The sequence below is a fragment of the Pteropus medius genome, unplaced genomic scaffold (assembly GCF_902729225.1).
Source record: "Pteropus medius unplaced genomic scaffold, Ma_sr-lr_union100, whole genome shotgun sequence".
NCBI lineage: Eukaryota > Metazoa > Chordata > Mammalia > Chiroptera > Pteropodidae > Pteropus > Pteropus medius.
In genome coordinates this window covers 32,940,274-33,064,207 of record NW_024340696.1, presented here as the reverse complement: position 1 = coordinate 33,064,207, position 123,934 = coordinate 32,940,274, and the positions used below count along the sequence as shown (strand labels likewise).

General features: G+C 34.2%; 1 protein-coding gene across 1 annotated transcript; it reads right to left on the bottom strand.

Moving 5' to 3' along the window:
• Nucleotides 1–66,738: 66,738 nt before the first annotated feature.
• Nucleotides 66,739–117,506, bottom strand: RFX6 (regulatory factor X6). The gene is made up of 20 exons (XM_039871008.1): nt 117,275–117,506; nt 116,818–116,974; nt 113,985–114,108; nt 112,261–112,322; nt 100,787–100,864; nt 99,622–99,649; nt 85,255–85,362; nt 84,177–84,254; nt 83,949–84,062; nt 81,830–81,879; nt 80,312–80,319; nt 78,966–79,117; nt 77,859–78,003; nt 76,423–76,532; nt 74,735–74,852; nt 73,159–73,281; nt 72,260–72,466; nt 70,419–70,931; nt 69,384–69,596; nt 66,739–67,066 (listed from the first exon to the last, which is right to left on the bottom strand). Exons 1-20 carry the CDS (start codon nt 117,495–117,497, stop codon nt 66,891–66,893), a joined length of 2,787 nt encoding a protein of 928 aa, XP_039726942.1. The 5' UTR covers nt 117,498–117,506; the 3' UTR covers nt 66,739–66,890.
• Nucleotides 117,507–123,934: the final 6,428 nt, after the last annotated feature.

Genomic DNA, 123,934 nt, shown 5'->3' with positions numbered 1-123,934 from the left:
CCTTTTCTGACTCTGAGTCCTGGTTAGGATCCCCCTCTTCTGTATTCTCATATTACAATAAACTTCCTTTACCATAATGATCACCACTTTCCACTAGGGTTTATATTCTAGGGAGATTGTTGACATTTTGATAAAACCCACTACTTAACATCTCTCTATTTTGTCTTGGCTTGGAACCACAAAGAAAAGAAGACAGAGGAGACAAACTTCTCTGTCCTCAACTTCTTAATCTTTAAAACTATATTGGAGGGCATGGCTTCAATGAGGACAAGTGGTTTTCTAACTTTCCCTTAAACTAAACATATCTTTCAGAATGTTATTTGTCTCCACCTCTCTCCCTCACCCCCAGGTGAGGCCCGGGGCAGTTGAATCTTCAAGGACAGAGAAAGAGGAGAAGCCAACTTATACCTTCCCAGGTCCTTCTCAAAAATTCACCAATCTGGGAAGTCACTCCTACTACCCTGGGGAAAGGGAGTGAGAAAGTGGGACCAGAGGCCAGAAGCATTATGCTAGTGAAGATCTCATCATTCTACTTGGCAACACAAAGCCATGGGCTAGAATGACTCTTGTCCCTGAACCTCCTCAATAGAGGGAGGACGACTTCTTGTTCAGTGTCATATCTCTGCCACCTAGGGTAATGCCTAGTATGAGTTGATACTTACAATAAAAGTACATTGAGTGAACATCTTTAATTGTTTTGATATAGAACTACCTTTATAGAAGATCTGTGCTAAATGATCTCTTGAGATTTCCTTTCAATATCGTGATTGAAATAGTTAACTTCTGAGTATTTCATTTTCAGAATGTGTTAGTATATGGAGATCACAATGCAGTGTCCTAATCTAGTTCTAATCTAGTTAGCACGAATTGTCTGTCCTGTTCAGTGATTTTAAAAGATTTTGAATTTAGATATCAGGAAATTTCACATAAACTGATGAGTTTCTGTTATCCTATGAAAATTCAGGAAATATGGTAAAATGAACTTGTATTTCCAAATACTATACACAAACTGTTTGCGATCTGAGCAGCAGTTATCCCTTTAGATGAGATATGACCCTCCATGTGTGCCACAGTGTTATTACCCTATATCTAGCCTTATTCTTTTGGGTTGTGTTTCCTGCCTTGCCCTATAACCATTGGATTTTGTGACTCTTGTATGATGTTTCAGACAAATTGCAAATTTAGGTTTTTCCTGGCACATTCAAAGTTAATTTTTTTTCTTTGAAATATGTTGTCCATATTTCATCTTCCTTTTTGAAAACATAATGGCTGTAATCAACAGGCTTCATTGTTATGGACTAAGTCTTCAGAATGCATTAAAGTTTGATCTGACTTGAAAAGAATTCATTTATAAAAATTCTTAAGGAAATTTCATCTATTGCATAACACAAAGTATATTTGATAATGGAAAAAACACTTGATTTCCAGAACTTCGCTCTCTTCCTGGGTTTGTAGCTTATCCCCAGATATGATTTAAAACTTTCTTTTGCCTGACCATTTGAAAGGTGATATTTCTATCCCTTTAAAATGAGGGCAGTGATTCATATTGGCTCGGGTAAATGGTGTGTTTGCAAAACACTTTGAGTTTCTTTTATCAAAAGGGCTATACAAATTCTCTGAAAGGACTAAGGAGATAATTGTGATCCTACGATCATAGAAATTCATATCACACATGAAGAAGCAAGACAAGTATTTATAACTAAAGCATTTACAAGGATTCAAGTAATTCAGAACCAAGGTAAAAGGGTCTCATGTCAGAAATAGCACTATTAGAAGCCAGATCGTTATAGAGGCTGTTTAATTAATTCTTTACTGTGAGGAGAAATGCCATTGACACTTCATTATTCTGCTGAGACCACAATTGGGGGCTTTCAAAATGTGGACATGAAACCACAAATAGATCCCCTCAGTTCTTTGTGAAGGAAGCTTCTATTTCTCTATTCAAAAACACTATCTGCTAGGAATGGCCTTGTAGTTCTTTCCTAATAATTTTCACACTTTGTCCCTGAGGGTCTATGTTTATGTGAATTGTTAACTACAGTTTTCATAATTTAAGAAATTACATTCTCGAAACTGGATGGGAAGTGTTCTGAAAAATAGCTTACCGATGATTTACTAAAATAATTTCATTCAAACCAAAATGGCATTCATTATTAAAGAAAATATTTTTTAAATAAACTATTATTTTATAGAAGGGAGAACAAGCCCAAATCCAAAGCTTCTTCATATTTTAAGATATATTTTATTGTATCCAGAGCAATGTGAATGTTATCTTGTGAAGACTCTGAATTCTCTTTTATTTAACCTTCAAGAGTGTTATATAAAACAATTAACTTGATGGGACTCTAACATCAATTTTTTCTTTTGATAAAATTTATTATTTTCATTATCATCATCATCATCATCATCATCATCATTGTTGTCGTCGTCATCGTCATCATCACCATCATTGTTATCTGTCCTGTGCATATATATTTCAGGGATTAGGAAGAGACTTGGGCCAGGTTTATAGATAGAATTTGGGGCTCCGTCTCTCTGGATCTCTTCTTTATAGGATTTCCATCTCATTTTCAGTGGCTGTGATTGCCCTGAACTTTGTCCTGTGATTCTTTAAACTGGAAAGACTATGGATTTTCTCTCAGAGTTTTAGCTGCTCACAGAACATCAAATTTGGTCTGCCTGCAGATTTCATTCTTTTCTGTATTTTAAATTTTCTGTTAGGGATCATTTACCTTTACTTGAACAATTCTTTTTAGTATTCTTTTAGAATTCTTTTAGGCTCTATTGATGAAAAATTCTCTCGGTTTTTGTTGATCAGAAATCTCTTTATTTCATCTTAATTTTTTAGGACAATTTTGTTTTATGATGGCAGATTTTTTTATACAACAAATTGAGGACATCAATTTTTTATTCTGACTTTTGTTGCTCTAGGAAAAAGTTAATTGTTGGTGGTGGTCTTTTTTTTTTGGAGATGATTTTTTCTGCTCTTCAAGATTTTTTCTTTCCTTCAGTTTTTCAGAGATTCTATTTTAAAACGTCTAGATATGTCTTTATACTTTTCCTGCTTGAGGTTTATAAGTTTTCTTGAATTTGTGACTTTCTTTAGTTTTTCTTCAGTTTTGGAAAATTCTTGGCTATAATCTCTTCAGATACTGTATCTGTGCTACTCTCTATCTTGTCCTCTCCTGGGACTTCAATTACATAAACGTTTTTCCTTTCCACTATGTTCTGCAAGTCTTTTACGGCCTTTTCTGTATTTGCCATCCTTTCTTTCTTTCCATTTTTTTGTCTGGGTATTTTCTACTGATCTCTTTTCAAGGTCATGAATATTCTTTAGCTGAATCCAATCTGCTGTTTACACACCTTTTGTCTTCTTACTCAGTTTTGGTTTTAATCAATGTAGAATTTTCATTTGATGTTTTCTTGTAGACACGAGTTCTTTGATAAAATTATTTTCTTTCCCTTCTATAGATATCCCCCACTTCCCCAAAGATCATGTTATGCAACTTTGCTTATATAAAAACCTGCTTTAGTACCTGTTTTCACTAACCGAAAAAAATCTGAAGAGGATTTTTGCTTTTACAGCAAAAAAGCTGTTACTATACTAATGTAGGTCTTTTATAAAAGTGAAGTGGGACAGGGTGAACTTTTGGAAATCTGGAGATACTCTTTATGCCATTTCAGAAATGCTCTACTTTTGGATAGCAGGGGAAACCTTTATTTTCTTTAGTATATTAACCATAGAAATAAAATTTTCTAATATTTGGAGCACTTTGAATTTGTTTTTATTGTCCCTTTCCCTTCTTTTGTTGTTTTCTCTTGGTTGTCTGGTAATTTTTTTGTTAAACCTCAAACAGTGTGTATGAAAAATCCTAGAATCACTAAATGGTATTATTTTCCTGCATTATGGACTTGTATAATTTCTAGCAAGCACTTTGTGTGATTATATATTGCCTTAATCTAATCAGAAATTGAGCCAAGGCTTCCAGTCTTGGTAAGGTCTTATCTATATTTCTGATTTGCTGTTACTGCTAGAGAGTCATCCTTCGGGCTCTCAATGGAAAGCTTTCGCTATTTACCAAGATTCCCCTTCCCTGATAGCCTCTGCAGGCCAGTTTTTATCTCCTTAGCACTGTGATATTGCCAGTAGCTCTGTTCAGGTCCTTAGCCTCCAGACAGTTTATGTTTTGCTTCTCAGACTCTCAGTGTGCATTACTTTTGAGTTTAATAAATGCTTCAGTGGATAAAGAGGCTCAGATTATTTGCCTTACTTGTCTCTTCTCCCCTTCTCTCTCATATCTTGGATTCTCTCCAGATCCACTATTCATAATGATTCTCTTTGAATCTTAACTTCAAGACAAACTTACTACTTCCCATTGCCTAAACATGCTCCTCACATCTTTTATTTCACTCACATGGCTCCCTCTTCTGAGACAACTCCTATGCCAGTATGTTCATCCGATTGTTAAATAGGTAGTACTTGTTTTTAAAGAAGGGCAATTGATATCTTCTCTGAGAATCCATCCCCAAATCATCATTTTCTTTCAACTATCTTGTACACAGTATCCATTTCTTTCATATATATAGAACCGCATCCCCTTTTGTGTGATTGTTAGGCCAATAATCAGCTTCACTCTATGTATATACATACATACATACACACACACATATACATCTATATCTATCATCTATATATATCTGCTAGAGACTTTACTAATCTGCAGTCTTTGAGGGAAGAACTATCTTCTTCATATCCTCAGTACCTTAGTATATTGCATGGTTTATATTGGAAGGTCAATAAATATTCATTGAATAATTTAACAAATTTTCACTGATATTTCTATTCCTACTTATGAATTTGTTTCTACTGAATTTTATAGCTCTATAATAGTCACCTGATGATTTGTAGACTCAGAAAGCCCCTTAACTAAATTTACTAATTCTACTCAGTATAGTTAATTTAAATAATTCATCAAAATTCACAAGCACTTTGCTTCTAAAAATAGTGAAAGTCCAAACCCTTAAATCTAACATTGTACATGAGAAAGAGGTTGGTTTTGCCCTTCGTAATTGCTGTGCCCTATTTCATGTAATTAGTAAGATTACTGGGAAAAATTTATATGTTTTTACAGAATTTGTTTTTCATGAGATACTACCTTAGAGAGGAGCCATATATAGGTTGAGTGTAACAGATTCACTTATTTTAGGACCCCTTCAAAGCTCTTTTATGAATATCTTTGTAAGAAATTAATAAAGATACACTCATGAGGAACAATTTCTGATCCTAGAACCTCCGGATATATTCAATTCCTCCAGTGTCCTAAAATAAGTAAAAATTATGTCTGTCGTATTCACTACTGAATTCCCAGAACTTTTCATAGAGCTTGGTACATAGTAACTCATGAGATACTTTGTTGAATAAACAAATAAATCAATGATGAAGTATTGGATACAAGTCATCTAGTCGTTAATGCGGTGGAGATAAGATCTTACTCTAACACGTCAGCATTATAGGATTATCTAAAGCACTGAAGAGGCAACTGAACATAATGCATAATTACTTTCAGAAACAAGGTTTTAATGTAAAGTATGTGAAAATTCAAATTGTTTTAAGTACATTACATTTAGGATTTTTATAGACAATTTCAAACAATTTTATTTAGCATGCTATTTCACCTTTTAATCATATTCCTGTTCAAAAATTAAGCTGTTGGCAAGAAACTTACCAAAGTTTTTATACAGGAGTTAGTTGATTGGTTACTACAGCCATCATGTTTTCCAGGCCAAAGTCAACCGTTCTTTGCTTTCTTATACATAAATTTGGAATTTCAATAGAATATTTGCTAAAACATTTGAGGAGATCCCTAAAGAAATATTCCTTAGAAAATTTTTGATCTATTCTGCAACTTCTTCTCTAACAAAGATATAAATCAAACTAGTCTGTCTTTATAACAAAATTTCAACTTCTCTTATACTTCTCTTATTATTCTGGATTATAAAAGCTATAGATATCTGTTCATTGAATAGCAGAACACATTTCCTGCAAGCACTTTACTATCTCAAACTGTCAAGGGCCTGGCAGACACTACTGATGGCTGTGACGGGTGTTCAGAAGATGGGCATCACAAAGTTGTGCAGCTTTATGTCAGTGTGAATTCTCCAGCCTTCCCCCCTGAGATGATGATGAAGGATTCCACAAAATTTTATCTATTTAAAGCACTTAACTTAATACAAAGATTTGTAAAGTAATAAAGTCGTGGTGCTGAAGAGTACTTTACTCAACTCTCATTCATCTCAAATTTCAAGCAGAACAACAACTAAGCCATTATGGAGAGTTAAAACACATTTCCTTTTATAAATCCTATAGAAACTCATTAATCAATTTTTCCTTACAGAACACTTTTTTCTTTATCACTTACTTTAAGAACAGCACCTTATAGTTGTATACTATATGTTATGTATTTTCAAACAAGGACAGAATATTTGAAATTAGAAGACGAAAATTTTTTCCTAGTTATATTAATTTTAGTCCATATCTGTGGAAATTGCAAGTTCTGATCGTTTTAGAAAGTCTACCCCAAAATATCCTCAAACATTTATCAGCCAATAAAATACAGATTTGTGTAGAGCTTTTTCTCTTCCTTGTTACCAGTAGTTATTGCCCAACACAAACCTGTGAAAGCATTTACACTTTACCTTTTTTAGTGTGCATTCTCAATGCCTACAAATGCAAACAGATTAGGGAAATAGGCAGCCATTCCTTTTAGCAGGGCTTGTAAGTACCACACAAATTGCACCTCAAATGCCTTCAGGTGTGGAAAGAACCGCATCCCCTTTTGTGTGATTGTTAGGCCAATAATCAGCTTCACTCTAAAGAGGGACTAGCAAGACTTCCTCTCTGATCGATTGAGAGATAAGAGTGAAATACTACCTGACAGTTTGTCCATGGTCCTCAGACAAAATAACAATTTTGATGGACGATGGTAAGCTCATTTACCTTAGAGGTGAAGGAAAACCCTTAACAATGAAACATTCCTAAGAACCAGGGAACTTAAAACAAGTATCAGAACACATATTTATTGCATTTATTGAATGAAAGGGAAATTGGTAGATAAGGGTCAAAGAGCCAGCACTGATACATAACAAAAACAAATTATTTTTTTTCTGAGCTTTGGAACACAGAGGGAGGAGAAAAACAGGATCGAGTTATGGCTGAAGAGGATATGCTGAAAAAGGAGAGTGGAGGATGTACACAGATTGCAACTGCTGACTTCCTCCATTGGAGCGTGTCTACAGGCAACATTTGTAACTCGCATTTGGGGCGAGGCCATCTTAAAGCTAATGTCAGATACTTAAAAAAGAAGCTCAAATGGTCATCATCCTGGGTTCCACATAGTAGAAGTGCTATGTCACTAAAGCATAGTTTTGCATTAATAGCTTTCTTGGTCTCACACTCCAAAACCTACCGTGGAAAGAGAATACCTCTGCTCTTTTACCATGCACATGAAAGGAAAAGAGAAGAGGTAGGAACATTCTAATCCTTTAAAACAAACTCCCAAGTACTTCACCGTCTTTTGAAAACACTGTGAAGTTTCCCCTTGACACACACATTTGAGTTGCATTGTGTGCAGTGCATTACCTAGGCTCTTATTCTGCACTTCACCTCCTGCCTGGTTGAAATTTCCACCTTTCGTGAGCCCTTTGTGCCAGGAGCCCCTGCTCCAGCCTGGCGACAACATGTTGGTTGTAATTGAATCCGACACTTAAAATAAATTCACAATAGATTGGTAGTCAGTCTCGGTTCTATCCCCTGCCTTTCCATAGTTTTTGGCCAGAAGCAAGCACTTTGCTTCCCTGGACTTCTGCTTCTATATCTGTAAATCAAGGATGTTGGAATGGTTGACTTTTAAGGTACATTTCTTCTCTATAACTTAGATTCCTGCATAGCAAAATAGTATCAGGAGGCAATATTTATATTTGAAATCCTCCTTTTTTCTTTTTGACACCTTTTTTTTTACATCCCTTCATTGAAGAAGATAACTTTCCATGTGTTGTTTTATTTTTTTAAAGAGTCAGATTCTGTTCATGTGTAATTTAATATTTTAATTGCATATAATGTGGCTTTTATGTATTCCCAAGAATTTAGTAGTGACTTAGCAAAGCTTCATCCAATTCAAACTATTTATGATTTCATTTCCAGAATTATTTACACTGCCAAATGTAAATGATAGTTTTGAAGAGAGATTTGAAGTGTGATTTTGCCACCCACACCACGAGAGACTGTGGCTGAGATGCTTTTGAGAAGCATAATCCTTCCTGTATCCTTGCAAGGTGCTCTCCATTGTTTACGCTCTTCTAGTAAGATTTTGCAAGAGAAGAAATCAGCATTTCAGATAAGTCACTAGGCTAGCCAGTAGCAGAGTAGAGGGACAGTTTGTTGAATAAAGGGTTCAATGAAATGACATTTTTTTTTTTCTGAGCCAGTTCTCTGCATGAGTTTTATACCTTTTCATTTTCTTTGAAATTTTAACCTTAATCAAAGTTATTTATATGATTAATTTAAAAGATCATATTGCTCTGGAAGCCTTATTATAATAAATTATACATCAGGTCCTTGTCCCCGCAGTCCCTACTGCTGATTCTAACCCCCAGGCCAATTGCCTTCAACTCTTTGCCTATTCTATTTCCATCTAAGCTTTTATGGCTCTACTTTGATAATTCAATTTTGCTGGTGCTCACCATACTCATTTTTCTCTTCTTGCAGGGTACATGAGAAGATTCCCAGTTTTTTTTAAAGGTTACACTAGAACCGAGAAAGATCTACCCATGTGAGCAGAAAATAGCACAGCAAATGAATCTACACTTTTCTAAAAATCTTTTTTCTCTCAGACCCAGTCCTGCTGGAGGAACACCCTCATGTTCTGCAAGGTACTGGCTGCTGCTCTGTGGGCATGTTGCTGTCTCCCTGGGGCTTTCCTCATCATCATCTCAGGAATCTCCTTCCTCTCTTTGCTCTGCTGAATGCCCTGATTCCAGAATTCCACCTTGTCCTCTTGAATCGGTCTCTCATTTTGTTGATTGGCTTGCTCAAGCAACACCTTGAAGAAGAGTGCCATTTATTTTTTTTATTCTTTTGCTTTCAGTTTAGTCAGGTTTCAGATGAAAACAGAGATTAATATGTTTATTTAATCTGTTTTTCTCAACCAGTAGGGAGACCAGTGATTTCTTTGTAATACTAAACTCGATATTGAATAAATGTGACTTTAATGTAGAGTGAACAAGGCCTACTTAACCTATTGGGTATACTGCCATGCCGATTTCCACGTAAATTATGGTACAATTTGGTTTAAAGGTTTTTAGCAAAATTTATGTTAGAATTTTCCTGCATTTCTTAATTGAATACCAAAATTATAGTCAGTGCATTTTGCCCTCAAACTTATTCCTTCTCTCCTACCCTATTGAGGTTGATAGGAGTCATACATGCAATCCATTAAAAATTCATACATCTTTGGTTCTTCCTTTTCTCCAACCTTCTATGTTCAGAAATGCACATTCCTCTCGATCCTACATTTTTGCATTTCTTCCCACCTTTCTATTCTCATTCGATCCCTTGTTATATCTCAGCTAGATTTCTGGGACCTAACACAAAAAGTAGAGTGATTTCAACAGCAAGAATAAGTGATGACCTGAAAGTGGCACTATTTTAATTAAATTTTTATCTTCCTAGTCAAGAAAGAAGTCCAGAGGTGGGTAGTTGCTGGAATGGTTAGCAGCTCAATGATGTCATCAAGGACCCACAAGCTCTTAATACCTGCTCTGCCATTCCCAGTGTGTTTCTAGTAGTCACAAAATGGCTGCTGTGGTACTAAGCATGAATTCTTCTCAGTCCTCTGGTCCCAATTTGACTTATCCATCCTCTATGTTCAGAGAACTACACTCTTCTTTCTGTTATATTTAATAGTGGACATATTTACACTTTAAGATCATGAGTTTCTTAATGACAGCAACATTTATCTGTATGTATCCTCATAGTGTCTTGCTCATAGGAAGTGTTCAATAAATTTGCCTTGCATTAAATTAATTTGCATTGCATTAAATTAATTTAAATTAAATTGTTGAACTCAAGGTACTTGAAAGGAACTCTAACTTCAGATAATCCACCAACCTTCAAAGTGTCTTAATGAATTTATCTTTCACTAAAATGAGCTAATCTCATTCTTCTTGGAGGGATTTCACTTTGTGAATGGTACATTGCTGTTTGGCTGGAATGCAATTTACAGATTTGGAATTCCAAGAAGTTCAAAGTAAACACAATACACCAATTGAAGCAATTTAAAACAAACAATAACATAGACACACTCACATTCTGAACAAAGTCAAGTGTTGAAGGAATACTTACAGAAGGTGTTAATTTCTTCCCATTCTCATTCTTAGTCTTAAAAGCTTAAAATAAGGGTTATTCTTTCATGTTGCTTTATTTTTATTAAGTCATTCGATTAATTTACTCATTCATTCAAAGGGCACTAAGCACATACTAAGTAAAACAATTATTTTTACTTTTCAATTATAATTGACATTCAATATTATTTTATATTAGTTTCAGATGTACAATGTAGTGGTAAAACAATTTTTATATAGTGACATGGGAACAAGTGTATTAATAGCTATAACAAGTGCATCAATAGCTATACCTTAAGTTTATTTGTCTAGTTACTTGACTAGGGTAGGTATAGGGAAAAGGGAATGAAAGAGAGCCATGGAACATTTCTTCAGTACAGAGACTCTTGTGTCAGTTACAAGATCTCAGGTTCTTCATGTGATGCCTCTATCCACAATGGAAATTCTTATATAAAGAAATAAGCCCCTTGCCTCCACAGAGTTAGGGTTTTTGTTTGGTTCTAGATGTTTCCTACCACTAACTTTTGACATTCTTGAGTTAAAAAAAAAATGTCTGCTTCTCTGCAAACCTCTAAATAGGATTTTCATGAGATTCCCCTGGTCTGCCATTGCTAAAGGCACTCATCAGAAGTAATTGCTTAATTCTCAACATCCATCTAATTATAAACACATCTATTCTATGAGATTGCATTTTTAAAAAATTTCTAGCTACTGATTATTTATAACAATTATTTTCTGTTTAAATATTAACAGAGAGGATATTTTCATTCAATGTTCTTTTATTATATAAACTTTTTGTGCCTCACCTTTCTCCTCTGAAAAAATGGAATAATAGCCATACCTAGCATAGAATTATTGAAAAATTAATACAATATCACTGAGTTAGTAGAAGACACTGACTAGATTCTGTATATTTGTCCCATTTGAAGGTTTAGAATAATGTTATTAAAAAGTCAAAAAATAAATAGGTTTTTGCAGACCTTTCTCCTCTCCAAAATTATTAAGATCTTTTGGCCTTACATCATGGATGAAACAAACAAACATTATTGCTGTATTTTTAAAGCACTAATGATATTTTCATTTAAAAAATCACTGTCAATATTTTATATGTACAAGATTTTATGTCAATTTATACATGGGCTACCAATAATGTAGTCAAATTTCACTCTTTGTTTAGTCAATTAAATTTATTTTTCAAAAGAACACAACTTATTTATAATGTTAAATGTACATTTGATTATTAATAATTTTTATTTGATTCATAGTAAGATTGTTATTTAAACTATTGTAATTCTGTAGTTTGGATTTTTCACTGTAATTACAGTATTAGGAATTAAAGATTTTTTACATTGCAACATCTCAAGTTTTGACATTTCTATTCTAATTTTACACTTGAGTTCTCTGCATTTTGAATTTCTTGTCATTATTAAAAATTCCGAGAAGAAAAATTATTAAGGTTGTCCATTAGAAAGAAGGATATCAACTTCAAATAAAATGGAAATTTCGAGAATTAATTTTGTTCACTTAACGTAGAGAAGGGGTATTTGGTTTTGAACATTTAAAAAAAAAACAGATTGTCTTTCTAACCTATTCACATTCTTGTAGAATAGCCACTTTTTGAAACAGAAACATCAGGATTGTTTTGTTTTCTGTGAAGCAGCATGTTTGGTAAACAAATGGAGAGAATGGGAACAGTTTTCAGCTTCCTGAAAACCTTTAGATGCATGACTGCACATTATCTCTCCAAAGAGAAAATACGAATGAGAGCGACAACTTAAAATCTGTCCAAACACACTCATTTGTTAGAAACATGAAAATTACGAAACAGATCTCTTGCTACTATAAATTATTATCATTCATTAGATTTTGAATTTATTTTAAAGGGTAGTTTTGTTTTGTTTTGTTTTTCTCAGCTGTTTTAGAGCTCGATTGATGTGCTACTGGGAAGAAATAAAGTTTAAAATTAATTTTTTAATTAAACATTTTTAAGCAATATCTGGGTAGCAATCTGCCAATTTTCAACAAATGACATGAATATACAAAGAAAGATCAAAAAATCATGTCAACACTGAAAATTAAGATTGATAATCAACCAATCATTTTCAGTAGATAATTAGAAGTCTTACTTCTTTCCATGGAGGAAAGCCATAGGATTAGGAAAAATAGTTGGACGCTCACGCATTTTTCACTCATTAAAAAGAGTCACCTGCAGATAAACATATGCATGGAGACTCTTTAATAATATTCCCTGACTACAGGGACCTGCACTGTCCAATTCTGTAGTCACCAGCAACATGCGACTATTGAGCACTTTTTTAATGTGGCTACTAGAAAATTAAGAATTACATATGTGACTTGCATATGTGGCTTTTAAGATAGATAGATGATAGACAGATAGGTAGATAGATAAATGATAGAGAGAAAGAAAGATGGATGGATGGTAGTGCTGGTCTGTATACTAACTGTAAAATCAGACAGCATATTTTCACTTTTGGAGTTTGAAGTGGTTAGAGTAATTTTCTTCCCCACTCATTACCTTTATATATCTATGATATGAATTGTTCTCAGAAACCAAGGCAGAAATTGGAGTGCAGTGGGAGTTGTGATTAATTATGGCTTATTACATCAGGAAGTTTGTGGAAAGGGATAACAAGGAAAGCAGTATGTTTGGTATATATCCACTGATAGCAGTGAATATATTGAAGATAGCAGTTTTTCATTTGTAGCGTCATTGCAGCATGTTAGAGAAGCACACAGGATGACAGGATAAAAGCTGTGCTACATAAAACACTATTATTCAATGTGAAGGGAAGTGGGAATTATGCCTTTCAATCTGCTTTTTAACTATAGATACAAGAAGTGGATTTATCAACTCCCAGGTAGAGAGTAAGAACTAAGGGCAACTCGTGTGCACTCTCTGTTGGCAAATTCCAAGTCCAGACAAATTTCTCCTCATTCAAACATAATTAAAGAGCAGAGAATAAAGACAAGAAAAGAAAGTAACCACTTTTACTAATAAGAAAAAATCTTGTAGTAAAGGGAAATAGAAATATCATACTGAAGGTTTGGTGTAGGAGAATAATTCTAAAAAAAATTACAAGGTTTTAAAATCACTTAAAAATTACTTAAAATTGTATTAGAGAGCTTCAGGGAAAAAAGACTGTATAAAGACTAAATTCTGAGCTGAGACGAGGTAAAAAACTGTTAAGTTTCTACATTGGCCTAAATGGGACTGCTCCTTCTTGTAGTCACACCACTAATGTTGCTTAAATCAGAGACTGATTCTGCAGTTGATAAATTACATGGTTGATAGATATTACACTTTTGTCAAGTCTTGGGTAAAAACAAAGACTTTAGCTGGAAAGAACAAAAGATTTGGATTTGAAAGATGTGGTTAAATTTTGGAGTATTTGGGTAGCTCAAAGTACCTCAGATCCCCAAATACCTCCAAGCTTCCTATACCACTATAAATAGCCTCTGTTTGAAAGACTAATATTGCCTTGCTCAGGAACTCTATTATGACTTCCCATTAATTAACAGTTCCCATTAATTATGAGTTCCCATTAATTAACAAAATAGTAAACTAAAGCAATACTTATCCCTGAAGAAATCAGGTGACAGTACCTGTTAATGTTAACGTGAATGACAGATCTTAGACAATGGCTATGCATTATCACAAGTTTAATGTGACTTCAACTATAGTTGCTGTTGCTTTGGAGACTCTGGCACATTATAAATAGCTATTGATATGGTGACTATATCTTCCCTATACCAATAAACCTAAAACAATCCTAATAATAATTCCTAAATAATCCTAAAAGCGGTTTATTTCACATGGCAAAGATAGTTGTACACTTTTACCATATTGCTTCAGGGCTATGTCAACTCTGTGGCTCTATAAATTAGTCTAGACCGAGGGCCTTTGATCATTTTGCCATCCCACAGGAAGTAATGATGATAGAACCAGAAAAGAAAGAAGCAGAGGGTATCTTTGGCTCTCTCTATTCAAAATGTGGTTCTCAGACCACCAGCAGCAGCAGTAGCAGCACGCAGGAACTTCTTAGAAATGCAGAATTACAGAATCAGGCCTCAGCCCAGGAGTACTGAATCAGAGTCTTCTTTTTACCAAGATACTCGAATGATTTATATGTACATTAAAGTTTTAGAAACTGCCATAAGTGCTTCAGAAGATGACTGTATATCTGGATATTTACTTTTCTGAGAAAAGAATTGGTCTAAAGTACAAATCTATACTAACTCATGACCAATAGTTAACCATTTTGACAAATTCTCAAGGGTCACAGAAGGCAAGATTAGAAGACTGGTGACAAGAAGGCCTAATGAAAAGGTTTGTGGATGGATCTCTTCGGATAGATGCAGACAGTGACAATAGTTGTCTCCCACATGGACCCCACTGTAGAGAAGTCACTCAATAATCAGGTTGAAAGGTTAATTTACTTGCCCAAGTTCACAAAATTTCTGCATTAAGCAAATAGACTTCAAAGCTAGGCGGTTTGACTCCACAGTCTACATACACTAGGCATTTTCCATTTCCATTGCCAAGCACATGCAAAACCTACCTATAAGAAATTTAGTAGGGAAGTCTCATATTCCTGATGCAGATTACTCAGTAAAGGGCATGGTGAGGAGGAGCTGTCACAGAAAGCAGGCAGGGAGACACTCCCTCTACCTGTGTATAAATTGAACACAGGATGGGGCTGAAAATGTGGTTAAAGTGAGCCTGTTTAGGTTCATGACCTAGAGAATGTTTACCAAACCACAATGCACATGCTGCTGCTTTTGGACCAAATACAGTTTTTGGACTCTAGATCATATCATGCTTAAAAGTCAGAGTCACGTGAAGGTCTGGCTGGGGAAGTGGAGCTCACATCTGCAAAAGTTGGTACTGTGGAGAAAGGAATTAGGTTCAGGATTAGTTTCCTGCATTCCTCCTGGTGCTGGATTCAACTCTTCTGTTCCTGGAGTCTGGCCAAATAATTCCTTTTTGTCTTAATATTTGGGAGTCCAGCCCTAGGATGGATTAAATATTTAAACAAAGCATGGCACTTTCACCACTCACTAAATTAGAAGAATATGCCAGAAAATATTTAAATAATCTTAGAATTGACAAGGAATTTGAAGTCATAAAAGCAATCTAAGAAATAATAAAAGACATATCTGACTGGATACATGTTTCACATTTCTGAATATCAACAAATTTCAAAGGAAAATGGAAAATTTGTAAAATGTATTAATTGTAACTAAGGTAAAACATGCTTAATAATACTGATCATATGTAAGAAAACCATGATTCTCTATAAGAAAAAAGGAACTAAATCAACAATGAAACCTTTTACCACAAAAATACATATGCATAACTAATATGTACATATATTTTAAAGTAATCTCATTCATAAGAAAATCATGATTTAAAACATTGGGAACCTATTTTTAATTTAGTAATTCAACATGCAAAATAATTTTCAATGCTGGTTGTGGTAAAAATAGGCACTCTTATTTGTGGTTGGCAGAAGTATAAACTAATCCAATTTTTCTGGAAAGCAGCTAGCCAATATACTTCAAGAGGCCAAAGCCTAATTATTTGACCTCATTATATTGTTTCTAAAAATCTATCACAGGGAAATAATTATAAACATGGACAGATATTTGAGTATAAAGTGATACAGAGTATAAAGTTATGCACTGCAGAATTTTTACTGGAGAAAGTATAAATGACTCAAATAGTAAACATAAGAAAATAGTTTAATAAGTTATAGTCTGGTCATGTAATACAAAAACATATGAGGCCATTAAAAACATTTTTAAATAACATCGATGGCATAATCTGAATATGCTCATGATAAAATGTCATGTGAAAAAATCAGTAAATAATATATATGTATATATATATATAAATAAGTTGATATGAAACTACATTTAAAAGTTAGCACTGTTTATATCAGGAGATGATGTTCTGTGAATAATTTTATTTTTCTCCTTTATATTTCTTATATTTTTAATTCAATAAATATATATCACTATTATTACCAGTAAACAATATGTATTATTAATTACATGACCTGTTTCATTCATTGTCATGATGTTCTTTATTCTTACCTTTTTCAATATTTTAGAATAGCTTGAGTAGTAGCTATATAACGAATGAATACAAAGAAGTGCTTTGAAACGTCTTTGGAGAGATTATTGGTGATTTATCTGTTTTTGAAAGTTTTTAAGTGGTTGTACTATTTTGACTTGTGCATTTTTATATTATTTGGTATTTTTAAAATAAATAGCAGGATCTTTCTTAAAATAACTCAAGGTAGTTTACAATACAGAATATGTGAAATAAGTTATAAAATGTAAATGAAAAATCAGGACTAGTAAAAAAAGGAAGAAGCAAATAAACTATTAATAGTCATTGCCATAACTTACATAATTGAGAATTAACTTGACTCATATTTGTGGCTAGCACAAAAGAAAAACCATTGAAAATGTCTTAGGTCTTATTGTCAGGAAGGAAAGGTCATGCTTGGGAAGGGGCTAGGAGTGAGTGGGAAAAGGGTTATTAGAATGTTTAGGGAATAGAGCATGTATAGTTTGAAGTCCTCTTCAAAGGTGCTTATGATTAATACTTCTCTGCTAGACATTTGTACATAATTAGTGTTTGATTTCTAGGAATAAATGTTAGGAGAAAACTCCATGGGTCTCTCATGTTTCTGCATGTCCTCCAACTAGATGCACTGATTATATTTATCTTTACCAAGATGTTTGTATAGCAAACAACGTTGAAAGATAGAGATGGTGTCTCCCACAAGAGCAGAGGACAGGTTTGGTTCTTGTCTAGTACATTAAAGATAATTTTTCCCTCTGAAGCAAAAGTCACACGGGTTTGCTTACTGCCCATTATAAAAGATAGAGTTCTGTAAACTTGAGGTTCTTCAGCTGTGATTAAAATTCACCATAAGTGCAGCATACACCTGAGCCTCTTATGTGACCTTTGTGGGACTTGAGAGATGAGGAGAACCCTGGTAAATAATATGCTTCTGCAGCCTGCTGTGCCATGAGTAATACAGTTCTTAAGTGCTACTTAGGACTCACGTCTTCTGGTAGCATCCATAAAACTGTGACAGGCTAACTTATTAGCTTGAAAATAGGGTAAAATTTCAGACCTTCACAGTTTTCGACAATAATTTGCAAGAGAAGACTTTTCTTGAATCCCCAGGGCTTACCGGCTTGGACGAGGCTATGTCTCTGAATGGATGCATCAAAGATTGAAGCGAAAGGAAGAAAAAGGAAGAAATCATTAATGTCTAGTGGCAGACAAAAATTGATCTATTTAAAGGAAACTAATCACAGTGTGCAAGATATGAATTAATCAAACAAGTTGAGAAGACAGGTAATAAACAAACCCTAGCAAGACTTGAAGATCATTTACTTTTAGATATTAGTTAATTGTTGAAGCAATGGCTCAAAATTTAACCATTTTTTAATATCTCCTTATTCATGCTGAAGAAATCAAGCTAAAAAGATATTTTTTTTTGTATAACATTTATACATAATGACACCAATGCAAGGCATGCTCAAATCTTCACACTTCAAAGAAATGACCTTTAAGCCACACTTAGAGAAAGTAAGCTAAAATCAGTGAGGCATTCCAGTTGCCAAGGACACTTGTAATCATTTCCTTAATTGTTCTTGACAATCTTATCATTAAAGATGTGGGACATTAATTAATGATAGAACATCTATTCCTGGAAAAATAGGCCTTGGAATCACAATAGAGAGCTTATTCTCCGTGCATTCTTTGTGAACGCTGTTTCTGCAGTGTGGGTCATCCATGTTGCAAGCGTTGCCTGGATGGCATGTAAACATTTAGAGCACTCAATTGTATGAGAATTGGATTGAATAAAATCAATGCTGATAATGCTGAAAATATGTTCAAAACTAATGTTTCCTAAAGAAGCTTTTATGCCTAGATTAGTATCAGTGTTTAATTGACAGCCTCTTCACTTAGTTAATTACTTGGTCTATTGTGGCAGGGAGAGGGAGAAAAGGACAAAAGCATTTGTGTTATGAATAGTTGCCAATAGGGAATCAAATGAGAGAAAGCTAAACCCCCTGCTACAGAGTACTATCTTTCATAAAGTCTTCCTCGTGTGCCATATGACTTTTTTTTTTTGAATGACCGTCATTAGAAAAAGGGAAATTGTTGAAATACACCCTGCCTTTCAAATCACAAGCTAGAACCTTTGTATTTTTTTAAGCTACCTTGGAGGACACACTCTGAAGTGAATATTTTGCCTTCGTGTACCTTTCACTGTAAATAAAGGACACAGAAACTGAGATATGAAAATACGTGTTGATGATTAATATTTTGTACCTTTGAACTTCAGTATAAATTAAACTTTTTAAATAAAAGGTAACAGGAATTGGGATACTGTGAAAACCCATACACATATTTATTCTTTATTCCTTTAATTTATAAACTATAATTTATAACAGTTATTTCTTTTCTAGATTTTTCTGGAAGAATGTTATGGCAATCCCTACTTACTCTGCAATAGCACTATGATGTTCAAAGACATTGAAAATATAACTGGATTCAGAAAAGGAGCTAGTCCTCATTTTTCTTCTTTTCTGATACATCCTCATTGGTCTGACCTCTAAATGTTGTTGCTTCCAAGGCCGAGTCTAAGCCTCAGCCCATGATCCTCTGCTCTTTTCCTTCTGTACACACTTCTCTGGTGACCTCATTCATACCCTTGACTTTAAATATTATCTATATATTGATGACTCCCATGATTATATTTCCAGCCTGTACATCTTCCCTGAATGCCACTTGTATACTCACTGGGTATTTTAAACTTAACATGTTCAAAACTAACTCCTTCTTGGTCCCTTTCCACTTTGCTTCTCCCACAATCCTCCTGTTTATTGCTCCATTTTCTCCTGACCACCCTATCACTCACTCCTTCAACTGAAGTAGATTCCAGAAACATTGTGGGGTGTTTTTTTTTTATTCTCTCACTGCTGCTATCATTACATGTTGTTATATCTTACCTGTATATTACTTAGCTCCCTAACTGGGATTCCTCTCCCATTCTATTCTCCTCTTTTATAGTATTTTTAGTTTCTTTTCTTTAAAACTTAAGCACTTTACATATGCTACCTCATTTAACTCCTCATAAAAACACTCTGGCACGGGCATGATTATATCAATTTTATAGATAAAGAACCTGAGGATCAAAGAGGTTAAAGCATTTGTAAAAAGTAGAACCAGACTTTTGACCCAGACTTTCTTATTCCTATGCTTATATTCTTTCTATTAAACCACAACATGTATTATATTCCGGATGTTAACTATGTCAATTTAATGAAAACTTTAATCAGACCAGTTTTTGGGTTTTTTTTGTCATCAAAGAGACTGACAGATGACTTCTTCATTTGGGGCCACTAATTTTGTTAGAAACCAACCGCATCTAGACTTTAATAAGCCTCTTACTCCATGAGGGTTGGAAGCCAAGCAAGTCACTGTCCTTTGTGAGAAGAACAGCAGGAACATCGGAGAGAGAGCCAAGGAAAAGCAGAGGGAAAGAACATGACTTGGCTGTACCAGTCAAAACTTGATCTGTGCCATGGACACTCATTCAAATGAATTTATAGGGTTTTTTAAAAGATCACCATTAGTGCCAAAAATCAACGCCAAAGAGTCATGCTATGTTGACTAACGTGAGGAACACTATTTACAACTAAATGGTCAGTCAAGTCTTACAGTTTTATCTCAACATGCGTCATACTTAGATCAACATTTATTTAGGCAAACCATTTTTTTTTTATTTCGATTGGGAAAAGGAATAGATCTTATAAATCATCTAATTTGTATTCTTTAATTTAGGCCTAGATTGGTATGTGACTAAATAAACATTTTCAGTGTGCTTAAAGATTTCTAGACAAAAATTACCACCCATTGTCATATTTCACCAAAATGGTGGAAATCATTAAAAAAAAAATCAATGCTGGTTTTTGTACGTAAATATGATGCTACCAGCCCACTAAATCTGAGATTAGAAAGAATATACTGAGCATTTATTAAATGTAAAGTAGATATTATTATTTCCAGTTTGCAGATAAGAAAATTGAGACTTAGATGGTTTAAATAACTAGCTAAGTCATGTCACTGCTAGTAAGTTATAAATGTTCTCTCTGGGCTCTTCATCTGCATCCTACTGTTGTTTTCCTTTGTGGCTATTAAAATGAAAATCTAGAACAACAACAACAAAATCAATACCTCAAGTTTTGATGTTATCTTATTTACATAAAATATAATTATTCTACCTTTGTGAATACAGGACCTGATTAATATACAGTTAACATCTTATCATAATGCCACTTCTATGGAATTATGGCTGTGACTTTATTCATAGAGAAAATATTATTCAGATAAAATAATAATCAAAGATAATATGTTTAATTTATTCATCTTATGTACATTCCCATTTGAAACATTATTTTTAATCCCTACAAATGACTTAATTATTCTTGAAAGTGGAGTTTCATGTTCATCATGCTCAAAGAATTTGAGCCACCCATCACTTCAATAATAAAGATTTGGCAGAATATTATAGCACCAGACAATTCTCTAAAGTATATGTTGATACCATAGGATACGTTCTTAAAACTGGTAGATGCAAACAAAACTGTTTATCTAATTTCTTTATAACACCTGTGTAATACATCATAATTTGGCTGTAAAATATACTTGGATTTAAGATTTACTATGCCAAGATTGCAATGAGATTTCCTAGATATTTACCACCAATGAGAGAAACGCCTGTAATGTTTATCCCAGAAATTCACACACAGAATTACAGTAACCTGTTGCTCATTACAAGTTCAGAGGCACGTACATGTGGAATTCAATGCCTCAGTGATAGTCAAGGTCATAGTTTTACAGACATGACTATGTTTCTGCCAGAAGCACGGGTTTCTATTTTAAATCAGGTAAAAACGAGAAGGTGAAAAAAGAAAAAGAAAAAATCTAGAAAAGAAGTCAAATGGAAAATTGTAGATGTTTGGTGGGTAGAAAAATCAATCACATGCCAGTTCTATAATTATTCCAAGTTATAATTTAAGTATCCTAGTGGGCATCCGATTAATTTAACTGTAATTGTCTGTATTACTCATCTTGAGCCTTAATTATTTAAAATTTAGAATTTAATTCCTGCACGCACAGACACACACACACACACACTCACACACACACACACACACACACAATTAAAGTCTAGATTTAAGTCGAGAATGCTTACCTTCTATTTACTCTTCAATTCTTTCTTATTTCCTCATCTGAGGAACTGAAACTTTATGTCAAAGTCACCCCCTGTTTTCATCTTAGTTGATTTATTAACAGCATCAACACAGTTGACTCTTCCCTCTTTTCTCAAACGCTTTCTTCTCTTAACTTCTAAGAAACCATATGCTTCTGATTCTCATCATATGGTAAGACAAGGCAATTTAGACTTTGATGCCAGACTGCCTGGGTTTGAATCTCAGCTCACATACTTACTGACTGTGATTCTGGGAAAATTAGTTTTAATTCATCTATAACTCACATTTTTATATGCAAAATGGGCTGATAATAGTGTCTACCTGATTAGGTTTTTATAAGGATTAAATGAGTTAATATTTATAAAGCATTTAGAAAAGTGCTTAGAATATAATAAATGCTATAAAGATGTTAGCTATTATTATTATTAGCTGTTCCTGACTGCTCTTTCTTAGTCTTCTTTGCTAATTCAACTTAGCCTATAAATGTTGGCATTCCCTGGGGCTGGGTCTCTATGTTTTTTTCTAGTCCCATGGCTTCAAATTTTATTTATTTGTTGACTCTCAAATATAGATCATCTCTCCTCTCTACTCCAGACTCCCATATTCAATTGCTTAACTTAAAGCAGCCTAAACTATAGACAAATATAATATTTTATATGACAAGCAGTTCTAAGGTAAAGTGGTTATAAGTAACAAGTTGATTGATTTAGCAGCTCAAAATATCATGATGTTCCTAGAATCTTTCCATTTTTTCACTTTTTCATCTTTAGCGCATCACCTAATTCTCCTGGTTACAAGATAGCAACCACATCTAGACCCAACAATGTCCAATGCAAAATTCTCAACATTGATAATATTTACATTTGGGTCTGGATAATTCTTTGCTGTGGGGACTGTCCAATGCATTGTAGGATGTTTTGTTGTATCCCTGGCCTGTACTCACTAGATGCCAATAGCATCCAGACATTGTCCCCTGGGGAATAAAATTGCTTCCAGTTGGGAAACATTAGTCTAATGAAAGAAAAGAAGCTAACTCCTCTTGTGGACCTCTTATTATAAATAAGGGGAGCTTTCCCAGAAAACTTCCTCTCAGTTCTCATTGTCTAGGTCTCTGTCACGTGCTTAAATAGGTCACTAGCCAGATAAATAAGATTGCTATGATTGGTTTATAGTAAGTTACATCTACTCTGGGGATAGGAATAGACACTAGAACAGAGCTGGCTTGCAAAGAAGAGGGTGTTTATAAGAACAAGCCATGGCTGGGTCCCACTCACGTTGTTTTTGCGCTGAGACTGAAAGTTGGTCTGTGCCTTCCTTTCTCAGCTCCCACCAGTTTCCTCATTTTTATTAAACCACAAAAGCAGAGAAATTATCAGCAGATCCACTTTTTAAGAAACGTTAAAATCTTTTAAGAAAAAGAAAAAAAACTTTACCAAAGTACATCACAATCTAATTGCTTAATACCAATGAAAAGAAGGAAAATTAATTAGATGAAATTCTAGATTTCCATAAATGAACAAATACATGAGAAATAAGTAACTATGGGTAGAAATAGACTTTTTTCTTATTATTTAAATTTCTTTAAAAGATGATGAATGTTACAGCAAAAATTATATGTCAATGTAATGGAGTTTATCAAGCATGTAGAAGTAAAATTTATGACAACAGTACCATAAAGGCTGAGAGGAGAGAAATGGAAGTACACGATTGTAAGAATACTTCTTATATTATATGTAAAGAGGCATAATATCACTTGATAGAAGACTGAGATAAGTTTAAATGTGTACTATGAACCCTAAAACAATTAAACTAGCACTACAGAGCTGATAAGTTTATAAAATGTAATCATAAATAATACTTGATTAATTCAAAGGAGGCATGAAAAGATTTAAACCCCACTAAAACAATAATCATATTAAATTTAAATGCTCCAAACATTCCAGTTAAATGGAAGAAATTTCATATTAGATAAAAAGCAAGTTCTACCATATGCTGCCTATAAGAAATATACTTTAAAAATTAAGGCATAAATAGGTTAAAGTAAATAAATGGGAAAAGATATATCATCCTAATATTTAAAAAAAGAAAACTAGAGTGGCTACATTCATATCAGACAAAGTAGATTTCAGAGCAAGGATATTACCAATGATAAAGAAGGTCATTTCATAAAGATACACCAAAAAAATACTTATGCACCTCCTAACAGAAATTCAAAATACATGAAGCAAATAATGACAAAACTGCAAGGAGAAAGGGACAAACCCACCATTATAGCTGGAAATTTAAACAATTCTCTTTCAATAACTGATATAAGTATAAATGATCTGAAAATTGAACACTTTCAATCAACTTGACTTAATAGACATTTATAGAACAATCCACATTAAGACAGTAGGATACGCATTTTTTAAAAAAAAGTGTATATGAATTTTACCAAGATAAACCATATGCTGGGCCATAAATCCAGTCTCAATAAATTTGAAAGAATTCAAGTCTTATAAAGGATGTTCTCTGGTCACCATGAAAATGAATTTAAAAATCAGTAACAGACTGTTAAAAGAAAATCCTTAAATATTAAGATATAAATTATCCGATTTATAAATTTCTACAAAACCCAAATGTTATCTAAAGGAGAAACTGAAAGAGAAATTAAAAAGTATTTTGAATTGAATGGAAATAACAACATAGCATATCAAAATTTGTGGGATGCATCTAAAACAGTACTTAGAGAAAAACCTAAAGCACTGAAAACCTATATTAGCAAATAAAAAAAATGTCTCATAGAATTGACTTTAGCTTTCAACTTAAGAAACAGGGTAAAAAAGAGCAAAACAAACTCTAAGTAAGCAAATTAATTTTTTGTCCCTTCCATCTTCAGGGAATGCTCTGTTATCACATGATTATTACAAAGTTAATTATATGTAACTTTAAAAAAATCTTCCTTTTTATTCAAGATCAAAACATTTAAATCCCCATGCCCCCTAAAAATGACACAGTATCCCAGGATTTTAATTTCTATTATTTTTATTTGCCAAACTATTTTTCGATTTCTTTTTATAACAATATCACTTCAGTCTCATGTGATTTTAGATTACTGATTTTCCCGAACATTTTTAATAAGGATTTTAAGTTCCATTTTGAAATTTAGAAAAAATCTTTTAGAATTGTCTTTCTCAGCAGGCTATTTTTTGGGGTAATTTTAACAGAAAACTAGTCTCATTTATTTCTGGTTGTTTCTTAATAGTACATATTTTATTATTATTTTTTAAAGAGCTTTGTTAAGTTATAATTGACATTCAATAAATTGTACACATTTAAAATGTAAAATTTGATAAGTTTTATATGTATACACCCATGAAACCATCACAAAAATCAGGATAATAAACATATCCATCATCTCCAACAATTTCTTTATACCTTTATTATTCCTTCCTCCTGGTCCTCCCTGTCTTCTCGTCCCCACACAATTGATCTGCTTTCTATTACAATAAATTAGTCTGCATTTTGCAGAATTTTATGCAAATGAAATAACATAATAGGTGCTCTTCATCATCTGGCTTCTTTCATTCAGTATAATTATGAGATTTATTCATGTTGTTGTGTGTATCAAACTTCATTCTTTTTATTGTGGAGAAATATTCCACTGCATGGATATACCATAATTTCATTATCCATTCACACTTTTATTTTGCATGGTTATAACCAATGAGGTTGTAAACATCTATTAAGCCTACTCTATCATGAGTATTTTTTTTTATTTTTTGCAGACTTCAACTGATTTAATTTTTACTTACTCTAATAAAATAGTATATAATTCAAATATGTGACTTTTGCACTTGTTCTATGCCAGACACTATGTTGAGCACTTTGAATGTGTTTTTTATTCCTTACAAAAATCCTTTCAATAGATTGTTATTATTTGTATTTGTATTACTATAGAGGTTATTATTGCTAATAATAATAAAATGTTGAAAAAACTGTTTTCCCCTTAAATCACCTTTTTTAGTAGATATTATATGTATAACTCATTTGTATATTCTATAGTGTTTTTCAGTATTATATTTTTTATCCTAGTTTCTAGAAATTTATTTTTACCTTCTATCTTGATAATAATCTCAACATTAGGATTATGTCCCCTTACCATCCATTGAAAATAGAAATCTTTCAGCTCCAGACTTGTGCCTATTTCTATTGGTATTCATTTCTATTGGTGTCTCTATACTCCATAATTCAACTTTTTGAATCCCCCAATGTCCTGGTTCCCCTATATGCAAATGAAGACAATTTTACATGGTCTGATCCTCAAATTCTCTGCTATAATCTACTCCCCAATATGCCCATCAGATATCTTGAACTGAATTTTTCTATTCTCCTATACAAAAACATTCCTTTTTGTCTTTCTTTCAAACTCTTATCAGATTCACCACCTGTTTTAATTAGTTTTGTGGGTCTTGAAGTTAATAGGTACAATTTTGAGGGAGAGACTCAAGAGATAGAATGCAACTTATGAACATGAATCAGTTAAATATTCAGAATGAGAAAAGCAATCACAACAAATTACGTATTTTAAAATGCCAACTAATATTACAAACTCTACAAAAATCAAGAAAAATAACATACTAGTTTCTATTCCATTGCTCGATGTGCCTCCATAATACTTTTCTCCTACTTTTTTGATCTGCCTACTTTTTGAACACCTAATTATATAAGAAGCAATTTAAAAATATATCCTATAGAAAGAAGAGAAAGGTGATTCAGTCTTTTTTCTAACATGGATGATAGAAATTTGTTTTTTTTATTATGGATAGTTGGAAAATAAAATATGTGAATTCACACACAGACACACTATTTGCAGTTTTGACAGAAGTTTATTCCCCATCAGTATAATAATTGAGATAAATTCTATTTCAGTGAGATTTCCACTGAAAAGAAAAAAAACATGTGGTGAATTTATAATGTTTTGCACCACATTACTGAACACAGTCTCAGGGAATAACTTCTCTTCTGATTAGGTATTAATGAAAATTAAAAACTTGGCTTGTAATTTTACACATCAAATAAGAGGAAGTTTTCCATAAACTAGCCTCGACCTCTAAACAATTCAAACCTGTTTCTCCTCTACTACAGAGTCTTCAGGTGCTGACATTAGTGTACAGTCAGAGAATTGTCTCTGATAGGCGATTTTGTTTGATATTTCCTCTGTCCTCGGCCTTTGTGTCACAACATGTAGTGAGTTATCACACAGGCAGAAGGAATATTCCTAGGACTTAGCTGCACTGAAAAATAACTGCAAATCACTTAACTGCTTCTCCATAAACCAAAACTAACCATAACTTTCGATTCAACTTCCTGGTAGCCAGATTCCAAAGTGGCTCATAGCGACTTTGCAAGGCCACCCCAATGTGAAGGTAAGAGTGACCCAGGGAGAGCCAAAGTGGAAAAGGATAGTGGTCTCATCTATTGTTGTTAAAATGCTTAGAGTCAATGCAATACCTACTCATCTCTAGTTTGCAATCAGCTGTCAGCCTTCTTAGGCCCTGTCCCACTGTGACTAATTCTTTAGGCTACATTCAGCCTGAGCCTTGGCCTGGATTACCACACCACAGCCCAGGTCATAGAACCAACGTGGCTTCCCATCACACTGAGCTTTAGTGCCAGACTCTTTATCCTCAGTTATAAGGCCCCTATTACACTCTCCTGAATGATTCAGTGAACTCGTTTCACTGTGTCCCCTATCGCATTACCCCTGTTCAGCTGATGAGAATGTCCTTCTGCTGTTTGCCCTTTCCATCTAGTTATCCCTGTGCTGGATCTTCATTACAATTTCCTGCACAATTTCCTCACCCCGTATAGAATGCTCCTCACGTACAATGTGACGGCTTCACGCAAAGCTGCCCATCGCCTGCCCCAGATCCTCCCAGGATCAAGTGAGAGATTTATTCTTTACTTACCACATCCTTTTGGGGGGAAAAAAATTCTACTTCCTACATAAAATCAAATTACTAATATTCATTTAGTCTTAAGCAGGGACATGATAGTACAAATTTGGTAATCTTTTTTTACAAAAACAAACAAACATGATTTTAGGTAGTTCTTTTAATGTTAGCTTTCAGTTAAATAATTATTACTTTTCAAACTGGAATTTTGGAGGAAAAAGACTTAGAAATGATAAAGTCTGGTGATATTCATACACGACAACAATATTTATTGTATGATTCAGAGCTAGAGCTCATTCAGGTGGTATTCAGCCGGCTTTGTTAGGCTTTTGCTTCCCAAATTAGCTTTACTTTCCTATCCCTGTAGATATGTGAAATGGTCATCAGCCAAATGCAGAAGGATACATGAATTGGCTGCAAACACGATGACCTATCTAGCGGAAAGATGAAACTTGACAGAGACCTGGAGACAGACTCAGACTCCACCCGGGATGTTGAAGAGTCTGGCAAGAAGCACATTTAAAGCTTGAGGGGAAATGATGAATTTGAAAATGTACTAGCCGAAAGGTGCAAAAGGCTCGGCCCGACCTCCTTTAAAAGGCAATCTCTCTTCGGGGATTTCATAGAGTAAATCTATTTTCACGACTACAGCCTTGTTAGTAATAATGGGGGCTCACGTAGTCTGAGCCAGAACCAATCTTATTCGCAAATCAAATATTTCAAGCGTTTAAACATCTTTGTGTACCGCTGAGACATGTGTGGCCTCAGGATGAGAGAGTCACTGGTGTACAGCTGCTGTTTTCTCAGAGCTGGTCACATGGAAAGAGAAAGCAATGATGTGTACAGCTGTATTTATATCCTGTATTTAATCATGGAAAACGTGGCATTTGATTTCATTGTCCACCCATTGAAAATAAGTCTGGAATAATTCTTTTGGGAATCTCACAAGCCATCGAGACACAGAATTTAGTCCTTAACTACTCAGCTCTGCTGAGTTTTAAAATACAATTCTAGTCAATAAACATACTTTGAAATTTGTGAAGTTGAAGTAGTTAAGACACATATATTTGTGAGAGTCTCTTAGAAATAGTGGCACCATCCTATCTGAGCAGGCACAATGCCTTTCTTAACAGATGGTTGGGAGAGAAGGCAGCCAAAGACCATGTATGAACAACAAATGTGATTGCTAAGGGAGAGAGTCCAAGTGGTGAATGTCGAAATTGTTTTCTATCCTAAGCTTGCAGGCTTGTGGCAAAGGGAGTGGGGAGTCAGTTGACTCTTGTACGCTAAAGCAAAGTGACCAAAGAGCTTCCATGACTATAGGAAAAGAGACCAGCAAACCTGGGAGCGGTAGAATGTTCCAGACGTGGCATTACGTATGCTCATTGTCCTTGTATCCTTAGGTGGAAGTCCCTTTTGTTATCTCTTAGCATTGTACTTTATCTTGTTTTTATTTATACAGGTTAAAACACGAGGGCCACACATACACAGACAGGCTATTTGGCATCTCTAGAGATGAAAAGTACTTCTTTCCACTAGAGAGAGCGGCTACAAAGTTATGTTGCTCAAGAAGAGATATTATATACAGAGGGGAACTGTCTTTGATGGTTACCACCTTTCTTATTATGCTTTAAACAACTTTCCATCAAATAACTGTTGGTATGATTAGTTTATAATCTTCTATCTGTGTAGTTCAAGTGCAGCAAGGCTGTAGCGAAACAGCTTAAGTTTTGCTTGCATTTGTTAGGAGCTCTGGAGTAAAAATACCACAATTTATGTGACTTACGAGGCTATGTTGTTGAATGATAAATTTTATATTAATGAAAGTTTTTCATTATAAGTCTATGGATGGAATTGAAATTTTAATAGAAACACTATTTTATTGAAGTTCAATGTCAATGGGTAAAGGGTGTGTGGCGTATGCATATGTATGTATGAGGATGGTTTCTGTATGCAAATGACTATAAATGTACATATATGAATATGAGAAAGTGCAAATTTTGCTAGATTTTGCTATATAATTTCTTCAGACAACTACATTTACTCTGTACTCATCTCAAATAGTACCAAAATATGACAAAGAAATGAGGTAAGTAACAGCTTCCCTTGTAAAACCAGGCTCTTGATTTTTAGACTCCAGTCCTGGGATTTTTTAGGTCTTAGAAGTAATACTATTTTTTAAAATTATTGCATATTCACAAGGAGTTAAGGTAAGAGAGAAGGAAGATCCATTTGGTGCCATAAGATCTGTATATGTAAGGTTAATTCTGCCTCTTAAACAGTATCCCACCAAGCTGATGCCCACACCACTCCTCTCTAAGGAGATTCAGGGAATAGTCACTTTCAACCTAATCTTTACCAGGCTGACTGTGCTCTCTACCATATTACTATTGGGCCCCATTCATATTAAATATGATGTGAATCTAAAGACATTTAAAAAATATCTCATATTTTATGTTTTAAGTAAGTGAGACTCTTTGCATAAAATAAGACTGGGTTATTGGCTCAAGAATTCTTCCATCTGCTAAATCTAAATAATACAACAAACATTTATAGATTATTCTAAGACACTGATGCAGTTTTGTTAGATACATTTATAGGAATTCTTTCCAGATCTCTTTGTCCAATTTTGCACCTTGAGCATTTAGGATCCTCTAGAACCGTGCTGAAAACTCATGTTATTAAACAAATTTTAAATACAATTTACCAAATCCAGAAATATTTTCCCTGGCTTTCATCAAAACATAAATGTTATTTATTATGGTAATATTTCTGAGTTGTTCAACTGTAGTTTACAGTAGTGTTGATTTAAAATAAAGTGGTTTAAAATAACCTCTTGGTGTTGTTGAAATTGCAGGATTATATTCAGAATCTATATTAGAAGTTTGAATTTTAATTCATTTAAATTACATAGAATTATAAAAGACTTGAAGCTTAAATAAGGAATCGAAATCAGTTTATGCAAGTCGACTATTTTAAAATGCTGAAAATTATCAGGCTAGTACTTCAATGACAGATTTGAATTACTTAATTATTGGGGAAGTGCTGCCCTCTCCTGATAGCATTGGAGAACTTGCTTTATCATTACCTACCACAAAACCTGTTAATTTAGGCTCATATTCTCAACCCTGGTTGCACTTTAGAATCACCTAGGAAGCTTTTTAAACAACCCCCATTCCCAATCTATAAAAAAAAATTCTTATTGATTATCTATGGCCTGGCATCGGCCGTTTTCATAAACTTCAGATATTTAAATATGCAGTTTTCAGTTAAGAAATCATTACTTTAACATTAAGAAATGCTAGTTAAAACACAGAAATAAAGTATTTGTAGTAAAATGGTGTACCCTTGTCCCCAGAGCTTTTAGCACGCCAGTATGATCACTTGTCTCTGCACTGCCATTTCCAGAGACACAGTTTCTGGTCCTAAAATTTCCCTGATTAACCATAGGACAGGCCACTACATATGCACAGCACTATGTTCAAACATGCAGGCAGAAACACGTATACATTCACAATTGCGGAATTTAGCTCTTCCTCTCGCTTCCTCTACACCTCATCTTCTTACCAACTTCCAGACAAAACACAGCTTCATTATTATAACTCAGAAGGCTCTAAAACTGATGTCAACTCTGTTGGGAAGAAAGAGGAACAAAAATGGGAGGATGACATTAAAACTGAAAACAAGGAGTTTTCAGTTTGACATTAAAACTGAAAACAAGGGATTTATCGTTAATTTTTCGGTATAATAATAACATTATAGTTATGTTTTAAAAAATCGTCCTTATCTTTTAGAAAAAATACTGAAATATTTGTGGCTGAAATAACATTTGTAAAATTTACTTGAAAATAATGCAACAGAGGGAAGTCAGTGGGGGCGTATACAGTTTGGATGATCTGCTGATAATTGCTGAAGCTGCATGATGAGTATAGCGAGGAGAGTAGTACTTTTTTTTTTTTTAACTTTTGTGTAGGTTTGAAATGGTCCATTATAAATGTTTTTAAATTATCTCTTGAAAAAAATGCTTCCTTGCTAGGATGTGGGAGATTGGGAAGGGATGTTTATCATAAGCAATTTTTAAAATGGAGAACAAGGAAGGAGATGGAAAGAGGGAAATGTTTTTAACAGATGATGTGGTATCCATTGCAAACTGTTTATTCTTACTATCTTTCTCTGAAAGTCCTTTTAAATAATGCAGTATTGCCATTGAAGCCAGCATGCCTAAGCATCTCGATTTGCCATGGGAAGAAGGGAACACTCATTGTCCTTGCCATGGGGTTTGTGGAAAAGAAAAAGAGGGGAGATAGTTGCATAAGTGTTGTTTCTCTACCACATGGAAAATATTTATTTGTTCTTACTAGAAATATTTTTATATCATTGCTATTTAAAAGGTATCTTCATTGGGGGCCTTTATTTTTTTTCTTTCCTGTGGAAAATAAGTTATGCTGTTTTGTTTTGTTTTTATCCAGTATCATAAACTCCCAGGAAAATGACAGTTGGCTTTGTTCTCCTCATCCCATCAAAATGTCTTTTTGTCCTTCAGAACAGGTACTTGGTTCAAAAGGGGCAGATTTAATAAATGACTAACTTGGAGTTTATAGATCTGGGAATCTATGCTTCTAGGTCCAGCAGAGGGAGCAGTGAGCATGGAATTACAAACACAGAAGAGGAAGAGCCTACTTCAATTAGATAGTTTGTATTTAGACACACTGTTCCTTTAAGCTCCTGTTTCCTCCTTCGGCTCTATTTTACAGACCCTGGAGCTCCAGGTTAAGTGAGCGTCCAGAAGTGGATCCTTTTTAGTTCCTATCCCACAGTCATACAAAAGTACTTGCAGTGATGTGGAGCCAGGGGACATGAATCCAAGATTCTCCTTTTTGTGTGATTTTAATTCTTCTTCAGAGCTAGAAACTGCCTTTTCTCTTCCTTTATTTAATTCTCCCATTTCCTGAAAGTCTGGTCAGTAGTGAAGTAGAAGATACTCTGCATTTGTGTACTGCCCACTTTAGGTTAAGGGCAGAGGCTCCGAAAGGAAAATAGCCTCTGCTCTTTCAAAGCAGGTGTCCCTTTACAAGCTCCCTTGTTTAAGATTGAAAGTATAAACCTTTCCAGACAAGTGCGCCGGCAGCTCCTTCACGTACATTCAGTCAGCAGGGACAAGGCCACGGTTGGTGCTTTCTGTGCAGAACTGAGGGGCAATTAGCTCTGGTGGACAGGCTAAGACACTAGGCGCCTTTTTCACTCGCTGCCTTTGAAAATGAATCAGGCCACAGAAAGAAAGGCTTAGAGGGACCATAGTAACAGCTGATCCACTTTGACCTCACTGGTAACACTCTAAGAACACACCAGCCCAGCTCTATCAAATTCCCATTCTATAAAAAGCAAGGGAGACCGGCACCAGCTTAACTTCCTTCCCCTGGTGAGAACGGGTTAGCCCCTCCTGAGCATCAGCTGCCTCCTTTATTGACTATTCTTCCCACAGAATCCAGGGAGAAGGAAACTCGAGACCATATGCCCCGTTAAAATCATTTTGTTGTTTCTCTTTACGACAGTGTGAATTAATCCTCACAGTCGCTCTTATACAAAGAACCCTCTTTTGCATCAGAAAATCTATATTCTAGATTAGCGCTTCTCAGACTTTAGTGTGCATAGGAACCACTGGGAGAGCTTGTCGAGCTGCAGTTCTAGAGGAAGGCCAGGAAAATTAAATAAATAAAGTGGAAGCAAACATATTTCCCCTTCATGTCTCAATGATATTACCCATTTAGACTCAGGGGAAAGGTGTGAACCCCGATATTGACAGGAAGTGGGGTGAGCCAAGGAACTAGAGTGAGTGGGGAAAGAGAGGAGGGCCAGAGATTCTGATAAGGTCCAATTTGGCTTCTGAAAGTGTAGTCCATGGACCAGCTCCAATAGCATCACCTAGGAGCTTGGTGGAAATGCAAAAGTGAAATAGTGCTATCATTTTTCCCTCTGTACATTCAAAGATCCCTGATGCTAGGATGATGATGAAGATGATGATGATGATGATGGTAATTACTGTTATTATTTTAAAACACCACTCCTTGATGGCATACTGCATGCCAGCAACCATATACATATCAACTCTAATGCAAATATCATCATCCTTATTTTACGCATAAAAAGAACTGAAGCTAAAAGAGGATAAGCAACTTGTCCAAAGTCAGCTGGTAAGTGCCCCCACCCAAGTCTACCAACTCCAAGCCTGCGCCCTCTTTGCCACTCCATGATACAATAACCAAGCTCCTTCATCCCTCACTGACCCCTACAAGGTTCCCTGACTTCTTCTCCAGACGCACTCATTGCTTGCTCTTTCCACAGATTTTTTTTCATGGTACTTGCTTTGTCTGCAACATCTGTATGTGACCTTGTGCAACACTGGTTAAGAGCAGTTATTCATTCTTGGGGGCAGTTTCTCTGTACTTGGCTCAGGTGGGAGAGATCATTGTGTCCTCTTGAGGAGTTTACCAACTGGCTAATCTTCATTTTAGAGGAAACACTTTTCTTTCTCTAGTGTTTTACTAAAGTATTTAATTTGATTTTTTTTTCACGTTCTGATTAATTGCTTTTATTTGTATTCTCTCTAACAAAGAGAAATTCTCAACTTGCAGTATCAGATTCAAGGCAGTTTTGCTGTAACCCATTTGATGAGGAGGTGTTTTGATTTTCTTGTAAAAATAGACTAATAAATCACTTGACCGAAAACTTATGGATTCTTATGGGTTAACTGCAACACTTTCCTAGTCTTTCCCTTAGCACCTACATACATTTATTTAGTATATATTTTTTTGAACACATGCTATATGCCAGACTTTGTGCTAGGCCTGGGAATAGAGTTTTAGTAAAATATTCATGGTCCTTACCTCCATGAATCTTCCCTCAACTTCTGAAACTTAAATTATGAATACATATTATTCTTAAGGACTCCCTCCCCAGTGTTAACTTAAATCAACTTTATATATAATAATGTTACTTATATATGTAGAGCTATAAAGCTAGATATAAACCTTAAACACAATGAAATTTAAAATTATATATAAACAAAACTATGAAACCAACACATTTCATATTCACGTTTAATTTACTGTAACATGGTTTCATTTTACTGAAACCAGTTTCTATTTGAAACACGAAATTATGCTGATTGCTGGAGTATCGGTTCTTGCGCTGGGTGTGCCCTCACTGCTGAGTGTAACGTGAAGACTCAATTTCCCATCACTTTTTGTTTTTTGGCCTACTGTGACACTATCTTTCATACAGCACATACAACATCATTTGGCATAAATGAATCACTTAGGTCTGCTTTTGTTATTTTCTCATTAAAACATAAACCATGGAATCACATACATAAACTCAGATGTAAACACTAAAATTCAACCACAATTGGATTAGACAATCTTGATTAGAAAGTGAACATCTAGAATATAGTCAGAGTAATCTTCTAATAGATTTTAAAGATATTCATAAAATTATGTAATATAAATTTTAACTATGTAATATATGATTATTATATATAAAATTTTATGTGTCTACAATATATGTACATATATGTATTTACATGTATGCATATAATTATGTTATCTATAACTTATGTATATATAATTATATGTATAATTTTATATACTTAAGTATAAATATGTTATTATATGTATAAATAATTATATATTATAATAATATTTTATAATTATAATCATAATTGTATATGTACATCTAACTTATATATGTATAATTTATAATTTATGTATATAAAATTATATTTATGTACATGTATAATTTGCATACATAATTACACATTTGCTTTTATATAATATATGAAATTTATACATGAATATAAATATATGTTTACATGTATTTATATATAATTATGTATATGAAATATATATGTATTTATATATAATTTTATATTTATACGTATATAAAAATAGAGCACTTACTGATACTTGAAACAATGTCTGAAATACCTGAAACCATGTCTGAAATGGCCAGTTTGAAAAAAAGCAGCAATAGAAACCATTGGAAAATGTTAGTCATTCAGTGATTCATACAGCCAGTTTGAAGAGTGGGATCAAACTTACAAATTTTATTTGTCTTTGGAGAAATTAGAAAAACAAGGGCTGTGAAGATACATTTCCATTGAAATGATTCGCTTATCCTTTCTTGGCAGAGAAAGCCCCTTATTCTGAAATTATTTGCTTCCTATCTTTTCTGGTGCTGACACAGCCTTTCAGTTATAAGAAGGGAGTAGTACAGTATAGTTGCTTTTTTTGTTTTGTTTCCTAATTTATAAATATAAATATAAATATAAATATAAATATAAATATAAATATAAATATAAATATAATATATATAATATATATATATATATATATATATATAGTGTAGTTGCTTTAAAGAAGCATCATCTCTGCTTTAAGGAATTGAAGCCCACTCTGAATTGTTCTGGATCCTCCTTACAACATGGTCTCATCTTATTGAGGTTAAATAACCTGGAAATCCTCCAGGTTTGGTCTCAGATTTAGCTTTGAATCCTCGTGCTACAACTTCCAAGCCTAAATTACTTCCCCTCCCTGGGTCTCAGTCTCCTTACCCATAAAGAGGCAGATTGTGTAGGATTCCATGAGCGCACACTTACCAATATATCAGCACAGAGCAGCGACTCAGAGAGTGGGCAGCCCTCCTCCCCACAACCCGTCAGCCTCTGCAGGAGAAGTGTCACTGAGACAGAGTTTCAATCAGGAATTCTTTTATTCAAACTTGATACAAAGTCAACTGACCGGTACCAGCATAAATAAAAGGATATTTTCACTTTCTGTCAGTTTTTTCCCCACAGGATCTCGAAGTGTTTACAGGTCTACTTCCTCAAGAGGGAACAGATTTCATAACAGCACTCTTGGTTATTATTGCCCCGGGGACAATGGCGTGGTGAGAAAGCAGTAAGAGCACAGCTCTCTCTACCCCTGAGAACATCATTCAAATGGAGGAGTACTGTGGTCAGGATTTCCACAGTATGTCAGCTCTGGTCTTGGATTCAATGAGGCAGAAACCAGTGGTAAGAACAAGAGCTCCAGATTTTGGAGGTGAACACGGACAGCCTTGCCCTTGTCTGACCTAAGCTTCCTTCTTCGTGCCTCAGCTAGGGCTGTGTCCCTCCACATAACCTTCTCTTCCACCCCTTAGCAATTGAAACTACTGTTTCTATCAATAGTTATGATTCACCTAAAACATGGAGATATTTTTCCTAACCAGGTTGAGCCTCTATTTATCTTTCTTGGAGCTCTGAAAGGAGATAGGCTCTCTGACCTGTTTTGATACAGCTTTCCATTCTAACTTTGGCTGTTTAGATATTTTTATCATTATCTCTGGTTATGCTTCAAGGACATTCCTGAATTCCTGCTCCCACCTCAGCTCAGTTTGTGGCTTTTATTTAGGTCCTTTGAATTGGGACCACTTTTTTCTCCTCAGACTTTGTCTCTAGTTCTGATGAATGGATAGTGTGGAGCAGTGAACAGAACATTCAGTGGGAAGCCCCGAGCCAAATGCATCAGTTCTGTCACTCACCAACCTGGTGATTCTGATAAGAATTTTTCATCTGTCAGATGAGGAGAACTAGGGCAAGTCTAGGTCAGGGGTTCTTCTACTTAGGTACGCAGAAAAATTTTCCTAAGGATTGGGAAAAGTTGTAAATTCTCAAGGTCCAGATCTAGATATTTTTAAGCACACACACACACACAAAAAAATCTGGCAAAAATTGGTCATTAGACCTCACTTTGACAAATCCTGGATCTGACCGTACTAGGAGCCCCACTTTCTGGCCTAAGTTCGAGCATTCTCAGGTTCCACATCGGAACTCCTCATTGCTTTCCCCCACTTTCCTTTCATCTAGGGACAATCTTCCTAACTGCTTTCTGAAATGGGCTTTACCTTTTCAATCCTGGTGATCTTCTTGTTGAGGTTGATCTAAATCAACGATGGTAATACTAATTCACAGGTATGAATGGCCACTCCACTACTTAACCTAGTGCTTGACAGAGTAGATTTTCAAGGTATTTTTATTAAAGGAATTGCCAATTGAATGAATTGAACCATGATGGAAGGGAGAGCATATTTTAAAAAGTGGTGCATTTTAATCAATACAGTTCTCTATCTGGGGAGATTTTAGATACTAAAACTAAATGAAGATCTTCAGATATAAGTGAGTGAGATAATTTGGAATTGAAGTTCTTCTCATGATCCTACCAAAGGAGTAGGAAATCAAAGCACTTGAGCTTTCCCAGGCTACCTGGAGCATTTGATGCAGTTTTCTTCACAATCAGCCACTTCCTCTTCCTCACTTGTTGGTCACAAAGGTGTTTATATAGTTTTATATGCAAATTCCTCTGCGCTTTCAGTAAACCATGCTTTGTCTAGATTGCTCATCTCCATGAATCCCATCATAAGCTTCCAGTTCAGAAGCCCTTTGTGGCCCTTGATTGGCTTTTGTGATAAAGTCAAAACTCCTCCATGTGGTACAGAGGCCTTCAACATCTGGCTTCTGCCAACTTCTCTAACCTTATATCTTATTCCACACCCCTCCTCTACACACTAACATCTCAGTGTTCCAGCCATATAGACTGGTGAGGATTTCGAGATTTTCTGACTGCTTTTTTCCATTGCCTGGAATATTCTTCTCATTTTTTTTTCCTAGAGAACTTCTAATTAATCTGAAAGACTTAGATTAGATATCTACTCTACAAATAGGCAGAAGAATACCCCCTCAAATGCCCTAATCCATATTCTAATCCCTGGAACATATGAATAGGTTATTTACCCAAAGTGACTTTATAAATATAATTTATATTATAGACTGTAAAATAGGGAAGTGATCCTGTATTATCCAAGTGGGCCCCTATAATCACAAGGACTCTTAAAAGCAGAGAACTTTCTCTGGCTGGAGGCAGAAGATAGATGGAGTAAAAGGAGAAGTTGAAGTGACTGTAAGGGTGAGGGAGACCTGACCCACCATTGCTGGAGGCAGGCTACATGCAGCTGAGAAAAAAATGTGAGTAGTCTCCAGGAACAAAGACCAGTCCTGGCAGACAGCCAGCAGGGAAATGTGGATCTCAGTCCTACAACCACGAGAAACTGAATTTGGCCAGTAGTCTGAACAAGTTTAAATGCAATGTATCCCCAGAGCCTATAGTAAAGAACACTGCTCTCTGACACCTTGGCTTGTTAGACTCTGAGCTGAGAATCAGTTGAACCTAGTAGGATTTTTGATCTACAGAACTTTGAGATAATAAATGAATGTTATTTTAAGATGCTAAGTTTGTGGTAATTCATTATAGCAGCAATAGAGACTTAATATACCCTCTTACAGAAAGTTTTTTTCCCAAACTTCCTACAGCCCCCCACCCCAAGTCTATTACATATCTCACCTAGATGCTATTGTGGCTCCCATGTGTTTCTCATCAAAGACTTAGGCCACTATGCTGTATTTTTTTCTGTTTACTTGACTATCTCCTCCACTACACCTGAAAGAGGGAACCATATTTTATCATCTTTATAGCATCAACACATATATAGGATCTGTACATAGATTGTGCTCAATGATTGTTTGTTAAATAAGTAAAGTAGATGTTCCATTCCATCAACAAATACCTGTGAGCATCTACAATATTTAGAATAATGCATTCTAAATGCTAGAGTTACAACAGCAGACAAGAATAAGTCCCTGGTTCAAAGAGGGGTTAGAGGAGACAAACACTAAATGTGAGAATAAATAAATGAATAATACCTGACAGTGATCATTTCTAATAAGAATATAAAATGAAATAGTGGGATAGAGGGTTATAGGGTAGGAGGCAAGTCTACCATAGCTAGAGTGGTCAGGAAAGTTCTCTCTCAGGGGGTCTCTCTGAGCTGAAACCTGAATGACAAGGAGGCAGCATATGATGGTCTGAGCAAAGAGTATTCCAGGTAGCTTATGGTGCGAGTGCCCTGCAGGAGCAAAGCATTGAAGGAAGAAAGCACAGCAATTGAGCCAGGAGACATAAGTGGACTTCGGAGCCTTGTAGACTGAAGGAAAAGTTTAGATTATCTTCTAATCCAAATGCGGGGGGGGTGGTGGTGGTGGTAATTTGCACAATCAAATTTATGCTTTTTACTGGTTTACTATGACACTAGTATGAAGAAGAGACTGTGAGGAAGTTTGGAAGCCAGAAGAATGCTCTGTCAAAGCAAGAGGTGATGGAGGCTTGGATTAGCACTGTAGCCATAGGGATGGAGGGAAGAGGTCAGGAGTGAGATATATTTTGCAGGTAAATGTGATCTGCTGATGGATGAGATGTGGGATATGAAGGATAAAAAGGAATAAAATATGACTGCTAGATTTTAGGTCTAATCAACTTGGGGGGAGTGTGAACTGGGAACTAACCAAACTTGGGAAGGAATGAAAGGGAATCAAGAATTTTGCACTGGTCATGTTAAATTGAAGATGAAAAATGGTCATCCTAGTGGAAATCTTAAAGACAAATGGATATATGAGTTCAGAATTCAGGGAGCACTTTGAGCTAGAAATATAAACATGGGATTGATTGCATATCAATGGTATTTAATGTCATCAGAGAAGATGATATTATCTAGGAAGAGTTAGTAGGAAGGGTGGGAATCAAGGACGGAGATCTGGGATGTTTTAGCATTTAGGTGTTAACAGAAAAAGGGGAATCAGAAAATCAGACAAACAATAAAGTAGAAGGAAAAGAAGAATGAATGTTATGTCCCAAAAACCTATAGGAAAAAGTGCTTCACAAAGTAATCAGCTGTGTCTTATGCTGCTAAAAGGTCCTGAATATGAAGATAAAAAAAATAGGTCACAAATTTGGCAAGAGATGTATTTTGGTCTTAATAAAATGAAGAGTCAGGTCTCTTCATTAGCCTTATTCAATTAATTCAAGAAACTTTAGTCTTTCAAGATATCGTGCTAGGTACTATGGAGAGTCAAAAAGTAATGAAAACAAAGCTTTTTCCCTCAAAGAACTTAAGTGAAGAGACAGACTTACCAGAAGCTAACAACGTAATATAAAATAAGGTACATAAGCAATTTTGGGAGAACTGAGAAATATCTAGGGAGAAAAAGTATTTCAGTTGAGTCTTAAAGAATCAATAGTAAGTCAATCAGTAGAAAAAAAGGAAAGTTTTCTTTGTTGTTGTTCTTGTTGTTTTAAAAATCAAGCACAGGAATAATGTAGGTAAGGCATAAAAACTTTCTAAACTAGAATAGAGACATTGAGAATGGGAAGAAGAGAAAAAAGTGAGAGATGATGCTATCAATAGCTGTATCTTGCTTCAAAATACATCTTTTCTAATTGTATACCTATCATCCAGGCATCATTTTCCTCATTTTATGGAGATGGAAGATGAAGCGCAAATTATCTAATGAAAACAATATGAAAATGAATTTAATAACTAGATTAGGCTGTCAAAGAATATCAAAAACATAAATGTTACCACAGCATATACCATTAATTCGCAATGTGAATGAAAGTAGATACTTCTGACATAATTATGACTGATAAACCATTCTGACTACATCAAACCTCAGTTCAAGACACATCTTTTTTTTTTTTTCATCTGCCTGAACCATGGCCTCCTTCATGACCTCCAGATTCTTTCGTGGAATCTCTCTGGCCTCCTAGAAGGATAGCCGCTCCTCAACTTGTTCTCAAAGCTTCTCCCCAAATACACTTGTGGGCACCTCAGAGAAGCAATCAATTCGTGAGGCAACACTGCATTTGTTTGCCAGGTATCGAGAGATGTGGCCTTTGTTCTTGGCAGCTGCTCGGCCAATGAAGGTGAAGAGGAAAATGAGTCCATATTTTGGGGTGTTACTCCTTGTCTTCAGGGTTCTGGAAACTCAGTTCCTTTGCTGGGCCCTAGGAATCACTCAGACACCAGGACAAGACACATCTTTGAGTCATAACATTGGGCCGGATGTCCAGCCATAGAGTTCTATGATATCTAATAAATAACATAGAGGACCTACACAGGGAACACATAGGGCACATTTCATTTTGGAGCTGAGAAGAACAATTTCCTAGAACATTACATACCTATGGTATGTGAAGTTACAGAAACAGTTGCACAGAACAATTTAACATGGATGAAGGTGACCCACAGTGGTCTCTTTTAAAACTCAAGTGCATCAATCCTGGAGTCCACTAATTCAATAAGTGTTAAGAGATTGAGGCCTCAAATTTCAATGGCCAAGCTGAAAACAAGGACACTTCATAAAAGAGTCGAAAAATGAAATCCTGGTCCCTTCGGTCCCTTGAAGCATCTCTGCAAAGATGGTGAATCTCTTTAGTAGAGTTTCTTTGTATATGAAGAAAATGATAATATAGGGGGAGCCAAGATGCCAGCAAAGAAGAAAGCCAGATTCAGTCACAAAGAAAGAAAGAATTCCTTTGTAGCTTGTAGGCCTTGTTTTATAGAAGACCAGAGATGAGTGGCCTTAAATCAAGAAAGTCAATTGTCCTTTCAGTAGAAAATGTTTTATGCCTTCATTTGAACTCTGTATCTGATGAGCCTTCAGAACAAGCTCTTGTTCACATGCTTTTTCCAGAAAAGGACAATCAGTTTAGGCTTAACATTCAAGGAAGATAGAGACTTTCTTTTTTAAGATCCTATTTTATTTAGCTCCCTGTTCATGAAAAATCTGATGTTGCACTTGAAAATAACCTATAGAAGTGGTAGAGGAAGGAGCTAAAATTCTCTCACCTGAATAACGTGATTATACAAACTCAAGCTGCCTTCACCTCCATTTGCTGTTTTAAGGACTTCCTCTTACATTGACAGTAACACAGCCTGTTTGAGATGCTAAGTGATGTTTAACCCTTGGCATTTTCTCATTGGCATTTGAGTTTTGCCATAAGTAGGTCTTTTTTTCTTTTAATGAGAACCAATTGACACTTACGTTCCACCTAATGCAGCAGTAAAAGATTTAATAGAAGTGGAACATGATTGCTACAGTGTATTTTCAGGTACTAAAGTTCGAGCAAAATGGAATAAGGGCCAGGTGGTGGTATCTACAAACTGTGCTAATAGCTCCATCAACAGATGTTTAATGTACTTAGAGTTATTCTCCACATCCTACTGTTGCTAATACATTTCCTCCCATACCTCCTCTCAACACAAAAATTTTGAGAGGAAAGGAAACATTAATAACTCCAAAGTGTTTAATTTTAAAGGATATTTAAATCTTAATACTGGTCATAAGGTGACCTATTTGACCACTGGATGGCTTATTGCAGGCTCCAATAATTTTGTTGCTATCGTTAGTAAAAGTTGTTAACTAAGAGAAGCCTTACAAATGTATAGGTTTTCTCCTTCATTTATCCTTGGGCTATGCACTACTTTAAAGTTATTTTTCAACGATTAAAAAAATATAGAAGTGCTATACAGGGATGTTGTCGCCTTGAGTGTAGGCAAAGCTGACCAGCTGCCTCACAGTGTGCGAGGATGCCGAGGATGCTGGTCAGCCTGGGAGAGTCCCTGCTTTCTGTCCGGTTTTCAATTCTAGTTGGTCCAGCAAGTCAGACAATCAAGGTGAATAAGACAATTCTAGACAGTCACAAGTCAACACCAGGGCTTGTCTTTTACTACAGTGGCAAAAAATAATGAAGAGGCGACTCTCACATGGCACAGCTCCTTCTGTTGGGAGATTTATGTGTGTGATTATCCAGCCTCCAGGTTGCTAGATACAGAGAACTGGGGCCTGAGGGAATGAGCTGCAGGGCAGGAAAGTCTCTGTGAGAGAAAAGTAAGCAGGCAGGATACTTTGGAAGCATGATGATTGTGGCCTTCTAGGGTCTCTCTAGAGTGATTTCAAGGGGATGTGGCAATGAAGAGGGTAAATAAATGTGAGTTAACCCACAAGAGGAGACTTCAGCCCTGCTAGCTACATGGAAATATTCTTGTCCCATCCCTTGTCCTGGTTTCCCCATTTCTTTTCCTTTATCAAGCTTTGCAATTTTTAATATGTTTGTATGAAGAAAGGGGCCCACAAAGAGAAAAATGCCTCAGGCTCATGATAATCATGATGAAACCTTGCTGGTACATTCCCATCTGACAAATTTTATTCTGTTCTATAAAATATTCTCAGTGTGGGTTAGATATATATAATTTGGTTAATTGATAAATGAACATAAGACAAGAAAGATACCTTAAAACAAAATCAGGATGTGAATTTTCTATAACATATAAATTAGATATCAACAACAATAGAAAGAACAACTTCATCTCTAAAATTAGACTAAACTGGAAGTACAATATGGTGGTTGAAAGAGTTTTGGAAAGAAGTCAAGATACTATCTCCAGTTTGTTCCTGGTGAGTCGTCCAGTTCTGAAAGGTCAGGAAGATCACTCAGCTTATGTGGTCATCAGTGGAACTGTATGATCTCTAGTGTGGAAAGTTCTCTGACCCTAAGATATGGGTTTTGTTCCTGCTTGAGAGAATGTCCACTGACAGTTTGGTTTGTATCCAAGAACAAAGGACAGGTTAAAGTAGAACCGAAACTGAGTAACATGAATCCTTGCTCTAATGTGAATTAAAATTATAGGAGGGCTCTGTCCTGTGTGAGATTCTACTTCTATTTAGTAACACTGACAATTATAATTTAAAATATCTTTAATGTGGGTTTGATATAATGATTGAGTTAATTAAGCAATGAACTTGAAAAAAAGACATCATAAAACTACAGGATGTAGATTTTCCATAATAACACTCTGCAATATGAAAAATATCAACCGTTAGCTTTGGGAAGGAGAGAGCTTCTCCCTTAAGAAGAGAAAGATGTACTGACTTCTAGTTAGCCTTTCTAATGAAGAAAGGTGGAGAATAGGAGAAACTAAGTGCAGAGGAATGACAAAGATACTAAAACAAGGTAGTATTCAAGGAGATGGCAATGACTTAGCACAAACTACAAATATTGATTATGAAAACAATGATGTGAAAACAAGGGATCAAAATATAAAAAAATAAGGTTTTCTAACCCTTCATGTAAAAATAGTACTCATAGGTTATATATTTTCTTTTTTTAATTATCTTTTCCTGATTGTAATATCCTTGGAAAATACAGAAAAATACAAAGAAACAAAAAAGCACCCTAAATCCTTTACCATAGTAAATATTATTTCTAACATATTTCCTTCTAGATATATATATTTAAAAATAAAATTTGGATCATACTTTATAAAGTTTTATGTTCTTCTTTTCCCAAAATATTAATTTTTGTGAATGTTTCCCACAGAATCAAATAGTTTTTAAAAAGTGGGCTTTAAGTGAGCCTATAGTATTTTGTTGTCTGGATGAAATTACCCCTGTAGTTATAAAAATGTCACTATCCTTCACGTGGTAACATGCAGTTAGAAGTAACAGACTTGATGTTCACTGAGCAGCATGAATCTTAAGTCCACATTCTGAGTGGGAAAATAGTAGGAAATAGAATGAGATGTATAACATAGAACCATTCATAATGAATAAAAAATGTGTGCACGCAAAATAACAATTCACTCTGTACAAGAACCTAGAAGCAAGGGCTCAGCACAAACACTTTGTGATACTGATTTGACCATATTGACTACAAGCTAACATATTATATATACTGTGATTTACAGTTCCACTTCTAGGCATAGGCCTGACAGAAATACAGACATGTCTTCACCAAAAGATAAACCAGAAGGTTCTGAGCAACCCTATTGGCAAGAGCAAAACTGGAACCTATATAAAAGCCCACCAACAATAGGATGAAAATGAACGGTGGTAGTAGAGTCATAAAATGGGATATCACACAGCAGTAAGAATGAACAGTCTTCAATTGTACACAAAAACATAGATCAATCTTAAAAACACAATATCAAATTAAAGAAGCCAGGCACATACAACTGCAAATGTATGGTTCTGCTTATTTAATGTACAAAATCAGCAAAATTAATCTTTTTTGCTAAAAGTCAGGATAGTGGTTCCCCTGAGCTGACAGTGACCAGAAGAGGGCACAAGAAAGGCTTATGGGGTGCTAGCAATGCCTCCTTCTTGATCTTGGGACTGATTGCATCAAGTTCTACACTTAGGATAATGGAATGGTCTATATTTCTATCATATTGCAACACGAAAGGAATTCTTTAAGCTTATATGTTAAATACATTAGAATGGTTACCTATTAAAGAGGAAATGAGAGAGAGTAAATGAATGAATTTCAAATGTATGGTTTTCAAGAACTCAATCATTAAAGAATACCAAAGAATTTCTTAATTTTGTTATGACTTTTAGAAGAGTACAATGTTTACCTTTTGCTTCAGGGCCTTTTAGAAAATTTGTGGCAGAGAATGAAATTGTGTAAGCAACTAGATATAAGTCTCGTTACTATGAATTTGGCAATTAAATTTTATTACTTCTCCAAAAGTGAAATTAATGTGTGATAATTATGATTCAGAGGTTACTTTGCCTTAGAATCTAATGTTTTAAACATTGCACCTTTTTAGCTTCTTTTATTTTTAGAATGTAGTATTAACGTCTCTTTATTTTTTCTTTTCTCCACATTTTAACCTCAACACCAACCTTTTCAAATGTTGTTGAATGTAATCCCAGGCACTTCTCACTAGAATGAGGCATTTTTCCTTCTAGAGAAACCTAAACAGATTAGAAATGCTTCTGATTTTAATTCAGAGAGTTGCTAGAAGAGTTGTTTTAGGTTATCCTGCTGACATTTATTAAGATCAGAAGGTGCAAAGATAAAACCATGAGAAATGTTTACTTTACTTAACTATTTAGATCCTCCACACCTGCTCAGCTCAATGACCCTATCTTGTAATTGCCTATATGAAATGTTTAGGGGATATGAGGAAGAATACACCAGCATAAGGAAAATGCATGTGGTTTTCTTTTACATCAGTTTTTATGAATGGTTCTAATTACATTAAAATAAAAAGAATTTCACCAATTGAGTCATTTGTTATATGAGCATATTGCTAGGCATATAGGAAAGCTTTCACCAGACACTCTCATTTTATTTTTCAGCATTATAACTTTAATCAGAATCAAGATTTAATCTGTGAATAATTTTTTTGTATCCTCCGATCTTCACGGTTTTGGAAAACATGATAATTTTTACAAAGAAAATCAACTTAAAATTCGCCTTCTTATGTGATTAAAAAAACAACAAAACCACCACCTTTACAAATATTTAGCAATTGAATCATTTCTTGGTATGTCATTGCTTTTCTTTTCAGTTTTCAGCCCAAACTGACCATTTAATGTTTGGAAACATGATTTACTAATGTATAATTTCAGAATGTTGTCTTTTTTTCATCAACTGCAAACTCATTCCGATGACAAACTCCTTCTTTGTGTATCCTTAACTTTCCCTAATTGCTCATTTTTGCTAAAATTGAATACTACCTCATAATATTAGGTTCCAAAAGATCTCATTAGGCTTCTGTCTGTGTATGTATAAATATTGCATAGTGAAGAATATAACTCTTCGTCCTCTGAGAATATTCAATGAATAAGAACCCAGAATCATGTGCTCTGTCGTTTACTAAAGCCCCATGGAAAACCCTACTGCAGTAGCTATGCAAAGTTCTGGTTAAACATTGTCCTAGCGTTTGCACTGCTCCGTCTGTTGTTTTTACGCTAAAGACTCAGCCCAGGTTGGAGGCAGTATTGACTTTGTAATTAAACCATTTTACCCTCAGAATTTTGTAATCACTGCATTTAAAACCATCTGTTCTGATGAGAGGGTAAACTTTTTCCTTTCAAGGTAAAGAAAAACCTACAGTGGCCTTTTTTTTTCTTTTTAACTTTCAGAGTCCTGATTTTAGGGCTTTGATTTGCCAACTAATCAGTACAAAAAAGGGAGGAAATTCTCTCTCTGAGTGATGGAAAAAGAAGCCTGTCACTGAATTCAAAATAAATGCAGATGAAAGTGCCTTCTTACTTGCTGCTCTTTTTCAAAGATATATTGTTTCCTCTTCTATATGCAGAATTATTATTAACTTATTAGAGGATAATAGGGTGATATTAAAGATAGGTTTAGATATATTTTATCGAATTAGAAACTTTTCTTGCTAACTTGCCATGATATTGTCAAGACTCTAAGCATATGCACTTGCCATAGGTAGTGTGCTGCTCAGTAGAGCAAGTAGGGAGGCCTCATGAACACATGCGGAATGTTCAGGGAATGGGAAACGTTTTTTAAATAAGTGGCTTGTGAAATGTAATAGCTTTGTAGTAATGTAGAATCCGTAGACCCTGCCTTTATGTTCCCAGAAAGAAGAGGCCTAAGGATGGCCTAATTTGCACCTCTGTTCAATCTTTTTAGAGGGCATGATATCAATCTCATCCTCCACCTCCACACCGAGGATGTGAGTAATGTCTAAACTACCATAAATTACACCTTGTGCATTTGAGAGATTAATAAAAAGAGTTTTAAAATTTGAGATTTGGAGTCAGATGAGAGCCCAAGCCATGGTTTTGTCACTTTTAAGCTTGTGGGCTTGGAAAAGTTGCTTAACCTCCCTAAACTGAGGTCCCCTTGTCTATAAAATAGTGAAAATAAAAGTTCTTCTGTCACAGGATTGTTGTGAGGTTCTTATGAAATAATGTAGGAAAGTACCTGGTACAGTGCCCAGCATGTAAGAAGCATAAAAATATTAAATCTCTATCTCAATCAGTTGATCTACTTGAGAACAAATTCTTGAGGGATTTCACCTTTAAGTTTCATTGTAGTTCAATAAAAATAACCGGATATGTGATTTAATAGTGTACTTGTAAAGCAATTTCAAGTTCTCTTGGGCTGACATCGATTTTATGTGCTCATTTGGAGAGAGACACAAAATAGGAAAATAATTGCCAACTACCATAAAATTTATTATTAATTGAAAATATTTTACAAATGATTTTGAGATTTTTGAGGGCCAATTTATAAATTCCATTTAAACAGGTCATGGTAAACTGACAATAGCTTACAATAACATGGGGCAGGGCTAAAGTGGGGGTAAGAAAAAGAGAGGGTGGGCAGGGGCCAGGCACAGTGTCAACCTAGGCAGAACTGTAGTATGTCAGAATGCTAGCGTTAACCTTATTTTGGTGCCTAACTTTAACTCTCAACTCTGCTGCTTACCAGATGTGTAACTTTGAGGAACCCACCTAACATCTCCAGTGCACAGTTAATTCATCTGTAGAGTGAGGATGATAATAGTACCTATCGCATAGGGCTGATTTACAAAGGTAATGCATATAACCCACTTAGCATGGTCCTGGCACATAGGAAACATTCAGTAAAGTTATTATTATTTTTGTACTACCAGAGCACCATAATAGTACAATGACTACCTATTGAACATTGGGATTCAAAATAAGAGAGTTGTCACTGACATGAAGGTTCAGAAACAGTTAAGAGCATCCAGTTTTTCTGACAAGTTTAACTCATCTTCTGCCACACTCAAGGATTATTTTTCTTTTATAATGTTATTGTGACCATATTAACAAGAGCTGTTATAAAAACCATGGTTATGCCAGATAACCAATAGGTAAATGACCCTTTTTGCCCTGAAATGAAAGATAAAGAGTAATTTACCTTTAGCAGCACACCGTGCTAGGCACATAAAAATTACCTGAGGAGCATGCATTCAGTTGAGTGGAATCAGTGACCTAATTGATCCTTGAAACCATGGATGTTAGAGAATGTTTACACAGTGGTTCTGATTAAAAATTATATGAAAAGACAAGCAAAACCTTCGTAAAATTTTGTCCTATTTAGAAAAACAAGATACATATAAGTTTATTTTTAATTTGTTATGTTGAGCTTATAAGTATATAATTTAATTATAAAATATGTAATTTAATAAGTATATAAAATAATTTCAAAAAATTCTAGTACCTGTAAAATTATTATGTAAATCCATAATCCAGGGGTACATTAAAATATGTAACTGTTCTCACTGGTAGAAAATTTATAGAAAATCTATGAAAAAAATGTAAAATTATATAGCTTGGAAAGAAGCTTAACATGAGGCAAAGAATTTCAAAGAAATAAAAATATTTTGACAACTGCAGGGATTTCTGACTGCTTGGATAATCCTGCACAATAAAAATATCTTGTTTCACATTCCATAATCAGTTCCAAAAATAGTGTATCTAGAACCTGAATATTATAGAAAATTTTCTATCTTCCTTGAAACTTAATTTGGTTTACAATCTCCATAGGGTAGGAAATTCCTCTTCGTTGAGAAGTAGGTGTTTTTATGAACCAGCATCCAGCCTCCTACCATAGCTTAACAACAGATCAAGGGTGTCCTCTTGAGCTATGAACAAACTTCTTCTTAAGCATGGGAGGTGAGGGGAGGTCATGTGGAAAGCCTTAAAATCCCCCTGGAGGGAAAACTGTGTGACCAACACAAATCGCAGCTAAAAAAAATCAGCCTGATATTGCTTGGGAATAATAAGTGTTCCTTTAGATTTTTATGTGAATATGTTAATAATATGTTATCATTAGCCTCTGTCCAGTTCACATACTTTTCTTGTTCTTATCAACATAGATAAAATGAGGTAAACTAGACGTGAGAGAAAGCACGGGAACCCATCAGCTGTGCATCAGCCACTTGATTGTTCTTCTGTGACTGTGCTCATCTTGCCAGTCAGTCACAAAAGCCTCAGCTTTGATCTCAATCTGACTCTGTTTGACAAAGTGAGTTGCAGATGCTCTTCATGGAGACAGCAGATTACAGACAATACCATGTTAAAGAAATGCTATCTTCTAGCCCTGGATACACCGAAAGCTATCTATCCTGGGATATGCTTGTTCCAGGAGTCCCAGAAATGAGACGACTGTGGAATGGAAGGCATCTATTTATCAGTAACAAAATCTCTCTGAGAAAGACCAAATTGCACAAACAACAACTAAGTAACAATTGTGTATGCCACAAAATCATATGGTTTCATTTCTGAGGAGTAGCTAAAAGGAATAATGATACACTCAGGCAGCTAAATATGCTCCACTTGGTCCCCAGAACACATCTACCTGCAGCTGTTTGACCTTTGCTATCCTCATGACTTAGGAAGGAGATTCTGATTTGGTCAATAACTATGAAAGGCAAAATGCTATTTTAAGAATTTAATTCAAAGTAATCTTTATTACCAGCTACACGTGGCTTCAAGTTGCCATAAAGTCCAAGTCATTTTTCTTTGTAATTTCAAATTATACTATCAGAACTGAGCAAATGATTTTGTTGATGTCAGATGAATGAACTGTGAGTTTTAGCCTTATGCTTAAGCTAGGTACATTGCACAGTGTCCCCAGCATCAAGTCCTCCCTGTATCAGCAGCCCTAGAAACATCAAAAAAAATAGTGCTGTGTTCTAATGACATTTCTTTTATGCTAGACTTGAAAATCTTAGACTTTAATTTTTTCAAGTTAATAAATAAAACTGAAATCTTTTCTCAGCTTCATTTCCCTTTAAAAAATTGAAAGAGATATACTTTAAGACACAAAATCTCACATTCAGAATGATGTCACTCGGGCTAGCCCAATGCTTCTCACCTCTGCATCATTCCAGTTACCCCTTGTATCATTCAATTTGAGAGCTTTTCAACTCTAAGTTTACCTAAACTAGACACATTCTCCAAAAAACTTTTTCTTGTCTAAATTAAACAGCTATCGTTTTAATTCTGCAAAGGTACAAATAGTCTGCTAGATTTTGGTTTTCATCTTGCATCAGAAAGTTGCAGTAATATGACCAGCCAATGGAAAGCCTGTCATTTCTCTTTGATTTAGGATCAATAAAATGGGATAATGCAAAGAGGCTCCTTAAAAACATGGCAAGTAGTCAGAGTTTTTCTGTCAACAAATCTGGTTCTTCAGATATAAACAGGATATGCTCCAGAAGTAGAATTCTCAAGAAAACACACATTAGCCCTTGGACACTAGAAAATATTCAACACTTTAATCATCAACTCCTAAATTTTAATAATATGTACATTATAACACAAGATGTTTTATATTTTTCTAATTATAATAGTAATTAAATTTTAATTACTATTAATTACAGGGAATCATTAAACAGAAAGTCTTCTATAATTTTCCCCACCCTGGAAAATCACTATCAATAATTCAAAGCCTAAATCTCTCACCAACATTTTTTTTTGTTTATATGTATACCAGAAAAATATGTTGTCAACAAAAATGTTACATTATGTATAAAAATTTTTAATCTTCCCCATCCTCCACCACATTGAGATGTTTCCATGTTTCCATGTATTTCAGAAGAGCACTATGTTTTAAAATTAATTTAGAAGGAAAAAAATTTGTTTTGTAGTGTTTACTTTAAGAAATATCTAACATAAATCCAAATATCTATCGAATGTTGTTCAGTGAATATCTAATCCTTCTTAAATGATAGCATTTACAAAGGCTCTAAGAAGATGAAGAAAGACATTAATTCTTTTATTATTATGCAAATGGGAAGAATGCAGAGGAGGTTGTTTAGATTTCTGCATATCTATCTTACAGGGATTCAACATGAAGTCATAAGGAGTAATTATTCTCTGCCTCTGCTTCCAAATCCCTTCTTTTCACACTTTACCCTTTTCTTCTTTACTTCTAACCAGGCAGATTTTTTAATGTATGTATTACATTGATATTTCTTATTTTAAAAGTTTACATTTGTTGCAAAAAATTATTTTTGTCATAGCAAGAGTAGATAATTTATTGTGAGCCATTTCTATCCCATTTAAACGTTCTTTTTAAAACAATGAAGTATTTGAATGCGTGGAATATGTTTGTCATCAGATGATATGGAAATTTATATCAGAATATCTATCTTGTCTTTAATCTTCTTTCTCTTTCTCGTTCTTCCTTTCCTTTCTTTCTCTCACTGTGGTAACCAGGGCATAAGGGCAGCCAGAACATGTGGCTTTTTATTTGATCAAGGGTAATGATCAACCGAGCCCAGAGGAAGGTAGGTCAGCTTTCCTAATTCACCTGCGAAATATAATCTTTTAACGTGCTCTCCAATTGTGAGTCCATCTGTGCCACTATTAAGAAGGAAAAATCTACAGAAATAAAGGGACTGAATACAACAAGAACTGAATATTTAAAGTTGATTTGAATATGCATAGGTAGAGACTGCCACTCTATGAATGGAAATGAGTCCTTTACTCATTTCTGTTAATCAAAAAAGCCGTAGATAGGTGGCTTTGGTTGTTTGCTTGCTTTTTTTAATTTTAATTTTCTTCTCCTGTATCATCATTTTTGTCTTTGTATTTATCTTTTTTTTTTTTAGATTTTAAGTAGACGACAGAATTCTCAAGATTATACCAGGAAATGCCAAAACATGCATATATACTCTGCGATATATGTTTGGTAATTATAATTTCCAGAACAAATGGTCTTCGTCTGTGAAGAATGACAAGGGAAAATTCATTCCAGGGCCCCCTATGTATTTGCAACACTAATGTGTTTCTTCCAGCACTTGAGAAAATTTTCTACAGTATCTTGGAATTTCTATGAATTTTTCAGATACAAGTCATTCGAATGATGTTAACACATCAAATTTCTAATGCAACACCTTATGTAACACCATTGGGTTTCCAGACCATTCTGATGCTACAGGTACCTTTCTTGCTCATATCTGATTCTTTATGCTTTCTCTGGGGCTTGAGACTCAGATTTTAATGATTAGTAGTGCTCTCTGTATAGACAAGCACCAGAAAATGAGGTACGCCTGCCAATGGCTGTTGGCTCTGGAAACCCTACATTTTCACCCCTCAGGATAATAATGCCTGGTGCTTAACAATACTTGTTGGTTGATAAGGTGACTTATTACTTCAGAAAAGCCTTCTAGAACTGCTGTTGGAAGGTAGTGAGAGTTAACTTCTAGGTAAGGGACAGTGGTTAAAAGAATTGTTATGTCAGCTATGAACTTCCGAAGAGAAATTTGGAAAAAGAGAAGCAGGAGATGATCATTGATAGAACATGAGATTATTAGAAATGAGAAGATAGAACAAAAGAATCTGACAGGGCTATTTTGAGGTTGCTATTTTTACATGATGACAATTTTAAATTTTATGTACATTCATGAAATTAAAAAGACAAAGCATTAAATTTTCTGCTTGTAAGAACTACCAGATAATAAGCATAGCAGGACACTTTCGCCACATTTCTAACCCTTACTCTGTCCTCTGAGTCACACATAGGGGTGGAGGAGTGAATCCGAGGGGTGGTCTGGGGGTCAGGGATGGAGAAAGGGTGTCCGCTGTGTATTTTATTAGGTAATTAAAAAGCTGAAAGTTTGATATCTGTCTTTAGACTAGCCTAAATGTGTCATGGCTTGTTATTGTTATATCAGGACTTCATGCTTCACTTTGGACCAGAACAATAATACATCTTTGGGTAGTCTTTGTATGTAATGCAGTGGCTTAAAACCTACCCTAATTCAATTCAGGCAATCAGGAGATCTTCTGAGATGTGCCTGTTCACTTGGATTTTGCAGAAACCTTCACCTTACATGAAGATTTTGTGGCTGTGTTGCTTTGAGCTTGTCTTTTGGATGAGGAAAACCATATCATGAGGTCATTTTATTGCCGATGTAGCAATTAGAAAGAAGTATAAAACCAAAAGAAGAAACCTTTCCAGTTGGATTCTGCTTTCACTCACTAATCGCCAGGTCCAATTACTTTTCCTCCACTAGGATTTTGCAGGAGAACTTGGAAGAACAAGGTCATGTTGCAGATCCTGCTAAATTATGTGAATAGATAATAAATAGCATGTGACTAGAGAAAGTCATAGTAGGGTAGTGAGAAGAAAAACAATAGCAATCAGTGCATTCCAGTGATACAGTCTACCTGCATAAAGATACCTCATCCGGTATATCACTCCCATCTGTTATCTCCCTCTCTCCTGTATCTTCGATGCCTTCTCTCCTGCCAATCATTTCCCTGTAGTGCATAAGCATACTTAAATTTTTCCCCAAAAGAAGAAAAACTAACAACCTTCTTTTAGCCCTGTAAACCCATGTTCTCAAAAACAGGGAGTCAAGGAAAGGTTTTTAAAGAATTTCCTATACTCACTGTCTTCCTTTTCTCACTTGCCACTAACAACTCAGTCCAAATCCATACAAGCTGGTTATTGCTCAGAATATTCCACTCAAACTGCTCTTGAAAGCCCATCAATCTCCATATTGCTAAACCCAATGGATATTTTCCAAACTTTTTTTTATGGGGAACCTATATTACGTTTGCCACTATTGACCATCAAATATTCTTGAAAATCTCCACTTCCTTTATGTAAAGTCACAACTCTCTCCATTTTCTGCTACTAGTTCTGACCATCAGTTTCCTTCACGGATGCTTTCTCTGTGTCTTCTCTTTAAATATAGGATTTTCTTGGGGATTTTCTTTTGACTCTCTGCCCTTCTTAGTCTATGAAAACTCCCTGGACAATAATTTTGACACTTAAAGTTTAAACTAACACCTTATCTTAATGACCATCAAGTGCATTTTTCCAGCCTTTATGGTTCTCCTGAAATTAGACCAGAAATAGGCCACTCTAGGCATACCAGAAAACTTTGAAATTAATTTACATGAAATGATTATGTTTCTTGTCACTCCTCACCCATATATCCCTAAAGGAAACACTATACTTCCTCCTATATTTCTTAATCAATTATTGTATCATCACATACCACATCTCCCAAATGAGCCCTTTTCTCTCCCATTGCTCTTACCACCACCTCCAACCCCCACAACCAATTAATTGAGTCTTGTCTTTTCTTATTTTTAGCCTATTGAATTCATCATGAGTTGAGGCCTTAACCACCTTTTACCTGGAACATTGCAGGATCTTCCTCACTGTTTGTATAGATGGTAGTAACCCAAGGAATTCCAGGTGCAGCTTTTGTTACACATGGGGCTTCCTCCCATGAGTAATTCGTAGACCAGCAGAAGCACAAACACATCGACCTGCCTCAGTCCAAACAGGAGCTGGTCTCCTTAACATAACTTAGAAAAGTCCATGATTGTTGGACATTGTTATTTGAACTGATTTGGGTGGAAAATTGAATTTTATTCTTTTATAGGTATATATGGAAGTTGAGTCCGAATCATTCCTTTTATCTAAGGGAATGTATGATACATCTAGCCTTGAAAGCAGAAGGCAGATGAGTTGCTAGGCTATTGAGAGGTATGTTTGCATGGAGAAATAATTTCAGGAGAGGAGGCCGTGTGTTTATAACCTCATCAATATTAACTGAACACTAAAGAATAAACTGTAACATTGACATTGATAGTGGGCAAATCATGACCTCCATCATGCCTGAATTTCACTAAGCATGGTTGCTTAATGGTATTTACTCTCAATTGCTTGTGTTCTCTGTTGTACACTGCACTCACCATCTCTTGCCTAGACTATTGTCATTCTCTCATGGATATATGAACAAGGATGTGCGTATTTCAGAAGATTGTTTTTGGCAGTTAGGTCAATAAGGCTATTTTGTGATAGTCTATCCTAAAGAAATCATAAAACATTCATCATGAATATTAATGTACTACATTACATAAGGTAGTTGTGAGCGTTGAAAGAACACATCTAGTTATCAATAATATTAATATTTTGGAAATAATTCCAATTTAAGAATATTTAAACAATTTATTCATCTCTTAAGAATTTTATTTTGAACATTTTTAGTGTGGTATCCTGTTTCTCCACCTCCAAAGTAGGCAGGTAAAAATTATTGTGGGGATATATTCATAGCCTAGGCATGTCAGATCCCAGGCATGCTCATAGCTGACCAGGACGTTATCGTAGTTTTGGCTCCTGGACATCAGACATGCTGAAAATACCTAGGAAATTTAGTCAATTATCTGGAATAATTCCTCATGTTAAAAAAAAAAAAATCAAATGTATGTGTTGACATGTTGGGGTTTAATAAAAACAATCCTAGGATTGAAAAACATTCTAGGCCATATTATTTTGAGCAAACCAGGAAATTATTTCCTATTTCATTCTTTTTAGTCTAGAAGCCACTTAAATATCTAACAGTAAGAAGTTGGTTAAGTAAGTTATAGCATATCCATATGTAGAAATTCTACAGAGTTACTAAAAATCTTCTGCCAAAGGAAACTAAATAACAGGAGGAAAAAATGTTCATCATATAATACTAAGTGCAAATCAATATGCACAGAGTGATGCCCTTAAATCATATATGGAGCTAAGGACATGAGTGTGTGTAAAAATTGTATTTATAAATTTTATTTATAAGAAGCAGGATTATATGTGGATTTTCTCTCTCATTTTGCATTTTCAAGCAACTTTTGCTTTTGTGTTTAGAAAAAAGTATATATATTTTTAAAGGAGAGACATTCTTCTCCATCTTATCTAACAAAACAATTTATTACTGCCTAACTGACCTCTCAGAGATATGAACATTTCCTAACAAGACTTAAATAACCCTTTAACTCTCAATAACATATTTAATCCGCTCACTGTTGCATTGCCGAATCAATGTCTATGAGTAAAGTTTTCATTTCTAAAACTTAATAGGCTGTCCCCTTTAATGGCTTATTTTTCTCTATTGTAATTTAAGAGATAATTATGAAATATTAAAATTTACTAAAAAATACAAAGAATACTATACATCAGTGTATCCATCACCGTACTTTAACAAATATATAACATTTGCCATGTTTGTTTCACATACTTTTTTAAGAAACGTAGTGTTTAAATTATAACCAAAACTTTATCCAGTCTTATTCCCCTGCCTTGCTCCCCAAAAGTAATCATTTTCCTGAAGATAACATACACACCTCCCAACCACATATTTATACTTTTACCCCCCCGCCACGCACACACATATGCATAAACACTAAATGGTTTTTTAAATTTACATGAATATTAGACTTATCCTTTTGAACTTGCTTTTTTTCATTTAACATGATCTTTTCAAGATTTATTCCCATTAATACATGTAGATTTAATTCACTAATTTTGCCTAAAGTACAGTATTCCATTGCATAAATTCCTTTTTTAATCAGTCCATCTATTTATGGTCATTTACATTGATTCTAATTTTTTTCCTATTAGAAATAATTCCATAATGAACATTCTAACATATGTCTTCTTGAACAAAAGTATAAGTATTTATTTAGAACACATACTGGATGACTTTCAAAGGCATATTCTATCCCTTCACAATCAATCAATTAGTGAATTAATCAATATTTGCTGAGAGCCTAGTCTACTAAAATAAATATCTAGATCTTAGCTCTTAGAATTCCCTTGCATTTCATCTCTGTCTATGATTCAAAATAAAATAAAATTTAAAGAAAAAAAATAGCACAACTTTCTTCTCCAAGGAATGCTTCAGATTAGTGACCATGCCAGGACAAGCCTAGACTCATTTTCATACTTTGTGTGATTCCGAGCCCCTGTTAGATGACAGTGATTGTTGAGCCATCCTGGCTCTGGCCTCATTATGTTATTTGGTACATAGCATCCTGAGCAACGGACCCGAAGGTGATTATTCATTCTGAGTTCAAAGGTGTTCCTTACATGCAATTTTAGAAAACATGTATTTATTGTGAGACTATATCGACCTAACAATCACTTAAGCCATCCCAGAGCTTATAGTCTAGTTAAGGAGACAGAAAAATAACATGATAAATGTCATGCTGGGGAAGCATAAAACCTAAGGAGAACATGTAAGGGGAACACTAACCTATACTTTGAGGTTTCAAGAGAGATTCCTTAGTGAATGCAACATTTATATTGGCAAGTTGAGTACGAATAAGCCAACCACAGGAGACACATAATGAAGAGGAAGAGAGTTTACTGCACTTATTGAATTTCTCTGTACAAACTTTTTAAAAATCACAATCTTAGCCTCAGTTAAATCTGCCTATATGTGTCATTGAGGTCTATCAAGGTCTGTCTCCTCAATCTTTCAGTATCACTTTGTCAAACGTTAGAAAGGCTGAGAAATGAGCCAAAGATTTCAATTAACTAAGGTTTCCTTCAATGTTGCTTGCATCAAATACTAAAGTCTTGAAATATTTTAGAGCCATTAAAGCTATTGATTTTTATAAGCATTTCATTACTACTGACAATTTATCATTCATATTCTTACACTTTCTATTCTGACCACAAAACGTAAAGGAAATTCCAGTATCTACACAGTGATTACTTTTGACATTTAAAAATCCGATGAAACTTCCAATTGCAGACAAATTTCCAAAGAGCATATACATTATATTGATTAACATTCAGTCCAAGCAGAAAAAAAGGAAAAAGTATTAGACCCATGCCGATGAATTTGAGCCTTGTTCTGAGATCACAGAGGAGCCAGAAAAGAATCTTGAGGAGGGATGTAGTTTATGTTCCAAAAAGATACCTCTGGAAGTGATGGAGAGAGACTGGGCAGTGAAGGAGAGTTTAGAATGACTTCCAGGTTTTTGACTTCCATAGGACTATAAAGACAAGAGGGAAAACAGAACACCTGAGAATAGAGCAAACGGCTCTTGGTCTGTACATGTTGACCTTCAGGTGCCTGCAGTACATCTTGGAGGAAATGTTCAATAATCAACAGTTGGATTTTCAGCTTAGTAGCTCGAGAGTACTTTTGGCTAAAGTACAGGTTTTCCTTATAATAACAATAAAGAGAACAGAAAGCACCTTGCCCCTTAACCTTGCAGTTATAAAGGCATTAGAAATACCCAGTACATTAATAATTTCTGATTATAAATTTAAACTTTTATATTTTTAAATACTAATTTAACTGACTTTCCAGTGGGAAGAAAATTAATTAATAAAAATATTTTCTTCTTATAGAATTTTTCATAGAAAAATCTCATTTTTATAACTGCTTATTACTGGTCTGTGAAAACAAAGACAATCAGACTGAAATAAACATCGACAGTTCTCTCTCATTGGTTAATAGAGAAATAATTGACATCATTGTATGAAACCAGTAAAATGAGTATAAACACAAATTAGAAATTGCTTGTAATCATGTTTTTATATCTAATAGTCAGACTGTATTGTGTCCTGTGTCGCTTCTATGAAACCACAGTGAAGTAGTTAATGATTTACTACATTTTGCTTTTTTCCTTTACTTTTACATAATAAATTCTTATTTAATTACACCAGCCTAGGTTATCTTGCTAGACAGCTCTAGCAATAGAACAGTCTACATTATACATAAAGACAAATAAGAACACTTTGCATTGCTTTCAATAATACTACTGATTCCATAGGATTTGAATAACAATGAAAATTAATAATTTACCATTTATTGAATCTGTGCCATGTGTCAAAAACCATCATGCTAAGTATTTTATGAGCATTAGTCCAATTAATCTTCACAAACACCTTTTGTGGTAGATTCTATTATTAAGCCCATTTTACAGATGAGAAAAATGAGTCTCAGAAAAGTTATTTAACTTGTCACACAGTTAATGTGGTTTCAAAGACAGATTTGTCAGACTCTGTAATAAGCGTTTTAAATTGTCAGACACTTTGCCTCTACTTTGAAATATTTTATATTAATCCTGTCTTCATATTTTAACAGAAATTTAAACAACCACTTCAAAGCTATTATATAAAGGTGAGTCTGTGGTTCTTGGGGCAATGTCTTTCTTAGGAGTATGCAAGATTAGCTCGTAGCTCATGTCATCCTGATACTTCTTAGTCTTTGCTGTTCCCTATCTGAATCTTCAATGGTTTCATATTCTTACATGCAGGGAGCCCAGGAAAAGCTAGACAGCAGTTTCACTAGGGCCAGCCATTTAGCATCGAAGCGTGTGCCAAAGGCAAGCTATTCTTTTTGGTTTCCAGGATTCACTAGTCAGTTCTTGACCATTTTTCCCTGATACTACTTGGGGAGCATCAGGATGTGAAAGAACCTCTGATATGCCACGGTATTATCTTTCATTGAAGGATCAGTGTGCTCTTCCAGGGCTTTCTTTGCTAGTTTGATGTCCAAGTGCTTCTGACGCTCTAGGCAACTGAATACTCAGCTTTCTGTGAAAACATATCTGATACTATATTTTCAGGCATATTTTCTAAGTGAAGCTTCTTTGGAGAGTGGGGAGTTGAAATGAATATTATAAATTATAGAGGTAACCAGACAATGAGTAATGAGTTAAAATCAGTATATGTGTGTGGAGAGGGGAAAGCAAATAGTACAAAAATATTACCCCTTAAATTCAAGAAATCTTGCCACTTTATAATATAAAATATGGAAACAGTTTTATTTTCCATGGAGGTCATGTGTAAAAAGCATTAATAAGCTAAAGTACACACAGTTAAATGACAAATCCAGATAAACAAACTGCCCATGAAGCTTATATTTGCCTCGCTGTGTTTAAAGATGCTTGAAGGCTATAAATCTCTGACCCTCATTCTGACTATTGATTGGTAAGATCACCACCCTTGTTTTTAACTAATAAAAACAATGGTTTCTCTTTACTTTAGAGCAGGTATCAAATTGAGTAGTTAATTTTTCACTTTTGTAAATGTGCTTCTCACCCAATTCTTACTTGGAGACTCTACAATATCTATTTTAAGAAAAAAAGATAAAGTCACCACATCACACTGAAAAATCTTGGTTTTGACCTCTTCACCTTTAGTTCCCTTCAACTTTAAGGTTAAAATTAATCACATCAGCAATACAGAAAAATACCACTTAAAAACATTAACATATTTTTCCTTCCTCTGATATTTAAATATATTTTTCAAAGAATGAACTCTGGGATTGAATTTGTGGAAAAAGAATTGAGAATTCTTTTAAAACAATTTATTGGCTGAAATCATCATTTTTAAAAGCGATCCAAATTAAGACCCCCATTAAGAGAACCAACACCTAAAACTAATACAATGTTATATGTCAATTATATCTCAATAAAAAAACCATGAAATTAATTTTCCTAATTATGTGTTGTCATTGAACACATTGCAGAAGCTTAAAAGCTATTTTTAATAGTGGATTCTAGGAAAACAATGATGACATCATGAAAATATTTCAGCATTTCAGAGTTTATAAAAATCTGTGACATTCTTACCAACTTCTTACAATACTTTATAGATCTTTACAATCATTTGAGTTTCTCATGCTATATCAACAAACCTCTATGATCATCATTAAAGTATGAAAGTCTCAGAAATATCTTTCTAGACTCATTCTGCCATTCTTCCAGGCTCTCCATGCTCTGTCATATCTTTTCATCTTTTATCTCCAGTCATAGATTTCTTACATAATGGATTCCTTTTTGAACACTTGTCCTGCCTGCTCATGCCTCCCCTCACAACTTCATTCCCCAACGTCCCCTACTTCTCACTTAATTCTTCCCATCAATTTACTTCTTTCAACAAGTTTCCCTGATCAGCTTTCCTGACCCCCATCCCTGTCCTGTATACATCTTCACGAGCTCAACTCATTAAATAATTTCTCTGAGCAGCCTTCACATCTTTTCACAATTTTAATTAATTATCTCTATATTGTAGCTAATTGTGTAAATGTTTAGCTTAAGGTCTGCCCTGCCTCATAAACTGTAAGCTCCATAAGAGGCAGGACCTTGTCTCTTTTTGTTATCACCGGTGTTAAGTTGATATATTTGTTAAAATGTGGGATTAAAAGAGTATCTCTTGGAACCTTCGACACATTGACTCCTTAACAAAATCTAGCCAAACCTAAAAACACTACAAAGACATTTCATTAAGAATACTCAAACAATAAATAAAATTTAAGTCTTGAGGTAAAAAATGAGATAAAATTTTTAATAGGAAAAGAAATCTAGAAATATTCTACATTTATATATATACCCAAAGCTTCCCAGGCTCTTGAATGGACAGAGAGGCTTTTACTAAAACCTTATGATATGACAGAAGTTCAAACTAATGAAGTTCAAACTTATAATTTTAACCATACTCATGTTTACAAGGGCAGTTTGTTTATCCTTGTAAACATGAGTATGGTTAAAATTATAGACATTAGAAGAGAATTTTGGGGATAAAATCAGAGATTTCTCCAATTGGATTAGATTCTACAAAAAAAAACCCCAATAAATTATTTTTGCTCATTGTGGAAATAGGCTATTTTTATAATGGAAAACATTTCTACCATAGTATTATGTAGCCAAGATCAATAGAAAGTAAGCACTATTTATAAGATTTTGATATTAGAAAACTAATAAAAAACATTTTAACCAATCAGATAAGAACTTATTTTGTAATCAAATATCTCAAAAATAGTGCACGGATTATTTACTGGAGTCTATTAACAACTACCAACTTTTTTCCAGCCATTGCTAATTAATGCCTATAATTAAGGAGTAACTGAAATTTATTTCCTTTTATTTAATCAATGTGCTTTTGGAACAGACAGATTGTGTTCTCTGCCATTTATAAACTCAAGGATTTAATTTAGATTTCAATAATTGAATGAGATAGTATAATAACCTTTTATATAAATTCATCATTCCTTATCTTTCCCAAAGCACAAAGTGTCCTGTATGTCATAAGCACTATTGTTTACTTTTCTGGATGGTTTTTGTTTAAATTTCTATAACTCACTTAGGATTATAAATTTGCCTTCAAAATACAGTATGAACGGTTTACTATTCCGGACCTTATATGCATTCATAGCTTTTACTGTGAAACTTATAGGATAACTAATTTTATTCCCTGTAATATAGACATCTGAGTACCTGAAATCTCTTTCTAGGAAGTTTGGACATATCACTCTCATTTGCCTCCTTCTTTTTTGAAAAGTTGGAACTCTGGGTTTGGGTTTCAGAATTTATTATCTCTAAGATTTTTTTTTCTTCCCTTCTTTTAGTGGGGGTGGGGGGAGAGGCAGGCAGTACCCTACCTGGGCTGACTTTCAAAAATTGGCACATTATTTGTCCCATTTTTGTGAGCTGCATTTGTGTGAGCATAGATTCAGTGGTTCGAAAATGTAATTAGTGAGTCTCTAAGTTATTGTTTATCCAGTTTTTCTGAAGAAAAGGAAACATATCTTGTTTGAGACTTGGTGATATAGTCAAAGCTGTTGTGCTCTGAGTGGCTAAATGGAGACTACATCCATCAAGCACTTCACAGGCAAATTCAGGTGGGCAGAGGAGAATCGGGCATTGTTCCTCACTGGTCAAGATGGCACTGCCAAGGCTCTGATCTGGGGATCTGTTGTCTCAGTGTCCTGGGGGCCCACCCATTGCTGCTTACTGGACCCTCTCACGACTCAGTTTCTCTCAAGCTCTCCGTCTCTCTCTCTCCCTATGACCACTCCCTCACTCCTTTGGCTGTTTATTTCTCTAGGCTGTGCATGTGCTTCACAGGCACAGATCCTGAAGAAATTATCTGATTGAGTTAGATACCATTTAAAATAGGGTGCCACTACTGGGCAAAATTTTGGTGCAATCACCTCACAGACCACTGATCTACCTCCATTTTTCCAATGCAAGTGTTAGTGGCTTTTTTAAGTTGAATAATTCTCCATTGTGCAAACTGTCTCACACATTGCAAGATACTCACATCCCTGGTCTTGACTCTACATGCCAGGACACCTGCCCCCTTTAGACATTATGATAATGAAAAATATTCCCCTTTCCATTTCCAAAATGGGCTTTAGACATGTGAGACCTTCAGGGTCTCATGACCTCTTCTTTCTCAAAGCAGAAACAAATAAAAAAAAAAATTTACATCATCACTGTAATTAGAATTTAGCTTAATTTTTTTTAACACCTTTTTATCCTGAAATTATACTTGGGAACATATGACTGAGGAGAGCTCAGGAATGGCACTACTTCTCCAAGGGCATTTGGAAATATGGGAGGTATTTTTGGTTGTCGCAAGGCCAGGAGCAGTGGGCAATGCTTTGGTATTTACTGTTTGAGGGCCAGGGATACTACATCTTGTGCAATATGCCAAATAGTCTTGTGAAATAAAAAAGTGTCCTGCCTTAAAGTCAGTAGTGCATGCATCGAGAAATGGCTTTTATACATCTAATAGAGATAAACTCAAGCCTCACTGCCTGGGGAAAAGAGCAAGTTAGTCTTCTCAAGGTCAGAATTTAATACCTTGTCAGCCAGATGCACATGAAACCCAAAAACAATGGTCACTTTTAAGAGCTTCTCTCTGCTTCAGATCATTTTCCCTCTTTTACAGAGGGAATATCAGTACAGGGTTGACTATTTATGCTGAAATGTTTTGAAAATAGGATTAAGGAAAACTTTAGAGCTACTATTCATGTATTCCTGTTTTTATCCCTTATATCTAGTTCAGACACCAATTCTTCAATGTATTCTCTGAAATGATGCTCATGTTTCTTAAAAATGATGCTTGTGCTTCTTTCTCTCTTCTCTTCCTCATTCAGTCTGATTCCATGTAGTCTCTGCACTTATTTGCTGGACATCTGGATGAGAGAAACAGCCTCTCAAATGGTCCATTCTCAGGCTAATTCCTCTCTTATGTAGTCTGCCTCCTCCCTCCAACTGCTGCTAGATGTTCTCTAAATATCACTTTTCTCTCATTGCTTTTTTACTCAAAATTCTTCAGTGAGCTTCTACTTCCTATCATATCACCCCTTCATTATTACATCAAAACTTATTAAAGGCATGAGCAGTGTCTTTTTCATCTTTGTATTTTCTAATGTGCCTGACACAAAATAGATGCTGAATGTATATTTAATTACTATGCAACGGAAATTTGGTTCTTAATTTTCAAGACTTATCTCCAAACATTTCTTAAAGCTGTTTTTCTACTTCAATCCAAGTCCTTATTAATTTCACTCTCCTTTGTACTCTTGCAATATTATTATAACAAAGAATAGAATTTTTAGCTTGCTCTTTGTCATGATTTAATTACTGCTGCAAACTTTTTCTGCTCAATTAGTTTATTAACTACATACCACTGAGCAAATGGTAGCAATACCCCAAGTCCACAGATAATTATTTATTGCTTTCTGAAAACAATTCTACAGTTTGTCTTTACCAAATTACATCATGATGGTTATTTGGGGCTTACAAATTCTTTTATAAGGTACCCAGAGCTTATAGAATAACCAGATCCTTGATATAAATAACGTGAGGCTGGTCATAAGACTATATAGGAGAAGCCTGTAAATGGAAGTTTCCCACTGTAGGCCATGAGTCTTACAACATACCTTTCAGCTAAGAAATATGAAAAAGAAAAAGAGCTAGATATGGGTTGTATCAACTTGTATTAATTTATATTAATAATTCCTCACTTCTGAATTTGTCTTTGCCTCCAGATGATCCCTGAACACTTATTCACTCTGTTTATAAGCAAAGTACTTTATTAAAGACTGCTTCTAAATGTGTAGAAGCTCAAGCAGTCTACAAGTTACAATTTCTTTACATTTATATGCATGGATTTGATACATAAATATTCTCGAATTATGGTGTTTTGACCAACCAGCTTTACTCTTTAATTTGATATCCAAGGGAGCTTTGCCCCGCATTTTTCAGCAACAGTCCCAACCCTCAGAGCAACCAAACTTTTAAAAATATTTCCATATTTTATTTCTTTTATTTCTTCTAATCTTTTTTAAATAAAGAGGGAAAGCATTTATAATCATCATTCAGTTACACAGAATTGGAATACTGCTATGTAACAGAAATCATCACACTAATGCACAGAAATGGAAAGTCAAGCAACTTTGGTCTCGGCTAAGTTGAATTGTCTTGACTTTGTAAACATTTCCATAGGAGGTAGAACATACACATTTGACTTTTTGTCAAATAAGGGATAGTAAACAATGAGTCTGAGATCCTAATAAATTAAAGATATTTTAAAGGCATTAAATAAACTTTTCTCTTTTTAGAAACCAAAGGTGAAACAGCACACAGATATCAATAAATTAGGAAGTGAAATATTAAATCTTCATAGTTGAAATGTTTGCATCTTCAAAGTTCCACTGGTTCCATTTGATAATTTTTGAAACTATAATTAATAATGAGAGCACATTTTAAACAATTTGTGCGCAAGGCAAATTCTGAAAATATCTCCATTCACTATGAAGTTGTCCATAGTTTCGTCGCCATGACTTGAAAAGCAAAGTTCTGCCACTGCGTATTCCATTTTCTTTACTCTGATGGCAGTCTGAGTAAAATTTGAGCAGTAGAGATTTTTAAAGTTTTGGCCCTTACCCAACATTGTTGGTTTAAGTGCCTCCAGCTGCTGTTCCCATGAACACAGTGTTGATGGGTGGTAAAGAGGACACCATTTCTCTCCCGTTTGCTCCATGAGAATCCAGGGTTTCTTGAGCTGGATACTGACTGGAAGTCCCATACATACACTGCGATGAGGAGGAAGGAATTGGGGTCTGCAAGCTGGATGCTGTAAGGGAAAATATAATCAGCAATTGAAAATTGACTGATGTTTTCTTTTCTCTGCAAGTGTCACTCACTTTAAGCCTCTTTATTTTTGCATTTAGTACACGTACTTGTATTAAATTTGAATGTGTACGGTGTCTCAAAGCCATCCTCTTCTTCCAATTTTCCCCTTGCTATTCTTTTAGAATTTATTTCTCCTATACAGTTCATGATAAAAACTCAATGTCAAACAAATTCACATAAACCTACCACCTAAGATATACCTAAAACACTTCTTCTTTCCATCTGCATCTCCACAATTATAGTTCAAACCACCATCTTCTCTTACCTGGACCAACACAAGAATCTCCTAACTACTCTTGTGACCTCATCTTTATCCCACCTTCTCACCCTGCAGAGAGAGCCAGAATAACCTTACCCAGGTTCTTTGTTCCAGTTCATAATACCCTGTGTGAAGTGATCTCTGCTTTCTGAGTTATTCTGTTCTATTTTCTTCTTAATTCACCATATTCAAAACACACTGGCCTTCTTACTGTACATTGAACTTCCCAATCTTGATCCCGTTTCAGAGACTACGCACTTGCTGTTTCTTCACCATCTGATCTTCACTTCATCGTCTCATCACTCAGCTTTCAACACCAATGCTTTGACCTCAGGTTTCCTTTTCTAACTACGTTACCTAAAAACATCTCTTCCATTACTATTTGTCATTTTACCCTATTTAATCAACTTCAGAGTACCTGAAATTATCTTTGTAATGCATGTGTTTATATATGTATTGCCTTATCTCCCCCTACTAAGATGTAAACCTCTTACAATCAGAAACTGAGGTCTGATCACCACCATATATCGTCATATCTAGAAAGAAGTCAGTCACATAGTAGGTTCTCAAAAATTTTGACTAATTGGCTTGCCAATACTCCATGTCTTACGTTTATGGTTGCTGCCTTCTCATTGCTGTTTTTCTCATTGTTCTGTCATCTTCTCTGTCACCAAAAAAACAGGCTTTATAACTCAGGAAAAATAAGATAGGTCCTAAATCTTACCTACTTACTCTGCTCCTTCTTTTCACCCTGAAGCTCTGTGTGCAATTTACTTATAAGCCAGGTCTGACAACTAAAGCTTAGAATCCACCGACACCCAAGCTATGTCCTATCAAAGCTTCTACTATCTCAACAAGTAAACAGAACTAATAGTAACAATAGCAACACAGTACATTTTAGTCTCATGATGAGGAAACTTCCTGAAGTGGAATTTTCCGCTTCATTAGAGTAACCTAGAAGCAATGACCATCTGCAGATAGCATGAGATCAACTACTAGACTCTGCTCAGGGAGATCTGTGATGGTCACAGGAAGGAAAAACGTGTTTCCTATTGAATTATTGGAAAAGCATATCGAGTGAGGAGAAATGAAATTTATCTCATTTTCCCTTATGGTCCGGTTAGGTGTCAATGCCCTTTATTTATGCTAGTCTTAAACCAATTCCATTGGAAGATTTCAACCATTTCATATAAACGTTAACACCTCGCCTTGATATTTATATAGATGTATACTTGCCCTGTGATACTTTATCAATAATTTTAGAAACTAAACATATATGTTTTGCCCCTTTTTTAACTTGCTAATTTCTCGAGTTCCTACTATGTGGCAGACACTTTATTGGGTGTTGGTGATGCACCTAGTACAAGCTGTAGGATTTTCTTAGAGAAACAGCCTTAATGGAAGATGCTAGGGGACTTCATAGCAAACACAATGTTTTACTCATTTTTACTTAAACTGTATGTTATAGAACAATAAAAATTGCAACACTTTTGACAGAGGTGTCTAATCACATTTTACCTACAACTGAGAAATTGATAGTAACCTCCAGCACAACTCACTACTTTTTTTTAACTTTGAGTGGTTTTAGAGTATGATAGAGATGATGGGGGCCCAAAGACACCTCTTGGCACTGCCCCTGGGTGCAACCGTGAACAAGAGAGAGTGAAAAAAAGACGTCATTACTGCTCTCATAAAACTTACAGTTTTTTAGACTGCCTTTGATAGGTTATATTAATTTTTGCATACATAATAGATGCCAGTTATTCTTTTTGGAAAAAATAACAGATCTAGCAGTAGGTTTTACAGTGATAGATATACTGAAAAATGGTAAAAACTGTAACTTACAGATATAAGAATAAAATGTCAGATCCAAAGTGATAAATCAACTATAGGAACATGAGTGCCCAGTTCACCTTAACGGTCACCTTCCAAAGTAATATTGCACACCTGAGGTTAACAACTTTTAAAAATGTTTTCAAGAACTACTAAAATAATTTACCTACTACTGGAGTTCGACATGCAACTGAAAGTGATGTGTCTGCATAAAACGAGCTGGTCTGCTTTCTACTACTGTCATCTAAAATGTTAAGTGGATCGTGGATGTCACTGTAGGGAGGTAGTGAGCGAACACTGCTGATGACAGAAACGTGTTGATTCACCATCGATCCAAGTCTATGAGACTCTGGGTAGTTTATATTGCTTCCATAGTATCCTATAACAGAAAATGTTGAGAACAGACTGTTAACTTATTACAAAGAATCTTCCAGTAAGGAAGAAAGGAATAAAATGATAGGAGGGAGCCCTAAAGATACCATACTGTAAGTATTACATTCACATCTACATTTGCCATAAAATTGGATATGTACTTATATATGGATATGGTTCACTACGCTGTTCACTTTTTTAAATACGTAGGAGTTATCCAATTATTAATTTCAAGATAAAAGACTACATTTCTCTCATATTTTCCTTATCTAAATTAAGATCTGACTATGAATTTTAAAAAAGCACTATTAGCCTCTCAAAAAGATTACACTACTTGTCAACTACCAATTTCATTTATAAATTCATGTTTCTGAGAGAAGTCATGGCCTTCATAGAGCCTAATTTGGTGGCTGAAGAAGTCCACAGATCTTTTCAAATCCCTAACTTAAAGTGTTTTCTCACCCTAACGGGGCACAGTTTTGGTCCTAATCTTTAAGATCTGCTGCTAGATCTTTAGGAAAAAAACATTATTCACTAAAAATATCTTCAAAGGATAGAACACTCTTCTTTTGAGCTAATAAGATGGTTTTCAAACATATGGTTTGACATTTTTTTTGTCATGTGTGACATTTAGGCCAACTTTAATAAAGCCACAAGAATTAGGGATATGTTTGTATGTGGCAGAAATTATTTCTAAATGTCTAAGATTCTATGATCTTTAGAAGCTTTACATGGGATGACATGCTACTCAGCAGAGGTGGAACTCAATGTCTGATTTGTCTTATTGCCAACTCAAAAGCCAGGAAAAATTCTTTGAAAATTTTAATACCATTAGGTGAATTAGGAGGCAATGTTGCTCCTTGACAACTGGCAGCCCCTGCATTGCTCAGGAAATTAAAGCTTCCTGTATTTAAAAACTGCATACTGTGTGAATCTTGGCTGTGTGGGGATGGTCCATAGCTGGAAGGTGGCCGAGAATTATATGGAGACCCAGCACAGCTGCCACTGAACAAGTCTCTAGAAAGCTGCTGTTCACTCCAGGCCATGCATCGACCATGCTCAGGGCGATGAGGATAGAGTCCTGATGGCGGATGAGGCTGTGCTCTAAATACAGTCTGGTAGTTAGAGTTGGTCCCATAAAAGTCATGATTGGCTTGAGGGAGAGTAGGATAAACGGGCTCTGGGTATGTTGAGCAGTGTGATGGTGCCGACAGTACGGGGCCCACGCTTGGGGGTCTCCCTGCCATTGGGCCCTGGTTAATGACGCTTCCTCGGCTCGCCATGGCTGGAGAAATAGGTGGTGTCATCAGATGGCCAGAGCTCTGGGAAAGTTCTATGTGGCCTGGAAAAAAATTACCAGAGTATTACCTAGTGGTATGTTAAAATAGATGGGCTCACATCTTTAAAAATTATTCATGAGATATATTAATATACATTTTTTCCAACTTGGCTCATTCCCACCCTCCCAAATATCAGAACTGGGAAAATCTAGGTTTTAAAACACCATCATAAAGACTCATGGACATGGACTATAGGCCAGTGTTTACCACAGGGTAGAGGGTGGGGGGAGGGAGAGGTAGACGGGGTAAAAGGAGTCAAATATGTGGTGACCAAAAGAAATCTAACTATATAGTGTAACTATATGTATGCCTTATTGTTAAAGTGTACAGCTGAAATTTATTGGGTTATGTTAACCAAAGTCACTATAAAATTAAATAATTAATTAAAAAAAAAAAACACCATCATGGTACATGTATAGTTCACAACAGGGGAGACTTGGGGAGCTAGTGACTATGGAAGAAAGCCTGGGACGGCTTCATGCTTCCACAGGTATGAAGACTGTTTGAGCACAGGCTTGGGAAGGGCAAGGGTGTCTGCTGATCTATTTCTCCTTAATTAAAAAAAGTAAGTGGAATGTTAAATGGCTTAATTTTCAGGAGAAAAGAAAAAAGCAATAATATCAAAATGAACAGAGCTTCAAAGCAGCCAATTCAAAATATTATGCAAACACCACTGATGAGCAATGAGTTATGAATGCCACCAACTCTCTGGCCTCCAATTTCTCACTGGTGGAATTAAGCCCCTGAATTAGAAGGCTCTTTCAGGTTTAAAACTCTTTGTGTCCAAAGAAATAATGTATATAAAAGAATTACAAAAAAGACAAAAGGCAATAAGCAGACTTGTGAAATTATCTAGTAGCTAGTTCAAGCCACTCGTTATTCAGACTGACACATAGGGGACCCTAGACCAAAGAGAAAAATTATTATAATGGTAATCTTAAAATGGCCAAATCCACTTTTTAATGAAGGGGAAATAAAGTCTCCTCAAAAGCCAAAAATAAATTTAAAAAAACATTTTTTGACTCTCAAAGTATCTTAAAGATTTTATGTACACTTAATCTAATTTTTCTGCTAATAAATGAAGATAACTAATTATTTGTACTTTTGGCATAACTAAGAGAGCATGTGAAAGTGTGACACCTGTATCACATGTGAATAAAAAATGCTGAAAATAACAAAAAAATTATAAACCTTTATTATAAGTCAGTTAAAGTAAGTCTTTTTTATTCTTGGAATGCCAGGAGGTTATCAGCTTTAAGAAAACAAAAGAGGAGGCTCTTACACAATTTATTGAAGCCTGAGTGGTTTTCTAAGTTGTTTCTCAACATACCTGTGAGTGGCATGTTGTCTGTATTCCCAGCAGGGAATGGGTGCAGAGCAGAGCTCAAGCCTCCAGGTTGACTGGATGACAGAGGAATATAGGTTGTTTCCACATGACTTTCATTCTTCACAGTGTCGCTGGAAACAGTGCTTGCTTTATTACGATTTGCCAGAAAACACGAACTCGGAGAAGCAGTGAAGGCAGCTTTACTTGCATCTGGAAAGATTTTTTTAAAGGGAAAGTTAAGATCATTCCCAAATTCCTAGTAGATAAGCCCAAGAAAAACTGAAAATCTTTTAGGGTTCTGTCAGAAATCTGGAAACTCTGGAGAAATGGTTTCAGTAGGAAACAAGGCTGGCAGATCTTTGGTCCTAGCTGGTTTGGGTTAATTAACTGTATATGCGTGGATGTTGGTGCATTCTGAGCATCACTAAATAATCCACTGTAGAGTGAACAATCTTCAAAATGCAAGTCATTACATCCCAAAAGGATGTGTTCCTTTCCTTCTCTAAACTCCTTGTAGAACTTACTTTTACTTTATTTATAAGATGGTATATTACATGATATAGTACATATATTGTCTTGAATTACAGTTGGTTTTTTTTTTTTTTGGTTTTTTTTTTTGTATTATAGTCAACTTTCCAATTTTACCTAGATTCTCAGAAGTTAAGAACATTGATTTTGTATCCTTAAGAGTTTCCAGTAAAATACTTTGACTGCTCTTTGGAAAAGGGTAGTCTCTAGGAAAGAAAAAATAGTGCTCCAATAGTGTTAGTATACTGTGTTAGCAGTGACAAGTTTGGGGAAAAACTCTGAGACTGTTATAAACCCACTTAACATGTGTGCTTAGAAATTTTTGAACTTATGTTTAAACAAATATGAAAAACAAGACATAGATTTTAAATTACCTGAATTCTTCATGTACTTGTCCAATAAGTTCTGTAACTCCTGCTCTTTGTCATTATTAAACTGTGTCTCCATGGCCAGAAGAATGTATTCATCAAGAAGCATTCGGATCAAATGGAAAGAACCTTGTTTATGGATGGTGAATAGGGAGAGGGCATTGAGAGATGAAATAAGGTTAAAGAAAAAGAAGGAAAGAGAAAGAGGGAGAAGCCAGGTTATCTTTGTGACCATCTCGTAACACTTTACAAGGAGCAACTGAAATAAACAAATACTTGTTGGACTTTAAATGACCTGCTAAGACCAACATGCTTAACTTGGGTCTCTAATCTTTCTGTGTACCGCCTGCCCAGCTCACTGTGTGTACTGTCCTGCCAGCTCTTTGGCCACTAGTTACATCAAAGGAAAATACGGATGAAAGTGAGACGTGCTTTATGCTTTAAGAGGGCACACTTTGCAGTGTGATAAGCCTTAACCTGGGGGAGAATAAGCTCTACTCTGCCCTATTTCTGTTTACTTTGTACTAAATAATTAGACGATGGCCAAAATGGTCTGAAGAAAGTATTGAGTAAGAGGATATCTTTACAGCCTGAACAAAATACTCTTTGATTTGAAAAAAAGCAAAAGAGTAATTTTAATGTTCAAGCTGTCCTGGAAAACCTCAAACTTCTTTTAACTATTCAATAGATTTTCTAACAAAAGTCTTTATTCATAATAAAGTAAGGCTTCAATGTCATATATTTTAAAAAACCTTAAATACAAACAAGATTTTTAAATTATAGACTCAAAACATTTTGTGCATCCCTCAATACAAATTCACTGATTTTATTTAATTCCATTGAAAATTCAATAAAAACTAGTTAATTATAAACTATTTTATAATGTAAAGATCGCTCATAATGCAACTACTATAAGAACTACTGTCCATGAGATAACATTATAACAAATAAGAATCCAGAAATTTTAGGGGAAAAAAAGTACTCAATTTTTGAAAAAGCTAACAACTCAGTTTGTTTCACAAGTTATATAGATCAGGAAAGATGGTTCAGAAACATGAGAGCATGTCTTCTAAGCTGCTCTTTGATCCCTAGAGTGCAACTATGTGTGTTTCCGAAAAAGATGCAAAAATTTGCCATATTGCAATAAGTAGTGCCTTTGGAAAATAATGTATTATTTTTTAATTTTATTTTTTAATAAAGAACACTTATCCAAGCACTAATGGAATGTAATGATAATAGCTATTATTCATTAAGTGTTTATCGAGTGTTAGGTAATGTGTTTTTACATACATCATCTCACTCAAGTGCGTACACATCCAATGAAAGAAATATTCTCCCCGTTCTATGATGAGCAGACTAGCTTGGGTAAAGGCTAAACCAAAGAGAAGTGGTGTTAGGATTGAACTCTGCATGTGGTATGACTTCCTATCTCAGGCTTATAACTACTAGTCTCTTCTGGATCAATATTCAGATATGGTTTAAGAAATGACAGTGCCGCATATTTAAAAATTGGTGGAAGATGCAACTGAGGAACAAATGATGTAATTCATTTAAGAAGAGTTTTATAAAGCATATAGGATACCAAAACTGGATGCATTGTTCAAGGTGAGATTATGCATTACTCTAGCGCCAAAAAAGCTCCACTTCAGCAGAAAGTCTTGAGCCCTCTTCTTTAATGATCTTCCATTTTGTTTGCTGGTCTAAAAGTAAAGGGATAAAATGGACTATAAAACCTGCCATCTGACCACAATTTACATCCTACATAAGACCAAGAGGTAGATAACCTGACAAATGGACAGATGGCATGCCATGCCATTTGTTACATCAAATAAAATGATCTGTCCAGGGATTTTAATTTTAGTCTGTCTTTGCTGTCATTTTTAAAGTTAATACATCTTAATTCAATATGGATTTGTTACCTAATAGAATTGGAAAACAAAATAAAATAATTTATAAAATGTTTTATCTCTTAATTTTCATTTTATATAACAGAAGGTGAAATGCGAAGAAAGGGTTATATATTTCTGTGAATGATTAACTGTGACTTCTCTAGTCCTGACTGTTAATCTGTTAATCCAAGAGAAAAAAATCCCTTCACTATACCTAGTTTCCTTGATATGGAATGGCTAACACCAACTAGTGATGGATATATTTGTTCTTATTGTCTTATTTCATGATGGATGACTTAAAGGATAATTGAAAGAGCTGAAGAAATCATACAGAAAGCACAAAATGCCGAGCTCTTGGAATTCAAAAATGTAAATACTTAAAACTGTATTTTCTGTCAGCATTTATGGAAATTTGCTTTTTAGAAAAGGGCCAAGAATATTTCCATTTTCTAAGTTTATCTTTCGCTATTGATGTTACTTAGCTACAACTTTATTGACTGATAGGGAATGCATATGATAGCCCCCCCTTACCAAAGAAGGATACATTCCAGGACCCCCAGTGGCTGCCTAAAATTGCAGATACTACATTTTTCTACATACACCTATGATAAAATTTAATTTTTAAATTTAGACACAGTAATACATTAACAGCAAAAACTCATAATAAAATAGAACAATTATAACAATATACTGTAATAAGAGTTATATAAACATATACTCTCTCTTTTTCAAAATATCTTATTGTACTGTACTCACCTTTTCACTTAAAGGAAACACTTTACGTCTTCTCTTTGGCATGTCCAAATTGCCAGCATCACTATTCTAGCACTTTGGGTCCATTATTAAGTAAAATAAGTATCACTTGAACATAAGCACTGCAACAGTCGATCTGATAACTCGGATAACTAAGTGACTAACGGGCAGGGAGAGTGTACAGTGCGAACACACTAGACAAAGGGATGATTCACAGTCTGGGCAGGACAAAGCAAGACAGTGAGAGATCTCATAATGCTACTCAGAACAGTGCACAATTTAAAACTTATGAATTGTTTATTTCTGGAATTTTCCATTTAATATTTTCAGACCACAGTTGGCCTCAAGTAACTGAAACCACGGAAAACTAAACTATGGATAAGGGGGCTTACTGTAGCATCTAGTCATCCTTCATTAAGAAAGGATAAATAGAATTAAATCCAGGTCTAATGTTCTCAAATCTGGCATATTTCTAATTTTGATATTTAGGCCTCCTTATTTGTAGGCTTCAAAAGCTTTTCAAAGCATTTTTACACACAGCCTGTCACCCCACTTTCAGCAGTAGGAAAAACAGTCAGTTTAGCATTTATTATTAACAAAAAAAGTAATGACTATCATTAAAAAGTACCTTAATAACTCTCTGCTCTACTACAGTATCCAACCATTCAATAAAAGCCTCTACGGTGGCATTCTTCTTAAGAAGATCTTTCAGTTCTTGGAACACTGTGATAGAGTCATCTACCATGTAAAAAAGAAAAAAAAATATTGCACTCTACTTTGAACCCAAGAGAAAAACTAAAACTAGAAATTATTAATGATGTTATATCATAAAAAAGAAGATAGGTATATTAAACATGTTAAAAAAATTAATTCCGTATTCTGAGAATAATAACAAAAATATTCTTAGTACTTTACTCTTCAAAAATTTAAGCATAAATGTATGTATCTTGGTATATATTGAAACAGGTTTATAGAGTATATAGCTATGTATATACCAGGGAAGAGTACATTGTCGTTACAGTTGATTATTCATTTTGAGTCCAAGGCTTTCACTAAGTGTGACAGTTTAGTCGACAGCTAAAGAATGAACTAAGCTAAGCTTATTGATTTGCTGCTTTATGAAATATTCTTTATCTTTAGCAAAAATTAAATTCTGCACTGCAGAATTGAGCCACTTACACAAATGACCTTTTATCATGTAACATTTAAAGGGGCAGTTTAGGATTATACTTTTATTAAAGAGCTCAAGGTTTACTAAATCTCAAAGGGTTATATAATTTTATGCTAAGAAACGAAAAACAGGGCTAAGTTTGGACAGTCCCCAGAGAGTTATCCATCGTTGGTGTTGTAGCCTATGTGAGGCTGCATTTTTTCTTTGTTTTCAGAGATAGAGGAAGGGAGAAGTAGTGAGTTGTTATCTCTTGGAAATCGAGCCTGGTTGTCTAGTCACATATGTTGGTTTGGTAAGCTCTGTCAGATGGTTCAAACCTGATCAGGGAGTCTCTGCTTTGAAAAACAGTGTTGTGTAGAGATACTATTTTGACATGCATTACATACCGTATGATGCCAAGAGTGTTTAATGCATGGGGAAGTGTATGCATATAATGTAAAAATGAAAGAAAACTCACAAAACTCAAGACTATTTTTATTATTTCCAAGATACTTCTATTTTGGTAATATCTAGGCAATGAGATTTTGGATGGCTTTTATTTTTCTCTTAATATTTTCTATATTTTCCAGGTTTTCTACAATGAGTACAACTATTTTTAAATAGAGAACACATTTTTTATTAAAAATGTTTCTGTGAAGTAGGTTTCTCAAATAGATATGATTTTGTAGTTCAAAGGGAGAACATCTGGCAATGTCTTGGAGACACTTTTGGTTGTCACAACTTGGGGAGGGAAAGCTGCTGTTGTCATGTAGTGTGTAGAGGCCAGGGATGCTGCTAAACATCCCACAATACATAGAACGCTCCCACCCGCCACCCACAACAAAGAGTTATCCAGCCCAAGATGTCAATAGTGCCGAGGTTAGGAAACTGCTCTGAACAAAGAGAAGACTTACGTTCAGTGTAGATATCAGATTCAGTGTCTGTGCTGCCTGAAATGGTGAGAAGGGCCTGAGATCCAATACTATTCAAGTCAACTTTTTCAATATCAGATACCATAGAATTTACAACATGCTGGTCAAAGAGAGCTGGTCTGGCAATCTGTATAAAAAAAATAAAAAAATAAATCACTAAACTATATCATTGATAATCTATCTAAAAGAGTGTTTTAGCTTCTAGAGAAACAGTTCCTTCAGGGAAAAGTATCATAAATAACTGTTTTTCTTATATTAAAGCTAAAAAAGCAATAACTGAGACTCATAATCATCCCTGTTAAAGGTTTGAAAACTATTTTGGGCTTAGAAAAGAATTTATTTAATTCACGGTTATAAAATAAGGATTTTACAAATTACATTTCTTATGTAGAACTATTCCAAGCTAGTTTCTAAAAATTGAGAGAGCTAGAAACTGTCATAAAGCAAATAATCATTTGAGGGGAAGGAAAGTATACTTTAACAATCTACAAACACATATTTCTAACTTAAGAATTACTTTTTTCTTCCCAATTTAAGAGAACCAATTAGAAGGTAGTTTTAAAATGTGTTGGTTTTGTGGGTTTCATAGTATCCAATATCACATGGGCTCATTCCTTATAAACTTAATTTTATAATTGGATTCATGTGGCAGATAAGAGTTTTACATTTTACATTGCATTCAGAATTTTATTTTTACTTTTATTTTGAAATAATTTTAAATTTATAAAAAAGGTGCAAAATTAGTGTAGAGTGCAGGGGATGCGGAACCTGCGGATATGAAGGGCCAACTGCATTTACATATACTTTCTATCCAGCTTCTCCTAATGTTATCAGCTTACATAACCATTATATATTATCCAAATTAGGAAATTAACCTTGGTATGATACTGTTAAGGAAACTATAAAAATAATTCTAATTTCATCATTTTTCCACTAACGTCCTTCCTCTGCTCTAGCATTTACTCTAGGATCTCACATTGCATGTAATTGTTGTCTGCTTCATCTCCAATCTCTGAAAGTTCATCATTCTTTGCTATAAGATTATCTTTTTGAGTTGGTGACTCAAATATCCTCATCTTACTAACATACCTGAGCAAGATGTAAGAACGATGTTTGTCGTTTCAGAGAAGATACAAATCTTCGCACAATGGGTATTTTCTTGTCAGTCAGAGCTTCCGGCAAGTTTTCCAAGGATGAAACAACCCACTGTTCCCAATTTTTAGCAAAATTTCTTATGTCTGCTAATGCTAAAACACCTATGTGTTAAATGCCAAGTTGTTCAAAACTCATTAAATAAATGTAGTGTAATGGAGGTATACAATTTTTCTATGATTCTAACAACATGATTTTTGAAGTCAGCTTGGCCTGCTATTTACCATCTTGGTCAAAATATTCTCCTCAAGCTCCAGTTTCCTCATCTGTTAAATAGGAATAAGAATAGTATCCATGTCACAAGATTATTCTGAGGATTATATGAAATAATTCATGGAAAGTGCTTAGGTTAAAGCCTATTGTGCAGAGTACTCAATAAATACTTTATTATCAATAGTAACTCGTGATTCAATCATTTTCTATAAAATATTTCTGAGTAAATGTAAGTGTGCACTTGATTTTACATATCTTGGCTTCTTGAGAGCCCATCACATTGGTACCATATCCTCATTTCAGATATTTAATATTAGTTTCTAATAATATATTCTTATAATCCAAATATAACTGTGGTGCAAATGATTAAAAATGTACTAATTAGAGGACTCTTTTTCACAAATTTTGGTTGTGTTTATACATGAGAACACATAAAAATTTAAAAATCAGTCAGCAATCTACCTATTATATTGCAACAAAACAGATTTAAATATATTTGGGGTGGAGCATATGTTGAGGACAGAGACGTGATACAGGAAAAAGAGTAGGCAGTTTGGAGTTAAATAGACTTTGAATAAAATATAGGCTCTGCTTCTTACTAATCAGCTGACTCCAATTTAACAAATAAATAAATAAATAACAATAAACAAATAAATTAACTTCTTTATGCTCCTAGATTCCTCATTTATAAATTTGGGCTCATAATAGCTCCTTTGGAATAGTCTGATGAGTTGTGTTTTAAAAATTCCAATTGTTCAATGATAAAGAATTGGTTAAATATAGTGTTTTTCAGATGTTAGAAATCTATGCGACCATTTAAAAGGAAAATATTGATCTATATTTGTTGATAAGGAAAGATTTCCACAATATATTGCCATTGTATGTATACTATGGTTCCATTTTTTTAAATGTGTACAGCAGGTCCTCATTTAAGGTAGTCAATAAGTTTTTGGAAATGGAGGCTAAGTGAAACGACGTATAGCGAAACTAATTTTACCATAGACTGATGTAAAGAGCTAAGTTCCTACAGCATATTTCTGGTCACAAAAACATCACAAGCTTCTAAATACTCAAAACACTTCTAATATTAGATATCGAAATAAATGTGTGCTATACATACACTTAGGAAAGATTAATAGAAACAAATAAGGTCATTATTCTCCAGCCTGCTTGTTCCAGGTCAGGGTCATAGGTGGCCAGGGGCCTAATTTGGCAGCTCAGGGTGCAAGGCAGGAACCCATTCTGGATAGAACGCCTTCCATAACAGGGTGCATACACACACACACACACACACACACACACACACACTCAGTCAGACTGGGATAATGCAGACATGCACACCTTGAGGATGTGGGAGGAAACCAGAGGACCCAGAGAAAACCCACGCAGACTTGGGGAGAACGGGAAAATGCCACACAGTGGCCCCCAGGTGGGAATTGTTTTTCTCATCAACATTGTAACAAAATACATTGAATAATAGGATATTATTTGAAGACCTGCTACATATTTACAGATATTCCTAGAAAAAAGTCTATGATATAATAACAAGACATTAAGCATGTGGTGAGATAGGAGTGATTTTTAAAATAAGCTTATGCAGGTTTTTCATTTTCTACAATGAATGTGAATTACTTGTATACTTAAGAGATAAACACATAAACAGTCCCCTTTGGGCTTATTGTGGGAACTAAGTAAAATAATTTATGCAAAGCCTCAAAGCTCACATTGTATTTAATAAAGGTCAACTATTATTACTTTTAGTCAATGGCTGGATGCCATTCTGGCTGTGACATAGAAGTGGTAAGTGTACCTAATTCAGAAAGTAGATTAGATGTTTAAAGACTATAAACTGATTTTTAAAAGAAACTGTTGGCCACGCCAATATTAACCATGATACAAACAAATAAAAGAATCTAGAGGAAAAGGTAAATCAAAAATAAAATTTATCAATCAGCATTTATTTATTGAGCACCAACTATGTCCACATGCATTTGTGCCTTAATATAGTAAAATAAATTTTGTTATTTAATTACACTTTATTTTCAAAGAAAAATATGGCTTTCTTTTTTCAAGTTTCTATTGGTTCTCAAATAGGGAAAGGCTTCGAGAAAAATCTTCAGGTATCATTTCGATAAACTATTTGAGCTCTTATTCCTTTGTTAAAAGGAGGTGGTAATTCCATTACTCTACTCCTGATATTGCAATTAAGAAAAAAGATATTAAAGATAAAATAATTTTTCTTATAGTTTTTATTATTGTGGTTATTTTCCATCAATTATCCCCATCTATCTTCCTCTAGCCATTTTCCATTAAAAAACTTTTCAGTATCTTGAAAGTCAACCACACTTAAATATTAATTTTTCACTTGGGAAACCCTCAAATTAAAAGGATTTCAGGATTGTTTCATCAGTTTTGTTCAATGAGGTTCAAATATAAGGATTAAAGTGCATCTTTTCCAGCTAAAAAAAGAGACAGGAACAAGGAAATAATCTTGGTAAATAAATTTCTACTTAACATTTTCCTGTAATATAATGTATAACATTAAACCTTATACTAAGAAACTATGGTATTTTATTGACCGAACCTACCTTTCAGGCATTTCTTGCATTGTTGCAGGAATGAGTACGTCTGTAAGAACCTTAATCACAGCAAAAGAGTTAACTTAATTAGTATTTCTATAGAAAGACACATTATTTGTACATTACTTTTATTTCTAGCTTTCTAGAGAATAACATGTTATTTCATTTCTGAAAGTTATACTTTTATCTCTAAAATGAATGTATGTACGAGGGGTGTGTGTGTGCGTATGTGTGTGTGTGTGTAAATGGCAGGGGGAGGAAGAGATTTTAAAACACTGCAATTACTAGGGTAAGCAGATGACACTAACATCATTATGAGAACAGAAAGAGTACTGAAAAGAAAAGGCTAGACTAGACCTAAACATGGGTGAGATAAGAAGTAGTAGAAAGAATAAATTAGGTAGTGCTAACTGATCCCTGCTCAGGAAAAAGTATGATAAATAAAGGAGGTTGGGAACCAGATAATTTAGGAGTGGTACAGATCCACTGAGCTGGCTAATAAACTGAGTGGGACAGCCTGGGGAAGAGGATCAAGAGGTCTCTGGAAAAAAATACTTCAAAATGTGGGTAGACACTAATCTACAAAGGCCTGTTTAGCCTACCAGCAACACACACACGTATTCTGTATATGAGACCGTAAATCAAGAGATAGCATGTATATTCCCAGTATGTGTGTTACCAATGGATTGGCCTTGGTAACCATATACTGTTTTATGGACTAAAAGCTGACCACTCTCTAGAGGTAGGATGAAGATCTGGCAGCTCATCTTTCACTGCTCTTTTCACTGTGCTCACTGTGCCTCCATGGGTCTTCAGTGAAGAAAAGAAATTTGGTTTATTTAAATGTACTTAAACTCGGGATTTTTGTCTTGGACTCAAGGAAATTGACCACTTTGGGGGGGAAAAAAAGTATGTTCTAAGGATATCTCTTGGAATCACTGAAGAACAGTCCAAACAGCTTTATCTTGACAGTGGTCAGTGTGTGTGCATGAGCCCTGGTACTTTTCTTATACTCACTCTTGGAGCCACCATCCTTCCCCTTCCTGCTTACTCTCTCAAGTCTTAAATATTACAGACAATTAGTGCAAACTAAACCTTTTTCCTTTAAATAATGATATTCTTATTCAACCTAGAAAAATGAGACAATCCTTGCTCTCCTTTGTCTTTTAACTTGAACTTCAACTAAAGATAGAGAATATAGTGCACTTACTCCTCCATTCTCTTATCCTGTGATGACGGATTGCTGAACAGAGGATGAAAATAAAGATTCCCCCATTCTGTTTCAAGCCCACCTATCAGTTTTTAGCCTGCAAAGTTGCTTCTGGACTGATTCTATCTAGCTTCTGCTTCATTTCCCTGCAACTAAGAAGAATTTTATTTCCTTAATGCTTAACAAGGCGCCTGCTTGGATATTCTTGCTAACTCAGATTGTGTTTTTAAAAGGAAAGCTTTTGTTTTTTCTCATGATAATTTAATAGATTAATGTAGACAAACACACTTGATGGTACCCAGATTTCAATATAGTTTTCTCCTCAACTTTGACCTTTTTGCTGCTCTAACTAGGAAACAGTCTGTCAAGGAATTGGCCTTTTCTCCTTCCTGCTAAATATTTGGCTAGAAAGCCAACCATCTCATCTCATCTTAGTTCAGGATGTCTTCATAATCCTTCTGCAGGCACTTGGGGACTCTATTTTGGTTTGAGAACAGAAATGACATTAACACATTAAAGCTAGTGATTTCCAAGATTTTTAAGTTATTAATCCAGTAAGAGCACTTAATTCTGTTTCCCCCCCAAAACACTGATATCGTGAACAAAAGTGTTATTTAATCTGAAAACACCTTAAACAGCTAATAAAAATTAACTAAGTGCTCATGTATTAGTATATCATATTCAGAATTATTCTTAGCTGTAAACAGAAGTTGATTTTGTTTTAATAAATATGAATTTATATTAAAATACACTATTAAAAATATATTATTAAACTGCTTGTTTTCTCATCAGAAAAAAATTAATGGTGTTTCTCCAGCCAGAAATAACAAATTCTTTGAAAATACATTGCAAAAAGTTAGATAGAACTCTCTTAAAAGAAATATATGGTTCATGTTGAAGACATCCCAAAGAACTTACCTTATAAAGAATTGAGTCACAAACACAGAAAATGTCAATGATAACAGGGTTTTCAAGCAGGGGAAGAAGATGATCAGGCATTCCTTGCCAAAAGTGTAATAAGAAATGCTGGATCTAGTTGCAGAGCAAAGATTATGCACATTAAGGTTTTTTTCTTGAACTCATATAAAGAACAGGACAAGAAAGTATATATAGCATGGTCAACAAAGCATTCTCTGTCACCCTTACCTCTTCAAAGTTTCCATTAATTGCATTGTCCAAGATGCACTGGCAGTGAGTTTTGTACATCATTATGAGGGTATCAACCTATTTCAAGGAAGAGAAAGCTTAACCAGAGCACCCTCTCAACACTGCTTTCGTTTGTTCACGCATTCATTTGTTCATTCATTCAATACACATTTTTTAAGCTCCTGTTATGTACCAGACATTGTGCCCAATGCTGAAGAATCAAAAAAACAGGAGCAATCCTTATTTTAAGAAGCTTACTGCCTTATGGAGAAAGGATAGCAAACATACGATTACAGTATAGCATTATAAAAACAATGGAAAAGTTGATTGTGTAGGGAGCTATGCATCAAATCAACATGGCAATTCTCTGTTTAATAAGAAAATTACCTTTGATTGGAGAAATAAATATGAAATGGTAAAACACATCAACTCTGTTATTAGTCATCTAGTAGGAACCCAGCGAATCTAAAAGTTCTGAAATAGAGGATTTAGCCTTAGACTTTATTACATAAGCAATGAAAAGTCATATTGAGGAATATTTATAAACTGAATCCTATGAAAATTTTTTCTTTAACTTAAAAAATTTCAAATGTAAGAGAGCACAGAACTGTAGAATAGAAAATAACATTTGTGATCACCTAGTGTAGTCTTTGCATTCATCTAGCTATCTCCCCTTAGTGCTAGAAACAAATTCTGTCCTAGAGAGCTTGATGACTATTTACTAAAATTAAATAGAGTTAATCAAAAACATAAAGCTTATAATTAAAAAAACTACATGTGATAGACATATTCTAGTATTTAATTCCTTGGGATTGAGTTTTACATTAAAAATAATTGTTAGTGTTTTAAGGTTTATTTTACCACCTTCTAATTACATACTATCATGGAGATGGTAAATAATTAATTGGAAAATGTTTAATCTATGTTAGTAAACATTTGTCGCTCCTATAAATCAGTCAATTATGTTTGATTATGTCGATTTCTGACTGCTCCCTGCAAGTGCCATCAGATTCCTAGCAAAGTAAGATATGAAAGCAACATATCAGAAAGTCAATAGAGAAGTAGCTTTAATTGATACCTTTTCTTTAGAAATGCATCCTTGGTATACAAGGTGTTGAGCACTGGGGAATTCTGGAAGAAGTGTTCCAGTTTTTGAGCTAAGTGAATATTTACGAGTGAAGCCACCCTATAATTTAGAAAAATGAAAAGAAATATAGTTATTATCAATTATATGGTTTTAAATTACAATTCTAATAAAACAGAAACCCATAAAATTTTATTCTTTATCCTGAAAGCCATAAGAAACTAGAAGATGTGGGTAAACTATTTAAATTGTGTAACTGAATAAACAAGACAGGTAAAAAGAATTATTGTTTCCAAACTCTAAACAGTTGCAGCGTCAGGATATTTTTCTTATTTGGATTTTAGTTTTAAACATTTTTCAGTTTTCATAATTTTTAGATATTAGTTCACATTTCTTAACAGCATAAGTTTTGAAAGATCTACTTTTAGAACTAGTGAAATTATTTTAACTTGAGAAGATCAAGAATTGCCAAATCAAACTTCCTCGTTTATGACTTAAGTGAGATAATAAGTTAATTTATTCGGTCTCAGAGATAATTAGTGGCAATTGTGATTAGAGTCTAAGTCTTCTAATTCCTAAACTCGTACTCTGAACTTTCTAACCTTCTCTCACCCAAGTTCAGGAATCTCTTGGGGAAAGCATATCGCTATATCAAGTTTTAGACTTTAGCCTTGTTAGCCTTAATTTTCAAGTATGGATAGGGAAAGGATAATTCCAATTAAATAGTTTTTAATACATGAATAAAGAATTACTACATAAATAACTATCACAAATTGATATAATAGAACAGTTAATCCTAATCCACTCTATTTAATCACCTTAATAATTAAAGATATCCTTCAAAGTCTTTCAATGTTTTGGATTTTTCATTTATGAGCACTAATTATCTTTATATCATCAAAGAATGATATTGTCAATAAATAGGGAAAAAATAATAAGATGCAAGAAAATAAAGATTTTAATTCTAAAGAAAAGAAAAGGTTTGGCAAGATAGGCTAATATTTGATAAATGTAACAAAAATGCACCTAAATTCTAATTTTAGAAAAGTTTATACTTTTTATATATCTTTTCTCTTGGGTAGAAAATCAAGAATAGACAGAACATTCTTATGGAGGAAAACCTGGCAAGAAGATTTGCCTAACAGATATAAAGATGTATTATAAAGCTTTAATAAATAAAAGAGTAATGCTGGAATAGTGATAGGCTGAAAAAACACTGGAATGAAAAAAAAAATTGCCAAGAAATGGCCCATGCATACATGATAAAACTTCATTGCAGATTACCAGGGATAAAAATGGCATCTTATCTTGTATCACACTAAACAATCAATTACGGGAGGATTCTGGATAAATGGTGGAATAAGAAGTACCAGGAATATGTTTCCTCACCAAGGTAACAATTGCACTGACATGATCTTTCTGATGTAACTATTTTGGAACTCTGGAGTCTATTAAAGACTTCCAAGTGAAGGCTTGGAGCATAAACTGCAGTTAATTTGGGTCATTTTTAACTCTTAGCTCAGTAGCAACTACCATCCTCCATCCCCAGCCCTGCAGCAGGTTGCAGTAGCAGCTTGCTCACAGCTTGTGGGAACCAGGGTGGGTAGTAATAAGGATCTTATGCTCCAAATATCAGGGATCTGTTTTCTGATCACTGATTGTTGTTTCTGATCATAGAAGTGCAAACACAGAGGCAGGCAGCCATTTTTGCACCTGCTCTGCCATTTTTGTAAGCTCCCCGTCCTCTGCCCCTGGATAAAGTAACTTATGGCAGATTTAAAGGAGCAGTACCTTTTTCTTCCCTTTATGTTTCCCCCTTCTTTTGAAAGCCAGATATTAAAGACTGGGACATACAAAAGCAACTGCATTTATGGGAGAAATTAGAAAGTCACCAAGTATACCCAAGAAAAGGGGCAGGCTGAGAAAAGACCTTAGAAGACCCAAAAGACATCAAGCTGATCTTGATATGAAGAGGGCCTACAACAATAAAAATAAATAAATAAAACAAAACAAGAAGTAAACCCTGGGTAAGGGGAAAATCTGATTTCTAGAGTTACTGCATAATTAGATCCAATGTTGTTTTCAGCAAAAAGTCACAGCCATACAAAGAAACAAGAAAGTATAGCTCATTCAAAGGAAAAAAATAAATCAAAGGAACTATCATCAACAAAGATATGGAAGACAAGCTAGATAAAAACTTAAAACAGCTGTTTTAAAGATGTTTAAGGAACTAAGGGAAGATGTGGAGAAAGTAAAACTATGTATGAAAAATTGGAAATATCAATAAAGAGATAAAAAACCCATAAAGAAACCAAAAAGAAATTCCAGAGCTGAAAAGCACAATAACTGAAATGAGAAATTTATTACAGGGATTAAAAGGCATATTTTAGTAAGCAGAAGAAAGAACCAGTGAACTTAAAGAAAGGACCATTGAAATTATCAAGTCTGAAGAAAGGTAAACAGCAACTAAGGGATCTTTGGGATACTATCAAGCAGATCAACACACACATTGTGAGAGTTTCAGAAGGTGTGGACAGGGAGAGAGTATTTGAAGAAATAATGGCTGGACTTTCTAAGTGTGATGAAAGCTGTGAATATAACCATCCAAGAAGCTTGAAAAAACTCCAAGTGAGATAATCTCAGAGATCTCCACTGAAACACATTAAATCAAACTTTAAAAAGACAGAAACTCTTAAAAGCAGAAAAAGAGAAGCAACTCATTGCATACAAGGGATCTTCAATAAGATTATGAGCAAATTTCTCAGCAGAAACTTTGTAGGCAAAACTGATATGTTTCAAGTGCTAAAAGAAAAAAACTGTCAACAAAATTCTTATTGAACAAAAGATAAACAAAATTTTACTGCTTGATTTATCCTGCAAAAAAATGCTAAAGGGAATCCTGCAGGTTGAAATGAAAGGACACTAGACAATAACTTGAAATTATATGAATAAAGCTCTCATAAAGGTAAATACATGTGCATTTATAAAAGCTACTATTACAACAAAAGATATAATTCCAATTCGTTTTTACATAATTTAAGAGACTAACATATTTTTTAAAAACAATTATTAGTATAAAAGCTAGTATTATTGTAACTTTGGTTTGTAACTCCATGTTCATGTTCTGTTTTCCACATAATTTAAAAGACTAATGCATTATTTAAAAAAAAAAAACAACTATTAGTGTATATTTTTGAACACAATTTATAAAGATGTAATTTTATGATATCAATAACTGAAAGAAGGAGACAGAGCTATAGAGGAACAGAATTTTGTATATTATTGAAATTAAGCTGATATAAGTTCAAATTATGTTATAACTTGAGGATGTTAAATGTAATCCCATGGTAACCAAAAAGAAAAGAGTTATATAATATACATCACAGCAAATAATAAGAGAATTAAAATATTTCACTACAAAAATCAACTAAACATGAATGAAAACAGTAATGTAGGAAATTAGGAGAACTATTCTATAAGGCATACAGAAAGCAAATAGCAAAATGACAGAAGTCATTCCTTTTTGGTAATTACTTTAAATATAAATGAATTAATTCTTACAATCAAAAAAAGAAAACATTGGCAGAAAGGACAAAAAAAAGATGTTATTGTATGCTGTCTACGAGAAACTCACTTTAGATACAAAGACACAAATAGCTTGAAAGGGAAAGAATGAAAAAAGATACTCCATTCAAACAGTAATCGAAAGAAAACAGGGGTGGCTACACTAATATCAGATAAAATAGACTTTAAATTACAAGATCTTATGAAACAACATAAATAAAGTGTTCAATATAGAAAGAAGATTATAACAATTAAACCACTTATACTCCTAATAACAAACAAAATGAATGAAGCAAAATTGACAGAATTTAAAAAAGAAATAATTCTAAAATAACAATTGGAGATGTCGGTACTGGATAGAACAACCAGACATGAGAAAAACACTTAACAAATGAAGAATAGAAGGAAACTACCACAACAAAAAAAGGCCATATATGAAATACCTACTGCTAACTCATATTCAGTGGTGAAAGACCGATTTTCTGCTAAGATCAGTAAAAAGGCAAAGATGTCCATTATTCCCAGTTCTATTCAACATAGTACTAGAAGTCATAACCAGACCAATTATGCAAGAAAGGAAATAAAAGACTTCCAAATTGGGAAAAAAGAAGTAGAATTTTCTCTGTTCATAAATGATGTTTCTATATACAGAAAATGTTAAAGATTCCACAAATAAAACTATTAGAACTAATGAAGAAGTCCAGCAAAGTTTTAGGATATAAAACCGATGCATAAAAATCAGTTGTACATCTTTACAGTAACAATGAACAACCCAAAAATGAAATTAAGAAAGCAATTCCATTTATAATTATATCAAGAAGAATAAAGTACTTAGGAATAAAAGGCAAAGATGTCCATTCTTGAACGTCCTTAACCAATAAGGTGAAAGACTTGTAAACTGAAAACAATAAAACACTGCAAAACAAAATTAAAGAAAACACAGAAAACTAAACAATATCCCATGTTCACTTAATAATGTCAAGATGCCAATACTATTCAAAGTGACCCACAGATTCAATGCGATCCCTATCAATATCTCAATGACATTTTGCAGATAGAAAAATTCATTCTATAATTCATAAGGAAACTCAAGGGGCCTAATATAGCAAAAACAATCCTTAAAAAGAATAAAAATATTGAAGGCATCACACTTTCTGATTTCAAAACTTATTACAACAGCATAGTGGCATAAAGACAAACAAATAGATCAATGAAATAGAACAGAGAGCTTGGAAATAAACCTATACATAAATGGTTAAATAAATTTCACCAAGGGTATTAAATGGGAAAAGAGCATTCAACAAATGTTGCTAGGAAAACTGGATATCCACATGCAAAAGGTTGAAGCTGGACCTTTATTTAGTACCACATACAAAAATTAATCAAATTAATCAAAGAGCTAAAACTAGAAACTCTTACAAGAAAACACAGGGCAAAAGCTTCACAACATTGGCTTTGGCAATGACTTGAGTATGACACCAAAGGCACAAGCAACAAAAGCAAAATAGACAAATTCGACTTCATAAAAATTTAAAACTTTAGTGCATCAAAAGACATTATTGACGGAGTGAAAAAGCAATCCATGGAATGGGAGAAGATAGTTACAAATCATATTTGATAAGAAATTAACATCTAGAATATATAGAGAATTCCTAAAACTCAACAACAACAAAAAAACAACCCTATTCAAAAATGAGCAAAGAAAATAGACATTTCTCCAAAGATACATCAATAGACAATAAGTACATGAAAAAATATTCAACATTATAATAACTAGGGAAATGCAAATCAAAACCACAACGAGATAATACTTCATACCCATTAAGACAGCTAGAATTTAAAAAAAAAAAAACAAAAAAACAGAATAAGTGTTAGTGAGGATGTGTAGAAATTGAAACTCTTGTGCAGTGTTGATGGGAATGTAAAATGATATCGCAGCTGTGTTAAACAGTATAGCAGTTCCTCAAACAATTAAAAATAGGATTAGTATGTGATACAACTACCATTTATAATTCCTCTTCCGGATACACATCCAAAAAAATTGAAAGCAGGGCTTCAAAGATATACTTGTATACCCATGTTCATAGCAGCATTATTCACAACACCTAAACCATGAAAGCAACTCAGATGTCCACTGACAGATGAATGGATAAGTAAAATAGAGTATGTACATATAATAAAACATTATCCAGCCTTAAAAAGTAAGAAAATTGTGACACGCTACAACATGGATGAACCTTAAGGACATTGTGCTAAGTAAAATAAGCCAGTCACAAAAAGACAAAAACTGTGTTTCTACATATGAGGTAACTAGAGTAGTCACAATCACAGAGACAAAAGATAGAATGGTGGTTTTCAGGGCTGGGGAAAAAGGAGTCGGAGAGTTATTGTTGAATGAGTACAGAGTTTCAGTTTTGCTACATAAAAAGAGTTCTGGAGATAGATGATGGTAATAGTTGTGTAACAATATGAATACACTTAATGCCACTGAACTGTATACTTAAAAATGATAAAGATAGTAAATTTTATGTTATGTGCATTTTAACACAAAAAAATTGAAAAAATCAGTTATGGATGAAATAAGTATTTAAATGTTAAGAGCAACATTATACTCCTAGAAGTATATGTAGAAAAATATATTTGTGATCTGGAACATATACAGATTTTGACAAACAACATACAAAAAACAGTAACCATAAAATTTTAAAATTATCTTCATCAAAAAACACTATAGAATACTGAGTCATGCCACCAAGGACATCAGTATCCAGAATATATATTCTTAAGAATTCTCTAAGGATCATAAGGAATTCTTAAGAATCAAATTTTTGAAATAGAAAAATTATGTGATCAGAACAAATATTTCATAGAAGAGAATTAACCAATAAAAATCCCCCTCAAGAAAATCAAGCTTCTTTTTTTTGATGTAGTTATCAAAAACAATTTTCAAATGAGAACCATAGCATTTCACACCCATTAGATTGGCAAAACTAAAATGTAATTCAATGTCAAGCGTTGATGAGAATGTGAAGCACAAGGAATGCTCACACACAGCTGAAGAGACATAAGTTGATATAACCATTTTGGATAACACTTGACCTTAACTAGTAAAGTTGAACATAAGCATATTCTAAGACCTAGAATTCCACTACTGAATGTGTGCATTTGAAGAATGTTTATAGCAATATTGTTTTCCAAGAAAAAAGAAAAACTTCCACCAACAATGGAATGAATAAATGTATTGTGATAGGACATTTTTACATAATGTAGTACTACACAGCAGTACAAATGGTACTAGAACTACATGTGTTAACTTTGATGAATCACAAAACCTAACATTGAATGAAACCAGAAAATCACAGAAAAAAATGAATCCATTTTTATGTAGGACGAGTAAAAAACAATATAATGGTGATGATAAACTGAGCAATAATAAACAATACATAAAATTTACTACCTTAATTATTTTTAAGTATACAGTTCAGTGGTATTAAGTATATTCATATTGTTGTACAGTCATCACCACAATGTTTAGGTATTCGTTCATAAGTGATAAGCTTTAAGGAAAACCGAAGGAGTGATTAACACCTAATTCTGGAGAGCAAAAACTTTTGGTAAGCAGAGAGGAAAGTGATTGGGCTGAGGGCACACAGAGGACTTCTCTCTTTTAAGCTATGAGATAGATCTTCGTTTTTTATCTAATGATTATTTTTTTAATTGTATGTATGTGTGCATGTGTTACAAATAATATATTTCCTAATAAAAATATTAGCGTGCTCAGGAAGTACATATTAAGGAATAAAATATGTCTTTTATTTTAATACCTATTTAAAGCTCTCATGTTGATAAATAATAGTTTTGTATAATAGAAACTAGCGATACATGTGAAACACAACAGGAGGAAAAAGTGCCCAAGGAAAAATTCAATTTGGCTATGTTTACAAGTGTGTACAAAGTTGGTATAAATCAAATGATAATATCTGTTCAGAACATGTAACATATACAAAAAAGGAGGGATTGATAAACTGGAAATTAAAAAATAAAACATAATCATTTTGATTCCACTAACATGTTTGCCATTTTAATTGCACTAAAGGAGGTGCCAGTTACAGAGGTCTGGTTTTTCTTTTTCTTTTCCTTTTTTTTTTTTGGTCAACTGATGACTTCAGTACTCATGGGTAAACTATTAAAAATCTTATTCCCAAAAGAAAATAAGAAGGAACCTACAGAAAAGAAACAATATGATTAGAAGGCAAGAGGGTCTGATTTATGAGGAAAGATTAAAGGAGTTAAGCTGCACAGTTTGGCTAAGTGATGACTAAAAGAGAGCATGATAACAGTCTACAAATATTTGAAAAGCATATACCATGAAGAGGGGATTTGTTATTTATCTTGGTACAAAGTTGTTAAACTGGCCATGAATGGTTGATGTTAAGGAGAAGGAAACTCAAGCTATCAGGGAAACTTCCTGGTTGAAATGTTTGAAATCAAGGGACTTTTTCCCTAAGAAATTATGGCAACTCAGTACTTTAGCTAGTTAAAAAGAAATAAAATTTGAACCACTATATTTATGAATAAAAATTTTAAATAATCAAAATTTATACTACTGACTGATAATTACTCTTACCATCCTCTTTCCTTTTAATTTTGCTTTTTTTGTTGTTGGTTTTGTTTGATTTATATTATTAACTATTTAAAACTTTTTTTTAAAGTATAGATAAAAAGTAATAAACACATATGTACTCACCATCCTGATTAAGACATTTGACATTTGAAATACTACAGCAGCTTCTGTAGCTCTTCCTAATCTCATTCTCTTCCTTCCTCACAAGAAATAATGTTCTGAGTTTGCTTCATATCATTCCTATTCAAACCTCTAAAAATTTACTTCATATATAAATATCCTTAAACAATAAATACTATTGCTTTAAAAATTGTACCATACAGTATGTATCCTTCTAAATTCAATGAGCTTTTCATTCAACTTTAGGTTTTTGAGATGAATCTAATTTAGTTCTTATAGCCATCGTTCACTCTTTCCTAAAGAAGTATAGCATTTCCTTGTATAAATATATAAAAATGTATTTTCCCATTATATCATAAATGTATTTCCCATTATATTATATTTCAATATTCTGAGATTATAAACAATACTATTATGAACACCTGCATACAAGCATCCTTGTGCACAGCATGAAGGTTTCACAAGAATGCAGTTATAAGGTGTACGCACCTTCAACTTTACTAGTTATTGTCCTTCCTACCATTTATGAGAATTTCTTTCCTCCATATTCCTAACAACACTATACTTTCAGACTTTTAATTGTTTCAATTAAAAGTGTTTCAATTAATTATTTCACTATTATTCCAATAATAGTGAAATAATTACTCATTATGGCTTTAACTTGTGTTTCCCTGATTAAAAGTTTAGATCGAGTACTTTGCATATATTTATGGCAGAAATGGTATTCAAAATATATATTGACCATATGTTATAGAATCTGGTCAATCAGAATGGGAGCTATGAACACCAACACTATTTATGAGTCATTCCTTTTCATATTGTGTGAATTGCCTGTTCATATGCTTTGCTATATTTCTATTGAGTTGTCTTTTTATTGTTTGAATACTTTACATATTCTAAAACAGTGCTGTCCTATAGAACTTTCTGTAATGATGAAAATGTCCTATATCTGACAGTAGTCTCTAGCCACATTTGGCTATTAAGCACTCGAAATGTAACTAATGTGACACAAATTGAATGTTACGTAATTAATAGCCATATGTGGATAGGGGCTACCATATTACACAGCACACATAGATATTAATCCTCTGCCACTTATATATGATACCTAAATATCCAGTATTATTTTACATATTGAAGCTATATATATACACACACACAATACACACACACACACACACACACACACACACACACACACACATTATATATATGCTTTTGTGGCCTGTTTTTCTTCCTAGTTAACATTTCTTCATGCTATTAATAAATGATTAGATATTCAGTACCGTAAAAGTTCTGTAAATCTTGTAACCATTTCTTAATTATTAGTCATTTAGGTTGCATACATTTTTTTCACTGTAGTCAATAATAATTTCGTGCATGATATTTTGTCTGTATTTTCTAATATTTCTTTATGTGAGATTCATACAAGAATGAAATTAGTGGGAGAAAGAGTATGAATACATGAAAGACTTGATTCAGATCTTTCCAGAAAAAGCGGTCTCTACCAGCAAGATATGAAAGATCATATCTCGCTACACTTTCATCAGCTTCATAAATTTTTAACATGTGATAATTTTATAATTTACAATGTTATTTTAATTTTTATTTATTTGGTAGTCCATTTTTCATGCATTTATTGGCCTTTTCTTCCTTATGTGTATTGTCTATTCACATTTTTTTACTATTGATTGTAGTCTTCATATTTTTCTTATAAATTGGTAAGATTTCTTTATGTAGTAGAGCTATTATCCCATTGTCATATTCACTGAAAATATTTTCCCCAGTTTTTCCTTGACTTTGAATTTCGTATATGATGCTTTTGATACACAGAAATTTTCTATTTGTTTTTGTTTTTTCCTCTGAAATCTCTATCTATCCAGAAATGTAAATATATGCTTCTTTTTATATTTTTTATATAAGAATAATTTATAATTTCTCTTTTTATATTTAATAATTCGTGTGAAATTCATAAATTTCATAAATTGAGCTATAGAAAATTTTTTCCAAAATTGTCCATTTTTCTAACATTATGCCCTGAAGGATTTTATTTATTTATTTGGTACTCCAGCTTTCTCCAGAAGGGACTTAAGACAATTTATTGAAAAATATTTTCCTCCTTCATTGGTTATAATGTCTCCTGATGATATACTAAATTCTTATACATACTAGGATCTTTTTTTGTATATATAATCTCTGTTGTTGATGTGTTCTTTCTTCAATTGAGTCAGTATCATAGTGTCATAATATTTTGATATCTATCAGATGACTCTCCTTTTGACTATTCTTGTTTACATTTCTCTTTAACTATTAGTTGCTGTATATTCTTCTAGATCAAGTTTATAGCCATTTTCATCATTTCAAAAAATTATTTACGCACTCAAATTTTTATTAGAGTATTAAATGTCTAAAATAATTTAGCAAGAATTGGCACATTTGTAATATTGAGCAATTTCTTATCCAGGCATGAGGTATGTCTTTTTTATTTAAAATTTTATTTTATACCTGTATTTTTGTTTGAACAGGTAATATGCTTCTCTTAACTATGATTGCTCCTAAATATTTTGCATTTGTGCTGCTTCCTGCAATTTAAATTTTATAATGCCCTACTTTTCTTACCTTCCTCAGAGACTGTTCCCAGTCTCTCTCAGCAGGGGATCTGTAAGAAAATTAAATCCTAGAGAAAAGGATTTGAGTTACCATTTTCTCAATTCTCCCAAGGATGGCATTTATGTAGTACCATTTTAGATACATAAAGAGCTCATTCCTTACATATAGTGGGTGCCTTAGGGCAATTAGGGCTGCATTCTGTCTGAGCACTCTGATTGAGAGGAACTGGGACTTTCTTTAAATTTTTCAAACTCCGTTTTTCCCTGTGATTTTCATTCACCATAGATGACGTGACTACTGACTAATTCCTTAGAGTGAAGTCTAAAACCACCAAACTACCTCAGTTTTCTGCCACAAAATCTACAAATCTAATCTACTTGCATCTGAATTTACCCTTTCCTCTTTCCAGTTTTAATTAAAGAAGTGTTCCCTCTCTCTAGGGTCTCTTCCTCTACTCTGAAGCTCTTCCCTGCCCACCTCTTTAGTGACCTTGTACTCTCAACTCTCTCCTTCCTCTCTTTCGTATCTATCATCACTACTTTTTACTGGATCCGTCTTACCAACTTTAGAACGATTGTCTAATCATCCTTCAAAAGTAAATTTCAAGTCCTCCTCCAATTATCACTCTCCGCTTGACTAAATTTTCTACATTCAATACCACTTCGCACTAAATTTGCAAACCAGTCAAACTCGGCTGTCTCCTGAAAATGCTCTCCCTGATGCCATTAATTACCTCCATTTAACTAATTTCATAGATATTTTTCAGTCTGTATCTGATGACGTTTTAGTGCCATTTGACAGAACCATTTTTTCTCTCAGCTTCTCCTCCACTACATTATTCTCTTTTCTTACCTGTCTGAATTCTCCTGTTATTCCGCTGACCCTTTTCTTCTACCCCACTTTTCACAACTTTTTCTTGTAATCTCTTCATTCATTATTTTCCCTAAACATTTTTATGGATTACAATGGCTTCAGTTATTATCAAACTAAATATCTAAGTCCTCTTCGTCCAATCACATATCTCCAACTGCCCACTCCAAGTCTACAATGGATGTTTCAAAATAATATCAAATATGGCAAATCCCAAAATGAACCCATTATCTTTCTACTCTTCCTATCTGCTTCTCTTCCAATGTTTCCTAGTTAAAAATAAGTCACTTCTCTTCATCTCTATTATACTAGTCCAGATATTATCTTATCCAGCCTATCCATATATCTATAACATTGCGCTCCTCTTCCCTGCCTTCCCATATGCCAGTAGTTGACATTTGGCAATGGCAGAGACATTTTTGGTTGTCACAAGGTGGAGGGGGGTTGCTACTGGAATCGAGTGGGTAGAAGCCAGAAACACCGTAATGCTGCTAAACATCCTACAATGCATAGAACATTCCTTACAACACAGAATTATCTGGCCCAAAATGTAAGTAATACCAATGCCAAGAAACCCTAACCTATGCTGTTAAATCTGTCTGGACCACTCTTCCTCTCATTTCTCCTCCAAACTTCCACTCCTTAAATGTCACTTTCTATGGGAAAGTGGTCCTTAACCACTTAAACTAGGTTAACCCCCATGACACTCTTTATAATTACTTATAATTACTTGTTTAAGATATATTTTCCCACTATACTCTAAAGGAGCAAATCTAACCTATAACTCCAAGTAGCTATTGATTAATTATCTTAATCTGTAGCTAACCTGTAACTCCATATAGCTATTGATTATCTTGACCATGGGTTTTAAAATATAAAACTGTACTAAGAATTTTTAAAAAAACAAATACATCTCTCAGCCTCAGTTTCCTTAGCTGTAAACTAACAAGATTCACACCCATTTCTCTACCCCACTGATATTAATGTTCATATGACTTGAAGTTTATGTAGGTTTGCATTGTAAGTCTTGGATCCTGAGCAAACTATGATGGTTGGTCATCCCAAGTACAGAATATTTTTTTATTTCAACTTTGTTAAGTGAATATTTTATTATCATTTTTAAAAAGTATCTAGAGTAGTTCTGAGCCTTTAGAAAGTCCTTAATTGTGTTAATTTCTGAAATCATCATAATAATGATACTCTATTATTGCTTCAGGTATCTTTAGAAAAATAACTATATAGCCTAACCAAAGTATTTTATTTTTGCTTTATTGACAAAATCTATACCTGCATTTGTAGTGTACTCTTCTAAAGAAGAAACAGTATACTTGAAAAACAGTTTTCTTTTCTTCTATAAAACGAGGCTTGCCATACACGTGCTATATCAGCCGAAGGCTTGCTAGTACCACCAGCTTAACCAAAGTGATAGAAAAAACATCTGAGAGAATTTACATAAATTCCCCATTGACATAAACTTCGGTCAACTGAAGTGTATTTCTAGGCCAATATTTTTGCACTTTCACAATTGTTTATCTAATAAAGAGCTATTATTTCATTGATTAAAAGGGCAATCTAGAGGATTTTATCATGTAATTAGCCATTAACTGCATTAAAAACACTGGTGGAAAGAAATTAGTCATATCAGAGGGTTGGGGGCTTTATACGATTTCTTAAGATAATATGTTTGCATCATTTCACCAAACTAATGGAGTTACAATTTACCTCAGGTCCAGATTTACTACACAACACATTGTCATGTGCCCTTAGTTCTGTGGAACCTTTTTTTAATGATTAATTAACCTGAGGATAATGAAGGCCTTATCATGTGCCTAATTAGCCATGCAGTCCCTAATGATACTCTAACTCATTTAGATAAAGTCAGTTTGCTGATCTGTGATTTGGTTGAAGGCAGGGAGGGGAAGGGATTCTAGGGAGAGTGTGTGTGTGTGTGTGTGTGTGTGTGTGTGTGTGTGTGTGTGTGTGTGTGTGAGAGAGAGAGAGAGAAAGAGATATAGCCTTTTCTTCTAGCTCCCACCTCCACCATTCACCTCCACCTCACTGCAGAAGAGATCAGCAAACTGACTTACACTACAAACACACACACACACACACACACACACACACACACACACACACACACACACACACACACAGTGGTTAAAACAAACCATAGTGTAACATTTGAGCTCTGGATAACTGTTAAAGGTTTTGTTTAAATAGGTATGTTCCAAATACCAATTCTTTTTATAACCTCAGCTTTAGGCTTTCTTTATATTTCAATGGAAATTTTTTGGAACAGTAATGGTCTTTTTTGAAATCATCTATCCAATATTAGGTAAAGATAATTGAAAAATCACCCCTCCTATGTTAATTAGAAGTCATTCAGTAGGTCTATGTAAAAAGTCATTAGCTATCCCAAACTCAGCTTAGCTCTGTCTGAAATCAATCATTCAAGGGACTCCTGATAAATAACATTTATTTCTATATTTGTCAACAAGGGTAATTAACACTTATTGTTCACCTTGTAATATATATTATAGCAGATGTGAAATAGAAATGAAAATAATTCTTACCTCATTCTTCAGTTTGCTTCCAGAAAACCTTAAAAATCAGTATATATTTTGTTAGTTAAAAAAAAATTTATGATTATACACACACACACACACACACATACACACACAGTATAGCACTCAAAGAAATACAAAGAACCTACAAAGTAGTAAGTTCATACAATGATTAATGAAATAAATCTAGATAAATTTGTTTGATTTTCAAAGAGATCCAAGCATCTTTCTCAATTTACTAAAAACAAAATGTCTATTAAGGAAAGTAAAATGAAGAATATTTAAGAAAGTCTTGTAATATTTGAGGCAAACAAAGAACACTTGATATTAACATTGGTGTGTGTTCCAGCCTGCATTTACACTTTATAGTGGATATTGGCTAGCAAGCTGCCATCACGTTCTCTGTAATATCTGAGCTCAACTTACTATGACTCAGGTCACTAAAATTATTTTTTCCACAGGATACTTTACTTTATAAAATAATTCATTCATTTGAGAGCTCAAAGCAGTTCTCAATGAATCATACCATAAGTCAATCTCATATGCAGATTTAATTATTCAGAGCCCCAGCATTTAAAAATAATAATTGTATATTATCACTGGTTTCATTGGATGTCACCTTATTTATCAATAACCTCCTCATGATAGTTAATGGCAGATTAATGTGTTCTTTATAGTCATTTCTGTTTTTTCATTCAGTGAAAAACAGGTCAGTAGAATTATCATACTAAGGTAAGCTGATATTCAATGTTTGTGATTAGAGATGATTATAATAAACTTGTTATCTTTGCAAAGTGCCAAGCACATAGATCTTTAAAATAGGTTATCTATTAGGGAGGAAATTACATTTTCTGCCTTTATTTTTATTGAATCCAGCCTGAAAATAAATTCAGCCTATGAGTAAATATTTATTTAAAAGCAATTTTGCTTCCCTGATTTTCCCTTTTCATATCTCTAGTGCACCTGGTTCACCATTAATTTCTCATTGATAATTGCAAATTGTATAAATTTCCCAGTAATCTAGACTACTACATGTGTCCATACAAAGTTGAAATTAATATCTGATTAAAAGAAAACATTTCAATAAGCAAAATTGGTAAGTCATTTTAATAATAGATATTTTGAATATTCAAAGAAATGCAGAGAACTTGTCTTGAAGATAGTAAAACTCTACCTTGTCAGGCCCTTTCCAGAATAAACGGAGTGGTAATATGCACTGCTTTCTTTGATGCCAATTCCATAATAATGATACCTAGAGCAAGAACAGGAACCAGTTCTGTGTTAATGCAGGAGTTTTTTGAAGGTGGGAAGATACTAAAGTGTAACTGAAATAAACCACCAGTAAGAACTGCAACCCACTGATCACCTTCATTTCCTGAATTTTTCAAGTAGCATCTCAATGTGCTAAAACCCTCTTTGATGGTAACTAATCTTAGTTATAGCTGTATTTCTAGCTCTAGGCTTGAAAAAGATAGGAAAATCACTTACTGTCAATCTCATTCAAACCTCTAAAAAAGTTGGGTTTCAATCCTTCCCCCTAACTTGTAATTGTAGGCATTTAACTGTAAGCACTTAAATCTGTAAATGTAGGCATTGCTTCTAGGTATATCAAGTGTATCTATTTACAAATGGCTCTGTTCAATTTGAATTTAATCAGTTGAATAAGAAGATGGTAGATTTCCTTCATAGTGTGTCTACTGGATGGAGAAAAGAGTACAACATATGCATAAAGAAGATATTGACGTTATGAATAGGAATATGTATGAAGCACGTGACCCTTTAAAAGTTATTTTCCTCATGAGGAACGAGGACCCCAATTTACTGTCATTTTCACTTTAATCTTCTGTGCAACAATAAGGGACATCTATCTATGTCATGAATCAATGGAAATATGAAACATGGAATGTAATAGTGTTGCAAATAATTTTTCGAAAATGTTTCTATGAATCCTGAGCCACAAGCAAGCACAGTATAACATCTCAGCTAGTCTCAAATTGTAGCATATTCTTCTCAATTGTAGGCTCCTGATATATTACAAGCCCAAGTACAAATGTTACAAAAGTTATACAAAACTAGCCAAATAGTGGGTATTTAGAGAGGGTGGCCAACGCCTCTATCTTCTGCTTCCACTCTCCCTCCTCCCACCCTCATGTAGCACCACTACCTGTTTGGTTACCAATCATTTCAATTTGCATTCATCAAAGATCAGGAAAAGATTAAAATAAGAGAAAAAGAGAACTCTAGTGTAACACTATTCAAATTTTCATTTTTTAGTATCACTCTCTGAGTTTAAAATGGACGGGACAATGAAAGATCTAAGTTTCAAGGCCCGTTTTCTAACTTTAGCAATAAAGAAGACACTTGGCAGAGCAATTCCACCCCCTAAATGTTTTCCAGGCCCAGGATGAGAGTACGAATGGAGGCCCACATATCTTATACCTAATTATTTAAAATGTATAAATCAAGCTAACAAATTGCTAAATAAAACGTCCTTGTCCTCCCATCTTGACAATTTACCTCCATACTGTTTTGGCGGGTAGGTTTGAATTCAGAATTTCTAGACTCCTAGAGTTTCATGTGGGTACATGGTGGTAGGAAAGAGCCACCCTCAACCCCCTTCTCTTCTCTGCCCCTGCCCTTTTGTTCACTGTGAGGTGACCCTTGAGGCTATGGTATAGCCTCCATGTCCAACATCCATCCACACACACAACCCCCAAATGTCTGTCCCCCGGCCATCCCTCAGGATCGATGGGGAAGAGCTCCACATAGGCCTGGAAAGCAGGCCAGAGGCTTTGTGAAGAGGATATTCTTGGGCCCCAGGAACTTGGAATGTGGACTAGAAGGAAGAAGTGGTTTATGAGTAGACACATTCACTTAGGCTATGGACTCCTTGTCTCCTGGGGAGGGGAGGATTTGGAGGAGGGCCATGACAGAGCCCCAGTGTGAGGTCCAGAGACGGCTTCTTTCTCATTAGGTTCTAAGGGCAGTGCTGTGATGTAGAAGTTGCCTCTAAGGACCCTGGGCCATTTGAGATGGAGAGAAAAGAGTTTTTAAATATGAAAAAATTACATATATTATAAGAAATATTTTCAGAAAGAGCTACTATATTTGAGAAATAGTAATGAAGGGTGATCAAGATAAATGAAGATATTTTATAATTGTAACAGAATAGAACCAGGTTTTCAAGTCCTCAATTATGGTAGAAGGACAATACTAGCCTATTACCCTGAACAGAGGGGCTCATAACTGCTCAATTTTTACAGTACGAAAAATAATTCCCTAGTCAATGAGAAAAAAGAACCTCTAAGGTTTATTGAAATGAAGGGAGAAATGGAGAAAATATGAAACTTATGGAAACTCCAAAATATTGTACTGATTTTTCTCTAATTAGAAACTAAAAGAAGGAAACTTATTTAAGTCATTAAAACCTCACCAAAAGCAGCTACATTAATAGAAATAGATAAAAGAAATACCTAAAAACCATGAACAAATTAGCAGATTTAGATGGCATTTAGCCAAGTACATTAGAATTAGTTAATGAACCAAGAATCTGAAATAAATATTAATATTTCCTTTATTAGATTTTAGGACTAAGATATCAAATGAATTTTTTTTTTATATTAAAGAAGAAATGCTTAAGAACAAGGGACCCTATTACAATGACAACGCAGTATACTGTAATTTTATGTTCTTTTGTGAAGCTTTTGTTTTTTACATAAATTCTATAGTTTAACTACATTTTAGTCACCTGCTGAAGTAATATATTTTAAGCATTGTTTTAAAAGTTGATAATCCTATTTTATTATAACTTTATCTCCTTTCTCATCTATCTTTTTTCATCATGTAAATAATATTATATTATTATAAAGTGATTTGCTATGCAGATTGAGATAAAACTACATTGCCCTCATAGGTGGTAGACAAAAATATTAAGACAAGTCAAGGGATGACCATGAATTTAACAAATATTAGAGGGTGTACTATGTCCTGACCACTGTGCTACAATGACGAAAAAACTGACATGAAAAAACAGGTCAGGAACGTGTATGCTTCTGACATCTGCCCTAGTTCATGGCTTCTTGAATCAGCTCACATGCCAGTCATGAAACAGTGACCAAACTGATCAAGCCAGAGGCACATTTTTCTTTCATTTTAAAAAATCAAGTAATGATTATTTTTTGTAAAACTTGCAGCATCCCTTAGGACCCAATAAATACTGACTAATATGAATTTGCAAATTTTTTCTTACTTATGACTTTTAAGAAAAGGATATTTTCATCACGCAATTCATTCATTCCTTATTTTAATAAAATGACTATTAGTTTGTCTCTGCCCTTCCAATCATTAAGGCAAAATGTTTTTAAAAATAAATGTACTTAATGCCACCACTCACATTCTAAGTCAAGATTTTATATCTATCAAAATATTAGAAAGTTCTTTTTAAGTAATGTATTTTATTCATAGGTCAAATAGAAATGACACTGTAACCAGACACACACTGACATCGGAGGAAGGTAATTCAGTTGGCTACACTCCACTCTACAAAGGAGAAAGAGCATGTCCTTTTCTCATTAGCAACACTTCATCATTTAGATATATTGCTGTAGCTGAGCATGTTCTATTAAAACAATCTTATAATGTACCAGCTGATAGAGAACAAGTGAAACAGTGAACTCTCTCTCTTCTTCAAACATATATTCAGTGCTTACTGCATGCTAGGTGCTGAGGATTCAAAGAGAGGAAGAAGAGGGTCTCTGCCCTGGCATACTTGACAGTCTCACAGGGGAGAAAAGCATTCAAAGAAAGAATTGCAATACCAAATTAATATGTGCTTAAATTGAAGCAGGTACTAGTAGGTAATAATAGAAATAGTTACCATTTATTGAGCACCTATTACATGTAAAGAACTTTATGGATATTTCATCTCAAATTTCCATAGCGGCCTGCAACTATTTCTCCATTTCAAAGCAATTCAAAAGGTTGTGATTTTTCTGAAAAGATTGTATGAAAACGTTATGGTTTTGAAGACAAAATTCAAACTCATAGCTCCCATAGAGCACTTTTTGTTTCAATAGACCATGTTGCCTCCATACTCAAAAAGCAAAAGATGAAAGATAGATGATAGATAGGTAGGTAGATAGATAGATAGATAGATAGATAGATAGATAGATAGATAGATATAAATAGACAGATTATGTAAATTGATACATACAAGTATAGTTGTATCTCAATTTTATTTGTAACTAGGAATTCTTAAGTGAAATATAGTTTGAAAATGTCTTCACTCAGCATACACACTCCCTCTTCTAGTTCAGCGTGAATTATATTAGGCACTGATAACTAAGATGAATCATTAAGAACTACACCATTGATCTGGATGTTTCATATTTGAAATTCTATACATAAACAAGGACACCCTCTGGAAAGTACGCTCCTATGATAGGAAACCAATAAACATTTGCTGAATTAATAAATTAATAACATAAAAAGTTAAAAATAGCAAAGAGTCATAAAGAAAACTTTTATATACAAGAATTTGTCAAAAAAGCGTACATACAGATAATATCATATGTTTAAGAATATGAGCACGATTTTAAATTTGGTAGAGACTGAAGAATCTCTTGTCTAACGTGATGTAAGTAAATCTATTACCTCCTTTAACCCTACACCGGTACTGTACAAACTTATCTATTACTATCAGAATACTTGTTCCCCATAAATAACTTGTGCTTTCCCACCTTGGTGCCTTGACTTTGCTGAGCTCTCAATTGGAAATGCCCTCTTCCTTCATATCCTCGTTTCTTACCCATATCTCAAGGCATAGCTTTAATGCATGAAGCTTTGCCTGGTCTCTCAGACATAACTAATTTCTCTGTCCTTTGAACTCCTTTCCTGGTCATTTATTTGTAGCTTTACACCTCATACCATTGGTATGTGTATATATGGATTATCTCCCCTATTAAACTGGAGGAAGAGAATTATATCTTCCTTCACTGTATTCTCCCTTAGACATTACTATAAAGAAAAATCCTCATTTATTGGATGAGTCTATGTATCCTGCTAGGAATCTAGAACCTGATAAAGCACAAATTCTCTTAAAGCCGATAGTTTTCAATAATCTTCTAGCACTAGGCATTTCCAGGTTACCAGTAAAATATTGGGGTTGAACAAAAGTTGTATACCTAAACAATATGTATAAATGGCATGCAATCAGTGTATTTGGGTAGGAAGAACACTGCTAGGAATATAAATCTCTATTTTGCAATGACCATTTTAATGCTTTAGCATATTACATTTCCAGTTTTTTTCTGGAGCCAATAATGTAATTTTTCTCCTTTACTGTTCCTTTTAGTTTAACTAGATACATGTTATCATCTGAGTGATAATTTAGTGTCTTTGAGAACAGAGAAGAGATATTAAATGAGCACCTTTCTGTTCTCACAGAGATAAACCTCATAAAACTGGAAAGAGAAATTTTACGCAACATAACTTGAATTTTTCATCTCATTTGCAACGTTTTATAGTATTATTTTGTTGTTTATATATTTCCCTAAAATAAACTTGCCAGGAAATATTTGCCAGAAATATTCTAGTATAACAAAAACATATGCTGGTGCATGTTCAATAACAAAAGTGAGGCTTTTCACTGTGGAATAATTAGTTGTTTTAATTTATATACCATTACCCAATGCCTATCTTGTAGGTTACTATGAATAAAAATTATCAAACATTTCACTGTTCATTCTCCCTATATGATTTTTATCCATTTCTATTAAAAAAAGATATATCAAATGCTTAAAAATCCTAGATATATTAACTAATTTCTCTAAGAAAATGTTTTCATAATACAAGTAGTCTTTGTGATGAACTAACAAAATTATATTCATTCGTTAACATCAACTGTCTTTATCCTTATATTAAGTGACAAATATCATTTACATTTTAGGAATAAAAAAGAATTCTCCATTAATTTTTGTGTCCATATTTTAAAGTTAACATGTTATAAAATGTAAGAGATTTTTTAAAGTTAACATGTTACAAAATATAAGAGATTTTTAATAAGACAAATGATATTATCGTTGCTCTTCTTTACTACTAAAATATTTATATATTTGTGTCTAATACTTTTCTTCTTTTGCTGATTTATACTTACACCTATATTTCTTCTTTTCCATTTTGGTCGTTATATAGAATTCCTGAAACATATGTTCTCACTGAGCTAGTAGCCCTAATGTTAGTTTACATACACAAATGATAACTGATAAGGAAATGATGGGATTAAGCTGTTCAGGGACTTGCAATAACTTACTGTGATAAGAGCAGCTGCCATATCAGTTTTATTAACCCACTAAATCACTGCTAATAAGTAAGATAATAACTTTTGTCTATCATGTCTGAAAACCAAGATTTGACTGACCAAAGTCTACAAGAAATTAAAATGTAACTTCAAATCAAACAGGCTACCATGTGCATGAAATCTACCCAACTGTGTTCTCCCTTACTCCACTGAGCTATTCTGAGCAAGAGTGGAATATAGACTCTTTACTCATCATTTTATCCCTAGGGCCTAGTCAGCTTCAGTAAATGCTTATTAAATAAATAAATATTAAGTGAAGGTTTTTTGACACCATGTACTCTACCTTACTATTCTTTGCATCTCAAAAACTCTTTAGTACCATGCTTTATACATCAATATAAATATGATCGCTCTTGATATAATACATTTATAAGATAAAATAAGCAAATTACTTTTTGTTACCTTTTTGTACCTATAGAATCTTGGTTCATTTTTATTTATTCGAAATCTAAATTTAAAAATATTCCACAGGGAAAAAAAGTCAGCTGTATATTTTTGGCATTGGTGGTAAATCAAAGAGAAGCTAAGAAAAAACACAAAAGCAAAGTCAGTTTTTATCTTGGTGTTGAGAATGAGCAGAATTGCCATTGGAATTGGTTTTCTTGACAGGGAGGAGAAGATAAGCGTGAAGGAAGGGATGGAAAACTGAGCTGCTAAAGCTGCCTGCAAAAGGACTGGCTTTGTCCCAAAAGCACACTTAGGGTAGATGCTCAAGGGTGAGGCTTTCTGACCCCAAATGTTAATCTTTAGAGACCTTTTTTCATAACCATCGGTGGGAATGGTTTCTTATGAGGAACAGGAGACTTTCCACTGTAAACAAATTATTCAATTTTTAATTGCTTATAATTTTGACAGTGTCATCACTGGCCCTACATAATGATTCTGTCTATTTAGTTTTGTTGTCATTGTGGTTATTTTTAATGTATCTGTTTTAAATATTTTCTCTCCTCCTTTTGATTCAATAAATTTGGGGCTCATTTTATTTAAACTGTTTTCATCTTTCACTTTTTGATAAGAGAAAGAGGTAGCACCAACACAAAGGGGAGTTGTGAGGACTGACCTTTTTAATACCCAGGTGTTTTAGCACTTAGAGAAATAGAACTTGAAAATAGACACAGAATTTACTCCTATTTTTCAGACTCTACTAATCATTTCTTTGTCTCCATAGATCATTGTTTCCCAAACTTTTGGATTTCATACCAGTAAAATCTGGAGAGTGACACTGTTCCATGGACCCTAAAAGCTTCTAAGGACAATTTTAGAAACAATGGTTCATCTTGCGCCCACAATACAGAAGAATCTTTTGAGTTAACTACTATCTAAATAAATTCTGTCTGAAAGACCCAAATGAAATGATTGAATATACTCTAGCTATTCTATGAGAATTTGGCAAAAATTGAGAACTTATATTTTTTGATGACCATCATCAGTTGCACATATTAATATATTTTAATATATAATCTATAGAAGTTGAAATAAATTAATACCAAATTTATTTATATTTTTGAAATAATTCAATAATTATTTAGTGATAGTAAGTGTAGGGCACTATACCTAATACTACAACAATAAAATAAGTTTTTCAAAATTATTAGTAAAACTGAGAGAAATTATAAATTCCTGTTTTTCCAAAATACGCTTACTTCTTCACTTATTTTCTGGTTTATCAATTGTTCATACTTCTATCGACATAAAAGTATCTTTCATAAAATATAAATTTTTAAAATATTAAACAGCCATTAGAAATGATGATTGTGAAAATAATATACCAATATATAGAAATGTTTAGAACAAAAATTAAAAGTAGAGAGTAAAATTGTGTTTGTTCTACAAATTTGCTTTCATAAAAAATACAAATATACCTAAAAAAGTATAAAATAATTTAAAATGCCTTTTGATTGAGGCTTGAGAAACCGTTATTAGCTCTTTGAAGAAGAATCTAACATATTAATAAATTTTAAAAACTTAGATCAGAAAAAATAATCAAATTTATATCTCAAAAAATCAAAAGTTCAATGAAACAATTGTTTTATTGATATGACTGGTATCAGAAAGAAAGGCTTTACTAGTTGACAAAGCACAAACTTTAGCACCAAATAAACTTTGATTTAAATGCCATAATTGTTATTTTATAGTATCTGAGTGGCCTTGGGCAAGTTGATAATCTTTGAACAAGTTTCCTCATTTGTAAAACATAGGAATTCAAATCTTGTATTGTCATTATAAGGATTACAGTGTGTGTGTGTGTGTGTGCACGCACACACGCATGTGTGTAGTACTCAATAAATAACTTAAACTGTATTGCTGATATCTGAATGCATTGAGTGATTAATTTCATATGAAGAATAGTGAGATTGAAAGCAAAGTCATTTCTCCATTCATTCCTATACTTTATTTCATTTAATTTTCATATCAAACCCATGAGATAGATATTGTATACCTACTTTATTGATAAAAAGCTGAACAATTCAACTAGTGTCATAACAGCTCTATATAGAAGTATAGAATTAAAGCAAAGATTTGTCCAAGTTTACACTTCATGCTCCTAACCATTAGGCAATGTTGCCTTTTGACATATACTATCCCCCAAGATAAAAATCTAAGAGTATTTCTTAGAAATAAAAATAGAAAAACTACCTGGCTAAAAATAATTACACCAAAACATTACCAATTACTAGGTACACAAACTTTATCTCTTGCCATATCTTTCAATATCCTTAGGTTGCATACAGAAATTTTCTTTTTCCCCATGAAATCAAAATACCAAAAATATAATAGTCAAGTTATAAAAAGCAAACGGCATATCAGGAAAATAAAGAAAATTCTAATTGTTATTTCTTCGCTCTTGGACACCTCTGCTCTTGGATATCAAACAAATTACCTGAAGCCACGATTTATTGTTACATAAACCTAAACACTGGAGCCTCATTCTGTCACAAAGGACAGGGTTAATGATTCATCTCTAATCTTAAAGCCTCCTTCTAGGATTAATGGACTTTTTCTGCAACCTGCCTGCCTGCTTTCTTGTAGATTTTGTGAAGAAGATTTCTCTGCATTGCTTTGCCTCTTTTTCTACTACCTATCTACTTCAAACACTATCTGATCTTTCCTCCACACACAATTCAGCAGAAATCAAATTCAGCAGAAATCGGCCAGATAAACTGAGTCAACTTTAAAAAAAAAACTGACTTGATTAGAAGGAAAAGCCAATATTATCTTTCAACCTAGCACTTTATTTCTCCTTCTCAGGCCACAATACTGTTAACATTCATTGGAATCAATTAAATAAATACTAATTGATAATCTATTATACATCAGGCAACTGATAGGATATGAGAATGAATGAGACAAAGTCTATCCTCCAAATACTATCTGTTGAGGAAAAAAATTAATGAATTTCACATTAAGATAGGTAGCAACAAATTGCTATAGAGTACCAAAAAAGGACTTAATAAATCAAGAGGCTAAGAAAATATTCTGAAGAAGTTCATGAGACATTCTTTTAAATGGATAAGATTTTGACATACCTATAGGAAAAAAAGTCATTGTCAATGGAGGAAGACAGCAGAAATCAAAGAGTGACTATTGAAGGTGATTCAGTAGATACTGGGAAAATAATTTGTTGAGAGCATAGGCTTCATGCTGAAAAGATTATAAGATAGAAAATTGGGTTGAGACTAAATCGTAATTGACCTTGAATGTCAAGGTAGGAAAAGTTTGTTTGTAATAGTAGAAATTATGAGCTAACTAAAGTTTCTGAGCACAAGAGAGACACAATTGAATCTTAACTTTAGAAGGTCAATTTGGAAAAAAATTATATGGAATAAACTGGAAAGGCAGAGTCAAAGCCAGTTTATAAAAGTGAAAATGAAGAGAGACAGATTCAAGAGAAGCACACAAAAAGGACTTCCTTTTAGGCAAGCGACTAAGACTGAGATAGATAATAGGGTAGGTGCTAGTCACATGTAGGTATTGCTCGCTTGAAATGTGATTAGTCTGAACTGAGGTGTGCTGCAATTGTAAAATACACACTGGATCTCAAAAACTTAGTAGAAAAACGATATTTCATTAATAATTTTTTATTTTGATTACATGGTAAATTATAATGTTCTGGATATGTTAAATTAAATGAAACATTAAAATCAATTTTATCTCTTTTTTACTTTTTTAATGTGGCTACCAGAAATTTTTTAATTAACTACATGGCTACATTATATTTCATTGGACATTGCTGAACTAGATATTAGGGCAGAAAAAGACACTGGAAAAGCTAGAAAATGAGAGGTAGAGGAGAAAGAGGACATGGCAGTAATGTGACAGAAAAACCATCGTGTAAGTTTTATATATTTATTTATTTATTTATTTTAAGGGGACATTATCGACAGTTTCAAATGCTAGACAGGTGCCAAGGAAGATGAGATACAGTAAAAATGAGCCATTGGGCTTTTGCCCAGGTAAAGAAATGGACTAGGACAGAGGCATGTAATTAGCAGTAGGGAAAGTGAGCAGATAGCTACTCTTTCAAGAAAGAGCAAAGAGAAAAAAAATAACAGCAATTAGGAAGAGAAGTATAACAGATTTGACATAATTTTATTTTTATCAACATAAAAGAGATCTGCATATGTTTATAAACAGAAGGAAAGAAAAAACTGAAAACTGAAAAACTGAAAAGAGTAAATAATTCATGAACAAGAACCTATAACTGCAGGTTCTACAGAAATTGCCCCAAGACAATAGAAAAGCTAACGTTACCAAGAGAGAATATGTGACAGCTTATTTTATGTTTACATTTACATTAAGAGATGACCAAAGAGGTCATTTGTGCATGTTATTTGTCTTAAAAGGAAAAGAAAGGGATACTAAGAAAATGTTATCTGAGAAATGAAACCAGAGGAAGAACCTGAACCATGCTTCAACCTTTGGCTTTGACATCGCTCTTTAGGAGTGCTGTGAATTTTGTTTGGTCACTTATTTAGCTATATACATTTCCCTTTCATAACACTGGTGCCTTTAGGAGTGTCTTTAAAATTATGAAAATTATTCATTTAAATTTTTCAATCAGAAAAAAATAATACCATGATTTCTCTATGTAAATTTTGCTTTTTAAACATTATCCTAAAATCCACTTATTTTCCTTTTTAGTTCTTACAGTTGGTGAAAGTCTGCTCCATCAACAAGAGAATACCTGGTTCTATTCATGGATAAAGACAATAATTATTTTACACTGTGTCCATGCTCATGCACAAGGTATCATATGTACAGCCTGATACGTGCTAATTGATGTGTCTTACTTTGAATGGCCTCTTGTTCCAAGCCGCCGTGTTGTCAAGAGGGGAAATTTCTGGCGAATTGTCTAAAAAGAAAGTCGATTACCTTAGTTTTTAGAAAGTATGTGGTTCTATTGTAATGTAGTCATAACTAATTAATTTAGAAAGTAAATGTTGAACTTTGAGTAAATATTTAGCCTGGAAAAAGTAATATCATACACACATCAATAAGCAAAATATATCAGCAGAGGCAGAGAAGTACTTTTTTGATGAGGTTGTTCAACTGCCCCTGCCTCCATTTCCAAGGCAAATCATACCAATGTCTGCTTTTGCTTGATGGTATTACCAAGGCAATTATTTATCTACTACTGAGTGGGAAGATTTGGGTTTCTTTGTAATAATTCTATCCAGAGGTTTAATACTCGTCTTCAACCCTGAAAGAACACATAAAACATTCTCTGCTTTAGTAGTGTTTTAAATTTTTTTCTGTGTTCCTTTCTCCAAATTTGCTTTAAAAAATAGCATCTGATTAAAGAATAAAAATCTCTTCTACATAAAACAGGGTTTTAACCTGGATCATAGGAGCTCCACACATGATTTCTTAAGGGCTCCATGGCAAACTTTACGTACGTGTTAATTTCTTGGGAACTGGTTTTGTGGTTTTTATCAGATTCTCTAGGTGTTTCATGACTCCCCAAACAGTTAGGAATTACTGCCATAAGGTGGACTCATAAAATAGTAAGGCTAACGTAGACATTAGAAGTTGTCTTATCCAACCTGTTCATTTTATAGAATGAGTAATCTGAGTTTTGAAGAGGTCAAGTGCTTTCAGGTCTCACAACAAATTAGTCACAGTCTAGCTAGAACCTAAATCACTAGATTACCATGCACCATATCACACTCTCTCTTGTAAACAGGTTTTTTAAATAAGTTAATATATTATTTTATTTTTAAAAACCGAGAAGCTAGACCATAGCATTCATTATTTTCTGGACAATGAGTCCCTCTACAGGCTAGAATTTGGATTTCGTTTACATGAGGTGCAGTGTTTAAGACCTAAACTTCCTAAAAATTTTCTGGGATATCTTAGGCTCTTAAACAATAGAACATGACAAGAATCTCAAAGAACAAGGCTTTCCCACAAGAATGAGAGTGTTTCCTGAATCTCAAAATGAGATCAACATGTATAAGGAATGTCATTTTTTTCTATTGATTCACACCCTAACCATACAAGTTGGGTAGAAAGGAATGTTTATAAATGAGAGAAATGTAACCAATCCCATCACAATATCTTTGAGTTTTGGGTGCAAATATACTCAGAGTGAAATGGAGAATTATGATAACTATTTATGTAACAATTAAAAACTCACATACTTGGACTAGCTAAATAATAAACATAATCGCCAATTGCATTAACATAACACTTGTCACCTCCACTTAATTTTGCTTCCCAACAAGTACCCCTCTTTGAAGGGAAATGTAATTGCTCAAATGGAATTTCCTTTAAGGTCACATTAATTCTCTTGATAACCAGCATTATAATATTCAAAACATATAGTAGTTTAAGGTAAAACATATAGTAGGCAAAATCAAAGTAAAATATATAGTAGTTCTAATTACAGCCCTTAAGAGATTTTATTTATGCTTGAAAACCAAATTCCTTAATATTCTTTAAGAAAACTTGCTCAGATGAACCTGTATGCTTGACATGACCTTAGTTGTAAGGTAGCATAGACAATATGTATCACCTTTCCGAAGGTGGCTGCACAGGCTGGCTCCAATTTCTCCTTCCTGCAGAAATCTAAATAGTGTGCATAAAGGATGCACCGTGGTAAGCAAACTCCTTCACATACAATGTAATTCTCTTCAAGCCTAAGAAAAAAGGTAAAAATTAGATTGAACATTTTATTTTAGTTCTTCTCTCTATTCTCCTTTCACATTGATTTACTGCTCATTTTGAATAGACACAAATTTGAGTAGACACAAGCAGACTTCCTTTATTCTGGATATTATTCAATATCAGATCACAAGGATTAATGTCAGAAGAGCAAGAATCACAATAAACACCTACTAGCACAATTAAAATACCATGGCTAACAGAAAACCACTTCTACCTGGTCCACACCCCAAAGAATAGGTCTTACTTCTATGTAAATCCTCACTGTTCATCATGATTTACTCTGCAATATACAAATAGGAATGGTAAAACTGAGGATGATGGTTGTTTAAAAGAACATTCTCAGTGCTAAAGGGCTGCCAGGCCTCAGGATGACAAATGTCTGCAATCACTTACTTCCATTTACAAACTTGTTCTAAATCCTGAAGAGTAAGGGAAGCACAGTGATGCACTTATTTGCAAAATACATAGCAATAAACTCACTTCACTGAAGTCTGAAATGACACTGATCTATTTCTACTCCTGCACCTTTTTGCTGTGATCAGTACTATAATTACCCAAAACATCTTGTACACTTGAAACATAATGTAATTATGTTCATATAGATGCCTTCAAACATGACATATATAAATTCAGCACATTAAACATAATGATATAAACTTTAAAAATTTAGAGATAATGCTATTTAATTTAGATGTCTGCAATTACAATTAAACACAATATTTAAGGGTTACAAATATCTGAACAGCAATGAAGAAATCAGAACTTACTGTAGATTCTATTCCCAATTTTCCTAACAATTCAGTGGGTGATTTGGGCTACAATTTACTTATACCCATTTTATGTGTAGTAAAATCATAATTATTACTAGACAGGAAAATGCAATATAAAGTATGCATTCAGATTAAAATTGGGTGGAACCCTTCAAGATCTCTGATTCAACATATTTCCAAGGTACATGAGATAGAAACTAAAGGATACGTTGCCTAGGTAGATTTAGACATCCATTTTTCTATTAAGAAAAAAAAAAAAAGAACCAAAACCAAGTAAGATTTGCTTACATAAAACCAAACACCTAGTTGACCTGAAAATTGGAGTTAGCTAGATTTTCCACTTTAATTTTCAGTTCTAATTTTACCATCCCCAATATAATCTATAACCTTAAGGGAAAATTCTCAAAATACAAAAAAATTCACTTAGGTCTTTTTTTTTTTTAAATATATAACACTCTTTTTTGATAGAAGTGTGGAAAATTTAAACAAAAATGATAACATTTTATAGTTTCAAAAAATATGAAACTCACTGAGAAACATTCAACTATTTAAAAATTATATATTTAACGACATGCACATAATGCCCATTTTTCACCTGGCTATATTGATGTTGTAGCCATCATCTTTGTCTTCAAATTACTGAGTAATACTAGACTTAAATACAGCATTAATTTAGGGTATAACTTATTTTCTTTAATAATAATGTATCATATTTATAAAATAAAAACTTGTTTGTTTCCATTCACTCCATTTGAACTGCAAAAAATAGAAGTAATCATTCAAAAGACCTTCATAATATATCTGAAATCAAAATATTTTTGACCTAATTAACCTTATGAAAATAGTTGTATCCTAAATATTGCAGATTATTAGCTCAATTATTTACTGCTCTAGTGTATTCTTAACCAGTAAATGTGACATTGACTTCAAAAGTTAAGTCATCACTTTAGAAGATCACTAGTTTTCTTTTAAATTCTTGAAAGAGTTCAAGTATATAATTACAAAATTTAGTATATGCAAACTGTAATTCTGATACAAAAATTAAAATTTACTAGTTTTTAATGCTGTTTTTTCTATTGTATTTTTCTGAGATTTAGATTATACTTTATATATAAACAGATTACATAACTAATCAGTGAATTGACTTTTTTGCTCATTTGCTTATTGTTTGGAATTTGGAAAGAAATTTGCACCCTTATTTTTTCACATTATGTAGGGAAGTTTAATATTATGTTTTTACTTTATATCCCTGTTCCTTTTAGATCAACATTACAAAACAGTCTCTATATGGAGAGCCTACTGATAAAATGTTAGTTTTAAAAGATTTTCCACAAAATCCAATTTGTGATATTCACTACAACAGATCATATATGACAGGTGCTATAAAAATAGTTGAACATTTATTTAAGTTAATAGGGATATCATAACTGTTTTTTCTACGTCTTTTAGTTCAAATGCATTTCATCTTATGGCCAATACACAATTTTTAATTTGCCCTCATGGATAAAGGCAATGTTAAGATCCTGCCTCCTTTTAAATTGTTTTTAAGAGTCATGTTTTATAAACACAAAACTACCAAATAACAAATATATCGAGAACCGAAACGATTGTCTGTTAAGCAAATAAATCATAAAAACATTCATTATTGCTTACATTTGAATAAATTATAGTTTTAGTCAATAATGAACAAAGTGATGTGGTTTTTATTTGTATTGCAGATCATCTTCACCAGTACCAGAATATGTCTCTATGCCAAATATTCAGCGAAAAAATTTTTTTGGATAAATTTCTAATTGGTCTTCTACAATTCCCCAAAAAAGTTTGAAGGAGAAGCAAATGAGAAAAGCAAAGATTCTGAAGATACTTTTAAAACTCAACAGGTGCTTAAGTGTACCCCTGTGGGCGTCTTACCACTGCAGCGTGAGCTGCGTCTGCTTCTTTTTATCCTTCATAATCTGCGTGATGGTTTTCTTCTGAGAGAGGTGTGCATCGGCTGCTTTGGTTTTGCTGTCGTGACTGTCCGAATCCTCTTCTTCAGAGGAAAAGTTACCATTGCTTAAGTGCATTTCTGATTACAAGTTGAAAGGGTGATAAAGAAAAGCAGAACATAAAATCAATCAAGTAGCCTCTAAATGTATCTTTGTGTCAAACGGGGTGGCCTGGAGAGGGGCTGGGAGGAGACCTACGCAAAATCCCTTAGAGTTCATTTCTAGTTAACAAATATTTTATTGGGGGAAATACAAAGATCTGAACAGAAAATTCTACATATCTGTATGTTTGTGATGTGCTTAATTTTATTATTGGATGCCCTTTTTAGACTACAGCATCCGCATCCCAATCGCATCCCCGGAGGGAGCAGAGTACTCACCTGCTTTAACTCCCATATCCAGCTCTGTGTCGTCTTCTTTCTCCCCGCTGTCCTGCGCGCCTCCGGGCTGCGCTTCAGCTGCCAGGTACACCCTTTCCTCGGGGTAAACGAGCAAGCCCTTACCCAGGAGCTGCACACAACTCTCGTCCTGGACCACAGGGGAAACTCGGGGTGAAGGCTGCGCCTGCAGAAAGGCGTCCTCCAGCTCCGGGACCTTGGCCATCCTCCTGGCCGCAGGAGACCTGGGCACCGCCGCTCGGCCTGCTCCCTGCGGAGCCTCGAGCCTGGGGCGGGGCGGGGCGGGGCGGGGCTGGGGACCTGGGCCACAGGGGCGGGGGCCGCAGGCTTGAGATCCCCGCGGCGTCGCGGAGAAGGAAGGCCGTATACAGGTGCAGCTCCGACTGCCCAGCGAACCGGGTGGGCCTAGGCGGGACTGCCTTTTCTCCACCTGTCTGCGATCCTGGCAGATGCTGAACTCAGAACTCGCTTTCTCACCTGCGCCCTTCTCGCCCGAGCAGTGGATGGAGTCCCATACCTCACATCTTCTTCCTCTCTTTCCTCTCTTTCTCTCAGCTTGCACTGGGCCCGAGGACACTTTTCACACCAAGCGAAAACTTTACTGTCTTCTCCGAGGGAAGAGCAGCGGTTCCCAGCCCTATCCTCAGAAGACAGGAACGATGCGTCTGCCAGGCAGCCTTGACCCTGCCAGGGGCAGCGAGAGGAAGACCCCAGAGCACTGCGCAGTTATGCACTACCTGGGCCAGGTTTATTTATTCCTGGGGCAATCCTAGGGATTGGTGAGGGCTCTTCTTAGTGACTTGGGGACAGACGCCATCGCATCACACGTGTCCAATTTGCCTTGCTCCGAGCTCACAAAGGGGCTCAGAATCACAGGCCTCACTTTCCTTAAGGACCTGGCTCTGAGCTTACAGGAAAAGATGCATTCACTTCCATTTACAGTATTTTGTGATTTAAACGCGTCCCTGCGGATTCGTCTCTTATACCTCCAGGCAGTGCAACGGGCATTTGCTGAAATGAAAATAAAGTAGCAATATTTCATTTCTAATCTAAAAGTTCAGAAGAGTCACATGGGAAAATGATGTAACTTTTTCTCTTTAAGACAGAGAAATCAGTAGAAACTTGAGGTCCTTGTTGCCTGGCTGCCACATAATCTTTCATTCATTTCATCGTCTGTTCTTTTGACAAATATGTCCTGTGCTTTCTAGATGCCTAGTGCTATCCAAAAAAGAGCAAGAATTATATTTTGGTTCATATTGTCTCATCAAAACCCACAACCTGTCAGCCTCATTTTGAGTGTTAGAAAAAGAAGTCACTCCTGAACTTGAATTTAATATTAAACTACATTACATTGAAATTTAACTCACAAAAAACAAAATGGGACCCAAGGTGATACATGTCTGCAAGGCGAATTATGAAAAGGAGTAATACAATCTAAGAGCAGTATCTTGCCTAAGCCGCCAAGATATGGATGTATTTAAACCTTATCCATTTTTAGCATCACTTGGAAAAGATATCACCTCTCTGTCAAAGGTTTTCTCCTTACCCTGAAACTCTACAGCTGGGTCCAGGCTGGAGCCGCTCACCCATCCCTGCACTCAAAGCTCTGAGGCTATACTCCCCACAAAGACAACTTAGTATATTCATCTCTACTCAGTCCTCCCAAATCCTCAGATCTATCTCAGTCCATGAAGCTTAACTCTATAATACTAAAGTTAAGAATGCTCCCTCTTTACAGAGATACTCTCAGACTCATTCTGTAAAGGGAGTTCCAGCGATTACACAAAAAGACTCCCTATTTATATCACATAATCAGAAGAGAAATATTAGAAAAATTACTGGAATTTCTTTTTGAAGTTTTAAAAATACTTGTATCCAGGTTGATTTTGTATCCAGGTTGATTTTGTATATATGTGCATGTGTGTGTGTTTGTCATACAGACACTAAGTGAATATCTGGCAATTATCCAGTTGAATTGATCAATATAAATGCAAACCAAGATCATTTAAGTTCTTTGGTGAACCTTTTGCCTTAATTTTAAGTAAACTGTTTGCCTGACAAAATAAGATATAAGCTTTTGTGCTTCTAGTCAGAAATAGAAGTTGAATAGACTTGTAACAAGAGATTGAATCAGTACTCAAAAAACTTCCAAAATAAAAAAAAAAAAAGGACAAGATGCTTCCCTGGTGAATTATACCAAATGTTTAAAGAAGAATTAATGCCAATCCTTCTCAGACTTATGGGAAACAGTGAAAGCAGTGCTCAAAAGGGGATGGAGGAGCTGTCATCCTAAATTACTGTCTGTGATTATTACAATTAATTTGAGTTCATGAGATCAATGTTTTAGAGACATCTAGTGATAAACAAGTCATAAGATCCTAGACAGGGCTTGTGAATAAGCCCTCTTAAAATAGTGATTCTTAACTTTTTGTTTTTTATATTCCCTTTAAGAAATTTATGTAAGTCATAGACTCTCCCCCTAGGGGGAAAAAGCCTATGAATATGCTCATGTATATATATACAAAATTCTACATGCAATTTAACAGATCCTAAGTAAAGAATATCTGAAAAAGTTTATTCTGTTTTTTAAAAAAAGCACAATATCTGAGAAAGGAGATTCTTGGAAGTTCCCAAATGACAGGTATCAATCACATTAAAGGGGGAAAGAAAAGAGATTTGGAGTCAGATATATTTGCATTCATTCTCCCTGTGACTCTGGCCACTTATCTTTCTGTTCATTTCTCTCTAAATTGGGGAGAAAAAAATCATACTTATCTGTAGCAGACTTTGTGGCTGCTCTGCCAGATCCCCTTGGATCTCTCTCACATTTTCTGACCACCCTTCCCCCAGCTTCCTTTTGTTTCCAAGAACCAGCATCACCAGCACTACCTGAGAGCACCTGAGACACTTTGGAGGAACTGCCTTAGGCTACCATACCACCATTGCCTATAGGCAGAGAGAGCCCAAGGCTCTCAATGTTTATACACCCTCTGGGAACCCCTAGCCAATGACTGATGATTAGGGAGAATAAAAGCCTAGCTCAGTAATCTCATGGTGGATAAACTGGAGTTGCAATGTACAATCCAGAGCTCCCCTTTGCTGGACAGTTCCTGAAATCCCATCCTTTGCTGGTTTCTTCCCCTACTGTATCCTGCTACCCCTACTCCGTTACCTGCTCCTCCTAGAAACACTTGCTTAAAAATCACTTTTGGACATGACTATTTGACTCAAGTTGTGCTGAAACAATATATCACATTATAGGGTTTATGTAAGAATTAAATGAAGTAAAGAAAATCTAACACAGTGCCTGGAACAGTAAATTGTAATGTTTTTATTCTGAAAATGTAGATCCCTTTTAGTGCTCATAGACAAGGAATAAAAAATTTCTCTCTCATTGCAGAAAGATTCTGAGAAACATTTTTCTTCTTGCCTAGACTGTTTCTGGGCTTAGTATGATCTGGAGTAATCATATTATCAAATCACATCAAAACTTTCTTTCGTGAAAGTTCATGTCTCTTCTAATTTATTTTTCTGTCCACCGAGATTACTTTTTAAATATAGAAAGTACTGTTTATTCTGCCTTCAAGTAATACATTTCATGTTGTTGCTGCTGACAATGAGAAAATTCTGAGATTTTCTAAATTAAATTACAGTGACCAGAGAGTGAGAGAACGAGACAGAACAGTTAGCCTGTTATTAGCTGTGGACCAGCTAACAAAAGAGTATTCAGATCCATTTATGCCCGTTGGAATTTCGGATTAACTTCCAGGTTGCTCTTTCCCCTGATAATCCAAAAGGGAGAATTGCCAGATGCCTTCAAACCCCAAGAGCTTCAGCTTGTTGTTTACAAATAAATTGCCTGCCCATCCAAAGCAGCCCACACTTTCTTGGGGGTTCTGCGCCTATTCCAGAGCTGACCCCATTTCAACTTCCTCCACCTCCTTTACCTACAGCTACTTTAAATTATTTCAGATGGCTTGGTCTACATCTTTTTTGGTGTGTAAAAACGCTTACAAACTTTGGCAGTTTAAACTTCATTCCCCAAGACTTTGAAGCTGGCATTTTTGGCTCAATAAAACCTTTATTTAAAAAAGACTTTCAGCCATGGAAGTTAAATTTTTGTTTAATACTGCTTTCAAATAAAAGTAAGGTCAGTTATGAACCTAACAACCCCAAAAGAGCCCCAAAGTACATGAAGCAAATGCTGATTCTGACAAAGGTGCCAAGACCATTCAGTGGAGAAAGAATAACCTTTTCAACAAATGTTGCTGAAAACAATCAGATATTCACATGCAAAAGGAACTTTTTCCACATGAATTTGAAACCTCCTTCACGATATATACAAAAATTTACTCAAAATGGACCAAAGATTAAATATAAGAGCTAAAACTGTACAATTCTTAGCAGGAAACAGGTATAAATTTTCTCATGACCTTAGATTAGACAAATATTTCTTAAATATGGTGCCGAAAGCACAAGCAGGAAACAAACAAACAAAAAGAGATAAATTGAATTCTCCATTAAAATGTGTGTATCAAAGGACACTATCAAGAAGGTGAAAAGACAACACATAGAATGGCAGAATTTCTGAAAATCATCTATCTGAGAGGGGTCTATTACTCAGACTATGTAAGAATTCTTATAATTTAATTATGGGGAAAAGATTGGAATAGACATGTCTCCAAAGAAAATAAAATGACCAACAAACAAATGGAAAGATGCTCTACATCATTTGCATTAAGGAAATGAAAATCAAAACCACAATGAAATAGCACTTCACTCCTAGTAAGATTTATAATTTTTAAAAAAGAAATAAAATAATCGTTGCTGAAAATGTGTAGAAGTTAGAAGTTTTATACATTGCTGATGAGAATATAAATGGTATAGTTTGGCAGTTTCTCAAAAAGTTAAATAGAGAATTATCACATGATCTAGTAATCCCACTCCTAGGTATACATACCTAAGAGAATTGAAAGCATATGTTTACATGAATACTTGTAAACAAATGTCTGTGGCAGCATTATACATAACAGTCAAAGTAGATACAACATATATCCATCAGCTGTTGAATAGATAAATACAAGGTAGTACATCCATTAAAAGGAATATTATTCAACCATAAAAAATGAAGTACTGATACATGCTACAATATAAGTGAAATTGAAAATATTATTCTAAGTCAACGAAGCCAAATATAAGTAGCTTCTATAATACGATTCCACTTATATGAAATTTCCAGAATAAGCAAACTCATAGAGACAGAATATAGATTAATAATTGCAAGAGGCTGGAGGTCCGGATGTAATGGAGAGTGACTGTTTAATCAATACGATTTACTTTTTTGAGTAATGAAAATGTTCTGGATTAGTTGTGATCATTGCACCAAATTGTGAATATGTTAAAAATCACTGAATTATACACTTCGAAATGGTTAAAGTGATGTTTTATCTCAATAAAGAAAAAAATTAAATAAGCAAGTTCAGGTTATAAAGAAACGAGTTAAGAATCTGCCATGTTTTTACCAGAAAATAATTGCTATTTAGTCAAGGACTCTCTTTTGAAGGTACTTTACAAAGTTTGGACACATCTCACAGGCTTATCCTTAAAATATGAGCTATCGATTTTGCTATTGTCCAAAAAAAAAAATCAACTAATTATGTCTCCATTCTATTCTTTCTTCAAGTCTAATTTCTTCCTCCTCCAATCTTGGTTGTACCGTGTTAATTCTCTCTCTCTCCCGCTCCGCCCCTTCCTCTCTCTCTCTTTCCTTCTTTTCTTTTTTTCTTTCTTTCTACTTTCTTTCTCTATCTCTCTCTTTCCTGCTTTCCTTCTTTTTTTTTTTTTGTACTTAATGTATGTAGGATGAGAGAGAAGTGAAGGGAAACAAAGAACAAAGATGAGAAAGAAAAGGAAAGGTCAAGAAATGGCTGAGAGGATTGAAACAGTTCATTAAAAAAAGAGAGAGAGAGAGAAAGATAAAATATATCCATTTGGTTAGAATTTAGGAGATTGAGTTGATGGCTCCAGCATCCATGTAGATGGAAAACCCATTTTTACAATACTGCAAACCAATGTAAAAGATAAATTAATTTGGAGAAAATTCTGGAAAGGAGTTTTCTAGCAAGCTATTGCCAGATTCTATCTGGGCAGTGATCAGGGCCAGGAAAGGAAATGTGCAGCTGGAAATGGAGTGAGTGGCAAGTATTAATGTAATTTAAAGGAACAATCAGCATTGCCTAGTGACAAATGGACAGGTCTTGCATGAAATGGAAAAGTTATTTCCCAGATTGCAATCTTTAGGAACTATCAAGGAAAAGTACTTTTTATCTAAAATAACTGTTCAGCTAGTAGCTCTGACCCTAACCAGAACTCACTGTAGTTGTTGCCAAACTGTTACCAATTTTATGAATAACAGCTACCTCTTTCATCACATCATTACAAAGATAGACATGTGTCTTAAGCTTAGAAAATAAACTTCACCTTGAGTTGGGCCCCAAGCTAATAACTCAGTCTTGAACCAGAAGTATCTCTATTGAAAAAGTGCTGCTGAAACCCATTCACGTGTCTAGACATTTCATTAGATTTTCTTATAACTATGATGAAATATTCCTTTCACCCCGTAACTTTCTATACTATAAACTG

Bases quoted from the DNA above. Each gene is read 5' to 3' on its own strand.
- RFX6 (XM_039871008.1), bottom strand. From the start codon at position 117,497: ATGGCCAAGGTCCCGGAGCTGGAGGACGCCTTTCTGCAGGCGCAGCCT. The intron at 112,323-113,984 runs GTGATACATATT...CTTTCTTTTTAG, and splicing joins GTGCAGCCACCTTCGGAAAG to ACAATTCGCCAGAAATTTCC. The intron at 74,853-76,422 runs GTACTTTTTAAT...CTTTACTTTTAG, and splicing joins TAGAGCAGAGAGTTATTAAG to ACCAGCAAACAAAATGGAAG.